Source organism: Phyllobates terribilis, unplaced genomic scaffold (genome assembly GCF_046119375.1).
Source record: "Phyllobates terribilis strain yellow unplaced genomic scaffold, ASM4611937v1 Scaffold_2__4_contigs__length_985480577, whole genome shotgun sequence".
NCBI lineage: Eukaryota > Metazoa > Chordata > Amphibia > Anura > Dendrobatidae > Phyllobates > Phyllobates terribilis.
The window spans coordinates 703,087,739-703,231,917 of NW_027362762.1; the positions used below are offsets into that span (position 1 = coordinate 703,087,739).

Genomic DNA, 144,179 nt, shown 5'->3' on the forward strand with positions numbered 1-144,179 from the left:
CATATATTGCGCCATCTATATATATAATCGTCTTATCCCATCTGTCTGTCTGTCTGTCTGTCTGTCTGTCCAGGAAATCCCGCGTCGCTCATTGGTCCGGCAGCGGCCAATCAGCGCCGCGGGATTTCTGAAAAAAGATGGCGGCCGTTAGCGGCTCAACTGCGGGATGGAGCTTAGCGGCGATGCAGCCGGGAGATGAGCGCCGCGAGGCGCTCATCTCCCGGCCAGCAACAGCAGAAGGAACCCGACCACCGGACCCATCTGCGGGACGGAGGTGCAGCCGGGAGATGAGCGGCGCGAGGCGCTCATCTCCCGGCCGGTATCAGCGGAAGGACCGCCGGCGCCGCTGACCTCCATGCGGAAGGGAGGACCGGGGAGCGGCGCTGCGGGTCGGGATACTTCTGCTGCGAGCGCCCGCTATGTCCCGGGTTCTCGCAGCGTAAGTAGCCGCACAGGCAGCGCCGCTCCCGGGTCCTCACCAAGACGATTCGATGACTGGTCGCGGTCTTCGGACCCGACCAATCACTGATCTTAGCGCAAAACTTAAACACCGCTGTGCTGATTGGTCGCCGACGCCGCCCGTGACCAATCACCGATTTGGGCGCCACATTTAAATATCGGCCGCGACCAATCAGCACAGCGGTGTTTAAATGTGGAGCCAAGATCGGTGATTGGTCGCGACCGATATTTAAATTTGGCGCCCAAATCGGTGATTGGTCGCAGGCAGCGTCCGCGACCAATCAGCACAGTAGTGTTTCACTTTGGCCGCAAGATCAGTGATTGGTCGCGGGCCAAGTCCGCGACCAATCAACGATTTGTGCGGCACATTTAAATACCGGCCGCGACCAATTGGATGTCAGCGCCGCTCCCCGGTCCTCCCTTCACGCCCTAGCCGCAAGGATGTCAGCGGCGCTGCCTGTGCGGCTACTTCCGCTCCGAGAACCCGGGACATGAGCGGGCGCTCGGAGCAGCAGTATCCTGACCCGCAGCGCCGCTCCCCGGTCCTCCCTTCACACCCTAGCCGCTGAGGTCCCCACAGTATCCGCATGGTGTTACAAAGATCCGGACATTTGTGTTACAAATCACTGATTGGTCGCGGGCGCTGCCCGCGACCAATCACCGATTTTGGCGCCAAATTTAAATATCGGCCGTGACCAATCACCGATCTTGGCTCCACATTTAAACACCGCTGTACTGATTGGTCGCGGACGCTATTTAAATGTGCCGCCAAAATCGGTGATTGGTCGCGCCCAGCGTCGGCGACCAATCAGTACAGCGGTGTTTAAATGTGGAGCCAAGATCGGTGATTGGTCGCTGCCGATATTTAAATTTGGCGCCAAAATCGGTGATTGGTCGCAGGCAGCGCCAGCGACCAATCAGCGATTTTTAACACAAATGTCCGGACCTTTGTAACACCATGCGGATACTGTGGGGACATCAGCGGCTAGGGTGTGAAGGGAGGACCGGGGAGCGGCGCTGCGGGTCGGGATACTTCTGCTGCGAGCGCCCGCTCATGTCCCGGGTTCTCGCAGCGGAAGTAGCCGCACAGGCAGCGGCGCTCCCCGGTCCTCCCTTCACGCCTTAGCCGCATGGATGTCAGCGGCGCTGCCTGTGCGGATACTTCCGCTGCGAGAACCCGGGACATGAGCGGGCGCTCGCAGCAGAAGTACCCCGACCTGCAGCGCGGCTCCCCGGTCCTCCCTTCACACCCTAGCCGCTGATGTCCCCACAGTATCCACATGGTGTTACAAAGGTCCGGACATTTGTGTTAAAAATCGCTGATTGGTCGCTGGAGCTGCCCGCGACCAATCACCGATTTGGGCGCCAAATTTAAATATCGGCCGCGACCAATCACCGATCTTGGCTCCACATTTAAACACCGCTGTACTGATTGGTCGCGGACGCTATTTAAATGTGCCGCCAAAATCGGTGATTGGTCGCGCACAGCGTCGGCGACCAATTAGCGATTTTTAACACAAATGTCCGGACCTTTCTAACACCATGTGGATACTGTGGGGACATCAGTGGCTAGGGTGTGAAGGGAGGACCGGGAAGAGGCGCTGCGGGTCGGGATATTTTAGCTGCGAGCTCCCGCTCATGTTCCGGGTTCTCGCAGCGGAACTATCCGCACAGGCAGCGCCGCTGACATCCATGCGGCTAGGGTGTGAAGGGAGGACCGGGGAGCGGCGCTGACATACAATTGGTCGCGGCCGCTATTTAAAAGTGCCGCACAAATCGGTGATTGGTCGCGGTCTTGGCCCCCGACCAATCACTGATCTTGCCGCAAAAGATAAACACTACTGTGCTGATTGGTCGCGGACGCTGCCCGCAACCTATCACCGATTTGGGCGCCACATTCAAATATCGGCCGCGACCAATTACCGATCTTGGCTCCACATTTAAACTCCGCTGTGCTGATTGGTCGCGGACGCTATTTAAATGTGGCGCCCAAATCGGTGATTGGTCGCGGGCAGCGCCAGCGACCAATCAGCGATTTTGAATAAAAATGTCAGGACCTTTGGAGCACTATTCGGATGCTGTGGGGAGATCAGCGGCTAGGGTGTGAAGGGAGGACCGGGGAGCGGCGCTGCGAGTCCGGATACTTCTGCTGCCAGCGCCCGCTCATGTCCCGGGTTCTCGGAGCGGAAGTAGCCGCACAGGCAGCCGCTCCCCGGTCCTCACCAATACGATACGCTGATTGGTCGCGCTCTCTTGACGCGACCAATCAGAGATTTTAACGCTGAATTCAAACATACTGTCAGCTGCTTAGTAACACGGCGCGCGAGATTTAAAACCTGCTTTTATGATTGGTCGCGGACGCCGCCCGCGACCAATCACAGATTTCCGCTCCAAATTTAAACACGCTCTCCGGCCAATTACGCCAACATTTGAAATATCTACGCCACCTTCGGGAGATAGCACGGCTAACTCCGCCCATTTGTCATGTGACTCACAAAATGCTCATAACGTACTGAGCAGGTTTTCTTTGTCACACTGTGTGAGGGATTTCAGTCAGACTGTGCGAGGGACTTCAGTCAGACTGTGCGAGGGACTTCAGTCACACTGTGCGAGGGACTTCAGTCACACTGTGCGAGGGACTTCAGTCACACTGTGCGAGGGACTTCAGTCACACTGTGCGAGGGACTTCAGTCACACTGTGCGAGGGACTTCAGTCACACTGTGCGAGGGACTTCAGTCACACTGTGCGAGGGACTTCAGTCACACTGTGCGAGGGACTTCTGTCACACTGTGCGAGGGACTTCTGTCACACTGTGCGAGGGACTTCAGTCAGGTTTACTGAACACGTTCTGCCAGTGACAGCGCGCTGAACAGATACTTATTTATGTTTCCTGTTTTATAATGGGTCGTAAACGAAAATACGCCACGGAGGAAGACAGAAAAGCAGCAGAAGCAGCAAGAAAACGACAACGTCGAGAGCAACAGACACCACAACACACTGCCGCCAGACAAGCCCAGGATGCAGAAGCTCACAAAAAACGCCGGGAACAGGAGACACCGCAAGACACTGCCGCCAGACAAGCCCAGGATGCCGAAGCTCAACAAAAACGCCGGGAACAGGAGACACCGCAACACACTGCCGCCAGACAAGCCCACAATGCAGAAGCTCAAAAAAAAACGCCGCGAACAGGAGACACCGCAACATACTGCCGCCAGACAAGCCCAGGATGCAGAATATCACAAGAAACGACGGGAGCAGGAGACACCGCAACAAACTGCCGCAAGACAAGCCCAGAATGCAGAAGCTCAACAAAAACGCTGGGAACAGGAGACACTACAACACACTGCCACAAGACAAGCTCAGGATGCGGAAGCTCACCAAAAACGCCGGGAACAGGAGACACCACAACACACTGCTGCCAGACAAGCCCAGGATGCGGAATCTTACCAAAAAAGCCGGGAACAGGAGACACCACAACACACTGCCAGCAGACAAGCACAGGATGAGGAAGCTCACCGAAAAATTCGGAAGCAGGAGACAACACCACACACTTCTGCCAGACAAGCACAGGATGCAGAAGCTCACAGAAAAATTCGGGACCAGGAGACACCACAACACACTGCCGGCAGACAAGCCCAGGATGCGGAAGCTCACAGAAAACTTCGGGACCAGGAGACACCACAACACACTGCCGGCAGACAAGCCCAAGATGCGGAATCTCACAGAAAACGTCGGGAACAGGAGACACCACAACACACTGTCGCCAGACAAGCCCAGGATGCCAAATGTCACAGACAACGTCGGGAACAAGAGACACCAAAACACACTGCCGCCAGACAAACCCAGGATGCGGAATCTCAACAAAAACGCCGGGAACAAGACACACCACAACACACTGTCGCCAGACAAGCCCAGGATGCGGAATCTCACAGACAACGTCGGAAACAAGAGACACCACAAGACACTGCCGCCAGACAAGCACAGGATGCGGAATCTCACAGACAACATCGTGAACGGGAAACACCGCAACACACTACGGCTAGACAGGAACATAATGCGGAATCCCATACACAATGTCGTCTCAATGAATCTCTAGAATCCAGGACAAACCGATAACAACACGATCGACAAATTTATCAAAAACGAATGCTCTACCAACTAAGGCAAACCCAGCAGAACATTCAACAACTTGCACGTTACGTAACAGACAATGAAACTAACATTATTCAACACTACTGTGGGAAGATGAATGTAGTTTGTTCAAAATGCGAATCTATGAATTTTATCGAGGAAAAACCATCTGACAATCAGTTTACTCAATGCTGCCAAAAAGGAAAAGTAATGCTACCAAGATGTCACTACTCAGATCTGTTTGAGCAGTTGATGAAAGGAACGCATGAACACAGTAGAAATTTTATGGAAAATATCAGAAGTATCAACAGTTCTCATGCCTTTGCTTCATTTGGTGCCAACATTGCACCGCCCCCAGGATTCGGACCGTATTGTTTTAAAATTCATGGCCAGATCTACCACCGTACTGGAACACTTCACCCAGAACTAGGACAACCACCAACATTTGCACAATTATACATCTTTGATCCAAATGAGGCTACAGAACAAAGGATGAACCGAAAAGAAAATGAAAAGTGTAATGCAGAACTGATGAACCTAATTGCCGTACATTTACAAACAATCAGCCCATTTGCTGCCGCATATCGCATGCTAAAAGACGTTGAAGCTGAAGAGGAACAGAGAGCTATACAAAATGGGACGGAAATGCCTTCTATTATCATGGCCATTAAACAAGAACGTCAACAAGATCCCCGATGTTACAACAAACCACGTGTAAGTGAGGTCGCAGTTGTTTTTCAAAACGATGATGGAGAGCCTCCTTTTCAAAGAGATATATTAGTCCATCTTAAGCCAGACAAAAACAACTCTTTCGTTCCTAAAACACAACGGATTAGCATTTTGCACAGCAACCTTGATGCTCTTCTGTATCCGCTATTCTTTCCAAGCGGTGATCAAGGCTGGCATGAAAACCTACACCAGCAAGGAACTTCAAGAAGAATTACACAACTACAGTACTACAGTTTTCTTCTGTCTGTGCGAAATTACTTCAATCCTATTTTAAACGGTGGGAAACTGACACAACAGTACTTAGTAGACGCATACGTAAAAATTGAAGCAAATCGGCTCAATTTCATACGAAGGAACCAAAAACAACTTAAAGTTGAAGACTACTGCGTTCTTCAAGAACATTTGCAAAAACAATCCATTCAAAAAGGAATTCCAATAGGAAAAACAGTAATTCTCCCGTCGTCCTTTGAAGGTAGCCCCCGCAACATGCAACAGCGTTATCAAGATGCAATGGCAATAGTAACAAAGTATGGAAGACCTGACATTTTTTTAACAATGACCTGTAATCCTAAATGGCCGGAAATCACAGAAAATCTACAACCCTGGCAGCAAGTTGAACACAGGCCGGACTTAGTTGCACGCGTATTTCGACTAAAACTCAGCAGCCTTTTAGAAGACATCAAAAAAGGCCTTTTTTGGAACAGTCGTAGCAATGGTACACGTCATAGAGTTTCAGAAACGAGGTCTCCCACATGCGCATATACTAATTATTTTAGACGCGGATTCCAAGTTTCGCACGGAGGACGAAATTGACAACATAGTGTGGGCTGAAATTCCTAACCAAGAAAAGTATCCTGAATTGTATAATATTGTAATCTGTAATATGGTTCATGGCCCATGCGGGGTAGCAAATCCAAAAAGTCCATGCATGGAAAACGGAAAGTGAACAAAAGGGTTTCCAAAGCAGTTGAGACAGCACACTGTTAAAGATTTGGACGGCTACCCATCCTACCGGAGACAACTGATTGATAACATTGTACACAACAAAAAGATTATAAATAACTCATGGATGGTTCCATACAACCCGTACTTATTAAAACGCTACAACTGTCACATCAACGTTGAAATCTGCGCTTCAATAAAAAGTGTTAAATATCTTTTCAAGTACATCTACAAGGGACATGACAAAGCTACGTCGAAATCCAACAAAAAACAGTCAATCACGATGAATCATCACGGTTTGTTGACTCAAGATATGTCAGTGCTCCAGAAGCTGCTTGGAGAATATTTGCATTTCCAATGCATTCACAGTCCCATGCCATTATACGTTTAGCTATTCATTTACCAAATCAACAACAGCTTTATTTCTTTGAAAATGCTCAAGTCGAAGATGTCTCCAAAAATTTAAGCACAACGTCAACATTAATGGAATGTTTTTTGCTGAACCAACGTGACGAAAACGCAAGGCAGTATTTGTATCGAGAGATTCCAGAGCATTACGTTTGGAATAAAACTTGGAAGCCTATACAACGAGGACTTAGCAGAATAATTGGAAGCATGTATACTGTTAGTGTCAAGGATCAAGAAAGATATTGCCTTCGGCTGTTACTACTGCATGTCAAAGGAGCTAGAAGTTACGAAGATTTGAAAACAGTTAATGGAGTAGTGCACGATACATTTAAAGCTGCAACTTTGGCTTTAGGACTTCTATTGGATGATACTATGTGGACACTTACTTTAGAAGACGCAGTTACCCTACATATGCCTAAGAAACTTCGTGAAGTGTTTGCCTAGATTTGTGTCTTTGGACCGCCTACAAATCCGGATCAACTTTGGACAAATTTCAAAGAACATATAATTGAAGATTACTGCTTACGTCTTCACAACAAAAGTGGAAATTGTCACAATTGCGAATCTTATGCCATGCAAGATATCCAAAATATCCTACTACTGCATGGAAAAACATTTTCAGACTTTAATTTGCCACAGCCTACAAGTCAAGTTGCACAAATTCAAGAGTATGACGAAGCTTATGAATTATTGTTGGCAACAGAGAAGAAAAACTCCTTAAATCAAGAACAACGAATTGCATATGACACTATTGTGAGCGCTGTAGAAAACCAAGCCGATCCAATGCCAAAATGTTTCTTTATTGACGGTCCTGGAGGCAGCGGTAAAACATACCTCTATGAAGTTTTAATGCATCACATTAGAGGGTTAGGAAAAGTCGTATTGCCATCGGCTACAACAGGTATTGCAGCAAACCTTTTAAGAGAAGGTCGCACTATGCATTCACTCTTTGGGATACCGGTTCCGGTCAATGAAATCTCCGTTTCCAGAATCAAACAAGACACATTTGCAGGAAAACAGTTGAACAGTGCAAATCTTTTGATACTTGATGAGTGCACCATGGCGCCTAAATATGCTTTGAGCTTAATTGACAGACTTCTGTGTGAAGTTATGACTACAAATATTGCTGAAAAAAATGAAATTCCTTTTGGAGGTAAAGTTTTTGTCCTTGGCGGAGATTTTAGGCAATGCCTTCCAGTTGTACCGAATGGAACAAGAACAAATATTATCGAGTCAACCCTAAAAATGTCAGACCTTTGGAAAGAGTTTAATAAACTGCAACTAATTAACAACATGCGATCTTCTGACCCAGAGTACAGCAACTGGCTTCTTAAACTTGGGAATGGTGAACTTAGCAATGAATATAACCTTGGAGAAGACATTATTGAAATACCAGAAGACATATTGTGCACTGACTGCATCGTAAGTGATGTTTTTGGACAACGCGTTGAAATAGATGTGAACGACCAAGCAGTGTTGAGATAGCCTCTTCCTATGCTATTCTCTGTCCCAAGAACGATGACGTAGCTCTGCTAAATTCCCGTGTGATGGATAGAATGCCTGGAGAGTATAAATTATACAAAAGTGATGATTCGGTGGATGTCGACAATGAAGATGAACGAGAGCATTATCCAGTTGAATTTTTAAATAGTGTTACGCCATCAGGAATGCCATCCCACAGACTACAACTTAAAGTTGGAGCAATCGTCATGTTGCTGCGGAATCTAAATACAAGAAATGGTCTATGTAATGGAACTCGCCTTATTGTTACTGGACTCCATTCCCACATAATTCAAGCAACAGTGATCACTGGATCTGCAAAAGGAGACGAAGTGTTCATTCCACGCATTGATTTATGTCCTTCAGACACCGGTCTTCCATTTAGGCTTCGACGTCGACAGTTTCCAGTAAAACCAGCATTTGCCATGACAATAAACAAGTCACAAGGTCAAACTCTACACCGTGTTGGCATATATTTACCAGAGCCCGTTTTTGGACATGGACAACTGTATGTTGCATTTTCAAGAGTTAAAATGAGATCAAATGTCAAGGTGCAAGTTTTGGATACCCATTTACAAGGAAAGTTGCTTACAGATAGTCCAAAAGTATTCACCAAAAATGTCGTGAACAAAAATATTTTAGGTTGATATTGTTAAGAAATATATTCTAAAGTCGTACTTCTTTTGTCCGATCATTTATTGTAAAATATTGTTACATATTCATGGAATAGTTTATATATTTTGATTATCTGTTTAATAATTTTGTTCAGTTGTATTAAGTTCTATAACCAATAATAGTTAATAAAGTATTATTTTCTGTATTCATTGTATTATTGTTAAATCTTCATAGCGACATCTGCAGCATGTGCTACTAAAGTTAATGCAGATTTGGGCCTCTCCACGCACTTAGTCCCGGCGTGGAAAGCAGCGAATCTACAGACAGCAGCTAATCACAGCAGTATCTGAGAGCGCGTGCTGTGCCTCCGATCCTGCGAGGAGCTGCTGAAAACAGAACAGACAGCGCTGCAGCAGAGAAAAGGAAACAAGGTGAGGATTAGGGTTTAGTTTTTGAAATGTGCTGTGGAGATGGGGGAATGAGTAGGTCATACAAAACCAGGATAAGCAGGCCATACAAGCTAAGATGAGGAAGGCGTACAATCCAAAATAAGTCAGCCATACAAACCAGGATTAGATGAATGACGCAGCCATACAAACCACATTGACAGACCGCGCTGTGGATGCTGGATGTGACACGATGGGGGATAACCCCGGCCACAACCCGTCATTCACTGTGGTGCGCGGAACAGCAGACCCCTGGCTGCAGCCACAAATAGTCGTGATGTAAGCGGAAGCAACAGCTGGCTGCAGGCGGGACAATTACGTGCTGGCTGTGCGTCGTCAGCGATGTTGTCACAAGCAGGATTGACAACATGACGTAATGACAAAATTCATTAGGGGCACCGAGGGGATACATTGTGAAGTTAATTAAAAGTAGTGCACAACCCATTTAAACACTGCTTCGCTGCTTAGTGGCGCCCGGTCAGCCGCATGTTTATTCTAGAATACCCGATGCATTAGAATCGGGCCACCATCTAGTACAGAATAATGAGCCCCATATATTGCTTCATACAGAATAATGGGCCCCGTATAATGCTCCATACAGTATAATGAGCCCCATATATTGCGCCATACAGAATAATGAGCCCCATATATTGCTTCATACAGAATAATGGGCCCCGTATAATGCTCTATACAGTATAATGAGCCCCATATATTGCTTCATACAGAATAATGAGGCCCATATATTGCTCCATAAGGAATAATGGACCCCATATAATGCTCCATACAGAATAATGGACCCCATATAATGCTCCATGCAGAATAATGGACCACATATAATGCTCCATACAAAATAATGAACCCATATAATGCTCCATACAGAATAATGGACCCCATATAATGCTCCACACAGAATAATGAGCCACATATAATGCTCCATACAGAATAATGAGCCCCATATAATGATCCATGCAGAATAATTGGCCCCATATAATGCTCCATACAGAATGGGCCCTATATAATGCTCCATACAGTATGGGCCCCATATACTGCTCCATACATAGAAAAAAAATATTCACCTCTCCTCGCTGGCCACTGCTCAGCTCCGGAATCCTCAGCATCTTCCGGCTCTCTGCACTGTGACTACTCAGAGCAGAGGGCACAAAGTTGTGACATCATCGTGCCCTCTCGCTCAGGGCACTTGACCGGGTGCGCCGCGTGCTGACACTGGCCCTGCTCATACATATGGTTTGTAAACAGACACGATAGGAAATCCTTAAAAGCTGCCCGTATACCATCGTAACTTAAACAGCACCATGCGAATTGATTAATGTGGTGTCACCAACAGCACTAAAATAGAATATATATTCCCCTGGGAGGATCACACTTGAGAGTCAGGCTAAAGTATTCAGTATAATATATATACACTGTGATGGGCAGCTACTGTCAATGCCTCATGTATTAAAATCAATTACACATATGACATAGAAAAAAGAGTCAGATAAACCAGGCATTATTCATCGTAGATGCATGTGTTCCCCTCCTTTATCTTGACGCGTTTCCCCATCGGCTACAGGTTCATCAGGAGTTCTGTAATACGATATGGACAAACATGGGCAGACACCCTGCAGACAGACTTGCAGAGCGCATGTTCGCTCTTCCGACACCATTATAGCCCATGGCGCCATCCAGGGCCGGCTCCAGGTTTTTCTGGGCCCCGGGCGAAAGAGTCTCAGTGGGCCCTTTTAACACATACACGATTCATGATGCACAGATACCACAGAGAAATATATATATATAGTACACAGGGCCCAGCCTGCCACCTCATCCTTCACATATGCAGACATGCGCACGCCCACACACACACGCGGTACGCAGACATGCGCGAGCACACGCGGTACGCAGACATGCGCACGCACACGCGGTACGCAGACATGCGCATGCACACGCGGTACGCAGACATGCGCACGCACACGCGGTACGCAGACATGCGCACACACACGCGGTACGCAGACATGCGCACGCACACGCGGTACGCAGACATGCGCACGCGGTACGCAGTCATGCGCACGCACACGCAGTACGCAGACATGCGCACGCGGTACGCAGTCATGCGCACGCACACGCGGTACGCAGACATCCGCATGCACACGCGGTACGCAGACATGCGCACGCACACGCGGTACTCAGACATGCGCTCGCACACGCGGTACCCAGACATGCGCACGCACACATGGTACACAGATATGTACACATACAGACATTTTTACACAAATTCTTAAAAACATATATAAAACAGACAAATATATATACACAGTCATACACACTGACATTCACATACATGCACTCACACAGACCCATTACAAATATTTTTAATATGGGGATTGGGGAAGCCTCACTCACCTGTCCTCGGTCCAGTGTCCTGTCCAGCAGCTCCTCGGGTATGGGGCAGTGCAGTGCCCCAGGCATGTCACAGACATCATGGCCCTGGACCATCAGTGGGGCCCACTTGCGGTCGGGTCCGGGCCGCTCCAAACCCCCCATCTGTGCAGGACCTCCGACGGTGTTTGATTGCCGTCACTTCACCAGTCATGGCCGCGCTGTGCAGCTGGTAATGACGCGGCAGAGGCGACACACAAGCACAATTAAAGGTGCAGTGCCGTCGACCCTGCCGTGTCATTACTAGCAGACACAGCTACACTGCGCGCGGCCATGTCTGGGGGAGTGCTGGCAATCAAGCAGCGCCTGCGTCACTGAACAGGTGCCGAGGAAGCGGCCAGGGCCCCGACAGTGAGTGGGCCCCTCTGATTTTCCAGGGCCCCGGCACTTGCCCGGGTACGCCGGGTGCTGACGCCGGCCCTGGCGCCATCGGTGTATACGTCCGAAACCTGTTTTGCGGGGGGGTTCGGAAGTAAGCCCCGGCGGGGACACTGATCGGGTGCCTTAACGCAATGTGAAAGCACCCTAAAAACAACTGTCATCTGAACAGCCCAATTAAATAACATTGGTCTGAGTGCTGTCCGTGTGATGTCAGATTTTTACACGGACCGTAAATACTTTCATCTCGGTCTGATCACGGACTGTCACGCTCTGGTCGGCCAGTCTGTGCATGGTGGTCTGTGGGTGGTCTATGGTTGGACTGAGATCCACGGACATCAGCATGAGCCCTAAGGAAAGGGGAAACTCTGCAATGATTTTGTTCTTTTCATACCAAGAAATCACTGCTGAAACACTGATGGTAAAAACTGATAAACCGCTGATGAAAAATGACTCCCAGAAAAAACATTTCAATAGTTTCACGTAAGTTGGGAATTCTAACCAACTTGGTAGAAGAGCACATGGTTTGTGAGGACATATTAGAGTAGATTTCCACGTGGGGGGAGGAGTGGATGACAACACTTGGAGTGATAGAAGCTTCCTCCCCACAGCACCCTGCTATGTCAGGAGTCTCCACCCTGCACATTTCACTACATGCCTCAGCACATCCACAGTGTGACTAGGAGCCACCTCCAGGGACTGTAGTCAGTGCTCTCTGCAGTGTCATCCACAGGACACTCACACTGCACTCATCACACTGGATTATTGCTTCCTCCAGTCCTGTGGATTGTATACTGAAGCTGCCCTGCTGCTGAACATTGCCCTGGTAAGTAATGCTCTGCAGCCTCTGGAATCTGCCCATATGACAGCTGAGCTAGCTGGAGATCTGTAGTTCCACTTTTCAGATTATATTTGGGGATTGCACAAATATAACATTGTGTATGATTTCTGCTGACAAGTCCTATATCTTATGAATAGGGGGGATTTGAATGTCTCTGTAGCCTTTAGGGGTATTGGGTTACTCCAATTTCCAAAAGCCGGATTTTAGATAAAACATATTTTATGGAACTGGTGTGTGATGTTAAGACAGTTCTGGAGCTACTGACAAACAAGCCATAACTGCACTCCTCATACAGTGCCATTATCCTCATACAGTGCCATTATCCTCATACAGTGCCATTATCCTCATACAGTGCCATTATTTTCCGCGCCATGGACTGTAAATATCAGACGAGCCCCTTTAGTGTCACCATTGTTTGTTTTGTGCCTATAGATTAGACAATAATCATATTGATTGTTCAAAAATCAGTCAATCTTCTCTTTATAGACCTTGTATATAGCAGCCTTATCTTCTAGCCTTTCTGCAGTCAGATACATAGTTGTAGGGTCAGTTTTACGCCGCAGTATTTTGGTTTCTGGATCAGTATTTGAAACCCATAAATGGAATCTTCTACAAAGACCCACTCTTATAATTGGTTCACAGATAATAGAAATACTGACTGTGAAAGCAGCCGGAGGGTCAGGTTTGTTTCATTGTTTCTAGATCACTATTTGTTTTTTTGGATCTATCCAGATTCTGTGTTGCTGCTATAGAAATAAAGAATATTATTGTATTTTTGCTGTAGTTTAGCGGATTGCAACTGATGTCTCTCCATCTGTTAAGATACTACAACCCCCATCTGTGATCCCTGCGCTTCAATACTTGCTGGCGTTATGCACAAAACATGAATTGGTGGTCTAGGGGTTAAATTGCGCACAATACAGTAATTGCTCTCATGGAAAAGATTACAAAGAGGACTGATACATAGAATTTTGTGATATTGTTGGAATGATTTGCTCAGTTTAGTATTGCATACATACATATTGTCGCGCTTATTTAGGCTGTTGACTGAATAGCTTTTTTGTCTTGTAAAATGCTTATTTAGAGAATTGGTAACAAAAGAATTTGTATGGTTACTTTCCAGGGACAAAAAGAACATGTCGGCTAAAGAGAATAATTTTGACTAATTTGAATTGATTTACTTGCCATAAGAGCCATGGTATCAGGGAGTCTTTGCTGTTCTGTACGAATGAGCATGTATGGCGGCAAACACATTCCCTGCTGTTCTATATTATGGAGCTCTGTGCCTCCTTAGGCTAGGGCTACATGGGGACGAGTTTCCCACGACACTGAAATCGCAGTGAGACGTTGCATTGATACTTATGACATACTGCGATACAGAGCTGCACATGTTTCCAAATGATTAGGATTTTCTGCCACTGGTTGCAAGTTGCACGCATCACACTTGTCATAGGCTTCAATGCTAGTTGCACGCGTCACACTTGCCATAGGCTTCAATGCTAGTTGCACGCGTCACATTTGCCATAGGCTTCAGTGCTAGTCACACGAATGCTAGTTTCACGGGTCACACTTGCCATAAGCTCCAATGCTAGCCGCACGCATCACACTTGTCATAGGCTTCAATACAAGTTGCACACATCACGCGCCTTGCAAGTGACTTGTCTGCAACTTGGCTTTTTTTACTTACTGCAAAATTAGAGCTCTAAAATAATTGCGTAGGTGCAAGTTGCACTAATATTTTGCGCAACTTTTCTGAGAACTGTTGTTGCCTGCCGTGTAGCCTTAACCTAAAGCCAGGACCACCGGGCGATGATTTTTTTTTTTTTAGCCGTGCCATGGGTTGTGCATTCAAATATTGTTGTGTGCTGCTGACACTACATTGCGGCACAGAGCAAGTGAATGGGGTCATATTGTAACCCGCAAGGAATTGGGACCACGGCAAGCAAGTTACAATAAATCCAACTGTCTGTCTTTTTGCGACTTTCTTCATACGGTACCTCCTTGCATGTTGCAATTCAACCCCGTTCACCTGAACTATGCTGCAATGTAGACTTGGCATATAAGCTTTCTTTGGCCACACACTGTGTTTTGGGCAGAGTTGCATGTAGCTACTGCGTTATGGCAGCGGCAATACTTATTAGTTGTTATGCATACAGTATAAGGTTGCATATGGCAAATACATATAGCTACAGCAAAAGTCAAAGCTGACAACGTGCTATTCAATCCATGAAAAATGTATTTGGCCATTCAGGCTTTGGGCCAGTGTACTGGTTTGGAAAGTGAAAGGGACTCCGATGACTACAAGAACGGCTGTTCATGTTGCATAGTGATGAAGCCAAGTTCCTGTATATTCTGAGTCATCAGGTAGTAAAAGGATAAAAAATGATTGAACCGCTGGTGTGTTCTCACTTAGTTACAAGATTAGAAAGTTTATCCATAGGCTTCTAAACTAACTGTAACAATTGTTTGACATGGGGATCAGTGATCCTTCTTGACTAGAGCATGATCTTCAGTTGCGATCCTATAGCTGTATTCTGTACGTAGCCTTGTGGGTAGAGATGAGCGAGCCCCTGAACTTGAAGGTTCGGGGTTTGTACCGGACAGTTCGTGTCCAGTGTTAATCGCTGAACATGGACTTCTTCCGGAAGTCCCGGGGAAGTCTGGGAGGAGAGAGAGAGAAAATATTTTCCAGATCAAAAGTTGGGTTCCCCATTGTTTTCAATTGGGATCGGATTCTGGTTCAAGTTCGGGTACAGTTCTGGTACCTGAACCGAACTTTGGAATAAAGTTCAGGTACAAGATCCCGAACTTCCATGGGTCCCCTCATTATTACTTTTGGACTGTAAAGAATGGTAATCACAGAGATGTCTGATTCCCCTCCAAATGTGAGTGCTGGCACAGAGATCACTGATTCCTCCTATCTATAGAAGCAGTAGACTTATAACTTTATACAATGTGTATGTAGACTGGAAGGAACAGTTATCAGAAAGATTAGTGCCCCACCCCCCTAAAATCTTTACAAATAGGATCATTCACAACATTGCATTAACACCTGTTGCCATTTTTTTTCCCTGCGTTTCCGCATGAACTTCCATATTAAGCAGAATAAGCTTACAATGTAGCAAGTCATGGTCGCTAATTGTTGAAAGTAGGCCAGTTGCAGAATAGCACTGAGAAAATTGAGCAGGACAACTCACTTAATGAGCTTCAGTTGTCAGTTTGTGCTTTTTAGTGTTCAGGGTGGTGACACACGGGTGTTTATCGTGCCGACACTTCTAGACAAAAAAGTGCTGACAAGTGGCAGTAATGAGGGACTGCTCCCAGGGACTATTATGTTCTTAAATCTCATAGTAAAAGCTGATGTATTAGTGAAATGATCTGCTGCCTGCAGATTCAGATATGTTGTATGGACAAATAGTTTTTTTTATAGTGGCCATGCATTCGCCTGTGGGTTTTTGCTTGCCTTTGAATTTTCAGGACCTTGATAGTGTTCACAAGTCACAGGACTCCTAGTATATGGACTATTGTGTGTTTAATATGGAGAACTTTGATTTGTTTGGGGCAAGGAATGATGACCACCTACTTTCCAGCACAATATATTGCCACTGTATTATCAACAGGGAATATGATCGTACTTTACCCTCCAGGTCTCCATTACAGTAGACCCGAGGTGCGGGCCACAACTTGGAAAACACATGAAGAACACGTATGTGAAACACAGACTTCTGAGGACTTACGAGATAAGAACTAGAAAAGTCTATTAGTGGTATACATTTCTACTAAATATTCCCGTGCATTAGTCTGCCAGCCAATGTTTAGGGGTCTATCTGTACCCCTTAGCCTGCATGTGTCAGTTGTGGGGCGACTGTCATCATCTGATTTTTGAGTTTAACAACTCTCCCACCCCCCCTTCCTTTTGCCATGTAAATTGATGGTCACTATGGACTTCTGTGGGATAGCTCATCTTTTCCAACGGCGGAGGATCATTGCAACACATCATGTTCTCAATTTATACAATCGAATGAGCTATGTTTACATCAGCATTGTTTTTTTCTGTATTTCTTTCCTGTTATAGAAACATGCCATCCCCTACATGAAGGACATCAATTGGACCCATTTAGTTTGGAATTTTTTAATGGTATTTTTGGCCGAATCCATCGCTGTGCCACCAACACTGGTGTAAACAGAACCGAACGAGTCCCTTTGCATGTGTCAGACATCTTTTTTGGTTATTTATCTTAGGTCTTATTTTTGCCGTATTTTTTATATATTCTATATTCAGTAAAGCTTACTTTGACAGTCAAATAGACCATGTGCCTCCTTACTATTGCGTTAACATGACTGAATAAACTCTAATTTCTGATTTCTTTCTATGTACCAACTCTTCTGCTGGATTCCTTTGCAATTACCAGTTACAAACTGTAGTAGAGTTCGGCTCGCAGAGTTATGTCTGTTGGATCAGATCCTAATTTCACGCCAAGGGTGGCTACTTTATTTACAGAGGTGTCCTTTGTGCTCAGCGTTGCTTTCTGTGGTCACTGAATATACTCTGAAAATCACCTTGTTATTTGAGAAGGTAGCGGTCAAATTGTTGCCTTTGGCCATGTAAACAGCAACTGGCTGCTTTTCATCTGTGAAGAAACCTTGGAGCTTAATCTTCATTGGGGGATGGATAACATCAACATGCTGACCATATTCATTTATTTCCTGAATACTAAGCGTATGTTCACACATTGAGTATTTGCAGTGGATTTTTTTTGCATCAAAAAACAGTGTTGGCAGGAAAAACACTGCATACGATACATATGATTTATTGAGGCTTTTTTCCCCCCCAATTTATTTAAATAGGTGAGAAATGCTGGTAGAATCACCCACTCTTCGTGTTTGCAGATGCTGGACCATTCCTATACAAATACGGTAAAATGTCCACAGTGCCAAACTAATATTCATGTACTAGACAGAAAATTAAGGCCCCTATACACATTGGATACCAGTTGTCCAAACCTGCCAATTTTCACGGGATCAGCCCACTATTTAATGTGTATGGGGGCCGCCTGACTGTTCCCCCGACAGATAATATCTTGGGAAAGAAGGATCAGGCTTGTTGAATTTTTTTACAGCTGTGTGGAGGTTAGCTGCTGCCAGGCTCGCTCTCAAGAATGCTTGGCCAAGAAGGTAGAGATGGCTATCTAAGGATGTATGGGGGCCTTTACATGTGAGCTTTTCAGGCCCTCTTACTGAAAACTCAAGGCCACCATCGGCATGGACATGCTCACCTCACCTGTGGATGGTGCACCTCTGATATTGATTAATGGCTTTGATAAATTGATTCACTATATATCTGGGGCATCATAGAGGAACCATGAGGCCTAAACTACAGCCATAAAGGAACCATTTCCAGCTACATAAGGATATTAGCAAATTGTTGTATATGTTATTTACTGATACACAAGTGTGGGTTTATCAAAGGTGATCCTGCAATGTAAGGACATAATCATTTTGCCTTTCAACAGTTTTCTTTGACTATTATGTGTTATTAGACATACTCATTTTCTTTAATCATCACTAAGTACATCCACCAAGTGCCTATTATAGTAGGTGTGTGTTCCCCATTTAGTGCAAGGCTATACACTAATGATTGTGATCAGCAGGCCCCAGGCACTTTTTACTCACAAAGTCACAAAGGGATTTTCGACTGATGTAGAGAACCAAGTCATGACTATGGTCCTTGACATGGAAGTCTTTTGTTGTGTAAAATAAACTGAAAATATCTATTGTTTCTTATCATTTTAATCATCGATCTGATCCCAGGTTTCTTTATTTATTAGATGATCTGTCTACTAAATAGCCTAGGGCAACAGCATGTGTCACCAAATACTGGAAACCACAGTCATACGTATTAGACCTTGTAAAAAGAGTACTTGGTCACCTGATACTCAAAGACTTCCTACTAGTGGTCTTTCCATTTTCCAACCCTTCCACCACACCACATACACGGTGGCTCAGTGGTTAGCACTGTAACCTTGTAGGTTCAAATCCCACCAAGGAAAACATCTGCAAGGAGTTTGTATGTTCTCCCCGTGTTTGCGTGGGTTTCCTCCGGGTTCTCCGATTTCCTCTCACACTCCAAAGACATACTGATAAGAAATTTTGATTGTGAGCTCCAATGGTCACAGTGATGATGATGTCTGTAAAGCGACGGAGAATTATATAAATGAGTAAAATTAATAAATAAATATACAAGCTTAAGTGTGCACTTACACTACCAGGTAGACTGCGCTTCAGATGCGCACTGAGCGATCTGTGATAGATCATTCAGTGCACATATGCTGCCGAGAGCAATGGCAGCCTGAGTCTATTTTCGTAGAATGATGTGCTGCCGAGAATAATAATAATTTTTTAGCAGCGCAAACGATCATTTCAACCAATGAATGAGCATTTTCCTTGTTCGTCGGGTCATTTGTAGCCTGTTTATAGACTGCAAGATTATCGTGATTATCATGCTCGTTTCCAGATAATCTTACAGTGTAAATGAACCTTAACACATGCTCACTTGGCAAAGTCATTAACGGAAAGAGTTGGATCAAGCTTCTGCAAGCAGCTCTTGTGGCAGTTCTTTCTGTGTTGAAAAAGGATGGGCATGTGAAATTCATCATACCTGATCTTCCTTTGCTCTGCCATTTACTGTAGAGGGAGAGTCAAGACACCTTGATACACATTAAATGATCTTATGTCCATCTAATATGTATGCAAATGTTATCGTGCATCAACATACTCTCATTGCAATAATAATACATCTTTGTTTTCCAATACTGCTTAGAAAATTGACGCTATAATCTGATCACTGGGGGTCCTGGGTTCAAATCCCACCAAGGACAACATCTGTAAGGAGTTTGTATGTTCTCCCTATGTTTGCGTGGATTTCCTTCCACTCTCCAAAGACATACTGATCGGGAATCTAGATTGTGAGCCCCAATGGGGACAGTGATGATGATGATGTCTGTAAAGTGCTGTGGAATTAATGGCGCTTTATAAGCAAAGTATAATAATCACTAAATGAAGCCTTTCCAAAGGATTGTCTCTCTGTGTGATAATGCTTTTTGTTTACTTGTTGCCAGCAAATTTGTAGGAGACGCATCCATTTCATGACGGTCCAAAGGAACTAACATTCGAATCAAACTTCATTTCATTGATCCAAGCTGTATGACACACACGAGGGTGGATTCTATTTTTCTATAGCATGAGTAAATTATAGGCTACAGAACTCCTGTATTGAATGGCCATGGGAAAAGCTTGAGGCAGAAAACCACCTGCAATAAAATCTTGATTCAACAGTATAAATTGTAATATATGACTAGTAAAGCTTATATTTGTCTCTGCCTGTATACACACTCATCATAAAGCCGGCCTTATATATGATACAAGTCCTGAATGTTCCCCTGATAGCAGACATCTATATCCATGCTCTTCAACACCGATTGACAAAACTTTGGTGACAAGGTAATATTTAGTTTAATCCAGTACCTGATAATTTAATGGAATTGTATGACCGCACAAACTGGATAACTTTGATGGGATTGGCCCATTAAGTTTTATATTTATGGTGGCCTCTATCTTGAAGACATGTTGGGTTGGTTAAACGTGGGTAATTCAACATGGCAAATCTCCATTTATCTACTGAAATTTAAAGAGTCACAATCACCTGAGCAGATAACGCATATTCATGGCGGAGTTAGGTGACATACACTAGCCGTTGTCTGAATGCTCATTCGGTCACGAGCTATCTCATGTATATGGCCAGCTTTTTGCTTCCAGGGGGCTGTATATTTGTTCTATTAATTTCTCACCTGGCCAAAACAGCTTTCATACTTTGCTTTGATGAAGGGCAACACTCCAAAACACAGTGCCTGCAAATTGAGATTCTGGTTTGGCTTTTATCCTAAGTCATATTGCAAGGCTCGTTAAAGAGTCGATATTGACTTTTAGGATTGCTGCTTCCAATAGATGGCGCTAGAGTTCTAGTCCGCTTCCTCTCTGAAGAGACAATTTGCATATTTAATTTCCCAGAGGAGCATGCATGGCCTATAAGTCTCCTCACTCTGACATGCCAGGCTTGGCTTGTCACTCTTCACAAGGAGAATCGTTACCCTTTAGACCCCCTTATATTAATTTCAAAATAGACACATTTGTCTCAAACACAAAAGGGGAAAAAAAAAAAAAAAGATTTTGACTCTATAATGTGTCGGTTGCACCTATTTAAACTTTTCATTCATGGGAGTAATTTTGATGGGCTCGGACTATAATTATAACTGGGTGTGAAACACGTTGTACACTGGATTCTCCCATATCAAGCAGACCAGATATACTAGTGAGTCATCCCAGAAAGTCCTCACGTTTTTGAACACTTGGTATCGTGATCCACCATTATTGGGCTGCATGCTTCACTCATTGTCTATCCAGTTGCTCAGTAGGAGATCCACTGTTAAGAAAAGAAGTTTGCAGATTTGATGCTTTTAGATAAGGAACTTGATTAGTAAAACTAGAAAATGGTATCGGGAACTGAGAGAAAAGGTTCTGTCTTATATAAAGTCATTATTAAACATTCTTCTCCAAAATATAAAATTAGCAGAAATTATATGGACCTTACAGATAAATTAACCTATTCTAGGTTAAGATCACTCATGGCTGCCCATACAATTTTCATTGAAGGTATTCTCTAGATTTTATACAGATGCAGGATAGAATATAAATCTGCATAATTACAGTCCCCCAACTTCTTTATATCTTTGTGCACTGTATTTTATGGCTCACTGTGGCTGTGGCATTAATTTCTGGATTTCTTGCTGTCTCGCCATGTTTTAGAACAGAATGGAATTCAGATAACTTTGTTCACATAGCTAAAATATACAGTTTTCTTGGAATACATGATATCAAAGACTCAAGGCTGGAGATCTAAGGGTGAATGTTTGTTTCTTTTTGTGGAGAGTACCAAACCGGTGTAAGGAGACTTATAGGCCATGCAATGCTCTTCTGGGAATTTACCGTAAGTATGCAAACAGGCTCTTCAGAGAGGACGCGGATTTGAACTGTATTGCCACCTATTGGGGTAGTGGTAGCAATCCTAAAGTTCAATATCAACCCTTTAACAAGCCTTGCCACGTGACTTAGGATGGAAAACAAAACCAGACACTCCATTTTCAGATCCATGTTTCAGGATGTTTATCATCAGTGCAAAGCAGGAGATCTGATTTGGCTAGGTAGAGGCCTCTGACAAGAAGTTTAGATTCTTAAATTGTCATTATTCCTTCAACACACTAGTACAGGTAATTTTTTGTTTGGAGTCACTTAGAAGTCAAGAAAGATGTTTGCATTTTCATGCTAAAGGCATAGTCTGATATTGCCGTTCAAAGACTGTCTCGGTAGATGTTGCTGGTGGTCTACTAGAGGTTATGAATCAGTGGGAACCTTGTGTGCCTTCTTTTTTCAGGCTATTCATTTTGGTATTGTTAGTGCAAACCCTGGAACAAGATAATACTTTGTCCAAATTGGTTGTCCAGGTCATCAGCTTGTTGGCACCACACTTTAGCTGATCATTTCGGTGCAAGAAAAATGTCCTCTGGCAGTGGTTGTGTACTATCTTCCATTTGTGATATGTGGGCTTTGATGTGGTTACCCATTTGCAGACAGACTCTATATCCAGATGGAGTTGTATAGAGTCTTCTCTTCAGTTTTCTGGTTTTAGTAACTAGTTGTATTTACAACCTCAATAGATGCCTTATAATCCACATTTATTGAGAAAAACTTTTGGTTCACTTCTGATGCATAATATTTTTAATGTTTTATTCACGTGATGGGATGGCTGAATGTGATGGACCTATGCAGCTCAAAGAATTTACAAGACTGAAATCGTGTACTATTTTAGCATATAGACTTTAATTAACTAACCAACCATTATACATCGTGTTCAAAGCTTATGATGTCTTCACATGACGGTGAGACCAGCAAACTGACTAGTCATTGACTGCTTCTTTTCATCAGCTTCAAAGCTCACCCAATGTCCTATAGGACACTACTTGTCTCACTACAACCAGTTGTTACCCTAAACTAAAGTGCTTCAGTGGGGTGTTAGATGGCAACTGTAGGATTTAAGGAAGTCACATATGTCTTTATAGCATGATGTTATAATTTTTATTATTACTTACAAGAGATTGTTCTGCTAGGCAAAAAATGTCTTTTTGGTTAAGCAGCTGATCTGCTTAATTTTTTTTTTAGGTTTTTAGCCTTTTTTTTTTTTTTAAAGTGGTTTAAAGGTTAATGAAACATGACTTCATAACTCCACACCTTCCTCTAGGTTGTATGTAGTGTAGCAGTTCAGCCCAGTTCACTTCAATAATGCTGAGTTGCAATACCAGACAAAACCCACAGACAGAGGTGGCGCTGTTTCTAGATGAAGCAGCCAAGTTTTTCTAACCCTTCAAATTTACAACTATTCTAATATCATTAATTGACATTGAAAATGCCCAATGTAGGTGATTTTTCTAGAATGAAGTGATAGACAGCTGCTGACAAACCTAAAGGAGGAAATCGTAATTGGCTGACTTGGATTTTCTTAATGAATATGTATTGTTTTCATAGAGTGAAAAATGGGTGCCTGTCAAAATCTAACCAATATATTATCAGGATATGCCCACACTCATCTAAACGAATTGAAAAATGGTTGTTGCAAAGAAATCTGTTGGTTGCGTTATTTTTCCCTTTTAAAATCATGGCTACAATGACCGAAATCCAACAAAGTTCTTTATAGTCAGTAGGATCAGTCAGACACTGTTGTTGTGCTGCTGATAAAGCCGTAGAATCTGAGTGAATGGACGCATAATGTAACAGAAAATGGTTACAATGATGCAGATGTACTGTTGTTCATAAAAGCTATTTATACCTTTGCATATTTTTTAGGACATTTGAATGTTTTATGGGGAATAAAGCAGTACAGCAATTGGTTTTTGGTTAAACATTTTTGACTGCTTTCTTTTGCAGCTTGCATGTATTACAAAACACAGCAAGCTGCCTGATTTCATTTCTTCACAATCCCAACAGCTGGCTCCGACAGCCCCTTTCCTACCATACATCTAAGCTCTGATCATATCAAATTAAATTTGAGCCTAGATGCACATATGCGATACGAGAAGAGCTAGCAACTGAGCCTACATGGAGCACACTATTGGGATTGAGATGGAATAAAGAAAGCAGCTTGCAGTGTCTTGTAAATACTGCAGGCTGCTGAAGAAAACAGGTAAAAATGTGTAATAACACCAATTGCAGAAATGTTCAATGTACAATGTGCTCAAAAATACTGAGACTTTCTGTTCTCTATTGACTATTACAAAGAACTTTGTATAATAGGAGCTAAATGTGAATGAACTACGATTTTCTTGCTTGAAGTCCAAAGTAGTGTAGATCAGTTTGTGCAATTCATGGAATTCTTTCAAAATACAAAGAAATAATGATTTGGGTAATCTTGTATTTTTTTCTGGCAGAAAAAAAAATGATTAAAACTATCCTTATCCTGACTCATGTCATCCATAGACAGCTGCAGCCACACCTGTCTATTATACTCTGGAATTAACTGGAGGTGTATATCATGTTTTTACTTGTCATAGATTTATTACTTTCTGTTGAAAATCTCCGTGGAAGCAATTCATGCAGTGCACATCACATAACAGGAAACAGCCTATTGGTTGACAGTTAAAATAATTTTGCAGGAAATGTTATTTAGTGGGAAGGGATTACTGAATTTTCCTAAATTAAAAAACAAACATATTTTAAGCAGCACATTTTAAAGTCATTTTAATTTTAGGATTTTTTTTATGCATTTATGGTGTACAAATTTTTTTTATGAAAATGGACAAGCCTTTAAGGCTGTGTTTTCACAGTGAGTTTTTCTAGTGTTTTAGGGTATCTGCATAGAATTTTTTTTTTTTAATGTGGATTCATTCTGAAATCCAGCTGAAAAAGCGCTAGACTAAATGCTCAAAAGAATGAACATATGCATTTTTCATGTCAAAACAAATTGCTATTCGTTTGCAACTTTTAACCATTTCAGGTTTCAAAAGACACCAAGAGGTTTAAAGACGTTTACGCACCATCCTTCAGGCATCTTACACTTTGAAGACAATCTATACTTTACAATGTAAGTCAATGGAAAGGCTCAAAAGAGGCTTGAAAAGCTGTTAGCTGAGTCTTCATTGAATGGAGTTAAAAAAAAAAAAAAAATCTGGAAAATGCCAGTACAAAAGACACTCAAAAAAAAATCGCTTGCATTTGAAAAATGACCAAAAAATATGTTTTCAGAAAAAAAAAAAACGCCAGCATTTCTTGAAGAGTCTTCCTCTTGAAAAACTCAGCAGGTTTGCCCTTCTGGAAAAGACTATATGGTCAGATTGCTCTCTGAAAGATAATGCCATCCAGACCTTTACTTTGATATTACTTGACTTTAGAGGTGATTAAATCTTTTGTAATCCGAATTTGTCAGTTTTGGCAAATTTTTCCAAATATTTAATTTTAAGAGAAAGATTTGCTACAAATTGCAAGAACTCCCATTTCCCCTGAAAAGACATGTACAAAGGCTCGTGCACATGACTGTAATAATTGGACGAGCCATCATCCCCATATTATTCAACGAAGCAGTGAAAATGTCTGAACTTTTCCCTTGGACCAAACCAGTCCGAAGGAAAATTTGCAGCATGCACGAGTTGCCTCCGATAATAATCGGATGGCACTCAGCCATTCATGTTTTAACTATGGGTCCATGGAAAACATCGGACCGCACTCGGATGACATCCAAGCTCGGTCAGATTTTCACGGACTGAAAGAACGGAGATGTAAAAAATTTTTTTTCTCCACATCCAAGAAAATCTGATCACACTCTGATCAGAGTGTGATAAACATAATTTATCTTGGATCGGAGAAAAACCGTTGTGCGACCCTAGCTTAATATTGATGCTTCCTAGGACTGTATCCAACCTACTTCCAGCTCTTTAATGAAAATACACTTAGTAACGTCAATGTGACCTCCACTTTTATGGTTATGGGAAAACAGATAATAACCATTCACTACCATTTTGTCACACACACCATCTGTACGGTATATTCAGTGTTTTTTGTCTTTATATATTGCAAAGTGGGAGCTGTAACATCCTGTCACTAAATGGATTCACTCCAAAATGATTGTGGCGCTGCATTCTCTGTATCGGCTTTTAAACAGGCTATGCAAGAGGGTGCTATACTATGTGATGTGATAGCTGCAAGACATTATTGAGAAGCTTGCCCGTTTGCTCCTGAGGTTACGTTGGCTTTCTCTGGCTGATGCAGTCTTCTGCATTGTGTAAAACAGTGGTTGGCATTTTTGTTGATTCGCGCAAAACTAATGGCAAATAGTTTGAGTTTGCCAGGTTCAGCTAAGTTGATTCGCATCAAATCAATTTGCTCATCTGTACGTAACATATTATTCCAGTTGCTTTACACACAAGCGCAAAGCTGTACAGAACAGGAGCGAAAAATCAAATGCCCAGTAAGTGCTCTTTCTGACCCAAGCAACAGAACAAAAACAACATTTCCAGAGATTGAATGTTATGAACGGGCAGGGGAAAGGAACATGTAGGATACTATCCGGTAATGCCTCTTGTGTCAAATGATGCTAATGGCATAAATACTTTGAGGAAATGATTCAGGTATTAGTCCACATTTTAATTGTCTACTATGCTGACCACAGAACATAACAAATTTGAATGTGTCAGGGGTAGGGAGGGTTGAATTAGAAATTATCCTAGATGACTTAAAGATAACATGTTGCATTGTACAAGCAATCTGATCTGTGGACAGCACGGTATGGAGAAGGAAAAGCTCAGCAGAATGATATCGGTTTGTTGGAAACTATTCAGTATAACTTTGTAATTTATTCAGACAATTTGCATATTTCCCAGAGGAGCATTACGGCTTAAAAATCCCCTTACCTTGACATGCTTAACATGTCACTCTCCACAAGGAGAAACGTTAACCCTTGGATACCAGTCTGATGCCTCTCACTCAGCCAAACCAGAACTCACACTTTGCACTGACGAGGGGCAGTACCCTAAAACACAATGTCTGCAAATTGAGTTTCTGGTGACGTGTCACGTGACAAGGCTCGTTAAAGGGTCGATATTGACTTTTAGGATTGCTACTTTCGATAGGTGGCACTAGATTTCTAGTTCTCTTCCTCTCTGAAGAGACAAATTGCATATTTCCCAGAGGAGCATTGCGACTTAAAAGTCTCCTCACATTGACATGCTTAACATGTCACTCTCTGCAAGGAGAAAGGAGAAAGGTTAACCCTTGGATACTAATTTATTCTTTGACATTCCTGGTGTTTGTATGTATAGGAGTCCAGTGGGCCGTCCTACTCTGACAGCTATCTCTGCATGTAGAGTCATACAGGGAAGCCTGTCAATCACTGATTAGGACCATACTGAAGCTTTACCACAAAAATGTATATCAATCTGCTCAGCTCCTTTTGCTCTAGATTAGAACATCCTGCATGGAGATCAGGTACCATTTTCAACAAGACAAGTTCCCTTTAAAAGACGTTTCAAACACTGTTTTTTGGGAAAAAAACACCAATTTTTTTTGGGGGGGTTTTGAGCCAAAGTATTCAAAAACAATGTGAAATACAAAGGTAGGATTTCTGGTTTTGGCTAAAAAAAGCTGTATTAAAAATATCAGTGGTATTATTCCAAAATAATGTGTGAAACTAACCTACAATTATTATTTTATATCCAGTGAAACTTTTTAAAGCTTGCAGTTGAAATCTGTGACAACCCAACCACAGTTTCGGGTATGGTTTTCATGACAACTCTTTAATCTGCCTCCTTTGGATTCACCACTGACTGACACATTCTAACGCTATAGAGACATTCTCCCGCTTTCAGAAGCTTTTCAGGAAAGAAAAGCTGAGCTGACATGTTCAGGCCTTTTTGTCTGGTAATGCCAGGAAAGCAGTTTCTGAAACTATTTTAGGGTGTGGGCACAGCTAACAGTGCAGGAAGCTGGAAAAACATATCTTCTCTTCACATTCAAACCTTTCTTCCTGCCTCTCACATCCCCAGTGGGAACAAACCCTGTTATTACGAGTAGACATTGGTTAAAAGTCTGTGTGGCTGTGTAGTCAAAAAATGATAATTGCTAGCATCTGTCAGGTTCTGGCAGTCGGACTTCCATAAAATGAACTTATTACATCAAACATAATCGTTATTTTCTTTAACAGGTCACTTCTTGTATGGCTGAGTAATAGGAAATGCCTTTTTTGGTAAAACGGAAAAGTCCTAAAAACCAAAATTGTAGCTATATATGCATGCATGTATATATATCACGTACATACATACATACATACGTACATACATACTATAAAATATATATTAGATATCTAATATAATATTATACTGTAGATCATGTGTTTATTTTATATGCAAGAAAAGGTAGATCTTATATATTTAGATACTATTTATAGTGCCAACCTATACAGCACTGCTGTACAGAACAGTCCCATCACTGGTGCAAGTCAACCACTGGTCTGATAATGAGTTTACTTTACACCACTTTCTAATCTTGAAACCAGATTTAATGCAAGATACAAATTTAGGATATGGTCATTTTTTTAATTTTAATTATGTGTTCTATATATATTATTACTCTGCAAAGCTGAAACCCTGTTGTTACCCAGCATGGCAGGACTGTGGCTGAGTGGATAGCAGCGCTGGGGTCTTGGGTTCAAATTCCATTAATGACAACATCTGCATGGTCCTTTTAGGTTCTCCCCGTGTTTGCGTGGGCTTCCTCCAGGTTCACTGGTTTCCTCCGACACTCCAAAGACATACTGATAGTGAATTTAGATTGTGATCCTCAATTGGGACAGTGATGATAATTTCTGCAAACTGCTGTGGAATATGATGGTGCTACTGTATATAAGCATAATAAATATTAATGGAGGGATCTACTCATTAATTCCAACGTACATGGTCCATGTCACTCAAAGCATCCATTGGTGTCTACTGATAGGCCACTCCAACAGCTTACTGTGGATGTATAATTTAGTCAGTTTCCTGCATAGAAAACTAATTGGTGGCACATTGATGTAGAGTTCTGGACAAATAGCTGAGACTCTAAAGATCAAGAATTTAGTGACAGCTCACAAAAGGTCTGTCCCATCTTCATTTAGTGTTAAAGATGAGTGGATCACTTTGTGCAACCCCATTTCCCGGTTCACGGTCCAGGTCGGTGCTCTCTGGCGGTGGACAAGAGCTGAGCAAATTTCCTGTGCTTCCAGGCTAGGCTTATAATTAGTAAGGCTGGCAAGACATCACTTGTGCACCACACAGATAATGTCACGCCAGACCGTCGAATTAAAAGCAGCACCTAAAAGCTTAGAAAATTCTCACAGGTCCTGACCACGGCCAGACAGAATCGACCTGGACCATGGACCATGAGTTGCACAAAGTGATTCTCTCATCTCTATTTTGTGTGTGTTTTTATGCAATACGCTATCCCAAGTGTGAAACCAACGAGCATGATTGTGGTGGTTTGCAGTGAGATTGATGTAAGGCTGGTCATACACGTTAGATAGCTGTCGGCCGAATTATGCTTTGGCCAATCGTTCGGCCAACGCAACGACCATGTCAGTTGACTCTCCTACACACAGGAGCACTTGCTCAGTCGAGCACTCCTGTGTGATCTATAAGAAAGCCGCATCTTCTCTCGGGGAGAATCATCTCTCCCAACGATCAGTCATCTGACACCCCTTCATACATTAGACCGTCGATATCTGCTGGTTCTGCCTGCTTTTGTCTAATGTGTATGAGGGCCTTAAGGAAGTCCAGAAAAACATCTATGCCCATTAATACATTATTTCACCTATCTCCTGGCCTGGGAAACCCCAGAAATATTTATGTACAGTCCGTGTACTCAACGTGATCATGGGCATGACCTGATTGCTGATTCAAGTAATACTACACTTCCCATACAGTTACCACATAGACTTTCCCCCAATTAAATCAGCTGACTGGTGAATTAGTTGGCTTCCAAGGGTTGACCAGATGAAGCAAATAATTTAATGTACACTGCTCTACCTTTAATCCTTATTGTTATTTCTAATTCTTAGCAACTGGCTGGGTGTTATTCCTCTGATGTCTTTGTCATTCTCCTCATTATATAATGTCCCCTTTGATTTTCCTCTATAATTTCTTCCTTAATTATTTATCCTGTTCTTCCATCTTCCACACGTGTGACTACCGTAGCTAGCCTGGGGTTTACCAGTCCTAATGTCTTACCCTGGTCAGTACTGATTCATTCTGATCTTTCACAACCCATGCCTTTGTTTCCTGAAATAAACTTTTACAGTTTATGTTGGGTTGCATTACGCTATGTTTATGTATATTGTCATCCACATTGTATATTTGATCATATGTCCATTTATTACTCATGAAAGGAAATAATAATATACTAAGATCTAATGTCAGTTTTGCTAGCTTCTGTATTTTTGCTTCTGTATGATTTTTTTACTTTATAACTTTTGTCCTTCACAATCTGTTAAACATGACGTATTCCTCTTGCTCTGAAACACTACAGTTATTGTTGCTTCTGCTCTAGATCTTATCTATGGGACACATTGTAACAATATGTATTTGTTTTTCAGTTGGGGGCCCTGAAAGAAAGAATCTCAACATTACAAGCTGCCGCAGAGAAATGACTTCATAACTTTAAGAAGTGTTTCAAGTTCTAAGAGATAAAAATCGTGCTAAGTTACTTCTTCGTCTTTTATTTTCTAGGGAAATTAGATCTAATGCTTTATTACTATTAAAAGCTCTAAACTCTATTTACAAAAACTGTCTTTACACCATTGGATACAAAAATTCACTAAGCGGATCTAATAGAGGCAACAATGAGGCTTTTATGACTATAGAGATGCCTGTGATGCATACGATGGGGAGCCCAGAATGTGGCTTGACCCGATCTGCCCAACAAACTCTTTCAAGAAGCCATTGCAAAAACATCAGACAGAAAATCTCCCAGTGGGAAGTTAGGGCCAACAGTGGCTCCTGTGCAGATCTGCTTGACATAAAACCCAAAAGAACTTTCTATGATCAAAATGAACTTACAAAATCAATTGAGGATGGATTGGACAATAGAAAATTAGGTGTAAGTCGTGGAAAGAATTTGGGTTTGGATTTCAGGGAAGGTAGTAGTGGCAACTTACTAGATGGTGAAAATAACCGGTTCCTTCCTAGTCAACCATATATTTATGAAGACCAACTAGAAAGTCCAACAAATTTTAACACTAGAACAAAGACATTTTTAGACCAAGAAATAGAGCTTCCTCCTGGAAACTTTTACACCTCAGCTGGAATGTTTAAGAAAACCAGTATGATTTCACAGGAAGATTTGACAGAGATGGTTTTGGAATTTAAAAGAAGAAGAGGTAAAAGCATTTCAACAGAAAAGGAGCTAGACTTAGGTGGCATGGTGGATCAAACAATTGCGATGAAGAGTATGGAAAACATTTATTATGATACTGAACCATTTGATCGAAAACCATCAATAAATCCTCTCCCTAAGCCAAGAAGGACATTTCGGTATTCTAACTGTAACCACCATGAGGAACGTATGGACAATTACCACAATCATAGGAGAAGGAAGTCTGTGGATGATAGTGATGCCGAATCTTCAGATCCTTCTGTGCCACCACCTGAGCCAAAGAAATCTGGAAATCGAAAACTAAGACCCAGATCTAAAAGGTAAAACATTTCGCCTTCTAATCAGGTATACGACTAAACTTTTTATGAAGCATAGCTGTGACTATATGAAGTATGTTAAGAATTTGGCAGCACTTGTGTTTACGATCTAGTAACACAGCTGTAGAAAAAAATGCATTACTAACGACTGCAAGGAAATCTAATGGTAAAGATATTGTACTTCGCTACAAAAAGTGTCAAATGACATAAGTAATTTTTTTTATATTTCAATACATTATTGACCATTTAAAATTTAAAAATGTACATCAGCATAAAGCTGTCTATTTAATATATAGTGAAGCTTTCATTTGCTGTTTAGCAGTAAAGGGGTGTCTAGAGTGTCTCAATGACATAAACATTAGGACCTTTGTATAAATCTGCTTTTTATCTTTGATGTTACTGTCCTTCTAGCATGGTGCTCGTGGAATGCTGCGACTGATGTCTTGGTATCTGTTTGTTTCTAGGAAATCCTTTGAATTTGAAGATGTTCAAACATTCAGACGCTTCATACAACAAACAAACCACCCTCAGATCTCTGAAGAACCAAGCGAGCCCTCACCATCAGCTCTCTATCACACAGTGTCAGAGGACAACCTCTATGAGGAGGTTGCATGTAGGTTTCCAACTACTTTTGTATTTATCACATTGTGTTTGCTATTTGTACAGTTTTTGTATTAATGAGGTTGTCCAATAAAAGAAAAAAAAATATTAAGGCATAGATTGGCTTAAAGTAATACAACTGTAGCGTACTCATGTCCCAACGCCCCCACGAATCCAGCATAGGCCACTCCGGTGGTCTGCGCCATCTCCTGTAGCGATGCCTGATACATTTGAAAGTTGCATGAATTAACAACCTGAGATTCATTGCTGTGGTCCTGATGCATCCAAATGTAGCAGACATCACTTCCAGAGTCGGTACAGATCTCCGAAGCGGCCTGCGCTGAAAGGTGAGTATGCCAATGTTGTTTATTTTTAAGAGGACCTGTCATCAGGTCAAAGGTGGGGGGCATGTGTTCTCATTTTATTCCTACTGCTCCCCAAATTATTCTACTTTTTTCTTTTTGTTTAAATCTTGCATATGGGTCTAAAGAAATAGTAATGATATATATTTTTAGGGTCTTCATCAAGAGGGTGTTGCTAAAAGGGTCATTTTACAAAACAGTCTAAAGATACCCCTTCGGAGAATCCAGTGAGCAGCGCCCCTTTGTAAAGACCATAAAAATTACCACTATCTAAAGACTTTTATTTCCAAATGGCAATTTTAAAAAAACTCAGGGAAGAAGCAGGAATAAAATAAAAGTAAAAAAGGGCATGTTTGCTCCTCTTTAAGACCATCTATGTGTTACATTTTTTTCCCTATGTTGGACAACCCCCTTTAAGTCCAGTAATTCTTAATTTTATTATTAATATATCTTTTTTTTTTTTTTTAAGTTCCACAGAAAGAAAACCCATATGAAGATATTAAAATATCTCCTTTACCTGTCTGGAGAATGCCATCATCCTGGAAGATCCCACCTCCAAGATGTACTATCAAACCCCCTAAGGTTAATTATTCTTACATTTCGCAGATCATAGTAGGCTAAAGAATAGTATTATATCTTCCTACGAGAAGGTTATGTTAAAAATTATGATCTGTCTGTAGATCCTCAGATTTGTACTTCATTATATATTATTACATATATACAAGAAGACTCCTATAAAAAAAAATGGTTTAGTAATGATCAACCTGTTTCTTCAGATCCCTTCAAAACCAAACTTCCTGAAAAGACAAACACTGGAGCTGAAAAGCACCAAACTGTACATTCACAAGAAGGCCCCCAAGGATTCCACCCTACCAGTCACACTAATGGAATGGAAAGTGTTTCGGAATGGTGGAGAAACCGCTAAAAAGAGGAAGAAGTTCCCTCGGGTACGTTTCTCTTGTTTTCTGCAAACCCTATTCAGATGACAAGGGCAGACATTTTTGCAACAAATCTGCCGTGTGTACATAGTGTTTTGCTAACTGTTAAGCACTCTGTTGCCGTATTCCATTGAATACCTGAAAAATGGTATTCAGACATTGCCTGGACAAAACCATTGACTTCATTGAGGCAAACTGAGTGCAAAATGTGGACTTTGTTTCACCAACTTTTCGACAGTGGTCCATCATTTTGGCCAGACACAATAGTGTCATAGAATACCCTTTCGTGTCTGGCCAAAAAGACAATCAGGAAAAAGGTCAAACTGAGTCCGTAGGTACTCAGAAGGAAGGCCCCAAGTGAGTGCTGAATAGGCAGTAAAATGTGATCTGAAAGCTGCTTTACAGTAAGATCATTGTGGCTTTAAAGAAGTATGGTGGTTTTGTGATGTTGACTATTTAAAAAGAAAAGTTTTAAAATTGTTGGATCTCGTAATAAAGATGTTCCTAGAAATATGATGCCACCAGATACTTGAAATTCATTGGTAAAATGACCCAATACAAGAAATGAGAGGATTTGACAAAATTCGAATTTGCCATATTGCAATAATTTTATTGGAAAATTTGATTTTCCGTGTAGTTATTCACCTCAGTTTGAATGGTTCCCTATTAATGGTTTTCTCCAGACCCCAGAGCATAATAAACATAAGGTGTAAAAAAACAAAAAAAAACCCTCATATTCACCTCTCCAGCCTTCACGCTGCTCATCGCCCGCTGTATGCTTTTCTGTCACGCCACATCTCCGGCCTGGTGTTCAGTCTATGCCAGGAATTCCAGCCATCAGCAGTCCTGGACTGGTAATGTGGTGCAACGGAGGCATGGAGAACCAGAAAGGGAGCAACGGGGCACTCGGAGATGTGAAGAGGTGATTGGTGGGATGAGTATGTTTGTTTGTTTTTTCATTTTTATTTTTTTGTTGGCCCTGTATTGTTCATCAAGATGCTGTCTGCCATTTTGCTGAATTTGTACTGATCGAATCATAAAAAATCCATAGTCAATTGCACTCAAATCGATCTGCCCCTCTCCACCCAGTGCAATACATGACAAGGGAATTTTAGATCTGTTGGGCAGTCTTGTTGAAGTTCTTACTAGTCTGGAATTTCATAGTTGTATATTTTATACTTTATACTATCAAACATAGTCTACATATTCACATTACTTTGTCTTAAACTATAGACGCGTTGTATATCCTGTGTTTCTAACACAAGCAAAATAAAAAGTCTCCATGCAGGATGTGATTGGCCTAACAAGGAAGCACACGCACAAAATCCTTCCTGTCCCAATTCTGCAGCCGCTTAATCTTTGTTCCAGTACTTTTGTTCTTTCTATTCAGACTTTGAAGAGGAGCAAGTCCCATGTCTCTTCTCGCTTCTGCTAATGTACATGATTTTAATTTTTTGCTATTTGTTTCATGAATTATTTTTCATTGTGCAATATTTATACTTGCGCCCTGGTAAAGTCAACTTTTATTTTACTCTTCTAGCTTGTGATGAAGATTCAGGATATTTTTGATGCGAAACGTGGAAAGAAGAGGGTTAAAGTTCAGACCTTCACTGGCCACGATACTACATCTAAAGGTATATACCGTATATATTTTTTGGGAGGAGGGGATGGGTAGGAGGGGTCAAGTACATATGAATTATTCAATGTATTTTTTTTGTTAACAATTTTCTAGCCATTTTATTATTTTTAAATCGCATTCTTAGAAGCTGCATTACTTATAAGGTTTATTTATGGTAGTCCCTTATTTTTATTCTTTAGGAGAAGCAAGTGAATCTGAAAGTGAAGCAGAGGATCGTCAGAAAAGTAAGAAAATGAATTCTTCCAAATGTAACTTTCTGCTTGCCGATAGCTCCTATTTGATATATTATGGAGGAGCAAGGAGGTTCCTCTACTTTAGCTGTTGCTATGTCAAGATTTAGGCTTGTTGAATTTTTTTGGACAGTTCTTATACATGTTTTATGTGATCCATAGTAAATTGTCTGAATACAGTAGTTGTATGGACCATGTATAGGAACTTGCTTCCTTCAGCACATATTGTGTAAAATTTCCACCACTCCCTGTCCCATTAAAGCCAGACAAGCCGACTTTTGACCAAATTTCCCACCAGTTACTTCTTAATACTAGTAATAATAGATGAAATTGCCCATCTTCCTTATTGTTTGAACTTTTATAGGAAAAAAAGCAGACAATGGTTTTGTAAATCCAGAATACCTGGTCATTCTGGATAGACCAGCTGATTTATCATGGATGAGTAGAAGCATGTGTTTACTTGACATTTGGGCAGGACTCTTAGACTGTCTTCCTTAATCTCATGACGCCCATAACGATATTTCTCAATGCATAATTTAAAGGAAACCAAGAGCAGCAGAATACATTTTTAGCTCCCTCAGGTTCTGAGACACATGACTAGAGTATTAAAAATAAATCCTAATAATATCTGTACTAGAAGTAGCTTCAGATCTTCTACTTTAGAAGTATTATAGAAAAGGAAAACCGGTTTAAGTAAAAATTGTTATTTCTCCTAATAGAGCACAATAAGCGTCTAGCTCAGTTCCAGAGCTCATTAAAGCGGAACCCTCACTACCAGACTTTGGAGAGAGACCTCATTGAACTCCAGGAACAGCAACTTTTTGAGTTGTTTGTAGTTGTCTCTTTGAAGAAGAAACCGTCTGGAGATGGCTATATCCCCTATATCACTCAACAGTATCCCAATAAGGTAACCATTTTCTTTTCAATCCTACTTGAGGGGGTTATCCGGAACTTTTACACTGATGACCTACCCTTAGGTAGGTCTTCAATACCAGATAGGTTAGGGTGCGCCACCCGGCACCTCAGCTGATTCACTAGTGCCAGCAGTGGCAGATATGCTTAGTTGCGTACTGCTGCTGCGGGGTAATGCAAGTCTACCCCTGTTCAATTGAATAGAGGCGGATGTGCAGTACCTGGTCACAGCCAATATGCAGTTGGCAGAATTGTGCTGTGCAGATCGGCAACGGGAATAACTGATGGGTAGGGGTGCCGGGTGTCGTACTCCCACTGATCTAGTATTGATGACCTGTCCTAAGGATAGGCCATCAACATTTAAGTACTGGACATCCCTTTTTAAGAGTACTGCAACTTGCATGCTTAAGATAGTATCTTTGAGAAGATGGAGATCTTTGAAAAGATTGTATATTTTATCCAGAAATCTCTTCTAGAGCTTGATCATGTCATTTTTGTAGCTTATCAAATATTGGTAATTGCATAAAGAGGAAATGACTGATAAACTTTTCACAATGACCTTTACTTTATCCTTGACATTTGCTCCTGTATTCTGAAAAAAACAATTTCCAAAAATTCTGAATGAGAATTCCAATTTCTGTAATGTGTGTTGGCCATAATAAACAGATGGTTGCTGTGCAAGTCCACCTAAACCATCAACCCTGGTGTAATGAACAGTGTTGGGCACCATGCACAATTTGAATGTATTAATTTTGTCTACTGGTATATTTTTATTAGAATGACCAGCCCCAGAAACAATCCAAAGATACAGAAGAGAGGCTCAAAGTCATCCCACAATTTTGCTTCCCTGACTCTAATGACTGGGCTCCCACTTCAGGTCTTAAAAGGTAAAAGTAAATCTGATTGTTGTCAAACTTATCAACACAACGTCTCACTTTTGTATTAACCTGTTAACGGGATTTTTTTTTTTTCCTAGTGAAACCTTTTCATTTGTGCTGACTGGAGAAGATGGAAGCAGATGGTTCGGTTATTGTAAAAAACTTCTGGTAAGTTCAGTGTTTCATATACACCTGTTGTGCTCGCAATACAGTAAGAGAGTCATCTAGAAAGTAATATCTTTGCTCAGATTGGATTTAAATAATTCATACCTCCCTTATTGACCCGCTGCTCCTCTTCTCCCGCTGCTCATGTCCTTCCCAATGTCTGCTTCCTGCTGCAACTATGATATCCTGTCCTGCACCTAAAATTACTGGCTGCCGCTGATCAACACTGATTGACTGCAGCGGTCACATGTCCCTGTGATGGGATGTGATCACTGAGGCAGGAAGTGGAAACTGGCCAGAGACTTGGTAGCAACAGAATAGGAGTGGTGGGTCATCAATTTAGTGAGTATTACTTGTTGTAATCCAATTTGAGCATTTTGTGTGAAAAAAAATGACTCCAGAGACCGGTGGAAATGGTGAATTCAGATGAAATTTGCTCCTTACCTTGTCATATGCAAGTTTTCTATGTTCACAAGTTTTTCTTTCCTTTCCTTGACTATGTCTTTTGACATAGGCTTGTCATTGATTCGCCATCACATACACCCTCTGCCTCTAAGGTTATAATCTTGCGGGTAGCTTAGTATGGAGATAAGGGCATTGAGTCCTGACTCCTCTTCATAGCTTGCAGGTGTACGAGTTGAGCTGCAATCCATCGTTTTGACGAATAGCACTTGTCCCCATGTTATTCTATGGGGCCATGCACATAGGAAAAGATCGCAGCATGCACAAGTTGCATCCGATTATCAAATCCCACTCGGCCATTCAGGTCTATGGGTCTGTGGAAAAAATCAAACCGCACTCAGATGACTTCAGAGTGTGGTCCATTTTTCACGGACAGACTGAATAGAGAAGATGGAGAATTTTTTTTTTTATTTTCATCCAAAAAAATTGTCACTCTGATCAAACTTTGGTTTTGTGACCCTAGCCTAAAACCCAGCAATTAACTTTTTCTTTTTCCATTTTAGCCCCAAGGTAACGGAAAACGTCTTCCTGAAGTGTACTGTATGGTCAGCCGACTGGGCTGCTTTAACCTCTTTTCTAAGGTAATTATTTCTAAAAGAAGTATTACATGCACTTTACAGATTTGTCAGCTTGTCCCATCTTTTTTGGTAGGATCTACTGACAAGCTAATGTGAGTTTGTATTGGTATACACTAGCTGGTGTCTATCTTCACTGCAAAAAACCATCTGCCATATTAGAGGGGCAAGTAGCCGCTCAGAAATCCTCAGTGCATAGACCTGAAGTATGAACATGCGGGAGTTGGTAGGGATTGGGGACAATGAGTTTATAAAGCTCACATAAGGGTTTTTTTTTTTTTGGTCTACATTTAGTGCATGTGTCAGGGAAGCCACCTGTGTAAATGCAATTCTCCAGGCAGGGGTCCACTGCAAAAAACCCCCCGAAAAAAAACATATACTGTGCTCTATAGAATTTTTTTTTTTCCTTATTTTATTTTTTTAACCCTGTCTTCTTTGAGTGACGTCACTATATATCTATACAGCAGCATATAATTTTGCTCACCATTTGAACTATAGATTGGGGAATATTCACAACTTCTAATCTGATAAAAGGCTCAGGGGTGATCTAAACAGAGCCCCATGTTTATGGGCAGCTTGTATCATACTTGGACTACTAGTAAAATGAATACACTTTTTTTTTTCAAAGTATTTTTTGTTCTTTTTTTCAGATTCTAGATGAAGTAGAGAAAAGGAGGGAGATGTCCACTGCTTTGGTGTCTCCATTTATGCGGAGTGTCATGGATGCTCCATTCCCAGCACCTGGAAGAACCATAACTGTGAAGAGTTTCCTGCCAGGATCAGGAAATGAGGTATATATATCCCCTTATCTGGAATAGTGGAATATCAGATATTATTTCACCTAGGGCAGGCTTTGTAGTAAATTAATCTTTTTGGGAGGACAGTGATAGAAAGTTCTGATATAGTGGCTACACGCTTAGGCTATGTGCCCATGATGCAGAAATGCTGCATATTTTTTACGTTTTTCCCGCCAGGTAGAAGCGTTTGTCAAGCGTTTTTGCATGCATTTCTGCATGCGGGTTATCAAGCACTTTTCCGAGCGATTTTAGCATCACTTGGAAAGTGCTTGACAACTTGTTCACACTATATAAATCCATGCAACAGGCAAGTTAGTTAAAAAAAAAAAGAATAAGAATGGTAAAAAATAATAAAAAAAAGATTATACTCACCTTCTGATGTCCTCCCGGTGTTATCTCCGCTGCGTCCGGTCTCTTGCATTGCTCACGCTGTTGTGAAGGACCTGCGGTGACGTCATTCAGACATGTGTCAGGCCACATGACTCAATCACGTCATAGCAGGTCCTTCACAACCGCGCGAGCAATGCAAGAGACCGAACGGAGCAGACAAAACACCGGGAGGACATCGGAAGGTGAGTATAATCTTTATTTTTTATCTTAAATTCTTTTTTTTACAGTTTCTATGGTACCCAGGTCTGGATGAGAGTCTCCTCTCCTCCAGACCTGGGTACCATCCGCACATTGAACCGTGTGATATCCGCTTATCCACATGTAGTGATGCGGATGTCATTCGGTCCAATGCAAGTCAATGGCGGCGATTACACTGCGTGTCCGCAAAATTAATGGACATGCTGCGGATTTTTGAGCGCAGCATAAACGCTGCGGAAAAATCCGCAGCATGGGCACTGACATTGCGGCTTGTCATTGGGGACCATGGGGGGCGGATTACCAAGCGTTTCCCAAGCGTTTACGCTGCGTAAATTCAGCAGCATAAACGCTTGGAAAATGCTTTCTGGGCACGCAGCCTAAAAGCGGTTTTCTGAGATACAAAATTTGGCCAAAGAGAGAGGACACTGCTCCGACACCACAACTCCAGTGGTCCCTGTCCATCCTTGTTCCCTTGGCTGCGGTCACGTGTGAACAGGGCCAGTCTATATCTACTTATTAATATAACCTCTTCTCTTTTCTAGGTGATTGAGCTCTGCAGGCCCATGGATTCCAGATTGGAGCACGTTGACTTTGACTGCTTATTCAGCTGCCTCAGCGTTCACCACCTCATCAAGGTCTTCGCTTCACTTCTGCTCGAGCGACGAGTTATCTTTGTAGCTGACAAATTGAGGTAAATCCTGCTGGGTATCTGGATTAGCGCTTTAGAATAAATCTTACATCAAGGTTTTGCAGCTTTCTGGGGTGCAGCTGTCATTTGGTCTCACGCGGGCGTCCTATGGTGGCTCTGACACCTGTACTGCCTGGCTTGCTATTTCTGTTTTTTTAATGGTCACATAGTTAAATTTCAGATCAGTACTTTGTACAATTTTTTGGGGGCTACTGTTACCTCCGGGCCATTTTCTGTGTTCTTATTAGAATTCAGAAAATCTAAAAAAAAAAACAACAAAACTTTAGATGTTCTTTACACTACAGCCAATAATGATAGTAATTGAGTTTAGCATGAAATCTAACAATCTACTTTATTTTTTCCCTTTTTAGCACGTTGTCTAAGTGTGCTCATGCAGTGGTCGCCCTGCTGTATCCCTTCACGTGGCAGCACACCTACATCCCTGTCCTCCCAGCTTCCATGATTGATATTGTCTGCTCTCCTACTCCGTTCCTTACTGGGATCCTGTCTTGTTCCTTACCTCTGCTCAGTGATCTTCCCATTGAAGAGGTGAGTCTTCAGGTTGTGTATTAGTAAGTAGTTACATCCACAGGTGGCATCCTTATTTTATTTATCTTTTTATTTTTTTTTACTCTTGTTTTTTCTGCATGTGGACATGCACACCAAAATAGACAAATCACCAAAGTTCCGTGTTTTTTTTTTTTCTTTGTCAGAAAACTGGAGGAAACTGCTTAATAAATCTCCCTCCAGTATTTGTAGGTTCTTTTTGTATGACAATATCTGCAATATTGCTGCTACAATCTCACTTTGTAATTACCACTGGTATAAATGAGAGTAGGCTGGCAAAACAAGTTTATAGAATCTCTAGATTACTTTAAACATCCTTATACCATACAGAAGTTGTGGGCGGTGGCATGCCACCTTGGTGCCAAACTATTACTAGAGATGGGGACATCTTTATCTTTACTGAGAACTACTATACAGTATATGTGGATATTTATATACTTTTTTTTTCTTTACTTTTCTAGGTATTAATTGTTGATCTGTGTGGAAACAGGTTTCTTCAGCAGGTGAGAACTCTTTACTGTATATGCCATTCACAGAGTTGTGAGGCCCATTTAGACTGGCTGATTGGGGACGAGCGTATCTGAAGACCTTCCAATTATCAAACTGTCTATACAGGGCAACAAACGAGCAAACCATTAATTTGTCGGGTGCAATGATTTTTAAACTAGCTTAAAAATCGTTGTTCTCGGCAGCACAACTTCCTCTGTTAACGGGAAAATGTGCTGCTGATAAAATGCTGAACTGCGCGCTTAGTACGATCAAATTAACCATTATTTTGCGTGCATAGATGTGTGCTTGGCCTGTCTAAACGGGTTATTAAAGTGACCCCAACAGCCGATTCATTAAACTGAACCTGACAGCTGATTCATGCTGCGCGAACCATGGGCAGCATAAATTGGATACTCGCTCTGTCCTTTCAGCCAAGTAGGTATTAGTCTGAAAAACTTTGATGTTCCAGAGAAAGCATCCATTTAAGAGACGGCCGAGGACCATGCAGCTGGGGTGATGAGTCCAAGGGGCTGGTCTCGGTGGATTCTCCACAACCCACTCTAGCTATACACATATTTAGATAAAGACTTGTCTTTAAAGGGGAACGGGGTGGGGAGAAGCCGCTGCGGACCAAACTCTTGGACTAGCCATAAGAAACGAATGGTCCCTGGCTGGCTCTTAAATGTTTCAGAGTAAGACACACCTGGATGAAATAATGAAGTTGACTGATTCTCTTTAAGGCTGTGTATTCACAATGAGTATTTTTCTTTGCGTCAAAAACGCAGCGTCTTACAGTTCCAGCAAAGTGGATGCAATTTATAGAGATCCATTGCCCAATGTAATTTGCACATGAAGTTTTGTCAAAGCCAAATTCCAGGAAGTATCAAATACAAAGCAGCTTTACTTAAAACATGAAATGTCAAAAGTAGAAAAAAACCACAAGTAACCTACTTTACCTAATGGGTGCAGAAAATCTGCAACATCAAAGGCTCATCTTGGGAACATAGGTTAAAAAAAACCCTGATTTCATGTAGCCAAGGTCAGCTAATGTAAATGTGAATTTACTCTTTACTAATTTTTAGTATATTCATAGTAATTGTTGGACGGGGGTTAACAAGATAAATTGCCTTTTGAGATGCAATTTACATATAATCGTTTATCATGATAGTGGATCTAGAATACAAATGTATTTAACAAAGATAGGCTATTTGTGTGTTGATAAGATAATTGATTACAACTGTGATAATTCAGTCTGTTGTTGGCTATGGGTGGTGATTTCAGCCTAGGTGTATCCTCTTGTACACCAAGCCATTATGTGCATTTAGGTCATCTTCTTATACCTGGTCTCAGGAGGATGTAAAGTCCCTGCCCTGTGATTGCATACAAGGTCTTTTGTAGAGTGGTTGCAAAATGACAGCTCCAATCTGATCCCTGGGGCAGTCCGCCAAAATGAGGGCGTTTACTCGATGTACCACCTGGCCTCTTTCCAACTCCTCCACCCTTTAGCACAGAGCTGAGTGCACAATGCATGGTTTTTCTTGTCTGACTTCATCCTGCCCATATGATGATGATTTATCATTTGGACACCTAGTTAGCGGTTGCCACCTTCCTATCATATACTATTGTATACATACAAATGAGTCATCTGGGAATGAACAATAATACTAGGGTTGGTGGCGCTTACTTTAGAGCAGGGGTGGGCAATTAATTTTCCCGAGGGGCCACATGAGAGACCGTGACTGTTGGGGAGGGCCGAACCAATAGGCTGAAATTAATTCTGCTCAATATTAATATTAACATGAGCATGAGCCCCACACAGCCTCCCCATGTCCAGCATGAGCCCCACAAAGCCCCCCATGTCCAGCATGAGCCCCACACAGCCCCCCCATGTCCAGCATGAGCCCCACACAGCCCCCCATGTCCAGCATGAGCCCCACACAGCCCCCCCATGTCCAGCATGAGCCCCACACAGCCCCCCCATGTCCAGCATGAGCCCCACACAGCCCCCCCATGTCCAGCATGAGCCCCACACAGCCCCCCCCATGTCCAGTATGAGCCACACACAGTCCTCCCGTGTACAGCATGAGCACCACACAGCTCTCCTGTGTCCACCATGAGCTCCACACAGCCCCCCATGTCCAGCATGAGCCCCACACAGCCCTCCGGTGTCCAGCATGAGCCATACACAGCCCCCCATGTCTAGCATCAGCCCCACACAGCCTCCCATGTCCAGTATGAGCCCCACACAGCCCTCCCATGTCCAGTATGTGCCCCACAGAGTCCTCCCGTGTCCAGCATGAGCACCACACAGCTCTCCTGTGTCCACCATGAGCCCCACACAGCCCCCTATGTCCAGCATGAGCCCCACACAGCCCTCCCGTGTCCTGCATGAGCCATACACAGCCCCCCATGTCCAGCATGAGCCCCACACAGCCCTCCCAAGTCCAGCATGTGCACCACCCACCCCCCCATGTCCAGTATGAGAGCTCGAGAGCCTCCTCATGTCCAGCATGACAGCCCTTCCAAGTGTCCAGCATGACAGCCCCCCAGTGTCCAGCATTAAAGCCCCCCAGTGTCTAGCATTAAAGCCCCCCATGTCCAGCATGAGAGCCCCCCCTGTGTCCAGCCTGACAGCCCTCCCTAGTGTCCAGCATGAGAGCCCCTCTGTGTCCAGCATGACAACCCTCCCTAGTGTCCAGCATGACAACCCTCCCTAGTGTCCAGCATGAGAGCCCCCCTATGTCCAGCATGACAGCCCTCCCTGTGTCCAGCATGACAGCCCTCCCTGTGTCCAGCATGACAGCCCTCCCTGTGTCCAGCATGACAGCCCTCCCTGTGTCCAGCATGACAGCCCTCCCTGTGTCCAGCATGACAGCCCTCCCTGTGTCCAGCATGACAGCCCTCCCTGTGTCCAGCATGACAGCCCTCCCTGTGTCCAGCATGACAGCCCCCCCTGTGTCCAGCATGAGAGCCCCCCCTGTGTCCAGCATGACAGCCCTCCCTGTGTCCAGCATGACAGCCCTCCCTGTGTCCAGCATGAGAGCCCCCCACTATGTCCAGCATGAGAGCCCCACTATGTACAGCATGAGAGCCCCCCTGTGTCCAGCATGAGAGCCCCCCCTGTGTCCAGCATTAAAGCATCTCTTGTGTCCAGCATTAAAGCCCCCCTGTGTCCAGCATCAAAGCAAAGCCGTCCCTGTGTCCAGCATTAAAGCCCCCCCTGTGTCCAGCATATACTTACTTCACTCCCCGTTTCCCTACGCTCCTGTCTCTGATGCACTGACTCTCCACAGTGTGCAGGCTGATGCCATTGTGTCAGCTGTTTCTAACGCTGATTGGTGGAAGAGGGAAGTGGCGGCCCCTCCTCCACCAATGCATTCACCGCGGATTGAGACCACGGATTGAGACAGCGGTGACGGTGTGCAGGCGTGCAGTGCGGCCCGTGGGCCACTGTTATCAGCCCTTCGGCTGTCTCGGTCCGCGAGCCGGACTGGAACAGCCAGAGGGCCAGATGTGGCCCGCGGGCCGCACGTTGCCCAGATCTGCTTTAGAGGATCTAAATTGAAGGAAGCATTAAGAATCTTCAGTGATCAATATTGCATTAGCACAATTTTGCAAAACAGAAGACTCAAGTTATTGATCTTCATTCTCCACAGGTATCAGATGAAGATGACATTTTACCTAACAAGCTTCAGGCCGCTCTGGTCCAGATCTTGGAGCAAAGAAATGACATTATGTATCACGAACAACATTTCACAGAAGGTAGGCAAGAGATGCCGGATAAGTGGTATTTGTCTTAGATTGCACCAATCACTATACCTGCAGATTGGGTTTGATACACTGTTGTCTAAAATATTTTTCTATTATGTCGAAATTTCCTGATATGCATTAATTAGCAAATATAATAAATTTTAGTAATTGAGCCATCTTTTATATGCAGATAACCCTTGTAAAGTCAGAACCCCTCTGAAGGCTATATATAATTAATGTAAATAATTTTATATCTATCTATATATATGTCTGACAATATTCATTCATTACATTTGTTTAGTGTAACTATTAAAGGAATTCTCCGAAAACAAGTGTTTCAGAGTTCTATAAACATGAAATTAATGCATTTCATTGACCAAAGCACCACTGATGTCCCTTTGTCAGTGCCAGTCCTGAAATAAGAGGACTTCATCCTTTTTCCTGTGTCAATGATATATATGAAAAGAGCTGGATTGATTTCTTCGTTCAGTAGCTGTCTATCCCCTTTTCCATCATAGCTGATGCAGAGAAACAGAAGGGGGCTGACTTAGTTACTGAATAAGCCTGACAGCCAGTCCCCTTCATACACATTAATGACACAGGGTGGAGCCAGAAGCTTTCGCTTGTGCAGAAGCAAATTGAGCTGCCCCAACCTGAGACATCAGTCATACTTTAAACTAATATACTTCTATTATCATTCATTTTCCTTATATAGCGCCATCATATTCCATAGAACTTTGAGACCCATTGGGGTTCATAATAAATTCCCTATCCGTATGTTTTTTGGGGGGTGGAGGAAACTGGAGAACCTGGAGGAAACCCACGCAAATACGGGGTGAATATACAAACTCCTTGCCGATGTTGTCCTGGGAGCAATTTTCAACCAAGGACCCCAGCATTGCAAAGTAACAGTGGTAACCACTGAGCCACCTTGCTGTCCTTTATTAGTTTAAATTTTAATCATCTTTTATCTGGATGAACATTAAAGGGGTTGTCCACTACTAGGACAACCCCTTCTTGAACTGTTTGGCCCCGATAAAATAAAAAAACCTATACTCCCCTCCGGTGCCGGCTCCATTCCAGCGGTGTCGGCACTCGTGGTTCTTGGAACTCTGGTGCGGTGGAATGATACGTGGTGCCCGGCACCCAATCACCACTGGCGTCACTGTCTCTGCCTTTGTATGGATTGAACATGAAGAGGAAGTCAGAGATCAGCTGCAGCCTTGGCTTCTTCTTCATGTTCAATCCGTAGGAAGCCGGGGACAGTGACGCCAGCGCTGATCAGGCACCACGTGTCATTCCACCGGACCAGAGCTCCGGGACCATGAGTGCTGACACCACTGTAACGGTGCCTGCACGGGAGGTGAGTATAGGTCTTTTACTTTATCGGGGCAAAATATTTTAGGTCAAGAAGGGGTTGTCCTAGTAGTGGATAACTCCTTTAATCAATAGTGCAGTTATATAACCATGCAGTTTGATAAAATCTATTTCAGTCTACTACTGTTTTCATATTTAACCCACAATTCCCTTGTTTTCAGAAGAAGTTAATCTGAATTCGTTGGTATCAGAAGCCTTTGTATGGTTCTTTGTGGAAATAGTTGGGCATTACTCTCTGCACATTTATGTGAATGAGAAGGGAGAGCGAGTATTCCAAAGAGAACTGTTCCGCAAGTCCCACACTTCCAGGAGCGTACGCCAGTTCCTTGACCTCTTCATGGAGACTCAGATGTTTGCAGGTTTTACACAGGACAGAGAACTGAGGAAAAGTGTCGTAAAAGGTAAGAAAAGGTCAAATAGTTGGTAACTATGTATTGTGCCAAAATTAACTTTGTGGGTAATTTCACATAATACATTATATAACAGCTGGTGGAACAATCATTCAGCTAACAACTATTCCTCCCAAATCCCCATCCCCATACACATGCACACTCAGCTCGGAAGAGCGTGCATGTGTTCTGTAGATAGTGGGGAGGAAGCTACTCAGAAAAGGTTGGACCATGTAGAAATTCTGTCCAAGCTTTTTCTATCTTACATCTGCAATTAGGGGAATGCCCAAGCCTTCTCACCCTGACGTATGTCTTGACAGAAGACCCTCAAACTGTTGCAATTGGTGGGTCCCGCTGAAATTTGTCTAACATGTATGGCCAGTTTAAGGTTCCCTGTATCAATGTCCCTTTTTAACCTTGGAGTGTGAGTGTCATAAGTAATGAAAAGATTAGATTAGAAGCAGGAGCTTGGATATCAAGCAAACAAAAATGTCAGGTTAGATGCTTGTTCTTTTCTCCTACCATCACTTTATGTTGCAAATTTGTATCAGACTGGTTGTATGAAAACACTCTTATTCTTTCACGATGATAGTGATTAAGTAGAAAAATGTTCTCTTTTTCTCATTTAGGACTTTTCGAGGTGCGAGCATGTGAATATCTGAAGACTCTACCTGAAACGGAGCCCAGTGGTGTTAACAAGTTCTTGAAAGGCTTAAGTATGTCTGATTTCTCATTGCATTTTCTTAGTAATAGTAAAAGGGACAAGTCTGCTTTAGACACTCTTGCCACTTTACTATATACAGTATTATGGTTGCCATATGTTTACGGTAATTCATCATTTGTAGGTTTTTGTAGGTTAATGTCTATCAATTGTCTCAAAATTAAGAGACCTAATAAGGTGGTCTTTAGCAGTTTGGGTACAGCAATATAGCTGTATTTCAAGATAACTGCAATAGGTCCTCTTCTAAATTCTACCATTCAGTAGATTGCTCAGTTTATTATCTCAGACGCATCTAGTGTCCCTACTGCTCAAACATCTTCTTTAGGGATTCTGTCAGGTTTTTGCTATGTAATCGAGAGCAGCATGATGTAGAGCCTGAGAGCCTGATTCCAGTGATGTTTCACTTAATGGGCTGTGTGTTGCTGTTTCAATAAAATCAGCATTTTATCAGCAGCAGGTGAGTATCACTTCAGGACTAGGTGTCTCGTGCCTACTAGTCAAATGCTCTATGTAGCCCCACCCCCAACACTGATTAGCAGCTTTCTGTCAATGCACAATGTATACAGAAAGCAGCCAATCAGTGATGTGGGCGGGGTTATACAGGGCTCAGCATTTAGAGAACTGCTAGATCTGCAGCAGATAAAACAGTGATTGTATCAAAATAACTGAAAGCAGACCAGCAAGTGACATATTGCTGTGATCTGGGTCTCAGCCTCTACATCACGTTGCTCTCGGATTACACAGTAAAAACCTGGTGATAGATATTCCCTTCAAAGCTTCTATGAAGAAATAAGTACTCCATAATTGCACTAGATTTGAGGTTCAATCCCCAGTATCAGACCACTGTAAATGCCCCTGGTTGAATTTTATGTGAATCTTATAGCTTCACATATGAAAACTATATTTTTATCTCATTGTTTGGCAGTGTAGTACAAAATATGTTGTGACCTAAAAACTGTCCGGAAGCAGATTAAAGCTGTTGATGGATCCTGCGGTTAATGTCATTATCAGACAATAATGCACAATGCAGGTGATATTAAGGTGATATTATTCCATTTACAATAGAATAATCAATTAAAGCAGTTCTTTCACCAGCATGTTAGACTGGCCACATCATGCAATAGTGACTGCACAGCTGAATAAAATGTATTTTTTTTTCATTATTTAATTTCTTATCAACATTGCTTTGAAAAGTTTTATCATGAATTATCCAAGTCCAAGGGGGCATTATCATAGAGTTGTCTCATGCCCTCAGAAGGTCAGAAGAACATACTTTCTCCTGTGAGATGTAATGATGGGCAGCCCTGATCTCTGCAACTACTGTATAGAATATAGCAGAGCTGAGTGTCATTACAAACACCTCCAGCTTTTATCTCACTGCAGTTAGTGTGGGGTAAGAAGGAGATGAGCTGAGCTTGATTACAAACCGCTCTGCAGCTCTCCACTCAGTGCTGACTGATCTACCCCTCCCCCCACACTGACTGAGGTGAGATGAAAGCTGGAGGTGGGTGTAATCACTCTCAGCTCTGCTGTACTGTACACAGTAGCTGCAGAGATCATGGCTGCTTAGGATTGGTTAAGGGGGAAAAGTTCACATTCCTAGAGATGAATCTTCTAATGTCCTTTTAGGCTTATCATAAATTATAACCTAAACTTTACAAGCCTCTACAATAGATCTTTGCATTAAAACTGTATAAAAACAATAAAGTAAATAGAAATACAGTGTTCCATCTAACTAATGTCTTCGGTATAATATATGTAATATTTCTTTTGTAAAGGTAATAAAATGAAGTTATTTCACAAGAAATAAAGGATCTGAAAACCCTTGCTCGTCCTCCTTATGGACTTGTCACTGTTGGGCTCTACCGTATAAATGCTGAGGGCTTCCATCAGATTTCTGAAGCAAAGAATTGAAGATAACTTAATGCTTTGGCATAGACTGAAATGAGGAAGAGAAGGAAAGTCTTTTGACCTACATTACATACTCCTGAATTATTTAACCACCGGAAAAAGTTGGATTGCTTGAAGATATATTACATGTAAGAGAGGGAATGAAAATGTTGAATTTGCTGGATCTCCTGGCTGCTTAAACCATGATTTACATGAACTTCTAACTCTTGGGAGAGTGTTACATTTGGGATGACCAAACTTTTCACCCTGAAAGAGATTATTTTTTTTTTAAGTTTTGGACAAAACTCTTTTAGGATCCAACTGGATAGAAGTGTAAATATTGTCGCCAAATAAAATGGAAAAATACTATTGAGAGACAATTTCCACATTTATATTGCATAGTAATTTGTGTTATCCGGACAAGCAAGCCAGAGGGACTACCATTGGGGTTTTAGAGATTTACTTGAATTTTTATGGATTCATCAAAAACACAGAAGGCGTAAAAAAAAGAAAAAAACATATTAAAAAAGCACTTCTATAACGTATCTCCCAAAAAACGGACTACATATATCATTCTGCCCTTATGTATATATTGATACCGTATTACACTGGACTTCATAAATAGCAATATACCATGTGGCAGATATGTAAACTCCTAAAACTGGTTGCTACTTATCACTGTGAAATGTACCATAATGGACACTGCTGTGTAAATAATACTGTAAAACGCGTGGGACGTTGCTGTTCTTCATACTAGCTGCATACATTTACAATGCAAAGGTCATATCTGCATTTTAGGTTTACTTGTAATATATATGATTAAAATATAACAATGCACTTTATTTAGCATATTATAAATTGTAATATGATTCTAAGGTTTTTTTTTTTTCCCGGGATTAAAACATTGATAGCCCATTAATAGTTCATTGTGTGGGTCTGCACCAGGACTCTCCCCATTCAGGATTCTTTGGTGTGACCAAACATTTGATATATCCAGAATGACGACTATTAAATTGGACTTTAGTGTTAGAAAATGGCAATGGTGGGGGTACTTCAGGGTGCACCGTGTTGTCCCGATGTCATTTGACCGGATGGCCCCACCAAAGACATTTTTTTGCTTTAAAACGTCAAAGGTCTGGTCTTTTTAACTGCTAACTGGGAAATATTGCTCCTTATCACTGTAGAGATTATAAGGGTTCAGACAAGCAATTTTTGATTTAAAAACAAACAAAACAAAAAAAAACAACTTCCATGACTTTCCTTTGTATTTGTTCATTGATCTTATAAATTCTATATAGTTCATACAAGAACACTGAGGATGAGCCCCACACCACTGACAAGTATGGCTTTAATAATGACACTCTCTTTTTGGGGCTATAAATGCAATTTTTGATTTAAAAAGTTCCAGACACTATTCCTCCAGCTGCCGAATGTGATCAATAACTACAAATATTCCACTTTGAGAAACTCAGCTTGTTGAAGTGAATGTCCCTATCCCTTTCCCCCACTTTCTGCATAGAACACATGCTAGATTTTTTAGGATATTCAACGTTTTTCACCAGATATCTTTTTTTTTTCCAGCTCTTGTGTGAAACCATTAAACCTGATTAAGGTTTGGCCAGGCAAAAACATTTTTTTTTTCTAATGTAGTGTTGTATTTTTAATGGATCCAGCTATGCCTTATGCTTCAGTTTCTCCACATCTTTCGTCTGTTCCCGCCTTCATTTTTTTTTGATTGCCTTATGGGCGCACCCCTTCTCTATGTTGGATTTGGCAGCGGCGCACCCCTTCTCTATGTTGGATTTGGCAGCGGCGCACCCCTTCTCTATGTTAGATTTGGCAGCGGCGCACCCCTTCTCTATGTTAGATTTGGCAGCGGCGCACCCCTTTTCTATGTTGGATTTGGCAGCCTCGCTCCTAAATTTCTATGATGTACATTATTATTATGACTCAAGGAGGTTAAAAAGCCACCAATGAAACATTTATAAAATGCGGGGATCTACGTATTGTAAACTTAGCAGAAGCCAATTTCCCTGTTTTATCATTATAAATGATATGTAACACAGACCCCATGCTATATCCCTGCAGAGTATTACTATACATAATATACTCATACCACAGCACGGCAGAAAGGTAAGGCTGAATACCACATACATAAGATTATACGTTTACTTGTGAATGGCACACGCTGATACAGTAATAGCAGGTTTCACCTATGTTGTAAACTGTGGCTCATATTGAGCTTTTATGTACATATCATAATATTGTTACTACATGCTTTTCTAGGTAAATGTGTAATATTTTATTAAGACCTGTATAAATTCACTATTATGGGTTTATACCGATACAGAAATATCAATAAAGTGTTACATGGAACGTTTGGAGTCTGTCTTCTATCGATGCAGTCATGTTACTTGTACCGCTAAATGGGTTGTAAAATCAGAATATGAACGTCGAATGCGACCATGTTACTAAGGGCCATGTAATAATAAACTCGAGTGCAGCAAAGACTGTTGAAGAAAGGATAGTCTGCAGCTTCCACCAGAAGTTACAAGATGTTTTTTTTTCAGAGCAGCATGGATTATGGCAGGGAGAACGAAGTCTGACCTAGTCAATTCAATTTCCACTCAGTGCCTTCAATAGGCAAAGGGCTGTTTAGTTTGGTGTTACAACTTTTCCTTTCAGTATATACACAGATTTTCCAGATGAAAATCAGCATTTTAAAGGGAATCTGCCACCAGGTTTTTTCTACCTCATCGAAAGGCAGCATAATATAGGGGCATAGACCCTGATTCCAGCGATGTATCACTTATTGGGCTGCTTGATATTATTTTGATAAAATCACTGTTTTATCTGCTGCAGATCTACCAGTTCACTGAATGCTGAGCTCTGTATAACCCCGCCCACACCACTGATTGACAGCTTTCTGCCCATATACAGTGTACACAGAAAGCTGCCAATCAGTGCTGGAGGCGGGGTTATACAGGGCTCATGAATATGGAGGACTACATGGCAAATGGGTTTACTTGTCCTCTAGTGGTGATCTCCTGCCAATTTTAAAACAGGGATTTGATCAAAACTACAACAAGTAGCTCAGTAAGTGACACATCGCTGGAATCTGGAGTCTGTCTCTACATTATGCTGGTCTCAGATTAGGTGGCAAAAACCTGGTGACTGATTCCCTTTACATTAGCAGCATTGTGGATGACATTTACAAAACTGCAATCAATGAGCTGCAGAGAAAATCTACATTGTAAATGTACATGAGATGCCGGTGTGAAGTCCTCAGTTTATGCTGTAAATGCGCATCAAAGTCACAGAATTTTCACAACTGCTGTCCTGTCTGTATACTCTGTTTTGCTTCCTCTCCTGTCCAGGAGATGTGGTATGTGCTGACCATGTCCCTGCACAGCCAGACACAGGAATTTTTTATTTTTTTTTAAACGCATCCAGTTGTGGAACTTATTTTTATTCCGAGATGTATTAAAATGTATTTTGTGTGTTTTGTTCGTGGGACAACTCCTTTTAAAGGAAATCTGTCACCAGGATTTTGCAACTAAGAGCAGCATAATGTAGAGACAGAGATCCTGATTCCAGAGATGTGTCACTTATTGGGCGGCTTGCTATAGTTTCAATAAAATCACTGTTTTATCAGCAGTAGTTCCTCACCAGAGGACAAGTAAATTTGCTGCCATTTCGTCCTCCAATATTCATGAGCTCTGTATAACCCCGTCCCCACCACTGATTGGCAGCTTTCTGTCTATGCACAGTGTACACAGCTGTCAGTGATGTGGATGGGGTTATACAGAGCTCAGCATCCTGAGGACTGATAGATCTGCAGCAGAAAAAACAGTGACTTTATGAGAACGGCAACAAGCAGCCCAGTGAGTGAGACTTTGTTGGAATCAGAGTCTCTGGCCCGGCATTATGCTGCTATCAGATGGGGCAACACAAACTTGGTGACCTATTCCCTTTAATCTGTTCATCATGATGTACCTTAATACAATTCATATTTATGTTTTTTACATTTGCAAACCATTTCATCTGACATTCTTTCAGCTGGATTCACCCAGTGTGGTTTTGATTGCAGCAGCCAGTATTGGTAAATGAGGCTTGATGTCATTTCCAATGAACCAAATATGTGATAAAGCCACTAAAAAACCCCATTTGATATGTCTGAGATTGCAGCAGTCTTTAACCAGTTAGGAGCTACATCTCAAACTACAGCACATTATTTTTTCCTTTGAACCATTATTTAGTAAAATGGGCAGATGAAGATTTATTGGGGTTGTCTGGGCAAAGAGAAAAGTTCCTCAAGGGCTTGAAGGTGAAAAATATAATAAATTAAGTGATACCTACTGACACAGAAAGAAGAGAAGTCCCTATTCCACTAGCAGCAGGACGGCTTCGGCCTGTAATTGGCTGCAGCGGTTAGGTGAACAGCACATTGTCAGAAAAACATCTGATGTGCTGCTCTAGTCATCTGACCGCTGCAGCCAATCGGTCATACTGCTGGTGGAACAGTGACGTCTCCACTTCCTGTGTCAGCGCAGACTAGAGCGGCCAGCGCTGGATACAGTTGGGTACCGGTAGGTGAATATCACTTAGTTTTTTTACTGCTTCTATCTTTTCTTTCATTGTATACATCACTCATTAAATGCTTTGTGGTGAACAGTGACTGCAATCACATCAATAGATGTAACAAACATGACCGAACAGAAGGATCTTAGTAGAAACATTTTTTGTTTTGTGCAGTTGCTGAAAGCATGTAGAACATGCACGAATACAGGAAATTCTGCTGCCTGACTACATGGTGACAGCTGGCGGGCCTGACCGCTCATCCACAGTACACACCTACAAGACTGCTCAAAGCCCAAACTCCTACTTTAAGGAAGCTTGGTCTGTGGGTGGAAATTATTCCAGAATTTACCCACCCCCTCACCAAACCAAAGAATATGTGTAAGGGCCACGGTCCCACTATCAGTATTTGGTCAGTATTTTTTCCCAGGAGTGGGTGATAAATGCAGAATTGGTGACTTGTTTCTATTATACCTTTTCTGTGAATGTTCCTCACCTGGTTTTGGCTCCCACTCCTGAGAAAAAATACTGACCGAATACTGGCCAAATACTGATAGTGGGGCTGTGGCCTTATACTGATAGTGGGGCCGTGTCCTTAATATTACTATCTTGCTTGTCTGGAAGTTTGAGGTATCTGAAGGTCAGTGGGCAGCACTTTGACTCACACCGCGGTTCACCGTCTTCCACTTCTCAATATCCTTAGGCTGTGTGCCCACGTAGCATTTTTCAAGCGTATATGCTGCGGAATTTCCGCAGCGTAAACGCTTGAAAAACGCATGTATATCCGCACCCCATGGTCCCCAATGGGATTCCGCAAGTTCTATGCACATGCTGCGGATTTTTCCGCAGCGTTTATGCCGCGTTCAAAAATCCGCAGCATGTCATTTAATTGTGCGTTTCCGCAAGCGGAATTGCCTTTGTCCAATGCATAAAAAACGCAAGGCAATTCCGCATGTGGAAAACGCGTGATAAACGCGCGAAAAATGCGCGATAAACGCGTGCGGAATTCCGCATGCGTTTTTCCGGGAGAGGACTTGCATTTATGCAGCAGAAATTTTCTGCTTCATAAATGCAACGTGGGCACATAGCCTCATTCAGATATGTCTAATTATTGGAGAATCTCTCTTCTTTTAGGCTATCTACGTGTGCCACTATTGGTGATGCACACAGTAACATGCAGAAATAAAATTAATTTAAAGAAGCACTTCCATCAAAAGTGTTATCCTTTTAATATATTGCAGTCATCATATTATATAGCAGTGGGTACTTACAATTGCTAATTTTGTCTTTTTACCCAGTTAATTCTTCTCTTTTCCATTAGGTGTATAACATCACGTGATTAAAAACTGACTAGCTGAATACTTCTAAGCTCTATGTAGAAACAGGAGGTCAATTTTCCCTGCATGAGTCATAAGTCACTGTAAAAGTTCTCAGTAGGGGGAGAAGGGAGCAGTCGAGTTGAAGAGGGGAATGATAAATGCAGGGACAAGAGACTTCTTGTTTCTACATAGAGCAAAGAGAAAAATGAGCTGGGTAGAAAGGCAAAATGAGCAATTGTAAGTGCACAGCACTATACAGTATAATATGATGATTGCAATATACACTGCTCAAAAAAATAAAGGGAACACTTAAACAACACAATGTAACTTCAAGTCAATCACACTTCTGTGAAATCAACCTGTCCAGTTATGAAGCAACACTGATTTTCAATGAATTGCCCCTGCTGTTGTGCAAATGGAACAGACAACTGGTAGAAATGATAGGCAATTAGCAAGATACCCTCAATAAAGGAGTGGTTCTGCAGGTGCTGACCACAGATCATTTCATTGTTCTCATCTTTTTTGGCTGTTTTGGTCACTCTTGCGTTTTGTCATTGCTCTCGCCCCTAAAGGTACAGTATCATGAGGCGGTTTCTACAGTACAACCCACAGAAGTTTCTCGGGTAGTGCAGCTCATCCAGGATGGCACATCAATACGAGCTGTGGCAAGAAGGGTAGTTATATCTGTCAGCTCAGTGGCCAGAGCATGGAGCAGATACCAGGAGATGTGGAGGGGGCTGTAGGAGGGCAACAACCCAGCAGCAGGACCGCTACCTCCTTCTTTGGGAAAGGAGGAACAGGAGGAGCACTGCCAGAGCCCTGCAAAATGACCTCCAGCAGGCCACTAACATCCATGTGTCTGCTCCAACTGTCAGAAACAGACTCCATGAGGGTGGTATGAGGTCCTGACGTGCACAAGTGGGTGTTGTGCTTACAGCCCAACACTGTGCAGGGCGATTGGCATTTGCCAGAGAACACCAAGATTGGTAGATTCGACATTGGCGTCCTGTGCTCTTCACGGATGAGAACAGGTTCACACTAAGCACATGTGACAGACGTGACAGAGTCTGGAGACGACGTGGAGACCGTTCTGTTGCTTGCAACATCCTCCAGCATGACCGGTTTGACAGCGAGTCAGTAATGGTGTGGGGAGGCATTTCTTTATAGGGCCGCACAGACCTCCATGTGCTCGCCAGAGGTAGCCTGACTGCCATTAGGAACCGGGATGAGATCCTAAGGCCCATTGTGAGACCATATGCTGGTGCGGTTGGCCCTGGGTTTCTTCTGATGCAGGACAATGCTAGACCTCATGTGGCTGAAGTGTGTCAGCAGTTCCTGCATGATGAAGGCATTTCCCAGACCTGAATTAAATCGAAAACATCTGGGACATCATGTCTTGCTCCATCCACCAACGTCACGTTGCACCACAGACTGTCCAGGAGTTGACTGATGCTTTAATCCAGGTATTGGAAAAGATCCCTCAAGGTAACGTCCGCCAGCTCATCAGGAGCATGCCCAGGCGTTGTAGGGAGGTCATACAGGCATGTGGAGGCCACACATAATACTGAGCATCTTGTCCTTGTCTTGAGACATTTCCACTGCAGTTGGATCAGCCTGAAATTTGATTTTCCATTTTGATTTTGAGCATCAATCCAAATCCAGACCTCCAGGATATTAATTTTAATTGATATTGATCATTTTTTATGTTTTATTGTTTACAACGCATTCCACTATGTAATGAATAAAGATTTGTAACTGGAATATTTCATTCAGTGATATCTAGGATGTGGTATTTTAGTGTTCCCTTTATTTTTTTTGAGCAGTGTATTAAGAGGATAAAAACTTTGATGAGAGTGCTTCTTTAAGGTTAATGCATCTAGTTTTCACCATAGTTTTTCTGCAATTGAAATGACTGCAGAGGCTAAAGCTGATATTCTCCACGTGAGAGGGGAAGGAACCTAACTAACAACTATAAAAACACTAGAACTAATGATGTGCCTGCTGATGGTTGTTCATCTCATCCCTCTTGATTAAATTCCTTACTGCAAATTAAGACAAAATTGGCAAGGAAAGCTGGATATAGTATTTCTCAAATAATCATGCAGCGTGTTTTCTTTATTTATGAATGTTGCACAAAAGAAATAGAAATACATTAACAGTTATATGCAATCACATACGTGGCGTTAGTGGATGGAACGAGACACGATGTTCCAGATATTCTCTATGGGTTTTTTTTTAAACACATAGTTCACTTGGTCTAATATAACAAAGGTAGCAATAAATACTTAACCTATCCCATATGGCATCAATTTACTGGACTCCAGTGATGATATGGTACGTCAACAAGTTACCTCTGTAGTGGTGACGTATGGACACCAATGAGGTTACGACTGTGGCCAGTGATTGCAGGAGTCCTGTGTTGTGTTGACATGTCATTGTTGTAGCTGGGTGAACAGACGCCTGTGGGACACCAGGAAAGCATTAGTAGTCAGTAAGTCATAAGATGAAGATTCTGCTTTGTTCATTTTAGACAATTTTATGTATGTGGGAAAAAAAATTAGGTGCTTAACTGATAAACCTTTCGCAAGAGTTAGCATGTTAAACATTATGGAATAGTGCCTGCAGAAATGAATAAAACATACTTTTTATGTTTTCATTTCTCATCTCTGTTGCAAAAACATTAGTTTATAAAGTTTAGATATTAATTTATGCTAAGACTAAGGGGTTGTTACTAGAGATTCTTTTCTGGGGGGCGTATACATTTTTCCCTGCAGGCATAGGCGGATTATAATGAGGGCAATCTGGGCGACCGCCCGGGGCCCCGAGCCTGCATGGGGCCCGCAGCTCCAGGCGGGGTGTCTAATGCCGGATTGCCCTCATTATACGTGCGGGCCGCCGCGGCACATAGCGGTAGCAGTGGCGGGAGGGGGGGGGGGCCCGGACCGCTCCCCCAGCAGCGGCCGCCGCTACTTCTTCATCGACCGGTCCAGCACTGCAGCAGTTAACTTCCCTGTGCTGGCCCGGCCGCGTCACTGCTAGGAGACACGGCCCTGTGCGCGGCTGTGTCTCCTAGCTATGACGTCACGCAGTGCACCCCGGCCTGCAGTGCTGCACCGGAAAAGAGAGAGAGCAGGCAGGAGGAATGGAGCCGGGGGATGGTGAGTGTGTGTGTGTGGGCAGATGTGTGTGTGTTTGTGGGCAGGTGTGTGTGTGTGTATGTGTGTGTGGGCAGGTGTCTGTGTGGGCAGATGTGTGTATATGTGTGTGTGTGGGCAGGTGTGTGTGTGTTTGTGGGCAGGTGTCTGTGTGGGCAGGTGTGTGTGTGTGTGTGTGGGCAGGTGTGTATGGGCAGGTGTGTATGTGTGGGCAGGTGTGTGTGTGTGGGCAGGTGTGTGTGTGTGGGGGGGCAGGTGTGTGTGTGGGGGGCAGGTGTGTGTGTGGGCAGGTGTGTGTGTCTGTGTGGGCAGGTGTGTGTGTCTGTGTGGGCAGGTGTGTGTGTGGGCAGGTGTGTGTATGTGTGGGCAGGTTAGAAAGTCTTGCCCTGTTGAACACTACACCTGACTTGAGGCCACCACCTCTTGGTTGTCCAATGTTCTTGCTTCTCTAGGGCTCTTCTCAGATATTCATTATACCAGCTCCCCAGAATACCAAAGCTAGGGTGGGTGACCGCGAGCCCTGGTGGTGGTCATAACTGCGGCCACCCAGGGGCAATACTCCATAACAACAATCCCCTGAGGTGGTGTAGGATGTAAGGACCTATTCACACTACATTCAGCGCTGCATTCAGGTCTTTACATAAGGCTTACAACTGAATCCCTGAAATTCAGGATTGTGCTGTCTGAAATGAGACATCTGAAAGCAGAGCAAATGGAGCCTAAAGATTCAGACTTTAACCTCGGTTTGCCTTTGTTCAAATCAATGGCTATGTCAAGGCCCATCTGAATGCCATTTTCAGGGATTTAGATCGAAGCCTGGAAAGAGGAGATGAATGCATTGCAAAATTCAGTGTGAATAGGCCCTTATATCTGGAGTCTTGATATTGATGCCACATGCATTTTACTTGTTTTTAACTTAAAAAAAAAAATACACACACACAAATTATACACACACACACACTATACATACACACACATTATACATACACACACACACAGATGTGTGTGTGGGCAGGTGTGTGTGTGTGTGGGCAGGTGTGTGTGTGTGGGCAGGTGTGTGATGTCTGTCTGTGTGTGTGTGGGCAGATGTCATTATGCGATGTCTGTTTGTATGTATTTTTGTGTTTCAAATGTGTTTATGCGTGTCTGTATATGTTTGTGTGTGTGTGTATGACTGCATGCGGCCTCCTGCTGAGTATAGTTGGCGCCGTGTGGCCTCCTGATGTCTCTGGGGGGGGCACCGTGCGGCCTCCCGCTGTGTATAGATGGCTACGTGCGGACCCCGCTGTGTATAGATGGCTACGTGCGGCCCCCCGCTGTGTATAGACGGCGCCGTGCGGTCCCCCCGCTGTGTATAGATGGCTACGTGCGCCCCCCGCTGTGTATAGATGGCTACGTGCGGTATCCGCTGAGTATAGATGGCTACGTGCGGCCTCCTGCTGTGTATAGATGGCTACGTGCGGTATCCCGCTGAGTATAGATGGCGCTGTGCGGCCTCCTGCTGTCTCTGGGGGGAGCGCCGTGCGGCATCTATACTCAGCTGGAGGCCGCACGTAGCCATCTATACACGTATACTCAGCAGGAGGCCGCACGTAGCCATCTATACGGCGCCATCTATACACAGCGGGAGGCCGCACGGCGCCATCTATACACAGCGGGAGGCCGCACGGCGCCATCTATACACAGCGGGAGTCTCAGTGCTTTGCAAGAGCAGTCAATAAATTCTGCTTCACTAATTCTGAGCACCATAAAGTCTGGTTCGCTTCTAACCTGCTGTCTTCATTTTCAGCTTGCTGAATTCTATCTCATTTACTGTCATTCGAGACGATGCCTTTGCTGGTCTCTTTCACCTTGAATACCTGTAAGTGCTCCACTTAATGTCATATTTTTGATTCTGTTCTTCTCCATCTTTTGGCATGTGCAATTGTATGAGCAAGTATTCATATGAATTTATGACCTACTTAAACCTTTGAGGACCTTAAATTTTATTCAATCAAATTTTTTTCCAGTTTAAAACTATGGGACATATATGTGCCTTGGTCCTCAAAGGGTTTTTAAAGGGGCTGAAACATAAATACGAAAAAAATAATTAAATTAGTGCTTTTTGTGTTCATTTAATTTTTATTTGAAGTCCATTTTTTTATATACCTTGAAATTAAGCCCTACCCCATGGAATGAAGCCCTACCTACATGATATCTGAGAGCTACATGGATCCCGCTTGTGAGGTGCCTGTCCGTCACTACTATTCAGTTTTAGGGTCCACTCACTAAGCCATATATTCTCTCATGCAAGAGAATAGGGCCAATTATGCTAATGACACTCGGCTCAAACTCTGTCAGAGCTTCAACTGAGTGTGATCCGATTCTCTCGCAGCACAGATATGGAGAAGATGGAGAACTTAATTTCTCCATCTTCTCCATAGTCTCTGTGAGTGTTCATCGGACTGCACTTGGATGACATCCGAGTGCAGTCCAATGTTTTACGTGCACCCATAGACTTGTATGGGTGCACATGGTCCGAATATCGAATGAGATTATTTTCTCATGCCAATAATCGCACTGTCCCATAGTATAACATAGGGCCGAGTCCTATCCGATAAAACATCACATAGCATTCGGCCGTGTTATACGACAGTGTGAGCGAGCCCTTAGAGTCAAGGAATATTTACATGCAGATGATGATATTACTCTCCAAGTGTATATTTTTTTAGGCGAGTTCATAGTAAATGCTTTGCCTTTTTGACATGTGATCAACTAAAGAACAAGAAAGATTTAGGACCTCCCCTATAGAGAAACGGAAAATAGTTTGGAGGACTTGCATGTCCTTTTTTATTTATTATGAGAAAATCATAAAAGATCCTGTTTTTTAACCATGCTGTGACTTTCTGCTGAGGGAGAGGGAGAGAGCTGCCCTATTCAGAGTCTGTAATAAGACCTGCTGACAAAAGTGTTGAAGATACAGTCTAATGTGAATTAACAATGAAAAAAAGTTCATTTCACAAATGGCTTGTATTTTTTTTAATACAAACTTTTTTGTCTTTAAAGGGAATCTGTCATCAGGTTTTTGCCACCTAATCTGAGAGCAGCATAATGTAGGGTTAGAGGCACTGATTCCAGTAATGTGTCACTTACTGGGCTGCTTAGTGTTGTTTTGATAAAATCATTGATTTGTCAGAAGGTAATTATCACTAGATGACTAGTAAGTTCTGTAGGACCCCACCCCCATCACTGATCAGTAGATTTCTGTGTACACTGAGCATGGGCAGAAAGCTGCCAATCAGTGGTGTGGGTGGGGCTATACAGAGCGCAGCATTCAGAGAGCTGCTAGATCTGCAGCAGATAAAACGGTGATTTTCTCAAAATGACAACAAGCAGCTGAAAAAGTGACACATCGCTGGAATCAGGGTATCTGCCCCAATATTGTGCTGCTCTCAGATGAGGCAGCACAATTAATATTGTGCCAAATTAATTTCCTGTGAACTATCACATGATCTATCACAGGGGATCATGTGACATGTCACGTGATAAATCAGGTGTGTGGGGGGGAGGGCCCGCGCCTTCTAAACTGCCCGAGGCCCTTGCTACTCTTAATCCACCCCTGCCTGCAGGACATCGACCAATTATACGCAGGAGGAGTCAAGCTGGGGGAAAGTAAAATGCCTCCATATCTCTGTGATAGGGAAAGACATGTACACACAACCCTGCTCTCTCACTCATCTCACTGCCAGCACCTATTGTGATTAGTGGTGGAGGGGCGTAGAGCTGAGCTGTATGTAATTACAAACACTTCTTGCAGCTCTCATCTCACTGCAGTCAGTGTGGGGTTGGGGAGGGTGAGTAGAGCAGTATGTCGTTACAATATTTTTTTATAGTTCTCCTCTCACAGTACTGTCAGCTGTGCTCTACTCCTCCTTCCCTCACACTGACTGTCCTAAAATGAGATTTGCAAGAAGTGTTTGTAATGACATACAGCTCTGCTCTGCCATCCCCTCCCGATTGTAATCACAGTAGATGCCGGCAGTGAGATCAATAAGGAAAGAAGGGTTGTGTGTCATTACATGTCTTTGACCTTCTCTGGGGCATGTTTTTTTTTTTTTTTCTGGATGACGCTTCCTGCTTATGATTGGTCAACGTCATACTGGGAAAAAAATAAACGTCTCAAGAGAAAAATCTCTGCTAATGACCTTTAGGTGTTAGCAAAAAATATCTCTGCAACAGAGATGAGAAATAAAAAAATAATAACTTTTATTCAACTCTACAGCCATTAATCCATAATTTAGCCAGTGTAACATATTAAACTAGTGAAAAGTCCACTTTAACCCCTTAATGACCGGAGCATTTTCCGTTTTCGTTTTTTGCTTCCCTTGTTCCCAGAGCCGTAACTTTTTTATTTTTTGGTCAATATGGCCATGTGAGGGCTTATTTTTTGCGGGACAAGTTGTACTTTTGAATGACATCACTGGTTTTACCATATTGTGTACTGGAAAAGGGAAAAAATTCCAAGTCCGGTGAAATTGCAAAAAAAAAAATGCAATTCCGCAGTTGTTTCTTGTTTTTATCACGTTCACTGAATGCTAAAACTGACCTGCCATCATTATTCTCCAGGTCATTACGAGTTTGGTGTCTACAAACATGTATAGTTTTTTTTTATTTAAGTGGTGAAAAAAAATCCAAAGTTTGCTAAAAAAAATAAAATAAAATAAATGGCGCCATTTTCTGAGACCTGTAGCGTCTCCATTTTTCGTGATCTGGGTCGGGTGAGGGCTTATTTTTTGCGCGCCAAGCTGATGTTTTTATTAATACCATTTTGGGTTAAATCCGATGTTTTGATCGCCCGTTATTGCATTTTATTGCAATGTTGGGGTGACCACAAAAACTTAATTCTGGCATTTAAATTTTTTTTCTCGTTACGCCGTTTACCGATCGAATTATTTTTTTAGATTGATAGATCGGGCGATTCTGAACGCGGCGATACCAAATATGTGTTGTTTTTTTTATTGTTTTATTTTGAATGGGGCGATGGGGGGGGATTTAAACTTATATATATATATATATATATATATTTTTTTTTTTTTTAAAAAACATTTTTTTTTACACTTCTTGCCTGCTTCTAGCACTTGCCTGATCGGCTCTTTCTTCACACAGGCGATGAGCAGATCGCCTGTATGCAGCAGATGTGCTCACTTGCTATGAGCGCTGACCACTGGGCGGCGCTCATAGCAATCTGGCAGTGACAACCACAGAGGTCTGCTGCAGACCCCGGATTGTCATGCCAACCCATCGGTGACCCGCGATCATGTGACGGGGTCACCGATGGGGAGGGGGACGACGACAATAAAGCGCTTCCAGCGTGGCGATGTTAAATGCTGCTGTCAGAGAGCGACATTTAACTGGTTAACAGCCGCGGGTGGATCGCGATTCCACCTGCGGCTGTTGCAGGCACATGTCAGCTGTATGAATCAGCTGACATGTGTCCGGTTTAGTGCGGGCTCAGCGCCGGTGCCCGCGCTAAACAGGGGGTGATAACGTGGGGCGTACTAATACGCCCCACGTCATAAAGGGGTTAAAGCCAATACTAAAAACTATACTGTAGTATCTACAAGATTCTGGCTTATGGAAAAATCAAGTCAGAGCGCAAAAGGTTAAATTACACTCCTCTGCCTAGTAGTGTTGAGCCACCCCCGTAGTGTTCGGGTTCGGTTCGGTTCGTCGAACACCGGGATGTTCGAGGAACTGTTCGTCGAACTGTTCGTCGAACACCTTAGAACACCGTCGAACACCGTTAAAACCAATGGCAGGCAAACAAAAACACATAGAAACACATAGAAAACACCTGCAAAGGTGTCCAAAAGCTGACAAACTGCTCAGATGACACTCTCTTTAAAAAAGCCGGCCGGCAAATTCAGCAGCGGCATACACCGGTACCCGACAATTTAGACAAGAAGGAATAGAGCATCACACATAGATTAGATAGATAGAAACATGTCAGTCACACATATAAGAAGCACAGTGACAGTGTTGGTTACTGCACTTGTCATTTAGTGTAAAGGATTTATTAAAAAAAATATTAGTGTTTTCATGCACCGTCTCTTTAAAAAAGCCGGCCGGCAATTCAGCATCTGTACCCGACAATTTAGAACAGAAAGAATAGAGCTTCACACATAGATTAGATAGATAGAAACATGTCAGTCACATATATAATAAGTACAGTGATAGTCTTGCTTACTGTACTTGTCATTTAGTGTAAAGGATTTATTTAAAAAAATAATAGTGTTTTCATGCACTGTCTCTTTAAAAAAGCCGGCCGGCAATTCAGCAGCGGTACCCGACAATTTATAACAGACAGAATAGAGCTTCACACATAGATTAGATAGATAGAAACATGTCAGTCACATATATATGAAGTACAGTGATAGTGTTGGTTACTGTACTTGTCATTTAGTATTAAAATAAAGGATTTATTATTAAAAAAATTGGCGTGGGGTTCCCCTTAATTTTAGGCTCTAGCGGAGGTTAAGCAGACGGCTGGGGCAGATGTTTGAAGCCTGGGAAGGGGGTAATACCCACGGAGCTTCCCAGGCTACTAATATCAGCCCTCAGCTGAATACATAGCCTTTACTAGCTATTAAAATGGGGGACCCCCCAAAAAAAATGACGTGGGGTCCCCCCTAATTTAATAGCTAGCAAAGGCTAGGCAGACAGCTGGGGGCTGATATTAATAGCCCAGGAAGGGAACCATGAATATTGGCCCCCTCCCAGGCTAGAAACACCAGCCGTCAGCCGCCCCAGAAATGGCGCATTCATAGGATGCGCCAATTCTGGCACTTAGCCTCGCTCTTCCACGCTGCCCTGGTGCGGTGGCAGGGGGTAATAGGGCTGGGGTTGATGTCAGCTTATAATGCCAGCTGACATCAAGCCCAGGTTAGTAATGGAGAGGCGTCTATAAGACACCCCCATTACTAACCCCATAGTCAAAGTTAAAAAAAACACAAACACCCAGAATAAAGTCCTTTAATTGAAATAAAGACACAATCCTTTATTGTTCTAAATTAAACCATACTTACCATCACGCCCATTCCAGCTGAAGCCAACGATCTCCTGCAATAAAAGAAAAATAATAAAGCAACCTCATCCTTACCTTTCCATGGTTCCCACGACAGCTTCAGCTCTGCTACATCGAGATGACAGGCTGGACCGCAGCAGAACGCTGCCATCCAGCCTGTCATCCCGCAGACACTGAGAAGCGCAGGCTTGCTTGCGCTGCTCAGCGTCTCTCTGTGACGACATCCAGATGAGCCGAGTTCATGTCCAATGAACTCGGCTCACCTCATGCACGTCACTGACAGCGTGGGAAAATTCTCACGCTGAAGCGGTGAGTGCAGGAGAATTATCCCACGCTGTCAGTGACGTGCATAAGGTGAGCTCATGTCCAATGAACTCAGCTCACCTCCTGCACGTCACTGACAGCGTGGGAGAATTCTCCTGCACTCAGCGCTTCAGCGTGAGAATTCTCCCACGCTGAAGCGCTGAGTGCAGGAGAATTTTCCCACGCTGTCAGTGACGTGCAGGAGGTGAGCTGAGTTCATTGGACATGAGCTCACCTCATGCACATCACTGACAGCGTGGGAGAATTCTCCTGCACTCAGCACTTCAGCGTGAGAATTTTCCCACGCTGTCAGTGACGTGCATGAGGTGAGCCGAGTTCATTGGACATGACCTCGGCTCATCTGGATGCCGTCACAGCGAGACAGTGAGGACCGCAAGCATGCCTGCGCTTCTCAGTGTCTGCGGGATGACAGACTGGATGGCAGCGTTCTGCTGCGGTCCAGCCAGTCATCTCGATGTAGCAGAGCTGAAGCTGTCGTGGGAACCATGGAAAGGTAAGGATGAGGTTGGTTTATTATTTTTCTTTTATTGCAGGAGATCGTTGGCTTCAGCTGGAATGGGTGTGATGGTAAGTATGGTTTAATTTAGAACAATAAAGAATTGTGTCTTTATTTCAATTAAAGGACTTTATTCTGGGTGTTGTGTTTTTTTTAAATACTTTACTAGAAATTCATGGCGGTCATGTCTAATACTGGCGTGACCCCATGAATTTTGGGCTTGGGGCCAGCTGATAATACCAAGCTGGCCCTAACCCCTTTATTACCCAGTGAGCCACCGCACCAGGGCCCTGGATGAGTTGGGTACAGCGCCAGAAGATGGCGCTTCTATGAACGCGCCATTTTCCGGGGTGGCTGCGGACTGCAATTTGTAGCGGGGGGGGGGCCCAGAAAGCTTGGGCCTCCCTGCGCTGCAGATTCCAGCCCCCAGCTGCCTAGTTGTACCTGGCTGGACACAAAAATAGGGCGAAGCCCCACTTCAATTTTTTTTAATTATTTCATGAAATTCATGAAATAATTAAGAAAAAAAGGGCTTCCCTATATTGTTGTGTCTGGCCAGGTACAAATAGGCAGCTGGTGGATGGGGGCAGCCCGTTCCTGCCTGCTGTACCTGGCTGGACACTAATATAGTGCGAAGCCCCACTTCAATTTTTTTAAATTATTTCAGGAAATTCATGAAATAATTAAAAAAAAATTGACGTGGGGCTTCGCACTATATTTGTGTCCAGCCAGGTACAGCAGGCAGGAACGGGCTGCCCCCAACCACCAGCTGCCTATTTGTACCTGGCCGGACACAACAATATAGGGAAGCCCTTTTTTTCTTAATTATTTCATGAAATAATTTAAAGAAAATTGACGTGGGGCTTCGCCCTGTTTTTGTGTCCAGCCAGGTACAACTAGGCAGCTGGGGGCTGGAATCCGCAGCGCAGGGAGGCCCAAGCTTTCTGGGCCACCCCCGCTGCAAATTGCAGTCCGCAGCCACCCCGGAAAATGGCGCGTTCATAGAAGCGCCATCTTCTAGCGCTGTACCCAACTCATCCAGGGCCCTGATGCGGTGGCTCACTGGGTAATAAAGGGGTTAGGGCCAGCTTGGCATTATCAGCTGGCCCTAAGCCCGAAATTCATGGGGTCACGCCAATATTAGACATGACCACCATGAATTCCTAGTAAAGTATTTAAAAAAAACACAACACCCAGAATAAAGTCCTTTAATTGAAATAAACACACAATTCTTTATTGTTCTAAATTAAACCATACTTACCATCACGCCCATTCCAGCTGAAGCCAACGATCTCCTGAAATAAAAGAAAAATAATAAAGCAACATCATCCTTACCTTTCCATGGTTCCCATGACAGCTTCAGCTCTGCTACATCGAGATGACAGGCTGGACCGCAGCAGAACGCTGCCATCCAGCCTGTCATCCCGCAGACACTGAGAAGCGCAGGCTTGCTTGCGCTCCACAGTGTCTCTCTGTGAGGGCATCCAGATGAGCCGAGTTATTGTCCAATGAACTCGGCTCACCTCATGCACGTCACTGACAGCGTGGGAAAATTCTCCTGCACTCAGCGCTTCAGCGTGGGAGAATTCTCACACTGAAGCGCTGAGTGCAGGAGAATTCTCCCACGCTGTCAGTGACGTGCAGGAGGTGAGCTGAGTTCATTGGACATGAGCTCACCTTATGCACGTCACTGACAGCGTGGGAAAATTCTCCTGCACTCAGCGCTTCAGCGTGGGAGAATTCTCACGCTGAAGCGCTGAGTGCAGGAGAATTCTCCCACGCTGTCAGTGACGTGCAGGAGGTGAGCTGAGTTCATTGGACATGAGCTCACCTTATGCACGTCACTGACAGCGTGGGAGAATTCTCCTGCACTCACCGCTTCAGCGTGAGAATTTTCCCACGCTGTCAGTGACGTGCATGAGGTGAGCCGAGTTCATTGGACATGAACTCGGCTCATCTGGATGTCGTCACAGAGAGACGCTGAGCAGCGCAAGCAAGCCTGCGCTTCTCAGTGTCTGCGGGATGAGAGGCTGGATGGCAGCGTTCTGCTGCGGTCCAGCCTGTCATCTTGATGTAGCAGAGCTGAAGCTGTCGTGGGAACCATGGAAAGGTAAGGATGAGGTTGCTTTATTATTTTTCTTTTATTGCAGGAGATCGTTGGCTTCAGCTGGAATGGGCGTGATGGTAAGTATGGTTTAATTTAGAACAATAAAGGATTGTGTCTTTATTTCAATTAAAGGACTTTATTCTGGGTGTTTGTGTTTTTTTTAACTTTGACTATGGGGTTAGTAATGGGGGTGTCTTATAGACGCCTCTCCATTACTAACCTGGGCTTGATGTCAGCTGGCATTATAAGCTGACATCAACCCCAACCCTATTACCCCCTGCCACCGCACCAGGGCAGCGTGGAAGAGCGAGGCTAAGTGCCAGAATTGGCGCATCCTATGAATGCGCCATTTCTGGGGCGGCTGACGGCTGGTGTTTCTAGCCTGGGAGGGGGCCAATATTCATGGCTCCCTTCCTGGGCTATTAATATCAGCCCCCAGCTGTCTGCCTAGCCTTTGCTAGCTATTAAATTAGGGGGGACCCCACGTCATTTTTTTTGGGGGGTCCCCCATTTTAATAGCTAGTAAAGGCTATGTATTCAGCTGGGGGCTGATATTAGTAGCCTGGGAAGCTCCGTGGGTATTACCCCCTTCCCAGGCTTCAAACATCTGCCCCAGCCGTCTGCTTAACCTCCGCTAGAGCCTAAAATTAAGGGGAACCCCACGCCAATTTTTTTTATAATAAATCCTTTATTTTAATACTAAATGACAAGTACAGTAACCAACACTATCACTGTACTTCATATATATGTGACTGACATGTTTCTATCTATCTAATCTATGTGTGAAGCTCTATTCTGTCTGTTATAAATAGTCGGGTACCGCTGCTGAATTGCCGGCCGGCTTTTTTAAAGAGACGGTGCATGAAAACACTATTATTTTTTTTGATAAATCCTTTACGCTAAATGACAAGTACAGTAAGCAGCACTGTCACTGTACTTCATATATATGTGACTGACATGTTTCTATCTATCTAATCTATGTGTGATTCTCTATTCTTTCTATTCTAAATTGTCGGGTACCGCTGCTGAATTGCCGGCCGGCTTTTTTAAAGAGACGGTGCATGAAAACACTATTATTTTTTTTGATAAATCCTTTACGCTAAATGACAAGTACAGTAAGCAGCACTTTCACTGTACTTCGTATATATGTGGCTGACATGTTTATATCTATCTAATCTATGTGTGAAGCTCTATTCTTTCGGTTCTAAATTGTCGGGTACAGGTGTATGCCGCTGCTGAATTGCCGGCTTTTCATGTTTCACTGTTGGCACTGTTCCCATCGATTTGGGCAATCACTGTAATGCCACAACCACCATGGCTGTGGCATTACAGTGAGTGGCAGACAATCCCTGCATGATTGGTGCTCTAAATAGCGCCAGACATGCAGGACACGCTTTTGGTGCACGAACAGTTATCGAACATAACCTCGAACAGCCGAATTTTTTGCAAATCGTTCGGGTTCGTCGAACAACTCGAACACCGCCCAAAACAGCTCGAATTTGAGATTGGCGAACAGTTCTAGTCGAACACCGCTCATCTCTACTGCCTAGCCATGGTTGGGAAGTCTGTAAGATGAGACTTGATGGTTTGTCCATGTTTTCTAGATGTTTTTTTAATGTCAACTCATTGTTATTATGCAGCACAGAGAAGACATCATATAGATGAAATCATACAGTCCCACTATGAGGCCACATTCACACGTTCAGTATTTGGTCAGTATTTTACATCAGTATTTGTAAGTCAAAACCAGCAGTGGGTGATAAATACAGAAGTGGTGATGTGTTTCTATTATACTTTTCCTCTGATTGTTCCACTCCTGGTTTTGGCTTACATATACGGATGTAAAACATTGACCAAATACTGAACGTGTGAGCGTAGCCTAAAAGTCAGAATTATTCCCACTTCCCATAAAGCCCTGCCAAGGATACTGCCTCTTTATTAAAAAGTTTCCATGTTTGATTAAATTCAACTCTGTAGAAGGGAGCTCTGTTTTTTTTTCTAAGTGATAACCCTGGCTACATGTAGTTACCATTGGCTGCATACTGTTTTATACTGCTGGTATAAAGATCTGTGCGTATTTACAAGCCATGAGCTCCCCCTAGTGGTAACTGCAGGTAAAAGCTACTTCCATGTCACTATAAATTCCAGGCATTCCTACTTTTTTTGGTATGCATATAGCCTCTTCAGAGAGAACGAGGACTTGAATTGTGGTGCCATCTATTGGGGTAACAATTATAAAAGTCAATATTGACCCTTTAACGAGCTTTGCCAAACTAGAAACTAATTTTCAGACACATGTTTTGGGTTCCTTGTCTCTCATCACTGCAAAGCAGGAGGTTTTATTTGACTAAGTGAGAGGTTTGGCTTCTTATTCCAACCCATGTGTCAAGACTCGGTATGGGGTCGATATTGACTTTTTTGATTCCTACTCCATTGTTGGGATTAGTGTTTCAGTCCTCTTGAAAGGGAATCGGTCAGCAGATTTTGCTATGTAATCTGAGAGTACCATGATGTAGTGGCATAGAGCCTGATTACAGGGATGTGTCACTTACTGGGCTCTGTTTTGCTTTTTCAATACATTCAGTGTTTTATCAGCAGGAGATTATCATTAGAGGACAATTGACCTGATGCATCCTAGTCCAACTATGCCCCCAGCGCACATTAGCAGCTCTCTGTCACTATACATTGTACACAGAAAGCTGTGATGTGGGTGGTATTATACACAGCTCAACAACTGGGCTCTGCAAGATCTGCAGCAGAGAAAACTGGGGCTCTGTTATAACTGCTGCACCTGGTAAACTAAGTGATACATTGTTGGAGTCAGGCTCTCTGTCCCCATCTCATGCTTTTGTCGGATTACATAGCAAAACCTGCTGACAGATTCCCTTTATATTCCCAGGTGAGCACTTCATGGCCTTTAAGTCTCCTTACAACGTCTTGGTTCTTTCCACAAGGAGAAACGTTACTCTTTAGGTCCCTGCTTTTTTGGGGATCAGGAACATGCCTCACATTTCCAAAAAGAGGAAACTCCAAAACAGCTCTCCATTAAATAACAATTCACATGCACGTGAACAAAACACTTAGGGGACGTGGTTGATACCTTGCCCAATGGGTGTTCGACTTTGAAAGTTTTGAGCTGCTGAATGGGTGACAAGGGTTTCTGTTGCATCGGTAACCAGGCTATACCGTTCATAGGAGCTGGCCCATGATGGACATCACTACACTGCACGCAGAGGAAGCAGTGTCCAGCATCAAGGTCTCGGGGCTCTTACCAGTCACTAACGCCAGGTCTGTATGGACCCGCAGCAATTGGACATGCTGCCTCTACAGATTCATCACCAATTACAGTTTTCTCTGCTCCGATCTCAGTATAATCTATGTAACATACATAAAACTCTGCATACAACGATACTGAAATCGCTGTCAATCATCCGCAGAACAGCAGACTGAATAATGAGGACTTCTAGCTTTTATAGTGTTCCTCACCCCGATCCACCACAGCAGAACAATGCCCACAAGTGGACTTCACCTGACAGATCTGCTATAGGTAACATTAATACACTATTTACTATCAATATGTAATCATCCATTCCCAACTCAGAATTGAGGTGCATTCACTACTGTACAGGAATTCGATGCATCTTTTCAGAGGCGTGCCCCTCCATGCACCCTGGCCAGAAATGTTACTCCAGTCCCTTGACTGGAGTAACATTTCTTGTGTAATATATGCATGCACTTTCAATGAATTTGTCCCCTCCACAGCTTCAGCCACTTTTTAAGAGCTGGCTGAAAGTGGTGTGAACTCAAAATTATTCTTCACAACCTCAAGATGTTCCAAAATGTTACAACTTTGATTAATTGGAGCCATAGTGTTTCACACGAGACACCTTTAACAATGTCACCATGTTTCTAAAAAAAAAAAAAAGGGGCTTCCTCTCAAAACTCCAACTATAAGGGCTCGATCACGACTGTGTTTTCAGTCCAAGTGCTGTCTGAGAAAAAAGAAGGATGGCGCTCAGACTGTTATTCAATGGGGCAGATGAGCGATTTATTTCACTGACCGAATCTGAGTATGAAAAGTGCAGCTTGCACAAGTTTCTTCTGTAGCTGGATGAGACGCACCCATTCATGTCTAAAAAAGAAAATCGGAGACAGTATAGCATCCGATTATTATGGATACATTGCAATTCTATGTTCACACATCATTTTCATTGTTTTTTTATGCATTTTTTATGCAAGTTTTCAGCTGCGTTTTACAGTATCAGCAAAGTCTATGAAATTACAGAAATCTCATGCACATCATGGGTTTTTTTGTTCAGGATTTTGTGCTTTGCAGAATAGAGCATGTCACTTCTTTCAGCGTTTTTTCACTCATTGGAAGTAATGGGTCGTGACAAAAACGCTGATAAAATGCAGGTGTCAGGATTTTCAGCATTTTTTGTGCTAAAACCAGAATGATTTTATTTTTACTGAACTTTATGTACATGCACAACAGAGACAAAAGGACAGTGAAAAAAATGCACCAAAAAAAAAAAAGGCAAGAAAACAGCAACAAAAATCCTGAACAACCTCCCGGCAAGAGATTTGGTTTTGCTGTAGAAAATGAACCCTGAAAAACCATGATGTGTGAACATAGCCTTAGTCCAGTTCACACACCTGAGTTTGTCCATGTATGGAGCGACCTAGGTCTCGGCCTATGAGGCTGTGGAGTTTGGGTGCAGAAATTACCATCCATACATCGGTGACACTCAGCAGTGTGAACACGGCCTTACAGCTACGCCTCAGGCTCATTCAGAAATCTGCCTGCAAATAGGCTCAAGCTCTGCACAGAAATCCTGTCAGTCAGCGCCATTCCGCCAGAGACACAGGGGAACACTTCACACCCTATTCACATGGTGCGGAATAGTGGATGTTCTGCGCTATTAAAGTACATTGGGGGGATCCACCTGCGGCTCCTCACACCAGAAAGCCTGGTGTCAGTAATGTAGGCTGCAGTTCACACTTGTCAGCAGCCTCCTCTATGCCCCCTATAGCCAGGGTGCGGGCAGCACTCGCCATTGCGGACTCCGCCTGCTCCTGCTTGTAGCAACTCCAGCGAACTGCATGTAATACTGGCAGAAGGTGGTGCCAGGCTGCCCACAAACCCGTTACTGGGGCTATACAGGGCACACTATGAACATCACATAAACGTAAAGCGACACGTTATTTTACGACTATGAGGCCTGCCCTCTTATTCCTGCAGTGCCATTGATGGAAATGAAGCCATGTTATCCGGGATACACAGCCCGCTCACATAGGAGCCCGCAGAGCTCAGCACAGCCAGTCACGTGATGTGTCACCAGCTGCACTGTCCCAGACTGAGCGCTGTTCCGACCTATCAGTACACAGAGCGTTCGTCATCACTATCGCGCATGCGTACCTTGTTCTTTTGCCAGGCTTCAAGATGGCGGGCACCAGTCTTGTGGCAGGAGACGTGGTTGTGGATGCGTTACCGTATTTTGACCAGGGATACGATGCTCCAGGAGTGCGGGAGGCGGTGAGTGCCGGCCCCTGTTCTGTCACAGCTCAGCTGCTCTCTGCATGCACTGACCGGAACATGTTCTGCTCACAAGCTCCAGTAGTAGTGACCGCACTGCCCCCTGCAGGCAGCATCCCATACCCCTGTGTAGTGACCGCCACTTGTATCCACTGGGGCAAATTTATTAAAGCTATGTACAAAAAAAAACCTGTCTCTGTTGTCCTTAGTAGCCAATCACAGTGCTGCTTTCATTTTACTAGAGCTGTTTACAAGTTATTAGCTATGTGCTGATTGGTTGCAAACAGTTTCTGTTGGTTGTGTTTGTCATCCAGCTGCTGCACCTCCTCTTTGGTAACTAGGGTTGGGCGAGTTGATCAGCTGTACCATGTCGGTGATCTGGATGGGAGTGGGAAAGCCGCCTCTTATCTGACAGCATCTGTGGCTCTTTTCATTATTTGGCCAGTGCAGAGTCTTCATTGTGATGTGATGTCGCACCTTTCCAGCTAATCAGAATGGCCGCGGGTGCCACAGCTAGGAAGTGGTTCTCTGGTTCCTATCCACAGATTACTGAGGTGGGATCGGGGCCTGAAAATCGACTAAAGGGAACATGGTCGGCCAATTGCATGTGCATGATGACTACTCACCAACGTGTCTCATCCCCCAACGTTTCGGTTGTCTGTCACCATTCTAGTCGAAATCTGAATCTGATGTAATTGAGGGATAACTGGATTAGTGCTTTATGTACAGGTGATCTGCTGTCCATGGCGGTATCCATTAGTGATGGTCAGACTGGGTGGTTTCCTGAATAGAAGGGCTGCTGCACACTTGGCATTACAGAGGTTTAAAAGGATTATGCCCAATGGTGACAATCCCCCTTTGAATAATGGAGTGATGGCTACTGCACACGCTGGCCGCTCCATTGTCTATGAGATGCCTGAGCTCTGCACATTGCTGTCATAGACAATGAAGGGAGCAGTGGCGTTAGTACTGACATTGTGCTGACCCTAGAGACCAGTGAGGTTCTCAGGACCTGGGACTGAGCAGACTTAGTGACTTTCCAGTCCAGGGTCCAAACTTAAAGGGATCCTGTCACCTTGTATATGTAGTCCTATCTGTGGACAGGATGATATGCAGAAGGGATGGGGTACGTTTATTCTAAAAGAATGTCTAACTAGTATGTTATTCATTAAATCCCTCGTGCTTGTCCTCTGCTGTTCTGTAATATTCGATAGACCCAGTCTAAGTCCACGTTCATTATGTGGTTAGTATTTTACCTCAGTATTTGTAAGCCAAAACCAGGAGTGGAATAATCAGAGGAAAAGTATAATAGAAACACGTCACCACTTCTGCATTTATCACCCACTGCTGGTTTTGGCTTATAAATACTGAGGTAAAGTACTGACCTAATACTCAATGTGGCCTAATGGTAAGTTTGTTTTTATTGAAGTTCTATAACTGGATATTATTTTCTCCATATTTAGGCAGCTGCACTGGTGGAGGAGGAAACCAGACGATATCGTCCAACCAAAAATTACCTGAGCTATTTGCCTACTCCAGACTACGCTGCATTTGAGGTATGGACCTAGATCAGTGCCAGCAGCTCTGTAGCGTCCTGCACCAGTGTATGTTATAATGTACTTCACTAATACTACTGCTGAAGATTTATGAGAAGAGAAACCAGAGCAAACAAAAGCAGTTCTCTATCCACCAGATTACAGCAGCTGAAAAATGATATCAGTTATGGCATCAGTGTCTAGGTTTCCTGAACACCTCTTGTGTGTGTGTGTGTGTATAAGAAGGAAAGTGGTGGATAACTCCATACACATTAGCTTAAAGAGGGTGTCCACTACTTTTTCATTGATGACCTATCCCCAGGATAGATCATCATTTTCTGATCTGTGGGGTCTGACACCCCGCACCCTCGCCAATCAGCTGTTCTCGAAGTTGGCATCTGCCGGCTGGAAGTGCTCTGTTGCGGAGCTGCTCTGGAATCTGATAGTGGCCGCGGCAGGCTACTACACATCCACCTCCTATTGAAATCAATAGGAGGCGGATGTGTAGTGGTGGAGGCAAGGTACTTTCAGAAGACAGAGCAGCTCCGCAATTGAGTCGTCGACACAGAGAACAGCTGATCGGCAAGGGCGTCGGACCCCCGCAGATCAGACATTGATGATCTATCCTAAGGATAGGTCATCGATAAAAAAGTAGTGGACAACCTCTTTAATGCTGGCCAAACCCAGCAGCGGTCTAATGTGTATGGGGGCTTCGACTGACTGATGATTAGTGGCGATGTCAGTTGCGCTTGTCCAAATTCGGACTGCTTATCACATTCTTCCCCAGGAGATAAGCCACTGGGCGATGTGTCAGTCGGCGGCTTTCTCGTAGAGAACACAGGAGCGCTGGGCTGAATGAGCACTCCTGTGTATGGCAGAGTCAGCAGAGATTGGCCAAAGCATCGTTCGGCTAACAGCCATCTAATGTGTTTGGCTGGCCTTGGAGTTCTCCCATGAGAGACCACCTTTTCATTTATTTAGAACCAAACTGCTGGGGTAAGAATAAGTCAATAATTTCTCCATTCGTCCATTGCAGGATGAATGGAATACTCCATGATGAACATTCAGATGACGATTAGTTGTATATTTCACAAATCTTTGGCAAGACTGAATTTCTTATTTCACCTCCACAGGAATATGAGCTCCAATGCCATTCAAGCCCACTGTGTGTGGTTTTTTTTTTTTTTTTTTTTTTAAACCCACAATATGTCATTTTTTTTGTGTGGATTTTCATTATAGAATTGCATTAGATGCAAAAAAAAAATCTGCATGTAAAAACCGCATATGCATTTTTAGTGTGTTTCCGCTGCAAGAAACTGTTATTTTAGGCGTCTTTTTTTTTTTTTTAGTAGTGCACAAGTGTGGGCGACCACAGTTCTGTGAATCCCTAAAAAGATGGATAGTCCAGGGCTGTGGAGTCCGAATCAGTGTCCATTTTGGTGGAGTCAGTATAAAATGGACCGACTCCTAAAATCTATAATAAATTGGGTACACTGAAACAATGCAGAATGTGCTGTAAATGTTTTCATAAGAATTTGCGAAAGTTATGAAATGTCCTATAAATGTCTGTTCAGTTCCTGATCTAAGGATCTCGGCTTTTAGTGGATATGAATCTGTGCTGCACTTTATGTACATGATCAGTAGTGAGGCTGGGCTGTGGAGTCGGGAGTCGGTCATTTGGCTTACCGACTCTACAGCCATGATGGAGACCACCGGAGCAGATGCCAAACTGAGTATGAAGTGTTTCGATCTGCTTCATTATGGTGGGTGGTTCCTTTGGGGGTTTTGTCTGAATCGCATTTTTGTGGTATTTACACACAGACCCCAATGTAAATACTCAGCATAGAACACAAGAATGTGATCCCAGCCTTATACTGAAAGCGATCAAAAAATATTACGTACCCCAAAATGTTATCAATAAAACTCCTAACTTATGCCTCACAAAACCAGCCCCCACTCAGGTTTGTCATATGTCACTGGAACTATAGGGGGACCAATGTTACTGGTAGAACAAAGCGACATGGCTCTTGCCTCCTCAAATAAAATCCAGTGAAATCTGCGCTCCCAAATCCAAATGCACTCCTCCTGAGCCCCTCTGTGCCTAAACCGCAGTAAGCGGCCACATGTTTGGCATTAATGTAGTGCGGAGAGCCCAATTAATTTATGGGGTGTATGTCTCCAGAAATGCAAGCTGGGTGCAATGTAAGGGGGCACTACAATATATGCGGGCACAATGTATGGGCCCTAAACTGTCAGAGAGGTGCAACTTCCACAATCTATTCCAGACAAGCTTATGCTCCAAAAATCAAACCGCGCTCTTTTCTTTCCTAGCCCTGCCATGTACCCAAACAGCAGTTTTTGATAACATATGGGGTATCTTCACGTTCAGGAGAAATTTTGTAACAAATTATGGGGTGCATTTTCTACTATTATCCATTCTGAAAATTACAAATTTGGGGCTAAAACAATGTAACTTTCATTTTCACATCCACATTTTAAAAAGTGGATAAAAAGTATTTTGCCAATACCAAATGTCGCTTCTTCCCTACCGAGCCCTGCCATGTGTCCAAACAGACATTTTTGACTATATGTGGGGCATCGCCGTGCTCAGAAGAAAGTGGTTAATAAACTGCGCAGTCCACTCTTCCATGTTTTCTCATGCAAAAGTGAAAAATTTGGGGATAAAGTAACATTTCCGTGAAAGAAATGGAAATTTTCAATATGCCGACCTAATTCTATCAAGTTCTGTGTAGTACCTGTGGGTTCAAGTGCTGGATAAAATTCTTGAGTGGGGTGTAGTTTCCAAAATGGGGTCACTTGTAGAGGTTTTATGCTGTTAAGGGGCCAGGCAAATGCGACTTGGTTTAACTTGTTTAAGGATATAAAGATTGAAAGTTAGAAAATTTTTCAAAATATTGGTCAAAATTTCGATATTTTTTCAAATGCAAAACGTTGACCTAAATTTATCGCTAACATAAAGTACAACGTGTCGCGAAAAAAAATCACAGAATCACTGGGATGCGTCGACGAGTTCCAGAGTTATTGCCACATGAAGTGACACTGGTCAGATTTAAAAAAAATTGGCCTTGTCAGGAAGGTGAAAATTGGCTTTGTCACTAAGGGGCTAAAACATGACATACCAACAAGATATAAAAACCGCAGCATTAAAAATCCGATAAAAAGGCATGTAAAAAATGCACATAACCTAATAGGCGCAGAAATGCTGGTGACAATCTGCAACATCAAAAACTCACCAAATACTCATCGTGGGGAAAATGAAGTGTCATTTTCCCCAGCTTGTTGGCTGGGAGAGGTTACATTTCCATCAATTGTTGATTTCCATACTAAAATGGTGTTTGTAGGTAAAGCCCAGCGAGTTTTTGTATCTGTTGCACCTCACGGTATATTTTCTTCATGTTTTGCCATCCTAGACAGAAATAATGAGGAATGAATTTGAGAGACTATCTGCTCGCCAGCCACTTGAACTTCTCAGCATGAAGAGGTGAGTCCTGGCTGTTTTCCATCTGGCGAGATACCTGTAACTTTTTAATTTGCCTCTATTACCTTTTTCAGGGGAAAAATAGGAAACAAAATATTTGTTATTGCACTTGTATTATACTTATTAACCCTCAACTGGTGAGGTGGGGGTTGCCACACCCCAGGGAATTTTTGATCGGCTGCCATTCATTGAAAAATGCTGGTATGCGGATACGTGTGAATCATCAAAGTATTACATTTTCCGATACTTGTGGGTGTCAAAAACTTGTTATACTCTGGTAATCAATTGCCAATAAGAAAACGATTAAAACAAACATGATCTTTGCATTTCCTGTAAAAATAAGAGATTTCTAAACACTGGGGTATAGGAAATCCCACATCACTAGTTGCGTGACAAAACCCCACCTCACCAGTTGAGGGTTAAAGGAAAGCAATGGTTTAATTATTTTACTCTGTTCGATAAGGTCTTAATTTTATTGCATCTAGGTTGATATGAGTGTGACCATACCATATGTTTCAGCGCCCTTGCAAACACAACCACTATATGGAAAATGTATTTAAATCCTATAATATACATTTTTTATTTCTTGTAACCACTTCAGTATGCAACTCCTCGCTCTGTTAACCCCTTAGCGATCGGACCAATTTTGACCTTAATTTTTCAATTTTGACACGTCCCTTCATATAGTAATAACCCTGGAATTCTTCTACATAGCCCATTCTTTTTTAGATTGTTTTATGATGTTTTGTACTTTGCAAGTGGTTTCTTTAGGTGGATAATTTTGCGTTCTTTATAAAATATCTGAATTTTGCCCAAAAATTAGAAACATAGCAATTTTCAAACTGTTAATTTTTACACTCTTTTATTTTTCTTCTTCCAAGCTTTAACCGCTTCCCGACCGCCCACTGTACATAAACGTCGGCGCTGCCTGGGCTCTGTGCAGTGCGGACGTTTAAAAACAGTGGGTGGTCTCGCAGCGCTCAGGACCCCCAGGGTCCTGCAAGCGCTGCGAGAGCGGTGCAGAGCGATAGCTCTGACAGGGAACATCATCAGGACCTGATTGGATCAGGTCCCAGTGATGTTGACCCTTTGCTGTCTTCTATATGCCGCGATCTATAGTGATCGCGGCATATAGAAGACAGCAGGAGGAGAGGGGGTGGTATACTTACCTCTCCGAAGACCCCTGATACCTTCAAGGACTTTGGGTTGCTATGGCAGCTGGAGGTCACATGACCGCCTCCAGCTCTGCCATATATGCTGTCCTGCCAGCGTCAGCCTGCATCTGAAGCCTGGCAGGACACACTGACTGTGTGAAGATCTCATGTAATGTAATATATGTCTATTACATTACATGAGATCAGCGATCAGAAAAATAAAAATTATTGTCCCATACAGGGACTAAGTAAAAAAAGTAAAAAAAAATGTTTTGAAACTGTTAAAAAAAAAATACAAAATAAATTAAAATAAATAAATAAAATATTAAACCGATAAATCCTTATATTTATGCAAAAATAAAAAAAGTACACATATTTGGTATGCCGCGTCCGAAACAACCTGAGCTATAAAACTGTCACACTAATTAACTCCTTCTGTGCACACCGTAATAAAAATAAATAAAAAACGGAGCAAAAAACTATGCTTTTTCCTCATATCGCCAAACAAAAAGTAGAAAAAAATGCGATCAAAAAGCAAAATGGAAATAAAAATGGTACCGCTGAAAGCGTCATCTTGTTATAGCGCTCAGAATAAAGCAATGCAAAAAAAATATTTTTTTCTATAAAATTGTTTTATTGTGAAAAAGCGCCAAAACATAAAAAAATATACAGTAAGTGTAGTATTGCTGTAAACGTACTGACCCGAAGAATAACGCTGCCTGATCACTTTTACCATACGCAAGAACGGCATAAAAAAAACCTCAAAAAACAATTCCTGAATTGTTTGTTTTTGTTAATTTTACCTCCCAAAAAACGGAATAGAAAGCGATCAAAAATGTCACGTACCAATAAAAAGGTCAACTCGTCCCGCAAAAAACAAGCCGTCACATGACTCTGTCGGCCGAAATATGGAAAAATTATAGCTCTCAAAATATGGCGATGCAAAAAAAAAAGCGTCTCTTACTATGTGACAGCTGTCAGTCATAAAAACCCGATATAAATCTGGTATCTCTGTAATCGCACCGACCCGAAGAATAAAGTAATCTCATCACTTATACCGCACAAGGAACGGCGTAAAAAATAAATAAAACCAATTCTTCATCTGCTACTGATTTGTTTATTATGTCTCCCAAAGATCGCAGTAAGGCTCTGCTCACATTTATCCTGTGCTCTGCGCTGAGCACTTACGCCAGAGTTTGCGTGTAAATCTCTGAAATACGTGATTCAGCCAGAACCCATGACGGAAGATTCCCTGTAATGAAGCAGATATAGGCCACTGTGGATGCCGTCTGCCTGTGATCCCACAGTGTCAGTTTTTTTTTGGCGTGCATAAAAGTGCAGTTGGCCACAGTTTTGTGCACTTCTGAAAAAAAGGACACCGCTAAACAGAGGCCAGACGGAGTCCAGAGTAACTCTGCTGCCTAATTACAATGAATGGATCCCGCAGGGGTTTCATCTGAATTACATCACTTGGAAATTTAGATGGAAACCCCGATGTAAGTGCTTAGCCTAGAGCGCCGGATAAATGTTACATAAAATGTTCCCAATAAAAGCTTGAACTCAGTCCTCAAAAAAAGCTAGTCCCCACTCAGGTCCGTCATCTGTTAAAAATATAAGGGACTTCCAAGTTACTGGTAGCAGAAAGGCTCTGGAAAAGCGAAATGGCCCTTGCCCTCCAAAAGAAATTCAGAAAATTTTGTGCTCCCAAATCCAAATGCCTATTCTACAATAGTTTGTTCTCCAATTGTCAAATAGCGCTCCGTCCCCCCCAGATCTCACCGTATGGCTGAGCGGTACGATACAACCACATATGGGGTATTGCCACTTTTAGAAGAAATTGTGTGACACATTTTGGCACCATTTTTACCCATTGCCCTGTGTGAAAATGTAAAATCTGAGGGTAAAACATTTTTTTGTGGTAAAAATATAATTGTTTTTTTCACTGCCCAATGGTATAAATTAAAAAATACTCACTACTTCCCTAGATGAATTCCTTGAGGTGTAGTTTACAAAATGGGGTCACTTGTGGGGGTTTCTGCTGTTTCGGCATGTCAGCGACTCTTCAAATGTGACATGGTGTCTGCTGCCTATCCCAGCCAACATAGCGCTCCTTTTTCTTCCGAACCCTGCCGTACACCAAAGCAGTGGTTTTCCCCCACATATGGGGTATCGGCGTACTCAGAAGAAATTGCCCAACAAATTTCATGGTGCAATTTATCCTGTTACCCTTATGATAATGCAAAATTAGGGAATGAAAAACATTTTTTGTGGGAAAAATGTGAAAATTGTATTTTTATGGCTCAATATTATAAACTTCTGTGAAGCACCTGGGGGTGCAAGGTGCTCACCACACATCTAGATAAGTTCCCTAAGGGGTCTAGTTTCCAAAATGGTGGCACTTGTGGGGGGTTTCCACTGTTTAGGCACATCAGGGGCTCTCCAAATGCAGCATGGCGTCCGCTAATTATTCAAACAAATTTTACATTCAAAAAGTCAAATGGCGCTCCTTCCCTTCCAAGCCCTACAGTGCGCCCAAACAGTGGTTTTCCCCCACATATTGGGTTTCAGCGCGCTCAAGAGAAATTGCACAAAAAATTTTGGGGTCCATTTTTTCCTGTTACCCCTGTGAAAATAAAAAAAATTGGGTCTAAAGTAACATTTTTGTGAAAAAAGTTAAATGTTCATTTTTTTCTTCCACATTCAAAAAATTCCTGTGAAGCACCTGAAGGGTTAATAAAGTTCTTGAATGTGGTTTTGAGCACCTTGAGGGGTGCAGTTTTTAGAATGGTGTCACTTTTGGGTATTTTCTGTCATAAAGGCCCCTCAAAGTGACTTCAAATATGATGTGGTCCCTAAAAAAATGTTTTGTAAATTTTGTTGGAAAAATGAGAAATCGCTGGTCAACTTTTAACCCTTATAGCTCCCTAACAAAAAAAAATTGGGTTCCAAAATTGTGCTGACGTAAAGTAGACATGTGGGAAATGTTATTTATTAACTAGTTTGTGTGACATATCTCTTTGATTTAAGGGCATAAAAATTAAAAGTTTGAAAATTGCAAAATTTTAAAAATTTTCGCCAAATTTCCGATTTTTTTCACAAATAAACGCAAGTGATATCGAAGAAATTTTACCACTATCCTGAAGTATAATATGTCACGAAAAAACAGTGTCAGAATCAGGGGGATCCGTTGAAGCGTTCCAGAGTAATTACTTCATAAAGTGACAGTGGTCAGAATTGAAAAAATTGGCCCGGTCACGAAGGCAAAAACAGGCTCTGGTGCGAAGTGGTTAACTTTGTGATGACAACATTTCCCATTTATCTAGTCTGTGCCAGTGTTATTTTTCAAACGTCTTGTTATTTGGTTTTGGGTTTTTGAAGGGGTTAAAATGTAGCAGTCATTTTTCTTTTGCAAATTTCCTTGGGGGGGGGGATCTTATCTTTATTTACCTCTTTAGTTTTGAAGTGACTTTGAGGGGCTTATAGAGTGGATCTAAAAAGTCCACACACCCCTGTTAAAATTCCAGGGTTTTTGTCATGTAAAATAAACCATATCAAGATAAATAATTTCAGAACTTTTTCCACCTTTTAATCCCTTCACGACATATGACGTAAACTTGCGTCATATGTCATGTCGCTGCGTTTGACGTGGGCTCGCAAGCTGAGCCTGCAACTTTCCCTGCACTTAATGGCTGATTTAATCAGCCACCATGTGCCTCTAACAGCTGTGGTGGAGTGGAGATCTGCCTGCGGCTGTTAACCTCTTAAATCCCGCTATCCATCTCTAACAGTGGCATTTAACACGCACAGACATGGGGGCGCATCGTACCACTCTTCCATCGGTGCGCCCGTGATGTGATTGCGGGGCGCTGATGGATTGTCATGACGTCCACAGGTCTGCTGATGACTCCGTGCCTGTCATTATGATCTTCCTGTGAATGCTGGCATTCATGGGAGACTATCACAGCTTAAAGTCTCATGACTATTAAAGAAAGAAAAAGTTTTTAAAAATCTGGAAAAAAAAAAAAAAAATTAATAATGAAGAAAGACACTTCCAATAAAAATACACCTATTTGGTATCGCTGCGATTGTAAAAGTCCGATCTATCAAAATATAAAAAACATTAATCCAATCGTTAAACGACGCAAAAAGAGAAAAATCAACACTCCAAAATTACGGGTTTTTTTGGGTCGCCACAACATTGCAATAGAATGCAATAAGAGGCGATCAAAACATTGTATATACCCCAAAATGGTATCGGTAAAAATGTCATCTCATGGCACAAAAAATAAGCCCCCACACAGCCCCATATCTTGAAAAATGAAAATGTTATGGATCTTGGAAAATCGGACAAAAGCACATTTTTACAAATTTCCTACTTTTTTTTCACCACTTAAGTAGATTAAAAAAAAGCAAACAAACAATATATGTTTGGGATATGTGTACTCATACTGACCTGGAGAATCATATTGACTGGTCAGTTTTACCATATAGTGAACATGAAAAATAAAAAACAATTGTGAAATTGCACTTTTTAAAATTTTTTTTTGGCAGCCATTTCAACACACTTGGATTTTTTCTCCGTTTTCCAGTGCACAATGTGGTAATATGAATGGTGTCATTTAAAAGTACAACTCATCCCGTAAAAAAAACAGGCCCTCATACAGCTATATTGACAGAACAATAAAAAAGATATGGCTCTAGGAAGAAGGGGAGGAGAAAACGGAAAAGGGGTTAAGCCTCTTCTTGAAGACCATCTTCAGTGTTCCATGGTATTTCTATTGCCTTTTGAAGGTTTTTTGTACTCTCTTCTTGACTGATAACTTTCAACAATGTGATCCCTTTGCTGAGTTGTAAGCTGTTTACAGACCATGGCTTTTGCTGTAAAATCCAACTAAGAAAATGTCAGGAAAATCCACAAGATTGGCTAAACTTTATATGGGGTTAATCAGAATCACTTTGTTAGAAAGTCAATGGAATCCCTTTTAAAATAAGCTCCTTTCTGTGTTCTACTTAGTATCTTACATTATAACATTTCGGTATGTAAATAAATGTTTCTGGATAATAATGTGCAGTCATACCAATACTAAGATGCCTTTTGTAGAACAATTTTATTTTTTTCCCCCAGGTATGAATTACCTGCGCCTTCGTCCGGCCAGAGGAATGATATAACGGCGTGGCAGGAGTGTGTGAACAATTCCATGGCTCAGCTGGAGCATCAAGCTGTTCGTATTGAGAATCTGGAAATCATGTCTCAGCATGGCTGCAATGCCTGGCGAGTCTATAACGAGTAAGTAGAACTGGTGAGTGAAAAGATAGCACTGGAGGGGTTTTCACTCCGTACAGTTACCCACTCTCTCCCCTTCTTTTTTTACATTTTTTAGAAATCTTGTTCGTATGATTGAATCTGCACAGAAGGATCTTCAGAAATTAAGGTAAGTGTATGCAATGTTCTCACCGAGATAAGAAAAGAGATTTACTGCAAATTAGACTGTCCAACTCAGAACAGATTTCCAGGAAGAGCCATGTGCAGCAAAATATAGGTAGACGTGCAAATGGCGGTTTAAGTGCTGAGCTTCTTAACCCCTTTACAACCCAAGGTGGTTTGCACATTAATGACCAGGCCAATTTTTACAATTCTGACCACTGTCACTTTAAGAGGTAATTACCTTGAAATGCTTCAACGGATCCCCCGGATTCTGAGATTGTTTTTTCGTGACATATTGTACTTCATGATAGTGGTAAAATTTCTTCGATATCACTTGCGTTTATTTGTGAAAAAAAAGAAATAAAAAAATTTGGCGAAAATTTAGCAATTTTCAAAATTTGAATTTTTATGCCCTTAAGTCAGAGAGATATGTGACACAAAAGAGTTAATAAATAACATTTTCCACATGTCTACTTTACATCAGCACAATTTTGGAACCCACATTTTTTTTTTATTAGGGTGCTATAAGGGTTAAAAGTTGACCAGCGATTTCGCATTTTTCCAATAAAATCTACAAAATCATTTTTTTTTAGGGACCACATCACATTTGAAGTCACTTTGAGGGGGTCTTTATGACAGAAAATACCCAAAAGTGACACCATTCTAAAAGCTACACCCCTCAAGGTGCTCAAAAACACATTCAAGAACTTTATTAACCCTTTGGGTGCTTCACAGGAGTTTTTGGAATGTGGAAGAAAACAATTAACATTTAACTTTTTTCAGAAAAATGTTACTTTAGACCCAATTTTTTTTCATTTTTGCAGGGGTAACAGGAAAAAATGGAACCCAAAATTTGTTGTGCAATTTCCCCTGAGCACGCAGATACCCCATATGTGGGTAAAAAACAGTGTTTGGGCGCTCGGAAGGGAAGGAGCGCCATTTGACTTTTTGATTGTAAAATTTGGTTGAATAATTAGCGGACGCCATGTTGCGTTTGGAGACCCCCTGATGTGCCTAAACAGTGGAAACCCCCCACAAGTGACACCATTTTGGAAACTAGACCCCTCAGGGAACTTATCTAGATGTGTGGTGAGCACCTTGAACCCCCAGGTGCTTCACAGAATTTAGAACATTGAGCCGTAAAAATTAAATTTTCACATTTTTCCCACAATGTTCCATCCAATTTTGCATTATCATAAGGGTAACAGGAGAAATTGCACCATGCAATTTGTTGGGCAATTTCTCCTGAGTAACCGATACCCCACATGTGGGGGAAAACCACTGCTTGGGCGCACGGCAGGGTTCTATTCTAACAGTCTATTCAGTAGGACTATCAGCTGTGTATCCACCAGACTTCTGCACAACACAACTGATGGTCCCAACCCCATTTATAAGGCAAGAAATCCCACTTATTAAACCTGACAGGGCACACCTGTGAAGTGAAAACCATTTCCGGTGACTACCTCTTGAAGCTCATCAAGAGAATGCCAAGAGTGTGCAAAGCAGTCATCAAAGCAAAAGGTGGCTACTTTGAAGAACCTAGAATATAAGACATATTTTCAGTTGTTTCACACTTTTTTGTTAAGTATATAATTCCACATGTGTTAATTCATAGTTTTGATGCCTTCAGTGTGAATGTACAATTTTCATAGTCATGAAAATACAGAAAAATCTTTAAATGAGAAGGTGTGTCCAAACTTTTGGTCTGTACTGTATGTATGATTAAACTCAATGCCTAACCAGCCCTGTATAATTCTATTCAGTGAAAATGAGGTATATATAAAGTATTTATAATGTTCCTGTTCCCTTTGTTAATGAGGGCTTTGACTAGTCGATGGGGTGTTAGTTGCCCCTAACTAGTCAGCCCTCTTTCCATGTTATCATGCCCCTATCTCCTGATTCGGTGCAGCGCTTCGTGTTCATCTGTGAGTTAGTTGTGCATGTCTTCAAATTAAGGGTCTTAACACTTTTTTTCTGTTTCTGGTGATGGAATTTGCTCTCGTATCGCTTGAGAATATGATTGTCATATGGATCATAACTTCGGAGGTGAATGGAGCCTTATGTAGGTTTCTTAACCATGTAATAAGACTGGAATAAGAAAACAAACCTCCGAGCCAATATGATTCCATTTGTGCTTTGTGAACTATACCTCTAGAGAAATAATGATTGAATGATTCTTCGTAAATGTATTCTTCTCTGCATCACTAATTTATTTTATTCATTTCCATTTTGTTCAGAAAACGTATTCAGGACTTAAATTGGCAGAGGAAAAACTCCCAACTTACATCTGGGGCCAAGCTGAGAGAAATGGAGTCAACGTAAGTCATTTTGTGTATGTTATCAGAGAAGTTTTACTGTGAGCTATTATATATAATTGCATATGGTTACATTTTGCATATGGGCAGCACGGTGGCTCAGTGGTTAGCACTGTTGCTTTGTAGCGCTGGGGTCCTGGGTTTAAATCCCACCAAGGACAACATCTGAGTTTGTATGTTCTCCCCATGTGTGGAGGAAACCAGAGTACCTGGAGGAAACTCCATCACACTCCAAACACATACTGATAGGAAATCTAGATTGTGAACCCCATTGGGGACAGTGCCAATAATGTCTGTAAAGCTGTGTAATTAATGGCACTATAAAATGGAGTAAAATATATAATATATTATTTAATGTTACAATTCCATTTGAAAAAAAATCTACATATTTAATGTTCTACGATTTACACAATGAAAGAAACTAATCAGTGAAATGATCTAAGAGATACAAGAGTTGACCATATGCATTAACCCCTTAAGCCCCGGAGCATTTTCCGTTTTTGCATTTTCGTTTTTGCTCCCCTTGTTCCCAGAGCCATAGCGTTTTTATTTTTTGGTCAATATGGCCATGTGAGGGCTTATTTTTTGCGGGACGAGTTGTACTTTTCAACGCCATTACTAGTTTTACCATATCCTGTACGGGAAAACGGGAAAAAAATTCCAAGTGCGGTAAAATTGCAAAAAAAGTGCAATACCACAGTTGTTTTTTATTTATTTTTTTTACCACGTTCACTGAATGCTAAAACTGACCTGCCCTTCTTATTCTACAGGTTATTATGAGTTCATAGACACCAAACATGTATAGGTTCTTTTATATTTAAGTGGTGAAAAAAAATTCCAAAATTTGGTAAAAAAAAAAAATAAAAAAATAGCGCCATTTTCTAAGACCCGTAGCGTCTCCATTTTTCGTGATCTGGGGCTGGTTGATGGCTTATTTTTTGCGCACCGGGCTGACATTTTTATTGATAACATTTGGGGTAGATCCGATGTTTTGATCGCCCGTTATTGCATTTTATTGCAATTTTGCGGCGACCAAAAAACGTAATTCTGGCGTTTAGAATTTTTTTCTCGTTACGCCGTTTACCGATCGGATTAATTCTTTTTTTATATTGATAGATCGGGCGATTCTGAGCGCGGCGATACCAAATATGTGTATGTGGGGTTTATTTTTTATTATTTTATTTTGAATGGGGCAAAAGGGGGGTGATTTAAACTTTTTATATTTTTTTATTTTTTTTTATATTTTTAAACTTTTTTTTTTTACTTTTTGCATGCTTCTATAGTCTCCATAGGAGACGAGAAGCAGCAACTATCCGATCGCCTCTGCTACATACAGGGGACGAGCAGGTCCCCTGCATGCAGCAGAAGTGGTCCTGTGCTATGAGCGCCGACCACTAGGTGGCGCTCATAGCGACAAGATCATGACAACCACAGGCGTCTGCTGCAGACCCTGGGTTGTCATGCCCACCCATCGGCGACCCGCGATCACGTGACGGGGTCGCCGGTGGGCGGGGCTTATGACGCGCTACCCGGAAGCGCGCGTTAAATGCTGGTGTCAGAGATTGACAGCGGCATTTAACATGTTAACAGCCGCGGGTGGATCGCGATTCCACCCGCGGCTGTTGCGGGCACATGTCAGCTGTAAGAATCAGCTGACATGTGCTCCGTTCAGTGAGGGCTCAGGGCAGCAGCCCTCACTGAACGGGCAGTATTCAAATATGCGTACTAATACGTCCCCGGTAATTAATTAAAGGGAACCTGTCAGCAGGATTTTGCTAAGTAAACTACAGGTATTGTCATGTTGGGGCTGCTGCACTGATTAATATGATACCTGAAGTGAAGAAATTCATCTTGTGGTTCTTGTGTAATCAGTGTTTGCAGTTTTGAGTTAATGATCTGCCCGTGCTCCGGGGCGGGACTGTAGGCTGGGTCTTATCCTGGTGCTCTAGGCCAGATCAGCAAGAAAAGATCTGCCCACAGTCCTGCCCCCGAGCACGGGCATCTCATTAACGCAAAACTGCAAACACTGATTACACAAGACGAATTTCTTCACTTCAGGTATCATATTAATCAGTGCAGCAGCCCCAACATGACAATGCCTGTAGTTTACTTAGCAAAATCCTGCTGACAGGTTTGCTTTAAGGCTAATGTAATATAGCTTAGACCAGTGTTTCTCAAGTTCACCCAGCCATATTTTTAGGATTTTCTTAATATAACTGATCAATGTCTCAGAGTTTGCCAGAGGTTTTGCCTCTATAGAATATCATGAAATCATGCTCTCATTGTGCTACTTGAGGACAATTAGATGGTTTGTCTGCTGCTGGATTTATGGAGAATCTGTCACCAGGTTTTTTGCTACTCCCATCTGAGAGCTGCATGATGTTGGGACAGAGCCCCTGATTCCAGCAATGTATTACTTACTGGGCTGCTTGCTGCGGTTTTGATAAAATCGCTGTTTCTCTGATGCACAAATACCAAGCTCTGTACAAATCCACCTACTGGCAGCTTTCTATTTACACTGTGCATAGGCAGAAAGCTGCCAATCACTGGTGGGGGCAGGGTTATTCAGAGCTCATTAATATAAAGGACTAGATGGCAGCAGGTTTACTAGTTATCTAGTGGCAATCTCCTGCTGGTAAAGCAGTGATGTTGGCACAATTGCAGCAAGCAGCTCTGTAAGTGATGCATAGCTAGAATCGGGGTTTCTGCCCTTTCATCATATCGCAATAAGATTAGGTAGCAAAAAACCTGATGATAGATTCCCTTCAGAATAGAGTCTGAATTAGATTAGACCTATAAACCTCATGGAAAAGGAGGGCTTCCCCCACTCTTTTGTCGGCTTGAGAAGCGGATTGTTTTAATAAGCAGCTTCTTGTGATGGTGCTGGAGATGGATCTTTGTAACTGCCCATTCCATCCATGCAAACCAAAATTATACAGTACAGACCAAAAGTTTGGACACACCTTCTCATTTAAAGATTTTTCTGTATTTTCATGACTTTGGAAATTGTACATTCACACTGAAGGCATCAAAACTATGAATTAACACATGTGGAATTATATACTTAACAAAAAAGTGTGAAACAACTGAAAATATGTCTTATATTCTAGGTTCTTCAAAGTAGCCACCTTTTGCTTTGATGACTGCTTTGCACACTCTTGGCATTCTCTTGATGAGCTTCAAGAGGTAGTCACCGGAAATGGTCTTCCAACAATCTTGAAGGAGTTCCCAGAGATGCTTAGCACTTGTTGGCCCTTTTGACTTCACTCTGCCGTCCAGCTCACCCCAAACCATCTCGATTGGGTTCAGGTCTGGTGACTGTGGAGGCCAGGTCATCTGGCGTTGCACCCCATCACTCTCCTTCTTGGTCAAATAGCCCTTACACAGCCTGGAAGTGTGTGGGGTCATTGTCTTGTTGAAAAATAAATGATGGTCCAACTAAACGCAAACCGGATGGAATAGCATGCCGCTGCAAGATGCTGTGGTAGCCATGCTGGTTCAGTATGCCTTCAATTTTTAATAAATTCCCAACAGTGTCACCAGCAAAGCACCCCCACACCATCACACCTCCTCCTCCATGCTTCACGGTGGGAACCAGGCATGTAGAGTCCATCCGTTCACCTTTTCTGCGTCGCACAAAGACACGGTGGTTGGAACCAAAGATCTCAAATTTGGACTCATCAGACCAAAGCACAGATTTCCACTGGTCTGATGTCCATTCCTTGTGTTCTTTAGCCCAAACAAGTCTCTTCTGCTTGTTGCCTGTCCTTCGCAGTGGTTTCCTAGCAGCTATTTTACCATGAAGGCCTGCTGCACAAAGTCTCCTCTTACCAGTTGTTGTAGAGATGTGTCTGCTGCTAGAACTCTGTGTGGCATTGACCTGGTCTCTAATCTGAGCTGCTGTTAACCTGCGATTTCTGAGGCTGGTGACTCGGATAAACTTATCCTCAGAAGCAGAGGTGACTCTTGGTCTCTTGGTCTTCCTTTCCTGGGGCGGTCCTCATGTGAGCCAGTTTCTTTGTAGCGCTTGATGGTTTTTGCAGCTGCACTTGGGGACACACTCAAAGTTTGCCCAATTTTTCGGACTGACTGACCTTCATTTCTTAAAGTAATGATGGCCACTCATTTTTCTTTACTTAGCTGCTTTTTTCTTGCCATAATACAAATTCTAACAGTCTATTCAGTAGGACTATCAGCTGTGTATCCACCAGACTTCTGCACAGCACAACTGATGGTCCCAACCCCATTTATAAGGCAAGAAATCCCACTTATTAAACCGGACAGGGCACACCTGTGAAGTGAAGACCATTTCCGGTGACTACCTCTTGAAGCTCATCAAGAGAATGCCAAGAGTGTGCAAAACAGTGATCAATGCAAAAGGTGGCTACTTTGAAGAACCTAGAATATAAGACATATTTTCAGTTGTTTCACACTTTTTGTTAAGTATATAATTCCACATGGGTTAATTTATAGTTTTGATGCCTTCAGTGTGAATGTACAATTGTCAAAGTCATGAAAATACAGAAAAATCTTTAAATGAGAAGGTGTGTCCAAACTTTTGGTCTGTACTGTATATACTTAAATTATAGGTGATACATTTTCTTTACTAGTTATAACTAGTCAGTTTTATATTTTGTGAATTATAGAATTTATATTCTACATTCTGCACAATGTTAATGATACTGCCATCTTATGCCTGAGCTGCTGCTTAACATGATTGATAGCGCTGCCTTACAGCAGCCGCATGATGGACCACAGACAGAAGTCAGTGAATATCTCCTGACTAGTCCTATGGGGGTAATACTAGGCATGCTCTTTAATCTGTACAGAAGTTTATTATGCAGGGAGGGGGAGAAGGTGAGCTGTGACATCACATATTGAGAATGGCGTGATCCTGTGTTATCTAGATTTAGTCCTAGACCATGACCCTGTACAGTCGGACACAGCCATTACACAGTACACAGCAGGGGCACGTTTATAAGATTATCTCAGCACAGGAACATTTTTGTTAACATATCTAATTGTGGAACTTGTATTATTCCAAGATTTATTAACTAAAATGTACTTTGTGGGAAAACCCCATTAATTGTATAAAAAAAAAAAAAGTCCACCAAAGATGGACATCCCTTTTTATAGTTCTTTTCTTTTACATATATAATTGTATGGAAGTTTACAAACAGAAATAAATTGACTATATTTTTATAGATAGGTTTAACATAAAAGCTTAAGTGAAGCATCAGGCCCTATTCTGATGATGCATTCCCTTTTGGGAGAGAAATATTTGGGCGTGTGACTTCCAAGCACTGTGTGGTTTTATATTCTCCGGTGGAGCAAATCCAGGTTACAGTATTTCACTTTCTTCTGTTTCTTCCCCTTCGTTTAGGTGGGTATCTCTTGTGAGTAAGAACTATGAGATTGAACGAGCGATTGTGCAGCTGGAGAATGAAATCAATCAGCTGAAGCAAAGAGATGGAGAGAACAAAGAAAATATTGAGAATTATTAAGTGTATGGGTGACCAACACAACCTTTCCACGTCACCTATTCATCATGGCTCTCGCTTCAGGAGGAAGATGTGATCCCATCTGTAGGTTAAGGACTTTGCATCTCTGTGCTTTTTTCAACGCTACATCTTGCAAGTTGGAAGTGAACTGATTTGGTCAGGCTTTCTAGTGATGTCAACTATAGAAACCTCTGAAAAGGTCCATTTGTCGTTACTGCTAATGTGTGCATTGCACCGTAAATTTTTCTTTTATTTTTATGTAATTTTAATAAAATTATTTTGCTTTGTGTAATATGGCTATGATTTTCTGAGCTTTTTCCAGTGAAAATGCTTGCGGGTTGTAAACAAATTACACTTTACTTTTTCGCTGATACTAGTCTTAGGTGGGAAGATCTGGATGGGGCTAATGCGCACAGATGGGGCAGAACCATAGGATCCAGATGGGGGGTGATGGTAGCGCTCACCGGTAAGGGTTGTGTAAGGACACAACACCTATAGGAGCCGGATGTGCTGTAGCTGAAAGAGTATCGTCCAGATAACAGTTTGGCAAAGCAGAGATTCTGACGATGTGCTCACGGGAAGGATGGGATCCAGAGAGTATAAACAAGGTTTTCTTCACTCTCCAATGCGTTTCGGCACCGGAACTGCGCCTTTCTCAAGGTAAAAAAAAAGACAAATGTGCACAATACAGTTAGAGTTTACAAAGGCTGAAGAGCAATGAAGAACACCCTTAAGGTGGAGGAGAATGGAGACCGGAAGTGGTTAAGAATAGAAGAAACTGATGTGAACTCAGATGGAGTGGCAGTGGAACTGGGAAAAGAAAGCTTAGTGCATGAAGCCACGAGAGGATAAGAAGTGGAGGGTGGGAAAAGAGAGAGGGGATGCAGAAAAGAGGACTTAAAGGAATGAAATGAATACTAATAACAGAGCAGGAAATGACCCTGTGGATGGAGGAAGAAGTAGAATGTGATGCCAAATAAAAAAAGGATGACCAACAAGAAAGGGAAGGAAAAAAATTGTTTTGCCTAGAGGAGGAAAGGAGATGAAAGAACTAATACATTTTTTTTCTTCATCTAAATTATATGTGTCTAAAATAGAAATGAGTAAAAGCGAATAGAATTGTAATTGGGAATGGGGTGGGGTGGGGAGAGAATTTTGATGGACATTGTAGGTGAAAAAAATGTGTTAAAAAGAATAACACCCTGTGTTATGGCAGAGTAATAACAAATGTTTTTCCAGACTGGGATGAGGGAAGGGATGATGTGGAGAGGAAAAAATAGAATGAAGGTGCAAAACCAAACCGGTCTTGTGAGGGGGTATAGTGAGATGTGAAGCATAGGAAAAGCAGTGTAAAATGTTAGAATGGGTGAAGAACTAACAGAAAAGTGTTAAAAAAAAAAAAAAAAAAGACAAAGGGATGAGGAGGTTGGGAAATGAGTACAGTGGAAAAGAGCGCCATGGTTGGCCCAGGTTAATAAATGATGTTGCTTATAGACAATGTGAGGAAGTGTGGGATTGGAAAAAATAGAAATGATTTTTTAGGTTAAAAGAAATTCTAATGAATGCACATGTCATCCCAGGAAAGGGTGGAAGGAACAAAGGGGTGTGGATTGGGTAGGGGTGGAAGGAGAGGATGTCATACCAATTAGGGAAGAGGATGGTGGGAAGGAAACGCTGAGGAAACCTTTAAGGAATGAGTGAAAATAAAAATAGTTGAATCCAGGAGTAATATTTCCAGATGGGGTGGAAGAAGGAAGTGAGAGAAGTGATTGGGAATGTGTATTGAAGAGGGAAATCACACTAAGGCCACAGCCCCACTATCCGTATTCGGTCAGTATTTTTTCTCAGGAGTGGGAGACAAAACCAGGAGTGGGTGATAAATGCAGAATTGGTGACTTGTTTCTATTATACCTCTTCTCTCATTGTTCCTCACCTGGTTTTGGCTTCCACTCCTGAGAAAAATACTGATAGTGGGGCCGTGGCCTAAAAAGGAGTATTTCAATTGAGGAAATAAGGGATTAACTAGGAAAGGAAGTAAGGGAATACAGATTAGAATATAGCACACTGGTTTGGAGGAAATAAACAACAGATGGAATCCACAAAGTTTACATTTCTTGTAAAGTGGCACAAAAATAAAATTTTTAAAAAACAAGGGGAATTAGGAGTATACAAACTTTAAACTTTAACGTACATAAAGTATGTATTCTGAAATTAGGATATAGTATGTGAGCAAGGATAATAAATAGAATAAAAAAACCCCAAAGATAAAACTGGATCAGATAAAAATTTTGTTAATTACATTGAGACTAAAAGGCTTCAACATGATCAATATATAGATCCAGAAGATTTTTCTTTTTGAGGCTCTCCAAACAATTTGGAGTCTTTGAGGGAATAAATTCAATTGGAAGACTAGAGGAACAGGTAATGTCCTTATCTATTAGGGTATAATGTCTGGATGTAGCCTTTTCATTCTACATATATTTGCGAGATGTGACTTTAATCTTATGTAGTGTTTGTGTAGTCCATCGACATACTGCAAACCACATAAACATTCTATCAAATAGATAATGATGAGAAAAGGTATAATAGAAACAAGTCACCAATTCTGCATTTATCACCCACTCCTGGTTTTGGCTCCCACTCCTGAGAAATAATACTGACCAAATACTGATAGTGGGGCCGTGGTCTAAAAGTCACCCTCGGGTGGTTTGAATGAGGGCCCCAGAATGGGATTCCTTTGTAGGACGTGCCAATGGTTATGTAAAAGTTTTCTTAGGGGCAGATGAGCAGAATTATAAGTAGTAATATAATTATTCCCAAAGTCATTTTTTTTCCTTCATGGACTTTTAGTACTAAGCACTGTTTCTTCATAGGAACATTTAATTAAGCTTCTAGGCGTTTTTGGGTTACAATGCACTCTCTGAGAATTACCAGCTTGTTTGAATTCCTTTTCTTTAATACAATTGCGCTTAATGTGCTGATATTGAAAGTAGGGAATGTTTGTTAGCCATTTTCTGAAGTGATTACTGGATTAAAGGATGTAGCTGTTTGTGTCCACCTTCTTGAAATAGGTTTTAATGATTATTCAACCATCATGATGGGAAAATAGTTAAGTCTACCCACAGTAGGTGTAAAAGTAATGCCCCAACTATTGGAGTTAAGTTCTACAAAAAGGGGGATTTTGTTAGCATGCCCTTCCAGGTGAAGAATAAGTTGTCAATGTATCTTTTATAGATCAGGATATTTGTCAGATACTTAGACTTGTATATATGCAGATTTGAACAAATTAGTATAACTTGGGGCTACCCTCGTCCCTATTGCTGTACAGCTTTTTTGGCGATGAATATGACCTTGAAAAGTGAAGAAATTGTGTAAAATAAGATTGAGGCTTTCTACAATAAAGGTACAGCGTTGTGGACTACTTCTTGGGTCCTTCTTTATGGATACATCAGTACACCGTAAGTCAATGTTATACTTACTATTTGTATAAAGAGGAGAGACATCTAGAGTGAAAAATGTAGAATATCATCAAAAAGTTAATTTATTTCAGTCCTTCAATACAAAAAGTGAAACTCGTATATTATATAGAGTCATTACAGAGTGATCTATTTCCAGTGTTTATTTCTGTTAATGTTGATGATTATGGCTTACAGCCATAGGCGGATTATAATGAGGGCAATCCGGGCTACCGCCCGGGGCCCCGAGCCTGCAGGGGGCCCGCGGCTCCGGGCGGGGTGTCTAATGCCGGATTGCCCTCATATGTGCGTGACTGCGTGTGGCCTCCTGCTGAGTATAGTTGGTGCCGTGCGGCCTCCTGCTGTCTCTGGGGGGGGGGCGCCGTGCGGCCTCCCACTATGTATAGATGGCTACGTGCGGCCTCCTGCTGAGTATAGATGGCGCCGTGCGGCCTCCTGCTGTCTCTGGTGGGGGCGCCGTGCGGCCTCCCGCTGTGTATAGATGGCGCCGTGCGGCCTCCCGCTGTGTATAGATGGCGCCGTGCGGCCTCCCGCTGTGTATAGATGGCGCCGTGCGGCCTCCTGCTGTCTCTGGGGGGACGCCATGTGGCCTCCCGCTTTGTATAGATGGAGCCGTGGGGCCTCCTGCTGTGTATAGATGGCGCCGTGCGGCCTCCTGCTGTGTATAGATGGCGCCGTGCGGCCTCCCGCTGTGTATAGTTGGCGCCGTGCGGCCTCCCGCTGTGTATAGTTGGCGCCGTGCGGCCTCCCGCTGTGCATAGATGGCTACGTGCGGCCTACTGCTGAGTATAGATGGCGCCGTGCGGCCTCCTGCTGTCTCTGGGGGGCGCGCCGTGCGGCCTCCCGCTGTGTATAGATGGCGTCGTGCTGCCTCCCGCTGTGTATAGATGGCTACGTGCGGCCTCCCGCTGTGTATAGATGGCTACGTGCGGCCTCCCGCTGTGTATAGATGGCTACGTGTGCTCAATATTGAGTCACACAATTAATGTAAGGCTATGTGCCCACGATACAGAAATGTTCCGGATTTTTTTTGAGCGTTTCTGCATCTCCCTGGCAGAAAAAACGCATGCGGATTGTACATGCGTTTTCCTGCTAGGGACATGCGGATGTGAAGCGTTCTTCACTTGCATTTTCGCATGTGGGTTGACAAGCGCTTTCCAAGCGATTTTAGCATCACTTGGAAAGTGCTTGACAACTTGGTTACACTATATAAATCCATGCAACCAGCATGGATTTACATAGTGTGACCGTAAAAGAATGGTAAAATATAAAAAATATATACTTACCTTCTGATGGCCTGCCGACGTCAGCGGTCGCGTGACCCGTCACATGACTAAATGACGTCACGGCAGGTCCTTTTCAGACCATCGCGAGCTGCTGGCAAGCCAGGACGCATTGGATAAAGACACCGGGGGCCATCAGAAGGTAAGTATATTTATTTTTTATTTTATTCTTTTTTTACAGGTTCTATGGTACCCGGGTCCAGAGGAGAGTCTCCTGTCCTCCACACCCGGGTACCATCCGCACATTGAAACGCATGGATTCTGCATGTACAGATGCAGTGATGCGGATTCCATGTGTTCCAATGCAAGTCAATGGCGGCAAAAGCGCCGCGCTTCCGCAAAATAATTGGTAATGCTGCGGATTTTTCCGCAATGATAATCCGCAGCGGAAATTTCCGCAGCATGTACACAGCACATGCGGATTATCATTGGGGAACATGGCAGACCTTCTACCAAGCGTTTTTTAAGCGTTTCTGCAGCGGAATTGCCGCTGCGGAAACGCTTAAAAAACGCATAGTGGGCACACAGCCTAAAAAAAAATATTATAATTAATATTGTGCCAAATTAATTTCACGTGAACTATCACATGATCTATCACAGGGGATCATGTGACACGTCACGTGATAAATCAGGTGTGTGTGTGGGGGGGAGGCCCGCGCCTTCTAAACTGCCGGGGGCCCTTGCTACTCTTAATCCACCCCTGCTTACAGCCAATGAAAACACAAAAGTCATTATCTCAGTAAATTAGAATACTTTATAAGAGCAGCTTGAAAAATGATTTTAAAATCCGAAATGTTGGCCTACTGAAATGTATGTTCAGTAAATGCATTCAATAGTTGGTCGGGGCTCCTTTTGCATCAATTACTGCATCAATGCGGTGTGGCATGGAGGCGATCAGCCTGTGGCACGGCTGAGGTGTTATGGAAGCCCAGGTGGCTTTGATAGCAGCCTTCAGCTCATCTGCATTGTTGGGTCTGGTGTCTCTCATCTTCCTCTTGACAATACCCTATAGATTCTCTATGGCGTTAAGGTCAGATGAGTTTGCTATCCAATCAAGCACAGTGATACTGTTGTTTGTAAACCAGGTATTGGTACTTTTGGCAGTGTGGACAGGGGCCAAGTCCTGCTGGAGAATGAAATTTCCATCTCCATAAAGCTTGTCGGCAGAGGGAAGCATGAAGTGCTCTAAAATTTCCTGTTAGACGGCTGCACTGACTTTGGTCTTGATAAAACACAGTGGACCTACACCAGCAGATGACATGGCTCCCCAAACCATCACTGATTGTGGAAACTTCACACTAGACCTCAAGCAGCTTGGATTGTGGCCTCTCCACTCAGCCTCCAGACTCTGGGACCTTGATTTTCAAATGAAAATTGGAACTCTGGGACCTTGTGGAGTGTGTCAATGACTGCCTTCTGGACATCTGGGCAGAGTCTTGTAAATGACTCTGTAATTTTTTAACATACAGTACAGACCAAAAGTTTGGACACACCTTCTCATTTAAAGATTTTTCTGTATTTTCATGACTATGAAAATTGTACATTCACACTGAAGGCATCAAAACTATGAATTAACACATGTGGAATTATATACTTAACAAAAAACTGTGAAACAACTGAAAATATGTCTTATATTCTAGGTTCTTCAAAGTAGCCACCTTTTGCTTTGATGATTGCTTTGCACACTCTTGGCATTCTCTTGATGAGCTTCAAGAGGTAGTCACCGGAAATGGTTTTCACTTCACAGGTGTGACCTGTCAGGTTTAATTAATGGGATTTCTTGCCTTATAAATCGGGTTGGGACCATCAGTTGTGTTGTGCAGAAGTCTGGTGGATACACAGCTGATAGTCCTACTGAATAGACTGTTAGCTGCTTTTTTCTTTCCATAATACAAATTCTAAGTAAAGAAAAACGAGTGGCCATCATTATTTTAAGAAATGAAGGTCAGTCAGTGCGAAAAATTGGGAAAACTTTGAAAGTGTCCCCAAGTGCAGTTGCAAAAACCATCAAGCGCTACAAAGAAACTGGCTCACATGAGGTTCGCCCCAGGAAAGGAAGACCAAGAGTCACCTCTGCTTCTGAGGATAAGTTTATCCGACTCACCAGCCTCAGAAATCGCAGGTTAACAGCAGCTCAGATTAGAGACCAGGTCAATGCCACACAGAGTTCTAGCAGCAGACACATCTCTACAACAACTGTTAAGAGGAGACTTTGTGCAGCAGGCCTTCATGGTAAAATAGCTGCTAGGAAACCACTGCTAAGGACAGGCAACAAGCAGAAGAGACTTGTTTGGGCTAAAGAACACAAGGAATGGACATTAGACCAGTGGAAATCTGTGCTTTGGTCTGATGAGTCCAAATTTGAGATCTTTGGTTCCAACCACCGTGTCTTTGTGCGACGCAGAAAAGGTGAACGGATGGACTCTATATGCCTGGTTCCCACCGTGAAGCATGGAGGAGGAGGTGTGATGGTGTGGGGGTGCTTTGCTGGTGACACTGTTGGGGATTTCTTCAAAATTGAAGGCATACTGAACCAGCATGGCTACCACAGCATCTTGCAGTGGCATGCTATTCCATGCGGTTTGCGTTTAGTTGGACCATCATTTATTTTTCAACAGGACAATGACCCCAAACACACCTCCAGGCTGTGTAAGGGCTATTTGACCAAGGGGGAAAGTGATGGGGGCTACGCCAGATGACCTGGCCTCCACAGTCACCAGACCTGAACCCAATCGAGATGGTTTGGGGTGAGCTGGACCACAGAGTGAAGGCAAAAGGGCCAACAAGTGCTAAGCATCTCCGGGAACTCCTTCAAGGTCGTTGCAAGACCATTTCCGGTGACTACCTCTTGAAGCTCATCAAGAGAATGCCAAGAGTGTGCAAAGCAGTCATCAAAGCAAAAGGTGGCTACTTTGAAGACCCTAGAATATAAGACATATTTTCAGTAGTTTCACACTTTTTTGTTAAGTATATAATTCCACATGTGTTAATTCATAGTTTTGATGCCTTCAGTGTGAATGTACAATTTTCATAGTCATGAAAATACAGAAAAATCTTTAAATGAGAAGGTGTGTCCAAACTTTTGGTCTGTACTGTATGTCTGGAGGTTATTATCGAAATAAAATGGTAAGTAACTACTAAGGGACCATATCAGAAATGATGGGACGACCAGGGGAATTTATTAGGGATTTATGAACTTTTGGTACATGGTGAAGAAATGGTTTGTTAGGATCAGTGATTGTGAGGAACTTCTTTTCTTTTTTGTTGATGCCTTGGTCGATTGCTTTAAAGATGAGCTTGAAGTAGATGGCTTGTGTTAAAGGATTGGGGAGCGTAAGGGGCTATTCCCTCTCCATTGAGTGAGAAATAAACTAGTTCTGATGCATGTTTCACTCTTGATTTTCAGGTAAAACCTGGCCTAAGTGTTTAAAAAAAGTGAAGTAAAAAACCTTATGAAAAAAGTCACCAAAAGTGGTATTGAAACCATCCTTACAGTAAGTTCACACAAACATATAACAAATCGTCCAATTTTCAGCTAGGAAAAAACAAATGTTTAGTCATCTGTTTTTATACATGTATACTAGAGATGAACGTATGTTTTGAAATCTGCCGACTGCAGAATTTTCCCTAAAAATGAGATGTGCAGCGAATAAAATGTGGAAATCTCAGTACTAGAAAGCTTGTAATTGCTCGGAAAACACATGCGTAGGAGAGGAGAAGATTACACACTACAAAAGAGAGAGACGACCCTGTTCATCATGAGAGCTTACACGCTACAGGAGAGAGAGAGGAACACACTGACCATAAGAGCTTACACTCTACAGGAGAGAGAGAGGACCACACTGACCATAAGAGATTACACTTTACAGAAGAGAGAGAGGACCACACTGACCATAAGAGATTACACTCTACAGGAGAGAGAGAGGACCACACTGACCATAAGAGATTACACTCTACAGGAGAGAGAGAGGAGAACACTGACCATAAGAGTTTACACTCTACAGGAGAGAGAGAGGAGCACACTGATCATAAGAGCTTACACTCTACAGGAGAGAGAGAGGACCACACTGACCATAAGAGCTTACACTCTACAGGAGAGAGAGAGGACCATATTGACCATAAGAGCTTACACTCTACAGGAGAGAGAGAGGAACACACTGACCATAAGAGCTTATACTCTATAGGAGGGAAAGAGGACCACACAGACCATAAGAGCTTACACTCTACAAGTGAGAGAGAGGACCACACTGATCATAAGAGCTTACACACTACGGGAGAGAGAAAGGACCACACTGACCATAAGGGCTTACACTCTACAGAAGAGCGATAGAGAGGAGTTCGCTGACCATAGCAACTTACAAAGGGCGCGCCATTAGACCGCCATATAAATCAGATCAAAATTGGAACACAGTGCATGGACTGGCCTGCGGCTCTCCCAACCTGAGCATGACAGCTTTGTGTATTGCTATGCGTCTGACTGTGCCTTAAAGTTCAGAGAAACTTATTCAGTGACTCTGGAGATGGAAAACAACTGTGTTGTACAAACTGTGCTTTACTGGGAACCGCTGATCTGTGATGGCTCAGGTACTGACCATCACTGTACCAGGTAAGATCTGTAAAAGATGTCATAATAACTAGCATAGTGTGATCCAATTCTCTCGATGAGGAGAAGATGGAGAAAAAAAATCCTCCATCTTCTCCATTCTGTCAGTGCGCAGAAATCGGACTGCACTCAGATGTCATCCGAGTGCAGTTCGATGGTTTCCACAGACTCATTGACTTGCAAGGCCAAATGGGATCCTAATATCAGATCAAACTCAGGCATGCAGCAATTTTTTCATTTTTTTTCCTCGGACAGACACTGTCTGAGGAAAAAAATCAGACATGTGCACGGTCCCATAGACAAACATTGGTCCGACGAGTGCGATCTGATGTTTTGTCGGATTGCACTTGGACCAAAAATTTGCTTGTCTTCACTTGCCCTAAATTTGTTGGGCAGCAGAAACCACTGCTCCAATCCCTAAACCCTGACAAGTTTTATTGTTACTTTGGGAAAGTGACAGGAGAGGCGGAAAACAGCAAAAGGCCACTAACTTTCCACACAAATATAATTGTGCCATAATTTGCTACTTTTTTCATTGTTTAAACTTGGGAGTACTGATCTTGATACATTCCCTCTATGGGGTAGACGTAGTCAAACTGTATGTTCTAGAAAAAGAGAAGATCTGGCAGCAGCAGCTTTGTGAGCTGCTATGTGAATTGTATTAAAAATACATTTTTTTTTTAAAAAGCAGAATAAATTGTAATATATGTGTCAGTGATCTAGGAGGGAGCACTGAACATTAGCCCTGCTTGTAAAGTGCTGAAGTCTTGTTTTTACATGGTGTACTCCAAGTCCCAGTAGAGTTTATTTCCAGAGCACCAAGGCTGTGATAAGTGGAATAAAATTATAGAGTTTGACAAAAATAATATGGCATTATGTGCCACCCACAAGCAAGGGGCAGAGAGAAGAATCTCCCTTCTAGCCAGGTGTCTGCTTTTAGGAAATCTTGGTTAACACCTGCAGGATGAATATAGTTCTTTAAAAATGGGGATTAAACTAAATTTAATCCTACGTATATTTGAAAAGGTTTCATTTTTTTCAGAAAGGTAGATTCGGGATGTACAAAACTAGATAGAAATTTTCTTTCTCACATTTTTTTCTGCATTTTTTGGGGTTTGTAAAAAAAAAATGAAGTGCATGCATCTTTTACAAGCTTATAGTATTCATGCATTTCTTGTGTCTTACACGCCATTTATTCCATGTCACTTTACATGTGAGAAAGGGGGTATACATAGCAAATACAATTACAGTAATGTTGAAGAAAAATGCAACGGCAAACTGGTACAGAAGGAGGGAGGACCCTACCCGCGAGGGCTCACAGTCTACAAGGGATGGGTGAGGATACAGTAGGTGAGGGTAGAGCTGGTCGTGCAGCGGTGTGATGGAGCTGTGGTTACTGTAGGTTGTAGGCTTGTCGGAAGATGTGGGTCTTCAGGTTCCTTTTGAAGGTTTCCACGGTAGGAGTCTGATGTGTTGGGGTAGAGAGTTCCAGAGCAGAGGACATGCACGGGAGAAATCTTGTATGCGATTGTGGGAAGAGGAGATAAGAGGGGTGTAACGGGTCTGGGAGGTGGAACCTCTGAGCTACTATACAAAGGGGCTGTCCTTGTAAGGAAGCGGGTGGCTCCCAGGGAAAGCAGGCAGGCAGTCACGTCAAGTGACAGGGATAGTCTCTGGGTAGAAGGGCAGGAGGTCACGGCGAGTGACGGGGACAGTCTCTTGACAGGCGGGTGGTCACGGCAAGTGACAGCAGGATAAGAGTATCTAGACAGGCGGGTGGTCACGGCAAGTGACAGCAGGGTAAGAGTCTCTCGACAGGCAGGTGGTCACGGCAAGTGACAGCAGGATAAGAGTCTCTGGACAGGCAGGTGGTCACAGCAAGTGACGGCTAAGCCTCCAGGTAGGCTAGCAGGCGGGTAGCAGGAGAGCGCTCCCAGGTGAGCGGGTAAGAGTCTCTGGACAGGCTGGCAGGTATCAGGCAGGTATCAGGCAGGTATCTGGCAGGTGCTTCCTGGTCCGCGGGCGGACTGATCCATAGACTGGCAGGTGCTGGTAGGCAGACTGTCGGACCGCAGGATTGCAAGCAGGTAGACAGGTATCAGGCTGGTATCAGGCAGGTATCTGGCAGGTGCTTCCTGGTCCGCAGGCGGACTGATCCATAGACAGACTGGCAGATGCTGGTAGGCAGACTGTCGGACCGCAGGATTGCAAGCAGGTAGACAGCACTGGAAAACAAGCTGGCAACGGGACCTGAGGGCTGAAGCAGAGTTGAAAGGCTTTGCAACAACATTGCTCGGGCACCTCCATTTTGGAGGAGGTGCCTTATATATGGTGAGATCCTCCGGCCATTGGCCGGGGACTCCTTAGGACGGCGCGCGCGTCCGCTTTAAGAGAGAGGGAGCGCGCGCGCCCTAAGCACAGTGACCGGGAAGTAGCGCGCGCTGCGAGCAGAGCGGGAGGAGGACGCCGGGCACGGAGCGGAGAGGTGAGGGGAACGGCGTCCCTGCCTAGCAGGAGGCAGGGACGCCGATGCTACAAGGGGAGTAGAGAAGGAGATCTTGTGAGGATCCTAGGTAGTGTGTAGGTAAGTACTGGGAGACTAGGTCACAGATGTATGGGGGAGACAGGTTGTTGATGGCTTTGTTTGCCAAGGTTAGAGTTTTGAACTGGAGTCTCTGGGCAATGGGGAGCCAGTGAAGCGTTTGACAGAGAGGAGAGGCCGGGGAATAGCGGGGGGACAGGTGGATTAGTCGGGCAGTAGAGTTTAGGATAGATTGGAGGGGTGCGAGAGTGTTAGAGGGGAGGCCACAGAGCAGGAGGTTGCAGTAGTCGAGGCGGGAGATGATAACAGCGCGCACTAGTGTTTTTGCAGATTCGTTGTTGAGGAATTGTCGGATTCGGGAGATGTTTTTGAGTTGGAGTCGGCAGGAAGTGGAAAGGGCTTGGATATGTGGTTTGAAGGAGAGGTTAGAGTCAAGGGTTACCCCAAGGCAGCGAGCTTGTGGGACTGGGGAAAGTGGACAGTCATTGATTTTGATGGATAGGTCAGATGGGGGAAAGATGATGAATTCAGTTTTATCCATATTAAGTTTTAGAAATCTAGCAGAGAAGAAGGATGAGATAGCGGACAGACATTGTGGGGTTCAGGTTAGTAGGGAGGTGATATCAGGTCCAGAGAGGTAAATCTGTATGTCGCCAGCATAGAGATGATACTGAAAGCCGTGAGACTCTATGAGCTGTCCCAGGCCGAGGGTGTAGATTGAGAAGAGCAGAGGTCCTAGGACTGAACCTTGGGGGACACAGACAGATAGGCGCCGAGGTGAGGAGGTGGTGTGTGAGTGAGAAACACTGAAGGTCCTGTCTGTTAAGTATGAGGAGATCCAAGATAGGGCCGAGTTTGTGATGCCAAGAGATGAGAGAGTCTGTAGTGTAGTAAGAGGGAATGGTCCACTGTGTCAAAGGCAGATGACAGGTCCAGTAGGAGGAGGACAGAATAGTGTCACTTGGATTTGGCAGTTAGTAGGTAGTTTGTGACTTTAGTAAGGGCAGTTTCAGTGGAGTGATGCGGTCTGAAGCCAGACTGTAAGCAGTCAAAGAGGAAGTAGGAGGAGAGGTGGGAGGACAGTTCAGAATGGACATGTTGTTCCAGTAGTTTTGAGGCGTAAGGGAGAAGTGATATGGGGCGATAGCTAGTCAGAGAGAATGGGTCATGGGAGGACTTTTTGAGGATGGGTGCAATTGAGGCATGTTTGAAGCATGAGGGGAAGACACCAGTTGTTAGTGACAGGTTGAAGAGGTTGGTTAGAGTTGGGATGAAGACTGTAATAAGGTTAGGGATGAGGTGGGACGGGAGAGGGTCACAGGTGGTGAGGTGTGACTTGGAGAGTAAGGAGAAAAGTTGATCTTCTGTAATGGCGGAGAAGCTGGTTTTGGAGGAGGAGGATTGAGTAGATATGAGAAGGGGCTGTGGGGACTTTAGGCAAAAGCTTTGTCTGATGGTATCAATCTTCTGCTTGAAGAATGAGGCAAAGTCCTTGGCTGAGATGAGAGGAGAGGAAGGAGGCGCTGGGGAACGGAGGAGAGAATTGAAAGTGTTGAATAGCTGTTTAAGGTTGTTTGACAGGGAGGATATGAGAGATGAGAAGTATGTTTATTTTGCAGCATTGAGTGTGGACTTGAAATTAGTGAGGGACTGTTTGAATGCGATGAAGTGGTGTGCCCGGGTTGTCTGTTGACTGTGCGAGCTTTGGTATGCGTGAGGGGGGTGACTGAATTGAGGGTTGCAGCTGTTGTGGTGTTATATAAAGCAGCAGCAACATCTGTATCATGTAAGGAGCTTATGTCTGTAAGAGGGAGGAGGAATTCAGAGAGTGAGTGTAGGTCGAGGTGTTTGAGATTTCTGCGAAGGTATGCAAGTTTGTGGAGTGGGGATTGTGCACCTGGGGAGGAGAGGGAAGAGAATGTCAGTAGGTTGTGGTCAGATAGAGGGAGAGGTGAGTTGGAGAGGTTAGACAGGGAACAGAGGTGGGTGAAGATGAGGTCCAGTGTGTGGCCATCTTTGTGAGTGGCTGCAGAAAACCATTGAGCAAGGCTGAAGGAGGAAGTGAGGGATAGAAGCTTAGAGACAGATGAGTGGAAAGTGTCAATGGGTATGTTGAAGTCGCCCATGATGATAGTGGGGATATCAGTGGAAAGGAATTGAAGCAGCCAGGTGGTGAAGTGGTCGAAGAAAGTGGTGGATGGCCCTGGGGGGCGGTAAATGACAGCCAGTTGGAGGTTGGAAGGGGAGTAGATGTGCACACATTGTACCTCGAAAGAGGGGAAAGTAAGAGAGGGCGACAGTGGAATTAGGGAGAAGGAACAGTTATCTGACAGGAGGATACCAACTCCTCCGCTGTGCTTGCCGCTGGAGCGGGGTGTGTGGGAAAGGTGAAATCCACCATAGGAAAGTGCAGCAGGAGAAGCTGTGTCAGAGGCGGTGAGCCAGGTTTCTGTGATGCCGAGGAAGGAGAGTTTGTTAGTAATGAAAAGATCATGGATGTAGGAAAGAATGTTGCAGATGGAGTGAGCATTCCATAGAGCTCCTGTTAGTGGGACTGGGGAAGCGGGGGCTGGGCGGATGGGTATAATGTTCAGGAGGTTACGGAAATTTGTGGTAGGTCGTTGCTAAGAGGTACAAGTGACTGTGGGGATGTGGTGAGGAGGGCCAGGATTTGGAGAGATATTGCCAGCAATGAGGAGGAGCAGAGAAAGTGGTAGCAGGTGGGAGCAGGAGAAAGTATGAGGTGGCTGTCAGTGTTTGGAGACACAGGATTGAATATGAAAGAACAATTCTGAGGAGGAGGTGAGATGAATGGGGAGGATGGAGGGAGAGATTAACAGTTTATTACTAGGTGTAGGTTTTAGGAGGGTTAGTAGAAAGTGAAGGACTATAGGGGAGAGAGTGAAAACATATAGAAACATTGCTTAGTGTGAATGTGTACTATATTTTCAGTGCGTAGTTAAAGAGGGTATAAAGTGTGGTTACCTGACTCCTGCAGTGACTAACTACCAAATGAAATAACTGCCCACACTTGGCGCTGATGACACTTAGCACAAGAAGACACATGCATGCACCCCACACCACGTGCACCCCTTAAGAAGCTTCTAAATTTATAGGAGAGGCTAAATCATCAGGTGAGGGGCATTGTGGGAGCTGCTTGTGGATAAATTAGCAGCTGGTCAGATCACCGGGGGATGGCCAGTTGATGAAAGGCAGAGCTAACACCATGCCAGGCTACACAGTATAGCACCTTCCACCATCAGATAGTGTCTGCAATGAGGGGAGGGGACAGACGCGTATCAGTGAGTATTGAATGGAATGTAAAAGGTGACATATAGCAAAGATCCATAAAGCAGAGATATTGTACAATTTAGATTGTTTAAAGAGAAGTTACAGTGGATGACAGACAGCAAGCAGAGATATTGTACCTGTGTGAAGATTGAAGATGGGTGTTAGTCCAATTGCCAAATGAAATAACTGCCCACACTGCCCACACTTGGCACCGATGACACTTAGCGCAAGAAGACACGTGCATGCACCCCACACCATGTGCACCCCTTAAGCAGCTTCTATATAACAAGTCTATAGGAAAGCAGCAGAAAAACACATCACACACAACAAAATTATAAAAAAAACAGCTAAATAAAACATTTGTAGAGCAGTTTAGATTTTACTGCAGACTTTGACCCCAAATCATTAAGATTGACGTTATGCCAGATTTAGTGAATGGCGTGCAGGAATTAGATTTTATTAGGAGTTGTTGGCCACTTCATGAATTTCGGACATCTTATTAGTGACCTGCACCTTGCCAGAAGTGTTACGTCAGTTTTGGTCAAAATGGGTGGAGCTGGGGAGTTGCCTGGGCGGGTATGGCTATGCACTTCCATCAAATTCATGAAAAGTGGGGCGTTTCTTATGCCAGAAATGTTACTCCTGTCCTTGTGTCCTTGACTGGAGTAACACTTCTGGCAAGGTGCATGCCACTAATAAGTGGTAAGCACCCCCTAATAAAATCTAATTCCAGCACGCCAATCACTAAAACTGGAATACAATATGCCAATCTTAATGAATTGGGGCCAAAGTCTGCAGTAAAATCTAAAATGCTCTACAAACATTGATTTTTTTTAGCTGATTTTTTTTTTTATTTTGTTGTGCGTGATGTGTTTTTCTGTTGTTTTCCTATAGTCTTTTTATATAGGACATGTAAGACACAAGAAAGAGAGGACCACACTCACCATAAGAGCTTACACTCTACAGAAGAGCGATAGAGAAGAGCCCGCTGGCCATAGCAACTTACACACTAAGGACGCACAGTTAGACCGCCGTATAAATCAGACCAAGATCGGGACACAGTGCATGGACTGGCCTGCCGCTCTTCCGACCCAAGTGTGGCAGTTTCATTTAAAGCTATGCGCCCGACTGCGGGGAGTTGGGGAGTTGACGGGGCGGATATGGCTGTGCGCGTTCATCAAATTCAAGAAAAGTGGGGCGTCTCGTTCTCCAGAAATGTTCCTCCTGTCCCTAACTGGAGTAACACGTCTGGCAAGGTGCATGTCACTAATAAGATGTCCCAAATTCATTAAATGGCAAGCACCTCCTAATAAAATCTAATTCCTTCACGCCAATCAGTAAAACTGGCATACAAAATGCCACTTGGCGAACCCTCAAGGAAAACTGATATGTTGCAGATATCAAAAACAGCCAGTTTACTGTACCGTAAAAAAAAAAGAAAAACAGTGTGAATGAGATTTCTATAAAGTCCATCCACTTTGCTAGAGCTGTTAGGTTAAGCTGCAATGATGAATTTCTGGTGAGATTTTGATGTTGTGTAATTTCGGTACTCAAAAAACGCAGCGTCTTACGTGTGGATTTTCCCATAGAACTGCATGAAATGCGGAATATCAGTAGGTAAAAAATGCATATATATTCATTTCTGCTGCGCAAATGCACTAAAAATGCATCTAATCCTTACGACTGCACAAAATAAGTTTTGTCAAAGCCAAATACCTACCAGGAAGTATCAAAAACCAAGTAGATGATTTTAAAACATGCCATACCAAAAAGAGACAAAATCTGCAGCGTCAAAAACGTGATTGTGGTGAGGCCAGGGACTGGAAATTCATATTCCCAGGTATGACGGTCTCAGCAGGAATGCTAGTCTGTCTGACTTCAAAGGACCCCAGGGGAAATGGTGTATTCCCCACAGTCAGGATATGACTTAATTACCATTACGTTATTATGCCGGCTCCAAAAGGCAATTACCAAAAGTATTTACAGCAGCATTTGTTTCCCTTCAATACATCAACCCCTGGGAGCCTCCGTTCGATTCCAGGGTGACAAGCCAGGAGAGAATTGAATACAGGTCAGCTAGGATACATACCTTTGTAGTGCAAACACCTATTCCTGACAAGAGTATGGGGGAGCTAATTGAGTCATGGCAATGAGGAATAGCTAATTGAATTACCTCTGAAGTCAGGGGAAGCTCCTGTGTTAGATCAATTACCATGGGCACCTTACAATGAAAATATTGCTGCGAAATGGATTATGAAGTGTCTGATAGAAGGGAAGAGGAGATTACATGTAAATCGCCTATTTTCTGCCCTGCCCAAGTTACGTATAAATGTGTCCCTCTGTAAGAGAGGAGGGGTCTTCTGTTGTGGGTCCCCTGTCGCTACAGATGTGCAGAAAGACACAAGGAACCGCCCTGGACCCATGACAGCACCCTTCCTGCCGTGTCCAGAGACCTTTGATGAAAGTGTGGTATATTCACTTTTATTCCTTTTAATTTTACTGTATCGTATTACTGCTTCCTTACTGTATTTGTCTGACTACTGTATATATATATCTTGTAACCGCTTGTATATATTGTACCTAGCATCGCTCTTTTTAGTAAATAAATATATAAAATTTATAAGCTCGCTTCACATTATCCTAAACCCGGAACTCACGGAAGTTGTGAGGATGGATCAGGGGCACGTGGCTCCGATCGGTTTGTGACACGATCGGTTTGTGACAGTGATAAAAACACACACAAAAATGCAATGAAGAAAAGGCAAGTACCTAATAGGTGCAGAAATGTATTCGAAAATCTGCAACATCAGAAACTCGCCAAATTCTCATGGTAGGAACGTAGCCTCAGGTTCACATGAGATTATAAAAAATCATTCAGAGTTTCATTCTGAAAAAAGTGGGACAGTTTTTTTCTCACTTGTCATCCGTGTGCAATCGATTTTTTTTTACAGCAGCTATTAATCATTTACAGGAGCATTTACAGTCTCCTATGTTACATAATTGTAATGTATCTGTAATAATCGGATGCTGTACTCTGGCTCTGTATGGCATCCGATTTTTTTTTCACTTACCCATAGACTTGAATGAGTGAGTCTCACCCAATTTCTGGAAGAAATTAATGCACGCTGCAATTTGTTTCACATACAGATTCGGTCAGTGAAAAATATCGCTCATCTCCACTGCCCCATTTTTTATCACTAACTGCACTCAAATGAACAATACGGTCATGTGAACAAGCCCTTAGACTGATTTTAGGAATGTTCAGCAATCTGTGGATGGAGTCACAACCTCCAAAATTGTATGCTACAAAAAAAACAAATATGACATGCATCTCCTAACTAGTGTTGAGCCACCCCCGTAGTGTTCGAGTTCGGTTCGGTTCGTCGAACACCCGTGTGTTCGCCGAACTGTTCGTCGAACTGTTCGTCGAACACCTTCGAACACCGTTAAAACCAATGGCAGGCAAACAAAAACACATAGAAACACATAGAAAACACCTTCAAAGGTGTCCAAAAGCTGACAAACTGCTCAGAAGACATAACTAACACATGGAAAAGTGACAAGTACATATAGTCATGCGAAAATAAAAGAGGTGGAGGAGTAAAAGGAGGGGGAGACACAGATATAGGCATGTCATGCCCTTCTAAAATCCAAAAAGTGAGAAGCCGACACGGCCAGTCCGCTCCTGCCCGTGCCACCTCCGTGTCGCCGGGTTTGTGCCAGAGCCGCGGTGAACCCTGACGGCCAGTCCCCCTCTCCCAATACTGGTGCCTGTCCGCTGGTGGGTCGAGCGAGCCCCCCAGTGGTGGAGGCAGGTCTAAGCTTTTTAATTTAAATTGTCTCTCTAATTTGAATGAATACACTTTAAATCCATTTACAAGGATCTATTGGAGGGCAAGTCTCATGCCAGCAGCCGCGTAATTCCAGCTCCAGTAGCGTCCACTAAAGCTGCTGCAGTTAAAAAGCTTTTATAAGGATCGAGCTCGGCTGTCCACCGCAAGGCATCCTACTGCCAGTCCCAGCCCCTATGCCTTGGGGTGCCTCCTGATGCTCTTCACTAAGTATCCCATGGTCCCGAATCATTTCCTTTGAAAAAATTAAGTGTCTAAACTACAGGTGGTGTAGCTTGCTTAACAGCCGGGATAATCCGCTGACTAGCAGACACTGCTACTAGGCACAAAGTATTTCCTGGGCTAGATGCAGTTAAAAATTTGTAATTAGATACTCTCATTGGATGCTGAGAAAGCATTCCATAGAGTCTCCTGGCACGCCATATATGATTCTCTTAAAAAGCTTGGGGTAGGGGTCTAGGGGACCCTTTTATAGCCAAAATCACGGCCCTGTATCGCAATACGTCACCTAGGCTGAAGATAAATGGAACTGTAGCACCCTGAGGGCTCGGTTGCTACAGACGTATTGCACCTCACCCAGAGGTGTGATATCTCACTCTCAGGTAAGGATGAAGTGTGGATCAGGACCCGACACCTGCATGCATTACACCACATTGCCGTGGGGCAGGGCGACCAATATGCCCCTGAGATGGGCACGACAGTCCCTGTCCCTGGCTGGAGTGGGGGGAGGGAACACTGAGGAAGGGGAACCCTGTAGTGCAGGAGCAGGGAGGAAGCAGTTCCTGGGTGCATTGAGAAGGGAGTATAAAAGGTGGGCACCATCTTAGTTCAGTGCAGAGAAGTCTGAGCAGAAGTGGCAGGGAGCAGGGGCTCTGCATGAGCTCTGCTCCGGAGGCGGGCCTAGTAACACAGGCCCAGGCCTGGAAGAGGGAGAAGGAAGGAAGAGGAGCGGAGAAGGCTCCAGGAACGAGGAATGAAGGGATCCCAGGGGTGCGGACGGGCGAGTCGCCACTGCACGCCCGAATCCACCTGCGTGGAGGGGTCAGGCCAAAGGGGGAGACCGGTCCCCGAACTAGTGGAGGCAGGAAACGACCCTCAGCTAGAAACCGGAGGCTCTGACATTTTATGTGGCGCAGCCCCTCGCTACACCCGCTAGGAAGGCACCACATAGGGTCAGGGAAACTGGCGCCAAGTTTACCAAGAGGAGGCCCGAGGCAGCCGGACAGAAGTGTTGGTAAGAAAGGCCAGACAAAGGACACACAAAGGGGGTCCTGTGAAGTGCTCCAAAGTTATCTGGGAGTTGTCTGAGCCCCTCACCTGGTGAGCACAGTACGACATGGGCAGCCGTTACCTGCAGACGTGGGGAGTTATGCTACGCTCTGCTGCACCCACAACACCAGCCTCAGCGGTCTGCCCTGTAGCGGCGGTTCACTCTGACCGCAATCCACGGGTGGCGTAGTCGGACATTTAAACATCAAAACCACAAAATAGTTCCGCCACTGGTTTGACCGCCCTGAGCCACGGAACCGGGTCGCCGCCACGAAGACTACAACCACCAGCATCCACCAAAAAGGGTCCGGCTCCGGGTGTCCCAAGGCCCAGGGGGTGCGTCAGAACATTTTCATCACCTTTCACAATCACCAATGGGACAAGGCAGGGATGTCCTCTGTCCCCTCTCTTATACATCCTAGTGACGGAGCACCTGCTCTCATCAATTCGCCATAACCCCAATATTAGGTGGATTGAGGTGGGAGGCACCGAGTACAAGTGCTCTCTATTTGCTGATGATGTCCTAGTATATATCACTCAATCACATATATCCATCCCTGCTGTTATGGCTGAAATAGATCACTTTGTTACATGGTAAAATTTTAAAATCAATGCAGCGAAGTCTGAGGCCCTCGATGTCTCCCTCCCCAAATCCATATAGGATTCCATCCAGTCCAACTTTCCCTTTGCCTGGCCCTCACAGGGTATCAAATACTTAGGAATTCCTATTCATAGAGACCTCTCCCATCTATGTTATCTTAATTTTGGGCCCTTTATTGAACAATTCCATACAGACCACGGTTGGCACGTTAGAACTGTAAGATTCACTACGTGAACCACTGGTGTTTTGTGGAAAAGCACATGTACACTGTGTTCCAAATTATTATGCAAAAAGTGTTTAGGAGTGATAAGGGAAGAATTTGTTTGTTTGTCAGTTAAACTCATTGATGGTGATGTGTGTCAGGGCTCTTTATATCACTGTAAGCAATTGCAGACACCTGTGCTAATTAGTTTGGCAGGTGTGTCCAATGAAAGGCAAGACTACTTAAGAAGGCTCTCTCACATTATTAAGCAGCCTACATTTTCTGCCAAAATGGGAAAGAAAAAGGATGTGTCGGCTGCTGAGAAGCAACAAATTGTGGAGTGTTTAGGTCAAGGCATGACTACAATCAACATTGTGCGATGATCAGGATGAAGTGTCTTGGCAATCAAGAAGTATGTAGCTGATTCACAGTACACACGTGTGCGTGCTGATAAGGGCAAATTGAGGACTCTTTCCTACAGGCAATTACGTCAGGTTGAAAGAGCAGCGGCCAAAAAGCCTTGTCATAGCAGCAGACAAGTTTTTGAAGCTGCTTGTGCCTCCAACGTCCCCCCAACAACAAGATGCAGGGTCCTTCAGAGGTTTGCAGCTGTGCATACGCCATCCTGTCGACCTCCTCTATCCACTTCACACAAGCAGAAACGGCTCCAGTGGGCCAAACATTACATGAAGACTGATTTCAAAACAGTTTTGTTCACGGATGAGTGCCGTGCAGCGCTCGATGGTCCAGATGGATGGAGTGGAGGATGGCTGGTTGATGGACACCCCACGCAAACACGGCTACAGCGCCAACAAGGAGGAGGTGGAGTAATGTTTTGGGCTGGAATCATGGGGAGAGAGATTGTCGGCCCCTTTAGGATCCCTGAAGGCGCTAAAGATGAACTCCATAATGTATGTGGATTTTCTCAAGCAGCACTTCCTGCCATGGTTCAAGAAGAAGAACCGTGTATTTCACAGCAAGATTATTTTTCTGCATGATAATGCACCATCTCATGCTGCACATAAAACATCTGCATCTCTGGCTGATATGGGCATAAAAGGGGACAAACTTATGGTGTGACCCCCATGCTCCCCTGACCTCTACCCCATTCAGAACCTTTGGAGCATCATTAAAAGGAGTGTCTATGATGGCGGGAGGCAGTTCACATCTAAGCAACAGCTCTGGGAGGGTATTCTGTCCTCATGCAAAACAATTGAAGCAGAAACCATCCAAAACCTGACAAATTCAATGGACGAGAGAGTTCAGAAGCTCCTTTCGAACAAGGGGTCCTATGTGAAAATGTAACATCACCTAGAATAAAGTTTTGAGTTGAAAACTGTTTGATTTCAGTTTCTAACAACCTGCTAATGCTTATAATTTCAAAAATGACCATTTTTTTGGTCTTTATTAAAATTAAAAGGTTGATCGAAAAGTTTGGGGGATCTAAGAGTGTGGCAACCCAGTAGTCATGATTACTTCGAATTCTGACAATATGAGGGTCATGCTGCAGGTAGTGCAGCAAGAAGGCACTTATGTGTCTTGCACATCTCGGAGCCCCAAAATTATTTTCCGGGCTAGATGCAGCTAAAAATTATTTTTAATTTAAATCTGGTGAAGCTTTAGTATAGATGGCCTAATAGGATCAGTGCTGCACACTGCTACAAAGCCCAAATTATTTTCCAGTCAAGATACAGATAAACATGATTAGTAATTTGAAAGCTTAAAACGGTTGGTAGGGTGATTTTAACCAATCATCAAGCTTTTACTCTCCCCAGGATGACACAGGGGTAGAAAAGTCGTTTCGGATCCATGATTTGTTCATCTTTATGAACGTGAGTCTGTCTACATTATCAGTGGAGAGCCGCGTGCGCTTATCTGTCAGCACACCACCAGCAGCGCTGAACACACGTTCAGACAGAACGCTGGCTGCGGGGCATGACAAGATCTCCAAGGCGTAAGTGGCTAGCTCCGGCCATTTATCCAGATTGGAAGCCCAAAAAGAGCAAGGGTCCAGTGACACAGTCGTGGCTTCAATGTTTACTTGGAGATACTCCTGTACCATCGTCTCTAGGCGTTGACTATGTGTCAGACTTCTTGTCTCCTGTGGCCTTGCAAAGGATGGGCTAAAAAAGTGGTGAAATGATTCCGCAAAATTGATGTTACCAGCAGATACTGTGGTTCTGTTACGGTTTGAGTTTTGAACACTTGACGGTCCCACGGTTGGCAAGTTGGAACTGTGAGATTCACTACGTGCACCACTGGTATTTTGTGGAAAAGCACATGTAAGATTCTGCAACAGTCTCTGCTGATACTCCTGCATGCGTGCATCCCTTTCTATGGCAGGAATAATTTCTGCAAATTTACTTTTGTACCGGGGATCTAACAGTGTGGCAACCCAGTAGTCAGGATTATTTCTAATTCTCACAATTCGAGGGTCATGTTGCAGGTAGTGCAGCAAGAAGGCACTCATGTGTGTTGCGCATTCAGGAGCACCAAGTCCCTGTTGTGTTGGTGGCGAGGTAACAATCATGCTTCCTTCCTCTGTCCTCTCCCCCCAACCTCGCACAACAGAAATGTGATCAAGGTCTCCCTCATCTGATGAGTCTTCCATCAGTTCGTCCTCCACTTCTTCCTGGGCTCCTGCACCTTCCTCACTAGTTTGGCTGCTACCATGCGCCCTGGTAAAACCATCTCCCCCACCCTCACATGCCTGCCGCCTTGGTGCTGCCGACCGTCTGGACCTTGCAGATGTTAGCCCTTCCGCATACAACTCCTCCTCCTCTACTTCCTCCACCTCCTCTTGTGCCACCACCTGACTCCGAATTCTGTTTAACATGTGCTCCAGCATGTAAATCACCGGAATAGTCATGCTGATAATGGCATCGTCAGCACTAAACATCTTTGTCGCCATTTCAAAACTGTGCAGAAGGGTGCATAGGTCCCTGATCGGAGACCACTCCTCCATCGTGATTTGCCCCACCTCTGAATCTCGTTGGCCCAGGCTATACGTCAGAACGTATTGCACCAGGGCTTGTCGGTGCTGCCACAGTCGCTGCAACATGTGCAGAGTTGAATTCCACCGGGTAGGCACATCGCATTTTAGCCGGTGAAGTGGCAGGCCCAACGACTTCTGTAGAGATGTAAGTCGCTGAGCTGCGGGATGCGAACGGCGGAAGTGAGCACACAGCGACCGTGCCCTCTGCAGAAGGCCATCTAGTCTGGGATAGTGGGCTAAAAATTGCTGGACAACCAGGTTCAACACGTGAGCCATACAAGGCACGTGTGTGACATTGCCCCGGCGAAGGGCCGCACCCAGGTTTGCAGCATTGTCGCACACGGCCTTCCCTGGTTTCAGGTCCAGTGGAGACAACCTTTCATGAAATTGGTTCTCCAGAGCTGACCACAACTCCTCAGCTGTGTGACTCACATTTCCCAGACATTTCAATGTAAAAACCGCCTGATGACGTTGAGCCCTACTGCCAGCATAGTAAGGAGGTGTGCAGGATCCCTTTTGCGCAGTTAGAAAGCTTGTGGCATGACCAGACAGGCTTTGGGTGCAGGTGGAAGACCGAGAGGAGATTGAGGAGGCAGAAGCAGTGGAGGAACTTTGACATAAAGAGGATTGACGCACAACTCGTGGGGACGGCAAGACTTGGACAGCAGCCCCTTGTCCTGCTGTCACCATAGTTACCCAGTGCCCAGTCAGCGACATGTAACGCCCCTGTCCATGCCTACTCGTCCAAGTGTCTGTGGTGAAATGCACCCTGTCACACACAGAGTTTCTCAAAGAAGCGGTGATGTTGTGTGCGACATGCTGGTGGAGCGCAGGCACACCTTTCTTTGAGAAGTAGTGCCGACTGGGCATCTGGTACTGGGGCACTGCGACGGACATAAGGTCTCGAAAATCCTCTGTGTCCACCAGGCGGAAAGGCAGCATTTCTGTAGCCAAGAGCTTGCAATGGTGAAATTCAACCTCTTAGCTTTCTCATGGCTAGGAGGAAATGGTCTTTTACTTGTCCACATCTGAGGGACCGAGGGCTGGCTATTGTGCTTAGACGGGGTTGATAAGGGTGTCCCCGGCAAACTGCCGGTCTGTGAGGAAGATGCAGGCGGACATGTTAGGTTGCCTTGATCCAAAGGTGGTGCTATCGATGTCGGACAGCGCTCAACACCAGCTGGTGTTCCCACCTCCAAAGAAAATGATGACCTGCCAATCACGCTGGCTGTTGCGGGTAAAGAGGTGGCAGGTCTGCGCCCCAAAACAGGTGTGACTGCTGTCCCCCCAGTCACAGAGGATGAAGAGGCCGCGGATGCACAAGATATGGCAGACGGTGGTTGGCCCGGCCGGCTAGGCCGCATTGTAGCCCACTGAGCTTCCCACTGCAACTTATGCTTCATGTCCATGTGCCGGTTCATGCATGAAGTACTCAAACTATGTATTTTTTGGCCTCTACTTAGCTTTTGCTGACAAATGTTACAGATAACACGAGTTGGGTCATCTTTATCGATCTGAAAAAATGCCCAGGCTATGCAAGGCTTAGCACCCATGCGACCTGAAGAGCCACCACGACTTGTGGTGAGAGGCAGAGTTGTGTTTGAGGATGCAGTTGTTGACGTGCTTCCAGTACTACGTCTCTGTCCAGGAAGGCGCAACCTGACCTCGTCGTCACTAGCATCTTCCTCCACCTCCTCTGCTGACCTCACCTCTTGGCTGACTGTGGGTTGACAGTAAGTGGGATCTCCAACCTCATCATCATCACCCTGTGTGTTATCAAACCCGTCGTCCTCAGAGCCAACCTGTTCCTGCCCTGACAAAAAACTAAAGTTGTCGCTCCAATCAGGTATTTGAGTCTTATCATCGTCTTCCTCATTGTCTCCACCAACAGGAGTTACAGTTTGGGAATGAGGGTCTACATTATGGTCAGAACCTTCTGCGTCTGGTCCTGGATCCGACTCATAAAGATTCTGGGCATCAGTGCAGATCATTTCCTCGTCTGGATTCACAGAAGCGCTGGAGTCGACCTCTGATTCCCAGGCTATAGTATGAGTAAACAGCTCTGCAGACTCAACCATCTGTTCTACCTCATACTCAGACGGGCAGCTGGAGATTTGGGAGCTGTGAGGAAGCAAGTGCGATTTGGGTGACACCTTTGAGGACTGGAGTATTTGTGATGTTGAAGTTGATGTGGAGGAGAGCCCACTTAAAGGAGCACTTGATATCCGTTGAAGCACCTGCTGTTTTTGTGCCTCATCTGGAATTTGTAGCGATTGGCGTGGCCGTAAGAAAGGGATCTTATCACATTGTCCGCTAAAAGAAGTAGACATTTTAGTTTGGCTGGAAGATGGTCTTTCTTCTGCAGATGTTACTGTTGCTTTAACACCTACCCCACGGACACAACCTTTTTTCCCCTTCCCAACACGCCTATTCCCCTTTCCACCAGCAGCAGGCCTTTTTCCACTCATTTTGGTGGTTAACTAATTCACAACTCTGGAGTTGTTTGCACAAAAAAACAATGGATGGTAACCGAGCAGAGCTGAGTGGCCAAACTGTGGTATTAGGCCAAAACTATTGGCTGGGTAAGATGCAGAAAAAAATTATATTCAATTTGCAACCTGATGGAGGTCAGTATAGATGGACTAATACAACAAGTCCCACACACAGCTAGAAGCCCAATATTTTTTCAGAGGTAGATGCAGAAAAAAATATATTCAGTTTGCAACCTGATGGAGGTCAGTATAGATGGACTAATACAACAAGTCCCACACACAGCTAGAAGCCCAATATTTTTTCAGAGGTAGATGCAGAAAAAAATATATTCAGTTTGCAACCTGATGGAGGTCAGTATAGGTGGACTAATAGAACAAGTCCCACACACTGCTAGAAGGCCAAATATTTTTTCAGAGCTAGATGCAGAAAAAAATTATATTCAGTTTGCAACCTGATGGAGGTCAGTATAGATGGATTAATAGAACAAGACCCACACACAGCTAGAAGCCCAATATTTTTTCAGAGGTAGATGCAGAAAAAAATTATATTCAGTTTGCAACCTGATGGAGGTCAGTATAGATGGATTAATAGAACAAGACCCACACACAGCTGGAAGCCCAATATTTTTTCAGAGCTAGATGCAGAAAAAAATTATATTCAGTTTGCAACCTGATGGAGGTCAGTATAGATGGATTAATAGAACAAGACCCACACACAGCTAGAAGCCCAATATTTTTTCAGAGCTAGATGCAGAAAAAAATTAGATTCAGTTTGCAACCTGATGGAGGTCAGTATAGATGGACTAATAGAATGATGCTATGCCCAAAAGATTTTACTTCACTAGGTGCAGTAAAAAAATTGGTATTCTATATACAGGTGGTTTATCTTGCAACACAGATAGGCTACTCCACTGACTAACACACTCTGCAATAGGCCAAAAAGGATTAGCTTTGCTAGATTCAGCCAAATGCTGTGAAAAAAACTTGCACAGCACTGGCACAGACCTGCCTGGCAAAAACTGATAGGAACTGATGTAACCTAGTCCTGAAAAGGACTCCAATTACAATTAGTCTTTACTCCCACAACCTATCTATTTAAGAGCACAGACTTGCCTGATAAAAGTCGTAGGAAATGCTGTAACCTAGTCCTTAAAAGGACTGCAATCACAACTATTCCCTACTCCCAAGCTATCTGTATATTTGTGCGAAAATTGGCTTGAAATTAACAAGGTATAGCGCACACAGCAACAGCGGTGCCGTCTAACACGCAGCTGCAGCAGTGAGAAAATGGTGGCGACGGGGAAAATGGCTTGGTCTTATAGGGCAAGGACATGTGACATACACTGCCAATGACACATGCCCTTGCTTGTGTGAAAAAAAGCACTTCGCTCCGTGTGTGCGCTGCTGATAGGCTGACAGATTGCACCTCCCCACTGTAAATGCGGGAAAGAGAAAAAAAAATGGAGATCTTCATTGTTCCTGCAGAGATCCATCCCCTGCCCCTCCCCCCACCCCGCTGTACACTCAAACTGCGTATTAACATTAATTTTCATCATTACTGAGAAAAAATCCAGTTATGATTTTGGTGCACGAACAGTTATCGAACATAACCTCGAACAGCCGAATTTTTCTCAAATTGTTCGTGTTCGCCGAACGGCTCGAACACCGCCCAAAACAGCTCGAATTTGAGATTGGCGAACAGTTCGAGTAGAACAACGCTCATCTCTACTCCTAACAGAATGAAGCAAGTATGTGTAGCCCACAAACTGGCCAATTCTTGTGAGCCCAGTAGCCACCTCCAGCTGTATCTTTCTGTATAAGACCTTGACCTTTTCAGTTAGACCTCATTCAGATGTCTGTTTTTCTCACATATGAGAATTACGAACTGAACATTCTGATCAGAGTTTGATCACAGTTTGAAATAAAAAAAAAGTTTCTCCACCTTCTCATTTCTGACAGTCCATGAAAATCAGACTGGACTTGGATATCATCCAAGTACGGTCTGATTTTTTCATGTACCCAAACACTTGCATTGCCGATTTTGATCTGATATTTTTGTACAGCAGTGAATGCTTTTTGGAGCTAAATAAAGATATTTGAAAAGAGAAACATGGGATATCGCTTTAACCCTTGCATTACTTTCGGACCTGGGATGAGTATATTGGTTAATTTAAATTATTAAAAAATGTGTCTGCTTTATTTCAAATAAAGTGTTTTATTCTCGATGTGTGTGTTTATTTATCTCTTTACTTACAGGTTTAGTAATTAGGATGTCTGGCTGACACCTCTTCATTACTAAACATAGGGCTTCGTTTCAGCGACACCTAATCCCATTACCCCTAATCCCATTACCCCTAATCGCATTCAAATATGAAGTGCCATTTCTGGGGCAAGTGAGAGCTGCTATTTTTAACCTAGAAAGCGGCCATTAGGCCAACATATTCCCTGACTATTAATAACAGTTCACAGCTGTTTGGTTAGCCACTAGGTCCCCACAATCAGCAACCAGCAATGCTTTGGAAGCAGTGTATTTTCACTGCGTTCATAACACAGCATTTTAATGCCGCACTTGTTTTGTCAGTACATGTGGATCCACTGAATATGATGACATTTCAATAGGAATAATGCAGCAGAGACTCAGCGTCTCCACTACAGAAATTGACATGCTGCGGGTGAGTTTACGCAGCGTCAAAAACAAGCACAGTGGGCAAGGGATTTCTTATAAATCAAATAAAATGAAGAATTAAATAAAAAATGGCATGGGTTCCCGCATCATTTTCATAACCAGCAGAGGGAAAGCCGACTTCTGGGGGATGATATTACTAGCAAGGGAAGGGGCCATTAGCAAAAAATGTTCCCTGGCTATTAATAACAGCTCACAGCTGTTTGCTTAGCGTTTACTGGCTAGATTACAGGGGGCCCTCAGAAAAAAATTGATGTAGGGTCCCCCTATAGAATCTAACTAGCAAAGGCTAAACAGAGAGCTGTGAGCTGATATTAATAGCCAGGGAAAGGACCATTGATACTGGCCCCCTCTGAGACTAATAATATCAGCCCTCAGCGGCCCCAGAAATGGCGCATCCATAAGATACGCAAAACCTGGCACTTAGCCTCGCTCTTCCCACTTGCCCTGGTGCTGTGGCAAGAGGGGTAATAGGGTTGGGGTTCATGTCAGCCATGTATTGGCAGCTGACACGAAGCCCAGATTAGTAATAGAGAGGCGTCTATAATACGCCCCCATTACTAACACTATAGTGAAGGTTTTGAAATAAATACACGGCCTGAAAAAAATCTTTTATTTGAAATAAAAGTCCACAGAGTTTTAATCATTTATTTAAAAATAAAAAACACAGTATACTCATTTTAACACCTTATCCGCTGAAGCCATTGTCCCCTGTAAAAAAGGCAGAAAATAATAAACAACAAAAATACTCAACTAACACCTAATCCACTGAGGCCATTGTCACCTGTAAAAAAAAAAAATGAAAAAATAAAAAACAACCATATCCCTCACCTGTCCGACGTGATAAAATAATCCAATGTCCCACGAAGATCTGGTTCACTTCTACAGCAGTCACATCAGCAATCAGTTTAATCACTCCTGTGTCAGTGTATAGCACTGAGCTGACGAGAGAGAGGTCACTGGAGTTCAATCAGCTGATGAGCTCCGGTGACCTCACTTATGGCAGCACTGCTGCTTGAGAATTTTCTCACACAGCATTGGTGTGAGGTCACCGGAGCTCATCAGCAGACTGAACTCTGTGACCTCTCTCCCGGCAGCTCAGCACTATACACTGCCGGGAGCAAGCACGCTACTGTCAGTGTATCGCCGGCTGCTGGGTGATCCGATCGCCGTGGGACACTCGCCATTACGACGGATAGGTGAGTATAATTTTTATGCATTTTAACTTTTTTTTTTTTACACTGTGAGCACAGACACTGGCTGATGATATCTTCCATCTGTTATCAGCGGCAGCAACCGTAGGCTTATGGGAGGAGTAGTCTCTCATCAGCCGACGTCTGTGACCCGTGGTCAATTCTTTGTGTGTTTTTGCCATACTTTTGACCCATTGACTTCGTTTGAGTCAGTGAAATATGCAGCAAAAATCCGCAAATATTTTTCCACCTGCGTTTTTGCGGATTTGACTAACTCAGTCGAAGTCAATGGGTGAAAAAAGCGGCAAAAATGCACAAAGAATTGACATGCTGCAGATTTAAACGCAATCCTGACATCCAAATTCGTGATCATGTGCACAGTACTTCAGGATTGTCATTCAATTATGTGACACAAGGATTCCCTAGCATTTTTGGCCCATTTCCGTGCGGAAAAACGCACCATGTGCACATAGCCTGCTTTTTGAAGCGCAGATTTTCCTGGAATAGTTTGCGGTCACCATTTCTGAAGCCCCTAAATGCTACATTGTGCCCAGCTTGTGCTTCTGGAGACAGGCAACCAATAAATTTTATGTGACTTTTCCTTTCTACCTCAATGCCATGGGCCCTAAATGTGGTTTGTGAGGCTCTGATGGGAGGGAGGGCATTTGTATTTAGGAGTGCAGATTTTACTGTATTATGTTTGGGGTGGAGCAATTTCGCTTTTCCAGAGTCTATGTCCTTCCAGTAACATGGAAGCCTCCTACAGTATATTTTCATTGACAGATGACAAAACTGAGTGAGGAGTTGTTCTTTGTGAGTTTAGTTGGGAGTTTTTATTGCTAGCATTTTGGGGTACATAACATTTTGTATTACTTTTAAGGCTTGAACAACATCCTGTACTCTACGTCTAAATATTTAAAATATGTGACTCAGATGGAACTCCCGATGGATCCATTCCCTATATTAAAGTAGATGGAAACACTCTACAGTCAGTATGCAGGGGCAGATTAAGGGTTGCCAAGGCCCCGGGCACTTTAGGGTGCATGGACCCCCCAGCACCCAATGTATCACGTCACATGGCACATGATATTTATGGGAAGTCATGTGACAGGTCATGTGATGAACACATGGGTTTCTGGTGCACATCTGTAGACGCCATTTTTTTCCCTTACGTCCAGCGCTAACCATAACAATAGAGGATACCATGTAATAAGAGACAGGGCTATACATAGCATCCTCTTTTGTTATGTATAGCCCCATCCTGTTCTCTCATCCATAGCATCTCCTCTTGTTATGTATATCCCCATCCTGTTCTCTCAACCATAGCATCCCCTCTTGGTATGTATAGCCCCGTCCCTTATTACATAGAATTCCCTCTTGTTATGTAATAAAGGACGGAGTTATAAATAACAAAAGGGATGCTATGTAATAAGGGACGGGACTATACATAACAAGAGGGGATGCTACGTAATAAGGGACGGGGCTATACATTACAAGAGGGCATGCTATGTAATAAGGGATGGGCTATACATAACCAGAGGGGATGCTATGTCATAAGGGACGGGACTATATATAACAATAGGGGATGCTATGTAATAAGGAACGGAGCTATACATAGCAAGAGGGGGGTGCTATGTAATAAGGGACGGGCTATACATAACAAGAGGTGATGCTATTTAATAAGGGATGGTGCTATACATAACAAGAAGGCAAGAAGGGATGCTATGTAATAAGGGACGGGCTATACATAACAAGAGGGGATGCAATGTTATAAGGAACAGGACTATACATAACAAGAGGGGATGCTATGTAATAAGGGACAGGGCTATACATAACAAGAGGGGATGCTATGTAATAAGGGACGGGGCTATACATAACAAGAGGGGATGCTATGTCATAAGGGACGGGATTGTACATGACACGAGGGGATGCTATGTCATAAGTGACGGGACTATACATAACAAGAGGGGATGCTATGTCATAAGGGACGGGATTATACATAACAACAGGGGATGCTATGTAATAAGGGACGGGGCTATACATCACAAGAGTGGATGCTATGTAATAAGGGACGGGACTAAACATAACATAAGGGGATGCAATGTAATAAGGGACAGGGCTAAACATAACAAGAGAGGATGCTATGTAGTAAGGAACTGGGCTATACGTAACAAGAGGGGATGCTATGTAATAAGGGTTTGGGGCTATAACAAGAGGGGATGCTATGGAAGAAGGAAGATTTTTTTCCCTTACGTACAGCGCTGAACATAACAAGGGAAGACCCAATATACTAAGTGACGGTGCTTTACATAATAAGGGAGCTTCTTTTGCAAACAAAAGTATTGCTCCAATCATCTCTCTGCAAATAAAGCTGCATTCACACTGAAAGATAATTCTTTGAAGAAGCGTTCTGATGATATATCCTTCCAGTGTGAACAGGCTGCCGATCACCCAATGAATGAGCAAAATGTTAGTTCATCAGGTGAAATTACATGCTGTGCAGCACAGGACTCGCACTGCCGAGAACAATGATCATGGTTTACATATCATGGTCGTTTAGTGCCACTGATCACCCGTGTAAACCTTTGAATGGTTCTCTCACCAATCCCCCCTCCCCAATTCATTGTAACATACTGTTCTCTCACCCATGCCCCCTCCCCAATTCATTGTAACATACTGTTCTCTCACACATCCCCCACCCCAATTCATTGTAACATACTGTTCTCTCACCCATCCCCCACCCTAATTCATTGTAACATACTGTTCTCTCACCCATCCCCCACCCCAATTCATTGTAACATACTGTTCTCTCACCCATCCCCCACCCCAATTCATTGTAACATACTGTTTTCTTACCCATGCCCCACCCCAATTTATTGTAACATACTATTCTCTCACCCATCCCAATTCATTGTAACATACTGTTTTCTTACCCATCCCCCACCCCAATTCACTGTAACATACTGTTCTCTCACCTATATCCCCACCCCAATTCATTGTAATATACTATTCTCTCACACATCCCACCACCCCAATTCATTGTAACATACTGTTATCTCACCCATCCCCCGCCCCAATTCATTGTAACATACTATTCTCTCACCCATCCCCCCACCCCAATTCATTCACTTTAAAGGAAAAAATAATAACAACTCACCTCTCCTAGCGATCCCCTGCAGCTCTGCTCCCTTCCTCTTCTTGCCGGCGCATACATGGTAAACGATGTAGCCGCATGATGACATCATCGCTCCGGCTGGAGTCATAGAGAATGCGATGACTGCAGCTACGCTCCATCTCTCTATTGCCAGCAGCGGGGCAATATGAGCACTCCCTGCTGGCGATAAGCACCGCTGATGTTGGCACAAAAAATATTATAATGAGGACAATCTGGCCATGGGCCCACTGGAGCTTTGAGCCCCGGGCGGTAGACCAGATTGCCCTCATTATAATCCGCCTATGTCCGTATGGCTTCTGTTCCGGCACAGCCCGTCTTTTCAGAGATGCTCAAAAGTGTGGTTGACTGCTGTATTGTGCATGCCTAAAAAGTTGGACACTGTCCAAAGTGACTCCATCTGCCTCATGATAGTAAATGGATTTGTGAGGGGGTGTTTCTGTCGGCAGAATTCCTTGAGGGCTTGTTTTTTGCATGATTGGTTTAAGTTTTTATTGGTACAATTTTGAGGTACATGGTATTTTTTAATTTCTTTCAATCCAAATTTTGGAAGGCAAAATTAATTAAAAATTGAAGTTCAGGAATTGTTCTTACTTATTTTTCATAAAGCTGTTCACTATGTGGAAAAGGTGTTAAGACAGTTTTATTATTCAGGTCAGTATAATTACAGTGATACAAGATTGATGTCGTTTTTTTAATGTCTATACATCGCAACATTCTGAGAGTGATAACTTTTATATTTTTCCACTGACGGAATTGAGTGGGAGTTTGTTTTTTGTGGTACAATATGACATTTTCAATGATACCATTTTCATTTACATAAAATGTATTGATCGCGTTTTATTACACTTTTTGTACGATGAAATGTTGAAAAAAACATTCTTATTGCATTGATTTATTTTCACCATTCATTGTAGTGGTTAAGTAGTGAGACAATTTTACATATCGGGTTGTTCCTGATGCAGCAATACCAAATATGTGTACTATTTTTGGTTTATATTTCTACTTTACAGAAAAAATGTGTATTTATTAGCAAAACATTTTTTCCGTTCTTTATTTTTTTATTTTCTTTTTTATATTTTTTCATTTTTTTTCTTAACTTTTTTTAAATTATGGCAGCTTTCTCATAGAGAACACAGAGCGCTCAGCCGAATGAGCACTCCTATGTATGGTAGAGTCGGCATTTTAATTTTTTGTATTTTGTCCCTTTCCAATTTTTGACATGTCTATTGCAAAAAAGGGCAACATCTATCTGTATTTCTTCAGGTGGACTTTGACATAAATAGGTAAAGAGAGATACCCTCCTTTATTTCATAAAGGGAATCTGTCACCAGGTTTTTGCCACCTAATGTGATAGCATCACCGTCTAGAGGCAAAGACTCTGATTCCAGCGATGTGTCACTTACATGGCTGCTTGCTGTAGATTTGATAAATAACTGTTTTATCAGCAGGAGATTCTCACTAGAGGACTAGTAAACCTGCTGCCATGTAGTGCTACATATGTATGAGCTCTGTAAAACCACATCCTACCACTGATTGACAATTTTCTACCTATGCACAGTGTACATAGAAAGCTGTCGATCAGTGGTGTGGGCGGGGTTATATAGAGCACAGCTTTCAGGGAACTGCTAGATCTGTAGTAGTTAAAACAGTCATTTTATCAAAACTGCAGTCCAGTAAGTGACACATTGCTGGAGTCTCATGCTGCTCTCAGATGGGAATAACATAACCTGATCACAGATTCCTTTTAATAAGTTATAACTCTAGTCTTTTCCAATTTTGGGGGAAATACAAAAATGATATCCACTGCGCTGATCCACTGAAATCAAGAAATTCGAACATGGAAGGAAATAGTGTTGTTTAAAGATTGTTTATTTAGATCATATATAGAATGTTTCCCAGAGGAAAAATAAAATACAGTGTTAAACCGTGGATGGTCCGGTATTGTGACACAGTGGTCTTTATAGGAGATGTTCCCAGATTTTTAAGGGGTCCAGAGCCAGTAGAAGCCTGTAAGGAGTATATAGAGATATTAGCAACCTAATTGTGGGTGGAACAAGTAGGGTTTACTAGTAGTGATGAGCAAGCATGCTCGCTACTGCTCGGTGCTCGCCCGAGCATCTCACTGCTCGAGATGCTCGGCGCTCGCCGAGTATTTCCAGGTTGCTCGGGCGGGAACTCGGGTCCCCTCCCTGCATGTTTGGCGCTCTTTAGAGAGCCAATGAACATGCAGGGATTACCTGCCATGCACTGTAATGACGTAGCCATGTTGGTTGTGGGCATTACAGTGATTGGCTGGCCGCACAGCATCATCAGGTCTATATCAGACCTGGCGCCGTCATGCTCGTCACAGTCACTCCGGAATTAGACAGTGTAGGGAGAGGTGCTGCTGTGTCCGGGAGAGATTTGATCGTGCATTAGGTAGTGTAGGGAGAAAAAATGTACATTACACATATCCATCTTAACAAACAGTCCTTCTGAGGACTAATCCATCTGCAGGGATATCAGGCAGGCAGGGTGTATAGCAGACTGCAATGCATATAGCACAAGAGGCTCCATTCCAATTCTGCCTTCTGCTGCTGTTAGATATTTCTATACAAAGGCCCAGGTCTCAGGGGCCAGGAATACTTTTCTTTGGATCTTAATCCTCATTATTTGCTTAAAAAGCAATCCAGAGAACACCATTTTTTCTGTGCCATTTGCTTGTTGGCACTGCAGAATACAGCCAGGTCCTTTCCATATTACAGCGCTAGAAATCCAGCTATTTAAAACTGTGTTTTCTCCGTCAAACGGATCACATATACGTTGTCAGAAAACACTGCCATTTCTGGCCTCCTTTAGTGTGTCATTGAAGCAATTCACCGCAGTTTGCTCTTCAAGCTACTTACCTACAGGCCAGGTATTTAAAACTCTGTCACACGGATCACATATAAGTTCGCTCCAAACTCAGTCATTTGTAGTGAGCGTGGAAGATACTGTCCTCCATTTAAAATGGGCAAGGCACGTGGCAAGGGACGGGAACTGGACGTGATGGTAATGGTGCATGCAGAGGCCGAGGACAAGGCCGTGGGCAAGCCGAAATTGTGCCACAACAAACACCCACATCTTCTCGCCTGACCTTCCTGTCCCAATTTCTAGGAGACCGCAGCACACCATTATTGAACCCAGAGCAGTGTCAAAAGGTTGTTGGTTGGATAGCGGATAATGCTTCCAGTCACTTAGCCACCACCACCACCACCCTGTCTTCCACACGGTCAAGTCTCAGTAGCAAAGAGTCTGGACTCCATATTCCTCACCCTGATCCTCCTTCCTCCCACCTTGCCGAGTACCCAGAGACAACTGATCCCACACTTGGACACTCTGAAGAGCTGTTCACTTTTCCATTTATAGATTTGGGCCTCTCGCCCGGTCCACTTGAAGCGGGGCAAGAGGAGATCGCGTGTAGTGATGCCCAAATATTTGAGCAGCCACGGTCACACGAAGGTGATGGTGGGAAAGTGTCACAAGAGTTAGACGATGATGAGACACAATTGTCAGAAAGTCAGGAGGAGGACCAGGGTGTGGAAGTGGAAGACGAGGTGGTGGATGATATAGTAACTGTTACGCTGGCGCCTGGACTGACTGGAGTGAGCGTGATTAGTGATCCCACTATGCCATGAACTGAGGAGTACCTGGAGGGGTGTAACTAAGTATCAACGCAATCCGACCAAGGTCGCACGGCGGCTTAGTCGACTCCGTGGACCAAGGAGGAACCGAGCAGAGGGACCAGGTGCGACTCCAGGTCAGACCCCGGCCACAGTTGTTGACTCACACCGGGGAATGCAGGAACAGGCAGGTTGGACTGGCATACAGGCAGGTGGGTATTGGCAAGTACGGCTGGTATGCAGACAGGTGGGTACTGGCAAGTACGGCTGGTATGCAGACAGGTGGGCACTGGCAAGCACGGCTGGTATGCAGACAGGTGGGCACTGACAAGCATGGCTGGAGTGCAGACAGGGAGATACTGACAAGCACGGCTGGAGTGCAGACAGGGAGGTACTAGCAGGTTGGAGCGCAGGCTGGATTGGGTCCAGTACAGACTGGGAGACAGGTACAGAGCCGCAGATGCGGTAGACAAGCAGAGTAAAGCAAAAACCGCAGGTGCGGTGGGCTAGGCAGAGCAGAGCGGAACCGCCGGTGCAGCGGACAAGGCAAAGCAGAGAGAAACCGCAGGTGCGGTGGACAAGGCAGAGCAGAGCGGAACCGCCGGAGCGGTGGGCAAGGCAGAGCAGAGAGAAGCCGCCGGAGCGGTAGGCAAGGCAGAGCAGAGGGAAGCCGCCAGAGCGGTGGGCAAGTCAGAGCAGAGAGAAGCCGCCGGAGCGGTGGGTACATCAGAGCAGAGGGAAGCCGCCGGAGTGGTGGGCAAGTCAGAGCAGAGAGAAACGGCTGGAACGGTGGGCAAGTCAGAGCAGAGAGAAACCTACTGGTGCGGTGAGCAAGGCAGAGCAGAGAGAAGCCGCCGGAGCGGTGGGTACGTCAGAGCAGAGGGAAGCCGCCGGAGCGGTGGGCAAGTCAGAGCAGAGAGAAACCGCCAGAGCAGTGGGTAAGTCAGAGCAGAGGGAAGCCGCTGGAGCGGTGGGCAAGTCAGAGCAGAGAGAAACCGCCGGAGTGGTGGGCAAGTCAGAGCAGAGAGAAACCGCCGGAGCGGTGGGCAAGGCAGAGAGGACAGGGCTCTGTTCACATGGAACAGACTGGAAAATACAGGAAGATACGGAGGAAGGGAAAAGGGACAAGCAGAACCAGATACTCACAAGGTACTTCCTATGAAGTAGCGAGGGGACACAAAACTCACAAACAGAAGTACAGAGACAACGAGTTGGAGTTAGGTGCAGGTTCAGATACTGCAGGAAAAGGGAAGGTACGGACATAGAGAAAAACAGGTAACAGACTAGGATACTGTTCAGACAGGAACTGCTACTGCAATGAGATACAAGAACGAGCCTGGGAATACAGCCCCCAGAGTGGCGGAAACAGACTAGAAGTCACAGGTAACGGGCCTGGGAATACAGCCCCCAGAGTAGCGGAAACAGACTAGAAGTCAGAGATGTGAAAAGAAAAGAAAGGGCGCATGTGTAGACTCACAGGGCTATTTAATTAATTTAAAAAGTGCCAGTACACTCACCTGTGATGGTTGTGTACGTCTACACAACCAAGATTAAGCGTGTGATTAATGAGGCTCCGGGTCACCTCTATTTGTAGTACCGTCCTGTCGGTGTTTGCCTCGCAACTCCGTGCTCCTCAAGTGGTCACACGATCCTGCTGGACCAGATACCACGTCACCGCAGGTCCTCAGTAGTTTAACCCGGTGGCTGGATAACCGCAGGTCCTCAAACATCCAAATAGACCAGGCTGCTCCTGCCGCTTTGGCTCCGTATGGAGATATTTCACAAGTAAACAATGGTGCAGCGGTCTCAGGGAGCGCCAAAGGAATACTTCATCAGGTGAAGACGACTTAGACCGTTGAAACGCGTTGTGGCAGTGGTATTGGAGGAAGAATAAAAGTCGGTTGCCATCTATTAAATTGTCCAGTATTCCTTTGGCGCTCCCTGAGACCGCTGCACCATTGTTTACTTTTAGAAGTCAGAGATAACAGGTCTGGGAATGCAGCCCCCAGAGTGGCGGAAACAGACTAGAAGTCAGAGATAACAGGACAGGACCTGGCAATACCCTTGCAAAGACAAACTGAGTGAAGGTGTTGCTCAGGCACCTCCTACTGGGTGGAGGGGGTTTAAATATCCAGTGACTCACAGCAATAGGCTGGAGACGCTTTAGTTTGCGCCCACAGCAGCTATAAGAATCAGGAAGTAACCGGGCCGTCGCCCTAAGCAGTCAGTCAAGGGACATGCACACAGCATGATCTGTAGCATGGTTTGTAGGCTGGACTGACAGGTAAGATTGCGGTCTTTCATAGTGGGAGGTGGTGCACTATGGAAAGTTACAGTAACTGACCCAACCTGGCAGGAGGACATGCAGAGCGAGGACAGCAGCACACAGGGGGAGAGAGGCAGAGCACCCCAACAGGCAGGAAGAAACAGTGTGGTGGCCGCAGACAGAAGGCAGGCAACTGTTCCCCGTAACACCAACACGAAGGAAGTTGCCAGTACAACTGTTAGGTCTTCCCGAGTCTGGTTGTTTTTTAAAAACTCTGCCGATAACCCCAAAAAGACCATTTGCACCACCTGCCAGGCAAGCATCAGCAGGGGTGGCAAAAGTAGCAGCCAGACCACCACCAGCATGATCAGGCACAAGGCAGCAAAGCACCCGACTTTGTGGGCCGAACCCCAGGGTCCAGGAACAGTGTCTGCGGGTGGCACCATTGCTTCTTCCGCTGTTGTGCATTCAAACCAATCCCTTGTCCATGGTGCATGCGAAGACGCCTCCTGCCCTGCACCTGTAGTTGCACACTCTCAAGTAGCAGCATCAGGAAGCATGTCCATGTCCTTGTCCCAGCGCAGCATTCAGTTGTCCATACCCCAGTCCTTGGAACGCAAGCGCAAATATGCAGCCAATGCCCCACAGGCCACACTACTAAATTCTCACATTTCACGACTGCTTGCGCTCGAAATGTTAACTTTTAGGCTCGCGGAGACGGAAGCATTCCGCAAACTGATGGCGGCGGCCGTCCATCGGTACTCGGTCCCCAGCCGCCACTATTTCTCCTGATGTGCCGTCCCCGCATTACACGAGCACGTGTCCCAAAACATTAGCCGTGCTCTCAACAACGCAGTTATTGGTAAAGTCCACCTAACCACGGACACGTGGACAAGTGCTTGTGGGCAGGAACGGTACATCTCGCTGACGGCACACTGGGTTAACATAGTGGAAGCCGGGACCCAGTCGGACCTTGGGACGGAACACGTCCTCCCGACTCCAAGGATTGCGGGCCCTAGGTCAATCAGGGTTGCCCCCACGGTCTACAGCTCCTGCACCTCATCCTCCTCAGCCTCCTCCTCCTCTTCAGCCTCCATCTTCGAAATGACCACATCAGTCACAAGCTGGAAGCACTGCAGCACTGCCTCGGCAAAGCGGCAACAGGCTGTGCTGAAGCTAATATGCTTAGGTGAAAAACCACACAATGCTGAAGAGTTGTCGACAGCTCTGAAAGAGCAGGCAGATCTGTGGCTCACACCGCTGAACCTACAGCCAGGCATGGTCGTCTGTGACAATGGCCGGAACCTGGTGGCGGCTCTGAGGCGAGGCGAGCTCACACACATACCATGCCTGGCCCATGTGCTTAACCTCGTGGTTTAGCGGTTTCTCAAATCCTACCCGGAGCTGCCGGATCTGCTTGTTAAAGTACGCCGCCTCTGTGCCCATTTTAGAAAGACAGCTACAGCTTCCGCCACCCTTGCAGTGTTTCAGCAGCGTTTTCAGCTTCCGGCTCACAGACTGGTGTGTGATGTCCCCACGCTTTGGAACTCTACACTGCAGATGTTGGGAAGGATTTGTGAGCAGAAGAGGGTAGTTGTTGAGTACCAGCATCAACAAGGCCGTTGGTATTCAGTTCAGACTCCACAAATAAGACCTCAGGAGTGGACATGGATGTCAGACATATGTACCATCCTCCAAAACTTTGAGGACTCCCCCAAGATGGTGAGCGGCGATGACGCCATAATTAGCGTCACCATCCCACTTCTCTATCTTCTGAAACACTCTCTGCTCACAATCAAAGAGGATGCATTGCAGGAGGAGCACGATGAGATGGAGCAAGGAACCATACAGGGTGATTACACACAGCCAAGCCTCATCTCATCCCAACGTGGATTGGGTGACAATGAGGAAGAGGAGGAGGAGGAGGAGGAAGGACAGGAGCTAGTTTCATGCACTGTAGACGGTACTACCTGCACAGCTGTCATACCGTCTGTTCAGGGTGGATGGCGAGAGGACAGAGAGGAGGAGGAGGAGAGCATGGTCAGTCATCCTCTTGGTGAGGACATGGAAGTCTTGCCTGTTAGCAGTCTGGCACACATGGCCAAGTTTATGTTACGCTGCCTTTCCCATGACCCTCGCGTTCTCAAAATTTTGGGTGACAGTCATTACTGGTTGGTGACACTTCTAGACCCACGCTACAAAGAGAACTTTATATCTCTTATTCCTGAGGCGGACAGGTCTACAAAAGTGGGGCAGTACCAGAAGGCCCTTGTTGCGGAACTATTAAAAAAATTCCCATCTGAAAACACTGGCGGCAGAGGTCAAAGTTCGTTGGACAACCAAGGAGTACAGGCGAGAGAGATACAACTTCAATCCAGCAGAGGCAGGGGAACACTGTCAAAGTTCTGGGAGAGTTTTCTCAGACCCTCCCATCGCACAGGCCCTGAGGCGTGGGGTACTCTTACAAGGAGTGCAAAGTTTGGGAAGATGCTGAGGGAATACCTTGCCGACCGTACCAACGTCCTCTCTGATTCCTCTGTGCCTCATAATTATTGGGTATCCAAGCTGGATACGTGGAATTAACTGGCTCTCTATGCCTTTGAGGTCCAGTCCTGCCCTGCTACCAGCGTTTTATCAGAGCGGGTTTTTAGTGCCGCTGGTGAAATTATAACTGATAAGCGCATCCGCCTGTCAACTGAAAATGCTGACAGGCTGACTCTTATAAAAATGAACAAGGGCTGGATTGGGCCAGACTTCTCAACACAAACGAATGATAGCAGCGTAACATAAACTCAAATCCAGTGTTTTTTCTTGTTAGGTGTTTTCCCATGCACCTTTTCACACCCACACATGGGTATACGCTTCCTGATTTTGGCTCTTTGCTCTTGTCCTCCTCCTTCTCCTCATCCTCCACCACTATATCACCAGTGTGACCATGGTCCGTGATGCAACACCCACATAATTTTTTTAAAGGGTGTTTATGATGCCCGTGAAATTTTTTTTTATACAGTATGTTCATGTATACCCCCCCAGGGGTAAATGTTTGTCAGCCCATACACTTAGTGCATGGGCAATACAAGTATGGGAGGCCCGCTCCTTTCTAATGGGAACATTTTTTTATGAGGCCCTCCTCCACGTCTCTTCCAAGGGGCATTGAAGTGCCTCCAAATTTTTGGCAGCCCTTGCATTCACTGCATAGGCCAACACTATGGGAGACTCTCTCCTTTCTAATGGGAATTTTCGTTACTGTGGCCCTGCTCTGTGTGTCTTTAAATTCTTAGTGGGGTTTTTCCTAAAATTGGTCAGCAGTTGGACTCACTGCATACCCTTTAACTGTATAGCAGACCCTCTCCTTTCTAATGGGAACATGTTGTACTTGTTACTGTGGCCCTACTCTGTATGTCTTTAAATTTTTAGTGGGGTTTTTCCTAAAATTGGTCAGCCGTTGGACTCACTGCATACCCTATAACTGTATAGCAGACCCTCTCCTTTCTAATGGGAACATGTCGTACCTTGTTACTGTGGCCCTGCTCTGTGTGTCTTTAAATTCTTAGTGGGGTTTTTCCTAAAATTGGTCAGCCGTTGGACTCACTGCATACCCTATAACTGTATAGCAGACCCTCTCCTTTCTAATGGGAACATGTCGTACCTTGTTACTGTGACCCTGCTCTATGTGTCTTTAAATTATTAGTGGGGTTTTTCCCAAATTTTGGCAGCCCTTGCAGTCACAGCATGGGCATTACCACTATAGGAGACCTTTATAATGGGAACATTTTTTTTCTGAGACCCTCCTCTGTCTCTTCAAAGGGGTATTGGGTTGCATCCAAATTTTTGGCAGCCCTTGCAGTCACTGGATATGCAATAACAGTATAGGAGACCCACTTGGGAACAACAAAGCGTAGCCGGCTGATGGCTCTCTAACAATAGCTAGGGCCGACTGCTGGCCTTTTAAGAATAGTAAGGGCCGTCTGATGTCCCTGTAAAAATAGGCTTTATGACTTTCAGAGTCGCTCCACCATAAATAAAAAAGGATGTGTCTGATGATGTGTCACACACCACATTGCCAGATAAGATTGTAAAATGTTAAAATGACATTTCCCGGTGAATGCATTTGTCTTAAAAAATAACATAAAAAAAATAAAACAATAGGATCTTTCTTTAGTATAAAAAACAGCGTCACCAATTTAACCTCAATGTAATCACATTGTTCAGCTCATGCACCTCCTCCTCCATCTCCGAAATGATCACATCAGTCACAAGCTGACAGCACTGCAGAACTGCCTTGGCCAAGCGGCAACAGGCTATGCTGAAGATAACATACTTAATGCTTAATTGACAAACCACCCAGCGCTGCAGAGTTGTTGAAAGCTGTAACACAGCAACCTGATCTGTGGCTCTCACCGCTGAACATACAGTCAGGCATGGTCGTGTGTGACAGTGGGCGGAACCTGGTGACGGAGAAATGACAACCGGGGTAGCTCCGGTTTCCCGCTAAAGAATATGGCTGTGGTGAAATACAACTCCCACTGAGAAGCTGTTTCAGATTGAAAAACATTGTGCCCACCAGAGGATTTGATTCTGAGGGCTAACCTTTCTCACCCTCTCAAGAGCCCCATAGCAGCAGCAAAGTTAGCGCTATCAAGAACTCTCCTGCGGTAGAAGCCAAGGCACACCAGAGGATTCTCTGGTGGGACCGTCCAACCCTGCTGAGAAGCAGTCCTGGCTAAGAAAAGTGTGTGGGAAGGTTCCCAGACACTCTATGGCTGCTTTTTTACTTTTGTGAGGAGGAAACACACGCAAAGTCCTTGCAGATGTTGTCCTTGCTGGGATTTGAACCCAGGATCTGCAAGGATTCAGTGCTAACCACTAGTGTTGAGCCACCCCCGTAGTGTTCGAGTTCGGTTCGGTTCGTCGAACACCCGTGTGTTCGCCGAACTGTTCGTCGAACTGTTCGTCGAACACCTTCGAACACCGTTAAAACCAATGGCAGGCAAACAAAAACACATAGAAACACATAGAAAACACCTTCAAAGGTGTCCAAAAGCTGACAAACTGCTCAGAAGACACAACTAACACATGGAAAAGTGACAAGTACATATAGTCATGCGAAAAGAAAAGAGGTGGAGGAGTAAAAGGAGGGGGAGACACAGATATAGGCATGTCATGCCCTTCTAAAATCCAAAAAGTGAGAAGCCGACACGTTCAGTCCGCTCCTGCCCGTGCCACCTCCGCGTCGCCGGGTTTGTGCCAGAGCCGCGGTGAACCCTGACGGCCAGCCCCCCTCTCCCAATACTGGTGCCTGTCCGCTGGTGGGTCGAGCGAGCCCCCCTGTGGTGGAGGCAGCTCTAAGCTTTTTAATTTAAATTGTCTCTCTAATTTGAATGAATACACTTTAAATCCATTTACAAGGATCTATTGGAGGGCAAGTCTCATGCCAGCAGCCGCGTAATTCCAGCTCCAGTAGCGTCCACTAAAGCTGCTGCAGTTAAAAAGCTTTTATAAGGATCGAGCTCGGCTGTCCACCGCAAGGCATCCTACTGCCAGTCCCAGCCCCTATGCCTTGGGGTGCCTCCTGATGCTCTTCACTGAGTATCCCGTGGTCCCGAAGCATTTCCTTTGAAAAAATTAAGTGTCCAAACTACAGGTGGTGTAGCTTGCTTAACAGCCGGGATAATCCGCTGACTAGCAGACACTGCTACTAGGCACAAAGTATTTCCTGGGCTAGATGCAGTTAAAAATTTGTAATTAGATACTCTCATTGGATGCTGAGAAAGCATTCCATAGAGTCTCCTGGCACGCCATACATGATTCTCTTAAAAAGCTTGGGGTAGGGGTCTAGGGGACCCTTTTATAGCCAAAATCACGGCCCTGTATCGCAATACGTCACCTAGGCTGAAGATAAATGGAACTGTAGCACCCTGAGGGCTCGGTTGCTACAGAGGTATTGCACCTCACCCAGAGGTGTGATATCTCACTCTCAGGTAAGGATGTAGTGTGGATCAGGACCCGACACCTGCATGCATTACACCACATTGCCATGGGGCAGGGCGACCAATATGCCCCTGAGATGGGCACGACAGTCCCTGTCCCTGGCTGGAGTGGGGGGAGGGAACACTGAGGAAGGGGAACCCTGTAGTGCAGGAGCAGGGAGGAAGCAGTTCCTGGGTGCATTGAGAAGGGAGTATAAAAGGTGGGCACCATCTTAGTTCAGTGCAGAGAAGTCTGAGCAGAAGTGGCAGGGAGCAGGGGCTCTGCATGAGCTCTGCTCCGGAGGCGGGCCTAGTAACAGAGGCCCAGGCCTGGAAGAGGGAGAAGGAAGGAAGAGGAGCGGAGAAGGCTCCAGGAACGAGGAACGAAGGGATCCCAGGGGTGCGGACGGGCGAGTCGCCACCGCACGCCCGAATCCACCTGCGTGGAGGGGTCAGGCCAAAGGGGGAGACCGGTCCCCGAAACTAGTGGAGGCAGGAAACGACCCTCAGCTAGAAACAGGAGGCTGTGACATTTTATGTGGCGCAGCCCCTCGCTACACCCGCTAGGAAGGCACCACATAGGGTCAGGGAAACTGGCGCCAAGTTTACCAAGAGGAGGCCCGAGGCAGCCGGACAGAAGTGTTGGTAAGAAAGGCCAGACAAAGGACACACAAAGGGGGTCCTGTGAAGCGCTCCAAAGTTATCTGGGAGTTGTCTGAGCCCCTCACCTGGTGAGCACAGTACGACGTGGGCAGCCGTTACCTGCAGACGTGGTCTGGATAATAAGAACTATGAGTAAAGGCCCTGGACTGCATCACTGACTCCGTGTCGTTACTGCTGCTGCCCTGCACCATCACCCCCATCCTCCGCATACACTGCCCTGAGGCTATACTCCTCCCGTGGGGAGTTATGCTACGCTCTGCTGCACCCACAACACCAGCCTCAGCGGTCTGCCCTGGAGCGGCGGTTCACTCTGACCGCAATCCACGGGTGGCGTAGTCGGACATTTAAACATCAAAACCACATAAATAGTTCCGCCACTGGTTTGACCGCCCTGAGCCACGGAACCGGGTCGCCGCCACGGAGACTACAACCACCAGCATCCACCAAAAAGGGTCCGGCTCCGGGTGTCCCAAGGCCCAGGGGGCGCGTCAGAACATTTTCATCACCTTTCACAATCACCAATGGGACAAGGCAGGGATGTTCTCTGTCCCCTCTCTTATACATCCTAGTGACGGAGCACCTGCTCTCATCAATTCGCCATAACCCCAATATTAGGTGGATTGAGGTGGGAGGCACCGAGTACAAGTGCTCTCTATTTGCTGATGATGTCCTAGTATATATCACTCAATCACATATATCCATCCATGCTGTTATGGCTGAAATAGATCACTTTGTTACATGGTCAAATTTTAAAATCAATGCAGCGAAGTCTGAGGCCCTCGATGTCTCCCTCCCCAAATCCATATAGGATTCCATCCAGTCCAACTTTCCCTTTGCCTGGCCCTCACAGGGTATCAAATACTTAGGAATTCCTATTCATAGAGACCTCTCCCATCTATGTTATCTTAATTTTGGGCCCTTTATTGAACAACTCCATACAGACCACGGTTGGCAAGTTAGAACTGTAAGATTCACTACGTGAACCACTGGTGTTTTGTGGAAAAGCACATGTACACTGTGTTCCAAATTATTATGCAAAAAGTGTTTAGGAGTGATAAGGGAAGAATTTGTTTGTTTGTCAGTTAAACTCATTGATGGTGATGTGTGTCAGGGCTCTTTATATCACTGTAAGCAATTGCAGACACCTGTGCTAATTAGTTTGGCAGGTGTGTCCAATGAAAGGCAAGACTACTTAAGAAGGCTGTCTCACATTATTAAGCAGCGTACATTTTCTGCCAAAATGGGAAAGAAAAAGGATGTGTCGGCTGCTGAGAAGCAACAAATTGTGGAGTGTTTAGGTCAAGGCATGACTACAATCAACATTGTGCGATGATCAGGATGAAGTGTCTTGGCAATCAAGAAGTATGTAGCTGATTCGCAGTACACACGTGTGCGTGCTGATAAGGGCAAATTGAGGACTCTTTCCTACAGGCAATTACGTCAGGTTGAAAGAGCAGCGGCAAAAAAGCCTTGTCATAGCAGCAGACAAGTTTTTGAAGCTGCTGGTGCCTCCAACGTCCCCCAAACAACAAGATGCAGGGTCCTTCAGAGGTTTGCAGCTGTGCATACGCCATCCTGTCGACCTCCTCTATCCACTTCACACAAGCAGAAACGGCTCCAGTGGACCAAACATTACATGAAGACTGATTTCAAAACTGTTTTGTTCACGGATGAGTGCCGTGCAGCGCTCGATGGTCCAGATGGATGGAGTGGAGGATGGCTGGTTGATGGACACCCCACGCAAACACGGCTACAGCGCCAACAAGGAGGAGGTGGAGTAATGTTTTGGGCTGGAATCATGGGGAGAGAGATTGTCGGCCCCTTTAGGATCCCTGAAGGCGCTACAGATGAACTCCATAATGTATGTGGATTTTCTCAAACAGCACTTCCTGCCATGGTTCAAGAAGAAGAACCGTGTATTTCACAGCAAGATCATTTTTTTTGCATGATAATGCACCATCTCATGCTGCACATAAAACATCTGCATCTCTGGCTGATATGGGCATAAAAGGGGACAAACTTATGGTGTGACCCCCATGCTCCCCTGACCTCTACCCCATTCAGAACCTTTGGAGCATCATTAAAAGGAGTGTCTATGATGGCGGGAGGCAGTTCACATCTAAGCAACAGCTCTGGGAGGGTATTCTGTCCTCATGCAAAACAATTGAAGCAGAAACCATCCAATACCTGACAAATTCAATGGACGAGAGAGTTCAGAAGCTCATTTCGAACAAGGGGTCCTATGTGAAAATGTAACATCACCTAGAATAAAGTTTTGAGTTGAAAACTGTTTGATTTCAGTTTCTAACAACCTGCTAATGCTTATAATTTCAAAAATGACCATTTTTTTGGTCTTTATTAAAATGAAAAGGTTGATCGAAAAGTTTGGGGGATCTAAGAGTGTGGCAACCCAGTAGTCATGATTACTTCGAATTCTGACAATATGAGGGTCATGCTGCAGGTAGTGCAGCAAGAAGGCACTTATGTGTCTTGCGCATCTCGGAGCCCCAAAATTATTTTCCGGGCTAGATGCAGCTAAAAATTATTATTAATTTTAAATCTGGTGAAGCTTTAGTATAGATGGCCTAATAGGATCAGTGCTGCACACTGCTACAAAGCCCAAATTATTTTCCAGTCAAGATACAGATAAACATGATTAGTAATTTTAAATCTGGTGGAGCTTATTATAGATGGCCTAATAGAATCAGTGCTGCACACTGCTACAAAGCCCAAATTATTTTCCAGCCAAGATACAGATAAACATGATTAGTAATTTGAAAGCTTAAAACGGTTGGTAGGGTGATTTTAACCAATCATCAAGCTTTTACTCTCCCCAGGATGACACAGGGGTAGAAAAGTCGTTTCGGATCCATGATTTGTTCATCTTTATGAACGTGAGTCTGTCTACATTATCAGTGGAGAGCCGCGTGCGCTTATCTGTCAGCACACCACCAGCAGCGCTGAACACACGTTCAGACAGAACGCTGGCTGCGGGGCATGACAAGATCTCCAAGGCGTAAGTGGCTAGCTCCGGCCATTTATCCAGATTGGAAGCCCAAAAAGAGCAAGGGTCCAGTGACACAGTCATGGCTTCAATGTTTACTTGGAGATACTCCTGTACCATCGTCTCTAGGCGTTGACTATGTGTCAGACTTCTTGTCTCCTGTGGCCTTGCAAAGGATGGGCTAAAAAAGTGGTGAAATGATTCCGCAAAATTGATGTTACCAGCAGATACTGTGGTTCTGTTACGGTTTGAGTGCTGAACACTTGACGGTCCCACGGTTGGCAAGTTGGAACTGTGAGATTCACTACGTGCACCACTGGTATTTTGTGGAAAAGCACATGTAAGATTCTGCAACAGTCTCTGCTGATACTCCTGCATGCGTGCATCCCTTTCTATGGCAGGAATAATTTCTGCAAATTTACTTTTGTACCGGGGATCTAACAGTGTGGCAACCCAGTAGTCAGGATTATTTCTAATTCTCACAATTCGAGGGTCATGTTGCAGGTAGTGCAGCAAGAAGGCACTCATGTGTGTTGCGCATCCAGGAGCACCAAGTCCCTGTTGTGTTGGTGGCGAGGTAACAATCATGCTTCCTTCCTCTGTCCTCTCCCCCCAACCTCGCACAACAGAAATGTGATCAAGGTCTCCCTCATCTGATGAGTCTTCCATCAGTTCGTCCTCCACTTTTTCCTGGGCTCCTGCACCTTCCTCACTAGTTTGGCTGCTACCATGCGCCCTGGTAAAACCATCTTCCCCACCCTCACATGCCTGCCGCCTTGGTGCTGCCGACCGTCTGAACCTTGCAGATGTTAGCCCGTCCGCATACAACTCCTCCTCTTCTACTTCCTCCACCTCCTCTTGTGCCACCACCTGACTCCGAATTCTGTTTAACATGTGCTCCAGCATGTAAATCACCGGAATAGTCATGCTGATAATGGCATCGTCAGCACTAAACATCTTCGTCGCCATTTCAAAACTGTGCAGAAGGGTGCATAGGTCCCTGATCTGAGACCACTCCTCCAGCGTGATTTGCCCCACCTCTGGATCTCGTTTGCCCAGGCTATACGTCAGAACGTATTGCACCAGGGCTTGTCGGTGCTGCCACAGTCGCTGCAACATGTGCAGAGTTGAATTCCACCGGGTAGGCACATCGCATTTTAGCCGGTGAAGTGGCAGGCCCAACGACTTCTGTAGAGATGTAAGTCACTGAGCTGCGGGATGCGAACGGCGGAAGTGAGCACACAGCGACCGT

The 144,179-nt window shown here is 43.8% G+C and overlaps 2 protein-coding genes across 4 annotated transcripts; both read left to right on the top strand.

Annotated features, from left to right (window-relative positions):
• The first annotated feature begins 12,668 nt into the window (after positions 1 to 12,668).
• Positions 12,669 to 52,097, top strand: DENND2C (DENN domain containing 2C). 3 transcript variants are annotated; one of them, XM_073667136.1, is made up of 19 exons: positions 12,669 to 12,871; positions 30,609 to 31,707; positions 32,169 to 32,317; positions 33,136 to 33,248; positions 33,443 to 33,613; positions 35,145 to 35,238; positions 35,423 to 35,467; positions 36,193 to 36,380; positions 37,163 to 37,272; positions 37,362 to 37,431; positions 38,394 to 38,471; positions 39,116 to 39,256; positions 40,393 to 40,541; positions 40,910 to 41,087; positions 41,567 to 41,608; positions 45,251 to 45,356; positions 46,883 to 47,122; positions 47,740 to 47,826; positions 49,610 to 52,097. In XM_073667136.1, exons 2-19 carry the CDS (start codon positions 30,866 to 30,868, stop codon positions 49,639 to 49,641), a joined length of 2,835 nt encoding a protein of 944 aa, XP_073523237.1. In that variant the 5' UTR covers positions 12,669 to 12,871; positions 30,609 to 30,865; the 3' UTR covers positions 49,642 to 52,097. The 3 variants fall into 3 exon arrangements, with proteins under 3 accessions (XP_073523237.1, XP_073523240.1, XP_073523239.1); XM_073667139.1 differs by having other exon boundaries at positions 47,740 to 47,781; positions 49,698 to 52,097; XM_073667138.1 differs by having other exon boundaries at positions 46,886 to 47,122.
• A 22,048-nt stretch (positions 52,098 to 74,145) lies between these two features.
• On the top strand, positions 74,146 to 94,020 carry BCAS2 (BCAS2 pre-mRNA processing factor). The gene is made up of 7 exons (XM_073667140.1): positions 74,146 to 74,299; positions 75,763 to 75,855; positions 79,266 to 79,336; positions 85,613 to 85,774; positions 85,869 to 85,919; positions 88,150 to 88,230; positions 93,611 to 94,020. The coding sequence occupies exons 1-7, from the start codon at positions 74,207 to 74,209 to the stop codon at positions 93,729 to 93,731; spliced, it is 672 nt and encodes a 223-aa protein (XP_073523241.1). The 5' UTR covers positions 74,146 to 74,206; the 3' UTR covers positions 93,732 to 94,020.
• Positions 94,021 to 144,179: the final 50,159 nt, after the last annotated feature.

What these genes read in the sequence shown, in the direction of transcription:
- DENND2C (XM_073667136.1), top strand. Translation starts at nt 30,866, where the DNA reads ATGACTATAGAGATGCCTGTGATGCATACGATGGGGAGCCCAGAATGT. An exon ending in CCTCTATGAGGAGGTTGCAT is followed by an intron (nt 32,318 to 33,135) that starts GTAGGTTTCCAA and finishes TTTTTTTTTAAG; the next exon opens with TTCCACAGAAAGAAAACCCA. An exon ending in GAAACAGGTTTCTTCAGCAG is followed by an intron (nt 41,609 to 45,250) that starts GTGAGAACTCTT and finishes CATTCTCCACAG; the next exon opens with GTATCAGATGAAGATGACAT.
- BCAS2 (XM_073667140.1), top strand. Translation starts at nt 74,207, where the DNA reads ATGGCGGGCACCAGTCTTGTGGCAGGAGACGTGGTTGTGGATGCGTTA. An exon ending in CTCCAGGAGTGCGGGAGGCG is followed by an intron (nt 74,300 to 75,762) that starts GTGAGTGCCGGC and finishes CTCCATATTTAG; the next exon opens with GCAGCTGCACTGGTGGAGGA. An exon ending in GCCTGGCGAGTCTATAACGA is followed by an intron (nt 85,775 to 85,868) that starts GTAAGTAGAACT and finishes TACATTTTTTAG; the next exon opens with AAATCTTGTTCGTATGATTG.